We start from the raw sequence: 123,852 nt of genomic DNA, 5'->3' as shown, positions 1-123,852 counted from the left end.
ATCTTCCCACCTTGGCCTCCCAAAGTGCTGGGATTACAGGCGTAAGCTACCGCGCCCAGCCCACTGTAGCTGTTTTTAAGAGAAAAAAATATATTAAAATCATTCTGGGTTTTAAAAAAAATGCATAGGGATTTGTTTTTAGCAGTTTAGCAGTGTAGGTATCCAGACTGCCCCAACCTCCCTCTGAACACCAGAAAGGTTGAATAAAGGTTTTATTCAATGTTATTAAATGCATCAATGAGCTGGCAAGAAACTTGGTGAAAGTGGAAACCCATAAGGTAAGCAAAGCACCGTAGCTGGCCTTCAACCAGTTATTAAATAAAACAGAATAGTAACTGAAAAAAGAAAATAATAGACATATAAAACTCAGTGGAATGGATCAACAAAAAGTGGTATACAATCGGATACTATTCAGCCACAAAAAGGAATGAAGTAGTGATCCATGCTACAGCGTGAAGGAACCTTGAAAATATTGTGCTCAGGGAAAGGAGCCAGACACAAAAGGTTACATATTGCCTGATTCCATTTATATGAAATGGAATAGATAATTATACAGACAGAAAGCGGATTCGTGGTTGCCAAGGCCTGAGAGAAGTGGGGAACAATTGCTGAATGGGTGTGGGGTTTCATTTAAGGGTAACGAAATGTTTTGGAACTATTTAAAGTGGTTGCACAACATTGTGAGTGCATTACCATGGAATTGTTCACTTCAAAATGGTTAGTTTTATGTTATGTGAATTCCCCTTCAACAACAAAAAAAAAAAAAAGGAAAAAAAAAAGAAAAAGGAACAAATAGCCACCAAAAATTTTTTATAAAGAAAGAAAACCCATCAGTGCAATCCACCATGTTAATAAAGAAGAAAAATTATGAGAAACCAAAAAATAAATTACACTGATAACTTTTAAATCCATTCAATAGGAAGAGATGGCAGTTTCCTTAATCAGATAAATGTATCTACAAAAACTGATAGTCAACGTTATTGTTATAGGTGAAAAATTTCTCATTCAGATTAAGAAAAAGAATAATACTCTGAGGTGGGAGGATCTCTTGAGCCCAAGAGTTCGAGACCAGCCTGAGCAACACAGCAAGACCCACCCTCCATCTCTCAAAAAAAAAAAAAGAAAACAAAGAGAGAATGATGTATACTCTCACCACTTCTTTACAGCATTATCCGTCCTGTGAGTCAAGCAAGAAAAGAAGTAAAAGCTATGTGGATTGGAAATGAGGATATAAAACTGCCATAATTCACAGATGATTTGATTGAAAATACAGGAAATCTAAAAGAATCTTTAGAAAATGTATGGCAATTAATAATTAGGTAAAGTTGCTAGATACAAAAACAGAAAATAAACATTTTAAAGTAAATCTCTACTAAATTTCTATGCTGCCATAACAAATATCACAAACTCAGTGGCTTGAAGCAACAGAAGTTGTTATCTCACAGCGCTGCAGCTCAGAAGTTCTAGATAGGTCTCACAGAGCTAAAATAAACATGTCAACAGGGCTGCATTCTTTTCTGAAGGCTCTAGGAGAGAATGTTCTCTGCTCATGGCTTGGTAGAATTCAGTTCCCTGTGACTGCAGGACTGGTTTCTTGCTCTCTGTGAACTGAAGGCTGTTCCCAGCTTCTAGAGGCTACTGCATTTCTTGGCTTGTGGCTCCTTCTTCCAGCTTCAGAGCCAGCAAGGCCATTGAATCATTCTCAGGTGGCACTTCTTAGGCCCATTCTTCTGCCTGTCTTTCACTTTTAAGGGTTCATGGAAGTAGATTGGGCCCACCTGGATAACCCAGGCTAGTCTCCCTATCTTAATCTCTCTGATTAGCAACCTTCATTCCATCTACAACCCTTATTTCCTTTTGTGGTGAAATGTAACATATTCACAGATTCTGGGCATTAGGAAATAAATATTTTTGGGGGCCATTCTTTTGCATCCCACAGTCACCATTTATAATAACCCAAAAGACCATCCAATTCCAAGCAATGAGGCCGGACACGGTGGCTCACGCCTGTAATCCCAGCACTTTGGGAGGCTGAGGCAGGTGGATCACCTGAGGTCAGGAGTTTGAGACCAGCCTGGCCAACGTGGCGAAACCCCATCTCTACCAAAAAAAAAAAAAAAAAAAAAATTAGCCAGGCATGGTGGCAGGCACCTGTAATCCCAGCTACTTGAGAGGATGAGGCAGAAGAATTGCTTGAACCTGGGAGGCCGAGGTTGCAGTGAGCTGAGATCGTGCCACTGCATTCCAGCCTGGGTGACAGAGCGAGACTCCATGTGCAAAAAAAAAAAAAAGAAAAGAAACAACAACAACAACAAACTATTCCAAGCAATGACCCTAATAGAATTTGTGCAAGTCCTCCATGCAAAAAACCATAAAATATTGACAAATACTTTTTTTTTTTGAGGTGGAGTTTCGCTCTTGTTGCCCAGGCTAGAGTACAATGGCACAATCTTGGCTCACCGCAACCTCTGCCTCCCAGGTTCAACTGATTCTCCTGCCTCAGCCTACCAAGTAGCTGGGATTACAGCCATGTGCCACCACACCTGGCTAATTTTGTTTTTTTTTTTTTTTTTTGAGACGGAGTCTCGCTCTGTCACCCAGGCTGGAGTGCAGTGGTGCTATCTTGGCTCACTGCAAGCTCCACCTCCCGGGTTCACACCATTCTCCTGCCTCGGCCTCCCAAGTAGCTGGGACAACAGGTGCCCGCCACCACGCCTGGCTATTTTTTGTATTTTTAGTAGAGACCGGGTTTCACTGTGTTAGCCAGGATGGTCTCAATCTCCTGACTTCGTGATCCACCCCCCTCGGCCTCCCAAAGTGCTGGGATTACAGGCATGAGCCACCACGCCCGGCCTAATTTTGTATTTTTAGTAGAGACGGGGGTTTCTCCATGTTGGTTAGGCTGGGCTCGAACTCCCGACCTAAGGTGATCTGCCTGCCTTGACCTCTCGAAGTGCTGGGATTACAGGCATGAGCCACTGCGCCCTGATGACAAATACTTTTAAAGACTGTGGAATCTCCTTAAGGTAGAATTTGAAGGCTCTTTGTACTTTGGAACTCCATCTGGATTTGGGCCAACCGCAGAATCAAGAAGAGCTTTTTGTACACACACAATTGCGCTGCTGCATTGAACTTCAACAGCTTGCAAGAAGGCATTCATGTTAAGTGGAGAAATTGCAATTTTTTTTAAAAGATGGGGTTTCATTGTACTGTCCAGGTTGGTCTCAAACTCCTGGGTTCAAGTGATCCTCTCGCCTTGGCCTCCCAAAGTGCTGGGATTACAGATGTGAACCACCGTGCCATGCCTAAATTGCATACATTTAAAAGCCACATTAGGCTGGGCGTGGTGGCTCATGCCTGTAATCCCAGCACTTTGGGAGGCCAAGGCGCGCAGATCACGAGGTCAGGAGATCAAGACCAGACTGGCTAACATGGTGAAACCCCGTCTCTACTAAAAATACAAAAAATTAGCCGGGCGTGGTGGCACATGCCTGTAGTCTCAGCTACTAGGGAGGCTGAGGCAGGAGAATCGCTTGAACCTGGGAGGCGGAGGTTGCAGTGAGCCGAGATTGCACCTCTGCACTCCAGCCTGGGTGACAGAACAAGACTCTGTCTCAAAAAAAAAAAAAAAAAAAGCCATATTAATTTGTATAAAATACCTTGCCACATTCAAAACCACCATTAAAATATACAATGTTGCAATTTTGCACTCAAAGGATATTTTTAGTGTGAAAATTTTCATGAAAATAATATAAGACTTCAACAAAAGTATGATTGTGTTGTATTAAAGACTACTATATTGATTTGGCAAACTTTTGTGACTTGATAAAGGTATTCCCTTCTTTGGATCTGTATTTCCAAAAGTCTTGGATTTAGTATGTATAACTGTGGGCTGGTGAGGTTAATTTAAAAAGTAAAGCCATTACCTGAGTTTTGCTGCACTCTGAACTTATACAGAGGAACAGCTGTTCACATCTTTCAGCATTTCACATTTGCCTAACTTTAAAAGTTGCCAGGTGTCAAAAGCATGCTTCTGTAATTGCTAAAGCATGATACCTCAGGCTATTTGAAATAATTACTTTTTGAGATAATTGTGACCACAGAGCATCATTTTTACATGAGAGCTGTACATCATTTTAAATTACTCAAATGATGTCTTGGTTTGAGGCATAAATCCCAGATACTTAATGCTTTTAGTAACATAGTGTCACTGTGAGATGGAGCAGGGAGATAAAAAGAATTAAAGAAAAAAAAAAGAATTGATATAAATGAATGATGAAGTGGATCTCACTGCAGATTATATTTATGAGAAATCCCTCTTTTGGATGCCAGAGGGCACCTGCAATCTGAAAAACAATCCAGTAAATATATTGTGTTTCCTGTTTTGTAGCAGATAATTGTCAGTCACCAAATAGTATCTTTGATACTTGTCATTATTGGATATAGTATTTTTATGAAAGGCATTTTGCTCCTGCCTTTATTTTATTTTATTTATTTATTTTGAGACAGAGTCTTGTTCTGTTGCCCAGGCTGGAGTGTAGTGGCGGAATCTTGGCTCACTGCAACCTCCACCCCCTGAGTTCCCTGAGTTAAAGCAATTCTCCTGCCTCAGACTCCCTAGTAGCTGGGATTACAGGCATGCACCATCACGACCAGCTAGTTTTTGTATTTTTAGTAGAGACAGGGTTTCACATGTTGGCCAGGCTGGTCTCGAACTCCTGACCTCAAATGATCCACCTGCCTTGGCCTCCCAAAGTGCTGGGATTACAGGCGTGAGCCACCGTGCCCAGCCTTTATTTTTATTTTTATTATTTTTCGGGGGACGGAGTCTCGTTCTGTCGCCCAGGCTGGAGTGCAGTGGTGAGATCTTGGCTCACTGCAACCTCTGCCTCCGGGGTTCAAGCGATTCTCCTGCCTCAGCCTCCTGAGTAGCTGGGATCACAGGAGTCTGCCACCACACCTGGTTAATTTTTGTATTTTTAGTAGAGACGGGGTTTCGCTATGTTGGCCAGGCTGGTCTCGAACTCCTGACCTCAGGTGATCCGCCTGCCTCGGCCTCCCGAAGTACTGGGATTAAAGGCATGAGCCATCGCACCCAGCCTCTTTCGCTTATTTTTTTACTTTAGATTCACTGTCAAATTCTTTTGTACAGTGAAGTCAAGAACCTAAACTGGCCCACCAACAACAGAAATAACAATATAGAGAGCAAAGCAAAGATTTTGTATGCTATTAAAACTAAATCAGGCTGGGCGCGGTGGCTCATGCCTGTAATCCCAGCACTTTGGGAGGCCGAGGCAGGCGGATCACGAGGTCAGGAGATGGAGACCATCCTGGCTAACACGGTGAAACCCGTCTCTACTAAAATACAAAAAAAAAAAAAAAAAAAAAATTAACCGGGCGTGGTGGTGGGCGCCTGCAGTCCCAGCTACTCGGGAGGCTGAGGCAGGAGAATGGTGTGAACCCGGGAGGTGGAGCTTGCAGTGAGCCAAGATCTCGCCACTGCACTCCAGCCTGGGTGACAGAGTGAGACTCTGTCTCAAAAAAAAAAACCTAAATCATATTAATGCTACAGGATTATAAACTAAGATGTACGTTGTAATCTGCAGAGCAACCACTAAGAAAATAATTCAAAAACATATTGTAAAAGAAATGACAAGGGAATTAAAATAGTATACTATAAAATATCTATTTACCACAAAAGAAGGCAGCATTGGAGGAACTGAACAAAAATATATAAGACATACAGAAAACAAATAGAAAAATAGCAAAAGTGACATCTTTTTTAATCAGTAAATACATTAAATTTAAATTGAGTAAACTCTTGAATTATAAAACAGGTTGCAGATTGGATTAAAAGTAATCCAATTAATGTGCTGTCTTCAAGAGACTCACTTTTGGCCCGGCGCAGTGGCTCATGCCTGTTATCCCAGCACTTTGGGAGGCCGAGGTGGTCAGATCACCTGAGGTCAGGAGTTCGAGACCAGCCTGACCAACACGGAGAAACCCTGTCTCCACTAAAAATACAAAAATTAGCTGGGCGTGGTGGCACATGCCTGTAATCCTAGCTACTCAGGAGGCTGAGGCAGGAGAATCCCTTGAACAGGGGAAGCAGAGGTTGCGGTGAGCCGAGATTGTGCCATTATACTCCAGCCTGGGCAACAAGAGTGAAACTCTCTCTCAAAAAAACAAAACTCACTTTATATTTAAAGACACAAATAGTTAAGAGTAAAACATTATTTGCAAATAGTAACCAAAACAGAGCAGAAGTAATTACACTAATGTCAGACAAATTAGTATAATTTGTAGCTTGTTACAAATTATTGTTACCGTCTGGGAAGTGAGGAGCGCCTCTGCCTGGCCACCCCGTCTAGGAGGTGAGGAGCGCCTCTGCCCGGCCGCCCTATCTGGGAAGTGAGGAGCGCCTCTGCCTGGCCGCCACCCCGTCTGGGAGGAAGTGAGGAGCACCTCTGCCCAGCTGCCCCATCTGGGAAGTGAGGAGCGCCTCTGCCCGGCTGCCACCCCGTATGGGAAGTGAGGAGCGCCTCTGTCTGGCCGCCCCGTCTGGGAGGTGAGGAGTGCCTCTGCCCGGCCGTCACCCCGTCTGGGGGGAAGTGAGGAGCACCTCTGCCCGGCCGCCCCGTCTGGGAGATGAGGAGCACCTCTGCCCGGCCGCCCCGTCTGGGAGGTGAGGAGTGCCTCTGCCCAGCCACCACCCCGTCTGGGAGGAAGTGAGGAGCACCTCTGCCCGGCCGCCCCCTCTGGGAAGTGAGGAGCGCCTCTGCCTGGCCGCCACCCCGTCTGGGAGGAAGTGAGGAGCGCCTCTGCCTGGCTGCCCCATCTGGGAAGGGAGGAGCGCCTCTGCCCAGCCGCCACACCGTCTGGGAAGTGAGGAGCGCCTCTGCCTGGCCACCCCGTCTAGGAGGTGAGGAGCGCCTCTGCCCGGCCACCCAGTCTGGGAAGTGAGGAGCGCCTCTGCCCGGCCGCCCAGTCTGGGAAGTGAGGAGCGCCTCTGCCCGGCCGCCCCGTCTGGGAAGTGAGGAGCGCCTCTGCCCGGCCGCCCTGTCTGGGAGGTGAGGAGCGCCTCTGCCCGGCCGCCACCCCGTCTGGGAGGAAGTGAGGAGCGTCTCTGCCCGGCCGCCCCATCTGGGAAGTGAGGAGCGCCTCTGCCCGGCCGCCCGGTCTGGGAAGTGAGGAGCGCCTCTGCCCGGCCGCCCCCTCTGGGAAGTGAGGAGCGCCTCTGCCCGGCCGCCCCATCTGGGAGGTGAGGAGCGCCTCTGCCCGGCTGCCACCCGGTCTGGGAGGAAGTGAGGAGCGCCTCTGCCCGGGCGGCCCGGTCTGGGAAGCGAGGAGCGCCTCTGCCCGGGCGGCCCCGTCTGGGAAGCGAGGAGCGCCTCTGCCCGGGCGGCCCCGTCTGGGAAGCGAGGAGCGCCTCTGCCCGGCCGCCCTGTCTGGGAGGTGTACCCAACAGCTCCGAAGAGACAGCGACCATCGGGAGCCGGCCATGAGGACGATGGCGGTTTTGTTGAAAGGAAGGGGGGGGGAAGTGTGGGGAAAGGAAGGAGAGATCAGATTGTTGCTGTGTCTGTGTAGAAAGGGGTGGGCATGGGAGATTCCATTTTGTTCTGACTGGGAGAAATTCCTCTGCCTTGGGATGCTGTTGATCTATGGCCTTTCCCCCAGCCCCATGCTCTCTGAAACATATGCTGTGTCAACTCAGGGTTAAATGGATTAAGGGCGGTGCAAGATGTACTTTGTTAAACAGATGCTTGAAGGCAGCATGCTCTTTAAGGGTCATCACCACTCCCTAATCTCCAGTACCCAGGGGCACAATCACTGCAGAAGGCCGCAGGGTCCTCTGCCTAGGAAAACCAGAGACCTTTGTTCATGTGTTTATCTCCTGACCTTCTCTCCACTATTATCCTATGACCCTCCCATGTCCCCCTCTCCGAGAAACACCCAAGAATCATCAATAAATACTTCATAAATTTAAAAAAAAAATAAAAATAAAAAATAAAAAAAGAAAAAAAAAAAAAAAAAGAAAAAAAAAAAATTATTGTTACAAAAATTGTTACAAGGAACAAAGGATATAATGATAAAAGTGTCAATCCATCAGAAGACATAACTGTTATAAATATATATGTATATAACCCATATATATATAAAATTCATATATAGATATATATATATATTTTTATATATATATTGGCTCGGCGCGGTGGCTCACGCTTGTAATCCCAGCACTTTGGGAGGCCGAGGTGGGCGGATCACGAGGTCAGGAGATCGAGACCACGGTGAAACCCCATCTCTACTAAAAATATAAAAAATTAGCCGGGCGTGGTGGCGGGCACCTGTAATCCCAGCTACTCGGAGACGCTGAGGCAGGAGAATGGCGTGAACTCAGGAGGCGGAGCTTGCAGTGAGCCGAGATCACGCAACTGCACTCCAGCACTCCAGCCTGGGTGACAGAGCGAGACTCCGTCTCAAAAAAAAAAAAGAAAAAAAAATTAAGCAAAAACTGATAAAATTGAAAGGAGAAATAGATGTACAATAATATTTGGAGACTTTAACACCCCATTTTCTTTTTTTTCACTTTTCTTTTCTTTTCTTTCTTTTTCTTGTTTTTAAAGACAGGGTCTTGCTTTGTCACCCAAGCTGGAGTGCAGTGATGTGATCTCGGCTCACTGCAACCTCTGCTTCCCGATTCTCCTGCCTCAGCCTCCCGAGTAGCTGGAATCACAGGCGCCAGCCACCACACCTGTCTAATTTTTGTATTTTTAGTAGAGACAGGGTTACACCATGTTTGCCAGGCTGGTCTTGAACTCCTGACCTCAAGTGATCCACTTACCTCGGCCTCCCAAAGTGCTGGGATTACAGGTGTGAGCCACTGTGCCTGGCCCTAACACCCCATTTTCTTCTTTTTTCTTTTTGAGATGTTGTTTTGCTCTTGTTGCCCAGGCTGGAGTGCAATGGCATGGTCTTGGCTCACTGCAACCTCTGCCTCCTGGGTTCAGGTGATTCTCCTGCCTCAGCCTCCCGAGTAGCTGGGACTACAGGTGCCCTCCACCATGCCCAGCTAATTTTTTTTTTTTTTTTTGAGACGGAGTCTAGCCTTGTCGCCCAGGCTGGAGTGCAGTGGCGCGATCTTGGCTCACTGCAACCTCTGCCTCCTGGGTTCAAGCGATTCTCTTGCCTCAGCCTCCTGAGCAGCTGGGATTACAGGCACCCACCACCATGCCCAGCTAGTTTTTGTATTTTTACTAGAGATGGGGTTTTACATGTTGGTCAGGCTGGTCTAGATCTCCTGACCTCGTGATCCGCCCGCCTCGGCCTCCCAAAATGCTGAGATTACAGGTGTGAGCCACCACGCCCGGCCTAACACCCCATTTTCAATAATGGATGTAACACTCAGATGTAAGATCATTAAAACAGAGGAATTGAATGACACTATAAAGCAACTAGCCCTAACAGGAATACACAGAACATTCCAACCACCAGCAGGAGAATAGACATTCTTCTCGTGTGCACATGAAACACTGTCTAGAACAGGTCATATGTTAGGCCTCAAGCAATTTTCCATACATTTAAAAAGGTTGAAATCATGAAAAGTATATTCTCTGACCACAATAGAATGAAACTACAAATAACAGAAGGAAGACAAAAAAATTCAAAAATATGTGGAAATTAAACAACATGCTCTAAAACAACCAATGAGTCAAAGAAGAAATCAAAAGGGAAGTTAAACACTTTGGGCTGGGTGTGGTGTCTCACACCTGTAATCCCAGCACTTTGGTAAGCCGAGGTGGGAGAACTGCTTGAGCTCAGGAGTTCGAGCCCAGCTTGGGCAACAAAACAAGACCTTGTCTCTACTAAAAAAAAAAAAAAATCAGCCAGGCGTGGTGGCATTTGCCTGTAGTCTCAGCTACTTGGGATGCTGAGGTAGGAGGATCACTTGAGCCCTGGTAGGAGGATCACTTGAGCCCTGGATATCAAGGCTATAGTGAGCTGTGATCATGCCACTGCACTTCACCCAGGGCGACAGAGAACAATTCTGTCTCAAAAATAAATAAATAGATAAAATAAAATACTTTGAGACAAATGAACGTAAAAATACAACATACCAAAATCTATGGGATGTAGCAAAAGCAGTGTTCCAAGGACAAATTATAGCTGTAGACACTTACATTAAAAAAGAAGAAATACCTCAAATCAATAACCTACTCTTTTACCCCCAAATGGCTGTGGAATTTGTTTGCTTAATGCATAATGGTCCTGGCAAAAATCAGTTAACCAACACTGAGAGATTTGTAATGAAATACCAACTTTAAATATTCATTACACCTTGATAGAAATTAGAGTTTACACAAACAAAAAAAGAAACTTTCGATATTGTCAGCCAATATAAAATGAATGTAATATGACTGACAGGATGGCAAGAAGGCATTTATACATTTTTCTCTAACATCTGACCACAGTTTAAGTTGCCATAATATCTTCTCTCCAGATAAAAATAGTATACTGATTTCTATAGCAAAGATTTTCTTGTACAAAAATCAAACAATGGATAAGTCACAACTGTAAAATATATATAGGATTAAAAAAACACATCAAACACGTTCTGAAACTAAATAACAACTAGGAGGAGGAGGAGGATAGAGCCCTTGTAGGGGGCTTGTTTTCATCCACTTGAATGTGTGTGGGGTTTGTCTTCTGAGCCACAAGTTCTGACTTGTCTCATAAAAGCCATTTATTCTGACCAAACTTCTAAGTAAACACACAAAACACTTCTAATATTAAACATTGAAATAAATGTGGGCTATACATTCAAGAAAGATTAATAAAAGACTAATCTTTATTAATAAGATTAATAAGGTAATAATCTACCCACTCATTCCAGTTCAGGATCGCGGATGGCCAGAATCTTTCCTGGTGCCACGTGGGTGCCAACTCTGGACAAGATGCCATCCCTTTGCAGGGTATACACTCATACACACACCCATGCTCACTCAGACTAGGACGATGTAGACATGCCAATCAACCTAATTGGCACATCTTTGGAATTGGGAAGGAAATTGGAGTACCTGGAGGAAACCCACACAGACATGGGGAGAAGGGGCAAACTCCACACACAAAGTGGCCTCGGGGCCAGGCGCCATGGCTCACGCCTGTAATCCCAGCACTTTGGGAGGCTGAGGTGGGCGGATCACGAGGTCAGGAGTTCAAGACCAGCCTGGCCAACATGGTGAAACCCCATCTCTACTAAAAATACAAAAATTAGCTGGGCGTGGTGGTGCGTGCCTATAATCCCAGCTGCTCGGGAGGCTGAGGCAGGAGAATTGCTTGAACCGAAACCCAGGAGGCGGAGCTTGCAGTGAGCCGAGATCACACCACTGCACCCCAGAGCCTGGGCTACAGAGGGAGACTCCGTCTCAAAAAAAAGCCTTGAGCAGGAATGCATTTTTTTTCTCATCAATGTTATAACAAAACCACATTGAACAAAATGATCTTATTAGAGAACCTGCTATACTTAATATTGTTAAGGTGTCAATTGATTCCCCAGATGTATCTAAAAATACAGTTCAATCCCTATAAAAATTCCAACTGCTTGTACTTATTTATTTGCAGAAATGGACAAGCCAATTCTAAATATTCACATGGAATAGCAAGGGACCTTAAGTAGCTAAAACAATTTTGAAAAAGAAGAACGATACTGGAGGACTCACACTTCCCAGTCTTTTTTTTTTTTTGGAGATGAGGTCTCACTCTGTTGCCCAGGCTGGAGTGCCATGGCACAATCTCGGCTCATTGCAAACCTCGCCTCCCAGGTTCAAGCCATTCTCCTGTCTCAGCCTCCCAAGTAGCTGGAACTATGGGCATGCACCACTAAGTCTGGCTAATTTTTGTATTTTTAGTAGAGACCAGGTTTCACCATATTGGCTAGGCTGGTCTTGAACTCCTGACCTCAGGTGATCTGCCCACCTCAGCTTCCCAAAGTGCTGGGATTACAGGCCTGAGCCATCGTGCCTGGCCATGTTTATGGTTTCATCAGCTTTAGAAGTTTGTAATTTGTACTTATTTATTCATTCCAAATAAGTATTAATTTTCATTTCTAATTTTATATTTACAAAGTCTATTGCAGTGCTTCTGTTTAACATTCTATAGGTTGTGTAAGTTTGGGGCTCAACAATCGCTGAATGCACCTTGAATCAATGAGTCTCAGGACATAACATTGAGTGTAAAAAGCAATTTGCAGAAAAATACATCCTCCATAATTCCATATACAGAGTTAAAAAGCATGTAAAACTTATATGTTGTTTACAGACAAAAACAAATGTGGGAAGATGATACGGCCTACAGAGGGCTTCAGGGACAGGAGGAAATTATGACTTTTGTGGGCTCTGGGCACACGTTACCTTCATGGCACTTTTCTCCATTAAAAAAATGATAAAAATTATATTTTATGGCCGGGTGCAGTGGCTCAAGCCTGTAATCTCAGCACTTTGGGAGGCCGAGGCGGGCAGATCACGAGGTCAGCAGATCGAGACCATCCTGGCTAACACGGTGAAACCCTGTCTCTACTAAAAATACAAAAAATTAGCCAGGCATGGTGGCACGTGCCTGTAGTCCCAGCTACTCGGGAGGCTGAGACAGCAGAATGGTGTGAACCCGGGAGGCGGAGCTTGCAGTGAGCCGAGATGGCGCCACTGCACTCCAGCCTGGGCGACAGAGCGAGACTCGTCTCAAAAAAAAAAAAAAAAATTACATTTTATGACTGTGTTGGTATAAAGGCTGTGTTGGTATATTAGTGTTATATGGTAAAACAAAATATGTTCAAAATATTTGACAGGATGAAGAAGTAGAAAAGAGTCAACGCGTGCTGCTTCTTGGACGGTTAAATTTGCATAACGGCCACCACGCCCTTCCAACAAGCCACGCCCCTTTGCTAGAATCTTCCTTTGCCTGTAGCCTTTCCCTCAGTATTCCCCCGGGCTTGCTCCTCATCCTCGGGCCAGGGTTCTCCTCGGTAAGGCTGTATCTGACCCACTTTTCCCAAGCAGGCCCATCTCAGCCTCTTCTTTTCTTTATCGCCTGAGTCACTACTACTAATTGTTTAATTTCCCTGTCTTCTCTATTAACTGTAAGACGGTGACGCTGCATCATCGGGGTCAGTAGTAGGCGTTACTAAAAGGGGGTAGGGGCCGGGCGCGGTGGATCACGCCGGTAATCCCAGCACTTTGGGAGGTCGAGGCGGGGCGGATCACTTGAGGTTGGGAGTTTGAGACCATCCTGGCCAACACGGTGAAACCCCAGCTCTACTAAAAACATGAACATTAGCCGGGCGTGGTGGCACACGCCTGTAATCCCAGCTACTCGGGAGGCTGACGCAGGAGAATCGTTTGAACCCAGGAGGCGGAGGTTGCAGTGAGCCGAGATTGCGCCACTGCACTCCAGCCTGGGTGACAGAGCGAGACTCCATCTCAAAAAAAAAAAAAGGGGGCAGGTAGGCTTTCCAGTGGATTTTACTCTTTTTTATTTATTTATAGACTTTTCTGAGACAGGGTCTTGCTTTGTTCCCCAGCCTGGAGTGTAGTGGCACAGTCACGGCTCACTGCAGTCTCGATCTCCTGGGCTCAATGGACCCACGCCCCCCACCCCCGCCTCAGCCTTCCAACAAGCTGGGCCCACAGGTGCTTTTTTTTTTTTTTTTTTTTTTTTCCCTGAGAGACAGTCTCGCTTCTTTGCCCAGGCTGGAGTGCAGTGGTGCGATCTCGGTTCACTGCAACCTCTGCCTCCCAGGTTCAAGCCATTCTCATGCCTCAGCCTCCTGAGTAGCTGGGATTACGGGCACCGGCCACCACGCCCAGGTAATTTTTTAATTTTTAGTAGAGATGGAGTTTCACCATGTTGGTCAGACTGGTCTCGAACTCCTGACCTCAGGTGATTCACCCGCCTCGGCCTCCCAAAGTGCTGGGATTACAGGCGTCAGCCACCGCGCCCGGCCTCGGTGGCTGTTTTAATCTTTTTTTGTAGATACGGGTGTCTCGCTATGTTGCACAGGCTGGTCTCTCTGAACTCCGGGCTCAAGCGAGCCTCCCGCCTGGGCCTCCCAAAGCGGTGGGATTAGAAGCGGAAGCCATCGCGCCGCCGCAGGATTTACTCTGCTGTGTTGCGCATCGCGCGCATTGTTCGCAAGACCTAAGGTCTCCCTTTCTGTAATATAAAGGATATACACATATTCCTCCGAAATTACACGTTTCCAGAATTTACATTACATTTTAGGTCTTTAAAGGAAATCTAAAGAGAAAAATTACTTCGTCACCGTAGTACATCCGCTGAGACACCTGAGGCGTGGAAAAAAGAAGAAAAACGACGGAACGGAAATGGCCAGGGGGTAAGGGCTGACCCCACCCGCAGCAGAGCTCATCCCGGGGCCGCCCCGCCCGCAGGAAGCCCCGGGCGGGGCCGAGGTCAAGGTTCCGCGGCAAACTCTCCCCGTCCACCCTGACGGAGACTCGTGATTGGTCGGGCCCCAGCTGCCCGGACGTGACGCCAGCGCCCGGCGTGGGCGGTGCACCGCGGCCTCTCTTCCCATGCCCCGCCCCCTGGGGGGCACCAAAACCAGAAAGCAGCGGCCGGGGCGGGGCTTGCGGCCGGCCGACTCGGTGCGGGGGCGGGGCCTACCTCGCGGCAACGGCTGGTTGGTAGTTGCGGCTGCGGGCCCGCACTTCCGCCGGTGGCCGAGAGCGGGGCCCGGTATGGAGGTGGGCTAGAGGCCGACGCCAGGCAGAGCGCGGTGAGGGTAGCGGCGGGCTGGAGGTCGCAGGTCGGGCGGGCGTGAGCGCAGGCGCGGCTTGTGCTTGCAGGGCCGCGTCGGGGAACCATCGCGGCGCTTAGGTCCCGGTGGGCGGATGGGGGAAGAGTCGGCGCGGGCTCGGCCGCTTCTCTCGGCGCGGGGGCGGGAGTACCTCTCGACGGCTGGCGGCCGCCTGTTGCCTTCCTGCGCGCTGGACCCGGCCGCTGCGACCCCCTGTCCTTTCGTTATCTACACTGCGGTCTCGTGTGAGCTGTTTTTTGGTGTGGACACTGCGTAGTTTCCTTGGGGCTGAGCGGGAGGTCTCGGGGTGGAAAGTGTCGATTCCCTCCACACGCTCGTCTACCTCCCGCCTGGCGTCCCTCCCTTTGTTGTTTTTTCTTCTTTTTTTTTTTTTTTTTTTGAGACAGGGTCTCGCTCTGTCACCCAGGCCGAAGTGCAGTGGAGCAATCACGGCTCGCTGCAACCTCGTCTTTCTGGGCTCCAGCGATCTTCCGCCTCATCCCCCCGAGTAGCTGGAACCATAGGCGCGCGTCACCACGCCCGGCTAATTAAAAACAAAATGTGTTGCAGAGACGGGGCCTGTCTGTGTTGCCCAGGCGGGGCTCAGCTACTGCAGGGATCCTCCGAGCCTCCGCGGCCGGCCGGTCCCTTCGTTTGGAGGAGAGTCTATTTCTCCCACTTGGAGGGGCTGGAGCTTTTGCTGCTGGCTTTGTCCGTCCTCCCCAACTTCTGGGATCTAAGGATGCGCCCAGAAATTTGCACGACCCAAGTGAAACGGGGATGACTGCCGTGAGGAAAGGAGCTCCACAAGGAGAAGCCGAGTGTGGTATTTTATCAGTGACACAGCTGAGGATCCTAGGACTGATGTTACCTGCGCTGGCTAGTAACTTGGGGGATTTTTGGCTCGGTGCCTAGTTATCCCCGTGAGTGGGGACAGCCCCCTGTGGAACTGGGAGTCAGAATTGCAGTTCTGCTGTTACCTGGAAGTCCACAGCCAAGTTGTCTAACCTGACTGGGCTTCCTCATCAGCCAGCAGTATCTGTCTGTAATAGGATTGATACCAGGCTCAGATGAGATAAAGAGTATAAATGCCACTTACCAATTTTGTTTTTTGTTTTTTAATTTCAGAAATGTTCTTTTGGGGCCAGAATCTGGGCATATATGAATGCAAATCCGTGTTTGTTCACAACTAAGTCCAGCTGAGGCGATCACTTTTCTGTAGGCCATTTGCCCAGGTAATAATTTTTTTTTAAATAAGAGTTCAGAGCACCAAGGTGAGTGCAATGATGGAAACATGTGCAGAGTCCTAAAGGGATAGAGAAGAAGGTCATCGGAGACAGACTGGAAGAGAGGACGGGTCAGACAGGCCCCCCGCAGACGTGATGACACTCAGGAAGGGCTTGCACACTGGTTGTTCTCAAATCCAGCTTTCTCTTGGAATCTTAGTGGAGTTCTTTAAAAGGGAAACAATTTTATCCATAGGATCTTTTCTACTTTTTTTTTTTTAAGTTCCTGAGGTAAGTCTGATGTGCATTCACAGTTAAGTACCAGGCAGAGGTAGGAGGGTGGGTTTCCAAGGCCAATGGAAGAGCTTCCATAAAGGCAGGGAATACCAGTCACCATGAATGGTTTTAGGAAGAGCAAGTCAAGGGAGGTAAGTGTGGAGGAAAGAGATGATGTGGAAGCTGGATCATCGCGGGCCGTGTGTGTGTTGAGCTCAGCAATTTGAATTTTATCCAGACATTGGAGGAGGAATCATTTGTGCTTTCGAAGTCCAGTTTGGGGCTTTGGCCTCTGGCACATTTTGGAGGAGGAATTGGTGGCGATCAAACAAGAGATAGATCATTTAGGCTTCTTCAGTAATCCAGGCAAATGATGAAAATGTTTTGAACTAAGGCAGTGGCGATTGCACGGAGAAGAAAGTAGAGATGTAATTAAGGGGTAGGCTCTGGAGTTCAGAGATTGCGGCTGAGGGAGAAGGAGCATATGGGATAATTCCTAGGTTACTGGTTTGAAAATTGAATGGATGGTAATGTCATCAACAAGGGAATATAGAACAAATAACAGATTTAAGGGAAGGACTTCGTTGGGTTCTGGTCATGTTTACTTTGAGGTGTCCGTCAGATATGTGAGTAGAGATACACTGTATGCAGTTGGATGTTGAATATATCTGGAGTTCTATGCTAGGCTGTCAAAGTTATTGAGTAGGTGGAACAGTGCATCATTGCACTCAACCTCCCCAGTAGCTGGGACTACAGGTGCGTGCCACCATGCCCAGCTAATTTTTGTATTTTTAGTAGAGACAGGGTTTCACCGTGTTGGTCAGGATGGTCTCGATCTCGGATCTCTTGACATCTTGACCCCGCGCGCCTCGGCCTTCCAGAGTGCTGGGATTACAAGTGTGAGCCACCGCGCCCTGCCTGCATTAAGTTTTACGATACATTCTCAGTCGGGGCAGCTTCAATCTAGGCAGTAGTTGAAGCAGTGGTTTGAAGTAGGTCACCCAGAAAGAGAGTACTGAATGAAAAGGTGAGAATTCTCAGGACAAGCCTTCGAAAACTTTTAGCATTTATATGAGTAACAAAGGCAGGGGTAATTATGAAGGAGATTGGGTAGAAGTGGTGTCCGAAAAATGGTGTGTTGTAGGTAAGGAAAGCATGGGCAGCATTTTCATATGGTTTAGCAGGAACCTATTGGATTGGTAATGTAGAGATTGTTACGGACTTCACATTCAGTGGAGTGTAAGGGTAGAAGCCAGAGTGCAAAGGAGCTGAAGAGGTGGGAGGTAGTGAATCTAAACTTCCAGATGTTTAGCTGAGAAGTGTAGAAGAAAGAGATTGTTATTTGAAGTTTCTGGCTAGCTAATATTGAGAAATGGGTAGCCTAAGGATAAGTCTGTAGAAAATTACAGTTATACCTATGGTGAAGCATCCTATATTTTTGGTTTTGACACATTAGCTCTCTTTTTGGTGGGTGCTCAGAGAGTTGCTTTAATTTTGGTTTTGCAACTTGAGTATTGTCTGGACACACCCATTTGTCATTCAGTAATGATTCCAAGCAGTTGCAGTCTGATGAAACTAACAAAATAGACCTCAAGAAGAACTGAGTTGTATAAAAGCTTAAGAGGATTCACAGTAGTTTAGAAGCAATAGTTTTCTCCCTAAAAGACAAAATATGCCCTATTGAGGTTTCCTGGGCTTAGCCATTAGGCCAGTGATGATTTTAAATTTGAAAACAAAACCACACACACAGCCTTTTGAAGAAGAACCACGGAAGCCTATGTTATCTTGTTGGTGTGCTCTGCAGCAGTATTCCGTATCTTCTAGCGGCCATGACACTCACCTATTTTGGTAGTAACTCCTATATATTTTGAGAAAATTTAGTCTTGCTTTTTTGGTTGTGGAAATAGGCTAGTTTTCTAAGTGAAATAAAAAGCAAATTCTGTAGTTTTCTTAATAGAAGATTTCTTTTGTTGTCTCCTTTGTTAGTAATTATTTTAAAGTACACAACATTTGGAGCTTCAAGTAAGGTAAGTGAGAAAAGAAGTGTGCAACATTTTATTTGCATGGTAGCCTCACTTTAAGTTTTTTAAAGCTTAAATTGGCTGCAGTCTGTTAGCTGCTGAAATCATGCATCAAATGTTTGAGAAACCTCCATGAGTTTCACTTTCTGTTCTTACGTCTTCTGAGTTCACTTTCTGTATTAAACTAGGTTACCGGAAAAGAAACAGCTTCTGCAAGCTGTTGACTTACTAGCAGTGTGATGTTGGCGTCTTAGGTATAAGTAATTCTTCTTTTGAATAAAATAATTTTAAATTCTGCAGAAATACATTGAAGACCTTATCCCATGTTACTTGGCATTTCCTAGTCTGCAGTGCCCTTGTACTAGAAGGCATTAATAAAATGTAATTGAATTAGAGTTAGTGTCAGGAAAGGGCGGTACTCTGCGGCTATCACTGCATACTCTTTTTTTCCCCCACGTTGATGAGAACTGTGTAACTCATGTTATCCTTTTCCACTGCTTTCAGGAAGCTCCTCACGTATAATTTAGTGAAATTAAATTTCTTCTAAAGAAGTTTTGATTTTGTTTTTTGAAATCTCATTTTTAAATGTCCTTTTGTGTGTATGTACTTTAATGTTGAAAGCTACCCTAAATTCTTTTTAGAACCATGAAGAAAGTATACCTCTTCAAAAGCGTAAGTAAAAGTAATATTTAATAAATTTTTAAAAATCAATTCATATGACAATGTATTTGATTATGCTTATGCATTTCTAAATAATTACTTAATTGTGGGTATACGAAGAAATTAAAGAATTTTTAAAAATCACTTTATTTTAGGAACTAGCTTTATGCCACAGAAGCCTCGGCAGCCAAGCCTAGTTTCTGTTGAGATGTTTTGTATTTCCTGTTGGTAAAGATTATGTATTCTGAATTTTAGGGTGATGGTGATACTCAAAAATCTCACACTGCCACGTTTCCATTCCCACATACTCAGTGTCTTCACTTAGGTTTCTTTTTTTTGTTTGTTTTGAGACAGAGTTTCACTCTGTCACCCAGGCTGGAGTGCAGTGGCGCAATCTTGGCTCCCTGCAACCTCTGCCTCCCACGTTCAAGCAGTACTCCTGCCTCAGCCTCCCGAGTAGCTAGGATTGCAGATGCGCACCACCAGCTAATTTTTGTATTCTTTTTAGTAGAGACGGGGTTTCACCATGTTGGCTAGGCTGGTCTCGAACTGCGGACCTCAAGCAATCTGCCCACCTCAGCCTCCCAAAGTGCTGGGCTTACAGGCATGAGCCACCGTTCCCAGCTTACTTAGGTTTTTTAACCTCCTTCTAACCTTCTTTCTCCCTGAGTGGAGAGTTTCTAAACATTTTTAAAAACTGTCTCTCCTGTGAATTTTATTACCACCAATATATTGTGTCTCTCTTTATGTACTGTATGTTTATCTGAGCTTTATATCTAAAAAGAGGAGAGCTTTTTCACGTCCCACTAACTAGTTTTAGATCTCTTTGAGGGTGACATCACTCCTGATGAGAATGCATGAGCTAGGTCCATTCAGTTTATGAAATGAACTTAAGTTTGTAGTTGGTAACTTTTTTCCCCATTCCAAAATCTGTACTTTGAAAATATTGGTAAGTCTGGGTCTCTGTATATTTTCTATCAGTACTGTGTAGTTTTGAGCCTTCTCTGTAGCACAACTTTATGTTGCCTTATGATACTTATTCCTTATACAATGCTTTCATTTTTCTGTATTTTTCATATGTCAAAAATAGAAGGATTTTTTTAGTTTAGTGAATCAGTGATTGATAAGCCAGCCAGCAGAAGATTTGGGCTTTAGTGACACATTTTACATTGAAACCAGGGTCACAAGTTGGAAGTGTACCTATTCTTGACACACAGTAGGTCTGAAGTTGGTTTTCTTCTTGATGTCATCTTTTCTGGCTGTAGGTACAGAATGAGCACATGTTGTTGGTGTACGCCAGGTGGTGCTTCCACCGTTGACTTCCTAAAGCGCTATGCTTCCAACACACCGTCCAGTGAATTTCAAACAGCTGATGAAGACCTCTGCTACTGCTTGGAGTGTGTGGCTGAGTACCACAAAGCAAGAGATGAATTGCCATTCTTGCATGAGGTAAAATATATTAGATGGGCAATATTTTTCAGAGCTTGATAGCTAGGAAGAGAATAAGTTTGAACTCTGTTGGAAGTATTCAGAGAAATGATACGATTTCAACTTTGTGGGGGTTTTTGTTTGTTTGTTTTTGTTTTGTTTTTGTTGTTGTTAGAGATGGAGTCTCGCTCTGTCACTCAGGCTGGAGTGCAGTAGAGCGATTATACATATATCATTTTACACATTCGAGTATATTCTTAGGACAGATTCCTGAAAGTGCAAGTGCTGTCTCATGATTTTCCATGGGCCACATGGGTTTTCATAGTTTGTTTTGCTATGTTTTGGAGACAAGGTCTTTGCTCTGTTGCCCAGGCCGGAAGTGCAGTGGTGCGATCACGGTTCACTGCAGCCTCAACTTTCCGGACTCAAGCCATCCTCCCACCTCATCCTCCTGAATAGCTGGGACTACAAGCATGTGCTACCATGCTCCGCTAATTTTTAAAATTTTTTTGTAGAGACAAGGTCTTACTATTTTGCCCAGGCTGGTCCTGAACTCCTGAGCTCCAGTGATCCTCCCGCTTTGGCCCCCCAGTGTTGGAATTACAGGCATGAGCCACCATGCCTGGCCGACTTTGAAGGCTAATATAAGTCAAGTTCCTAACTCATTGCCTGGTATATAGTAGGTGCTGAGTAAATGTTTATCACTGATGGAATTGAAACCTGGATCAGAATTTTATGATCTGTCACTTTTAGTCACATTGGTATAAAATAATTGAATGAAATAAGAGTCATTGGGAGGGGATTTGTTTCATAATTTTTTGGTCAGTGCTATAATACATGCATGTATCTGAATATCTGAATGGCCTGGGTTTTTGTTAGTGGGTTTTTTTTTTTTTTTTTTTTTTTTTTGAGACAGAGTCTGACTCTCTTGTCCAGGCTGGAGTGCGGTGGTGCAATCTCAGCTCACTTCAACCTCTGCCTCCCAGGTGGGTTCAAGTGATTCTCCTGCCTCAGCCTCCCAAGTAGCTGGGACTAAAGGCACGTGCCACCACACCCGGCTAATTTTTTATTTTTAGTAGAGATGGGGTTTTACCATGTTGGCCCAGCTGGTCTCAAACTCCTGACCTCAGGTGATCTGCCCACCTCGGCCTCCCAAAGTGCTGGGATTACAGCTGTGAGCCACACTGTGCCTGGCCAGGGTTTTTTTTTTTAAATTGGTAATAATAACTTCTTTTTTTCTTTTTTTAATGGGCAAATGGCATAAACCTCTAAGGGCAAGCATATTTTCCAGTCATGATAACAAAAGTGAAAGATATAATTCTAATATTTGGCTTTGAATATTTGGTTTATTTATTTGATGAAAAACAGAATGTAGACCATAGAGATACGTATAGTGTCTAGAGGAGAGGATGGTTAGTAATGGATTCGTGCTGAGAAACGTGCATTTTATAAGGTTTTCTAATTATGAAGCTATCCAGCGTCTTTTATACTACAAGCTGCGCTAAGGTAGTTAGCTATGGCTAGAACATAGAAGGGAAGACATAGAAGGGCCTCGGTTTTGCATTTGACAGAGAAGCTCCAGCTTCTCTTTTTTTTTTGAATGTAGTTGATAGGGATGTTGAGATATTTATAGAAAAATTCTACAAGAGAAGTGTTTAAGGCTGAGCGCTGTGGCTTACACCTGTAATCCCAGCACTTTGGGATGCTGAGGCAGTTGGATTACGAGGTCAGCAGTTTGAGACCAGCCTGGCCAACATGGTGAAAGTCCGTCTCTACTAAAATACAAAAATTAGCCAGGCGCGGTGGTGGGCGCCTGTAATCCCAGCTACTCGGGAGGCTGAGGCAGGAGAATCGCTTGAACCCGGGAGGCCTAGGTTGCGGTGAGCTGAGACCACGCCATTGCACTCCGGCCTGGGTGACAGAGCGAGACTCTGTCTCAAAAAAAAAGAAAAAAAAGTGTTTAAACATATCATACTGTTTTTTGTTTTCTTGTTGTTTTTTTTCGTTTGTTTGTTTTTTTGTTTGAGATGGAGTTTCCCTGTTGTTGCCCAGGCTGGAGTGCAATGGCGTGATCTCGGCTCACTGCAATCTCCGCCTCCTGAGTTCAAACGATTCTCCTGCTTCAGCCTCCCGAATATGGGATTACAGGCATGCACCACCACGCCTGGCTATTTTTGTATTTTTAGTAGAGACGAGGTTCCTCCATGTTAGTCAGGGTGGTCCTGAACTCACGACCTCAGGTGATCAGGTGATCCGCCCACCTCGGCCTCTCAAAGTGCTGGGATTACAGGCAGGAGACACTGCGCCTGGCCTGTTTTCTTTTTCTCTTAGAGACAGGGTTTCCCTCTGTCATCCAGGCTGAAGTACAGTGGCACAATCATAGCTCACTATAGCTTCAGATTCTTGGGCTCAAGTGATCCTTCTGCTTCAGCCTTCAGAGAAGCTAGGATTGTAGGCATGCACCACACCTAGCCAATTTTTCTTTTTTTTTTTTTTTTTTTTTAGTGACAGGGTCTTGCTTTGCTACCCAGGCTGGTCTCGAACTCCTGGCCTGAAACAGTCCTCCTACCTCAGCCTTCCAAAATGCTGGGATTATAGCTGCGAGCCACTGTGCCTAGCCAATATCTCATACTGTGTGTACTCATTTTTCATAAAATGAGTGGCCACATTTGAATAGTTTTCTTTAAATCTAAAATATAATCTCTAATACTTTACATTTCAGAATTTTTGTACTTAGGAAAAGGCTTTCTAGGTCGTCACATTCAGTGTATTTTGTTGATGATAAGACATAACGCATGCTGCCCATTTTATTTTCCTCTAGGTTTTATGGGAATTAGAAACCTTACGTCTCATAAATCACTTTGAAAAATCCATGAAGGCAGAAATTGGAGATGATGATGAGTTATATATAGTAGACAACAATGGAGAGATGCCACTGTTTGACATCACTGGGCAAGACTTTGAAAATAAGCTTCGAGTTCCTCTTCTTGAAATACTGAAATATCCTTACTTGCTTCTACATGAACGTGTTAGTGAGTATCTTGATGGTTCCTCAAGTTATATCAGTTTTATTATTTTAGTATCATAAGAATTTAGGCTTATCTATATTGCAAATTTGTTTACTAAACATACAATTAGGATATATAATTAGGACTTCATTTTTTTCCAACATTTTTTATTTTTTGAGTTCAAACACAAAATACCTATTTTTAGGGGTATAGTTCAAACTTATCTTGTTCAGAGGGTAACTGAAGATCGTTTTTATTTTTTTTGAGACAGGGTCTTGCTGTGTCTCCTAGGCCGAAGTGCAGTGGCGCAGTCATGGCCCACTGCAGCCTCTACCTCCTGGGCTCAAGTAATACTCCTGCCTGAGCCTTGTGGGTAGCTGGGAGTACAGGTGTGTGCCATTGCGCCCAGCTAATTTTATGTTGTATTTATTGTAGAGATGAAGTTTCACTGTGTTGCCCAGGCTGGTGTTGAACTCCTGGGCTCAAGCAGTCCTTCCACCTTAGCTTCCCAAATTGCTGGGATTATAGGCACGAACCACTATGCCTGGCTCTCAACATTTTATTGTGAAAGTTTTTTAACAAAGAAAAGTAAATTATACAGTGAACATGATATACCCATCACATAGATTATACAGTTGTTAACATTTTGCTATATTTGCTTTATTACATATCTGTTCATCTCTTTGTTCAATTATTAATAATTTTCATTCTCGCCGGGCATGGTGGCTCACGCCTGTAATCCCATCATTTTGGAAGGCTGAGGCAGGCAGATCACCTGAGGTCAGGAGTTTGAGACCAGCCTTGCTAACATAGTGAAACCCTGTCTCTACTAAAAATACAAAAATTAGCCAGGTGTGGTGGCAGGCACCTGTAATCCCAGCTACTCAGGAGGCTGAGGCAGGAGAATCACTTGAACCTGGAAGGCGGCGTTTGCAGTGAACCAAGATTGTGCCACTGCACTCCAGCCTGGGTGACAGAGGGAGACTCTGTCTTAAAAAATAGTAATAATAATAATAATTTTCATTCTTGTAGTATGTCTGTGGCAGGGTTCTCAGCCTTGCATTGGTGACATTTTGGATAATCCTTTGCTGTGGGCTGTGTCGTCCATTGTAGGATGTGTAGCAGCATCCCTGGCCTTTGTCTACTAAATGCCGCTAGCACTCCCTATCTCCTTTGTGACAACCAAAAATGTCTCCAGATGTTGCTGAATACCCCTTTTGCAGAGTGAGGTATAAAATCACCCCTGGTTGGGAAATGCTATTCTGTAGTAATTTTCATTAACCACCATAGCATGGCTTATTATAGCTCTCTAGGTTTTGGTTGTTGATATTTGCATTTCATAATACGAATCTCTTGAAAGTAAAGGCATTTCCCTAACCTATCAAATCTAACAATACCTTTTTTTTTTTTTTTTTAAAGAGTCTTACTGTCGCCCAGGCTAGAAGTGCAGTGGCATGATCTTGGCTCACTGCACCCTCTGTCTCCTGGGTTCAAGCGATTCTCCTGCCTCAGCCTCCCGAGTAGCTGGGATTACAGGCGCCTGCCACTACACCTGGCTAATTTTTTGTATTTTTAGTAGAGACAGGGTTTTGCCATGTTGGCTAGGCTAGTCTCAAGCTCCTGACCTCAAGTGATCCGCCCACCTCGGCCTCCTAAAGTGCTGAGATTACAGGTGTAAGCCAGCGTGCCTGGCCCAAAATAACAATACTAAAATCTAGTTCATTTTCATATTTTCCCAATAGTTACAAAATGTGTTTTTGGCTGATTTGCTTAAATTAGAATCTAGTCAGGGACCACACATTGCATTTGGTACATAGTTCTTCCAGCTCTTTTAATTCAAAACCGTCTTCTCAGCCTCGGCAGCTTAGCAACACCCTCCCTCCCCCATCTCTACAAAAAAGAAAATTTAGCTGGATATAGTGGCACGTGCCTGTATTCCTAGGTACTCAGGCTGAGGTGGGAGGATCATTCGAGCCCAGGAGGTTGAGCCTGAGGTGAGCCATGAGCACACCACTGTACTTTATTCTGGGCAACAGCGCAAGACCCTGTCTCTAAAAAACCCAAAAACAATCTTCAGTTGACCCTTGAACTGTGCAGATCCAGTCATACATGGATCTTTTTTCAACCAAAGTGGAATCAAAAATACCATATTTATGGGTTGCAAAACCCGCTTCTCTGGAGGGTCGACTTTAGACATATGCTGATTTCTCAGGGCCAAGTGCAGGAGTCAGCTGTGTGTGGATTTTGGTATCCTGGAACCAAACCCCTGCACGTGCCAACTGTGTTTGTACAGAAACCAACATGTGCCCTCATCTTTTTTTTTGGCCATGAGTTTGACTTGTTGGGGGAGGCCATATATTTGCCCTGTAGGATAACATACTTTATGGATTTTTCTGATTTCTTTCCTGTACGGTTTGTCTAAACCAATAAATTCAAAGTAACTAGATTTGAAAATTCTAAGACTTTTTCAAGTATTAAAGAATAATCTATCCATAAAAGTGTACAAGCTTGATGTTTTTTTGCAAGTCACAGATTTGTGTAGCCAGCATCCAGATAAAAAATCAAAACATCAACATCCCAGGAGTGTCCTTCATGCTTTTCTACTCATTATGCCTCCCCATCCCTAAAGCCAACCGCTGTCACTAGTGAAAAAACTATGATATTGAAAATGTAATATGAAAAAACGACAATATTTTTTGAAATTTTACCACTAAAGTTGATTCATCTGAAAGGGTAAGTGCATTGTTCAGTAAATGGGAGTGGGATAGCTAGTCACTTAGGGGTCAAGCTGACTTTGTTCCTTAGTTTTGTATCAGATAAAGTCTAGGTGGATCAAAACATAAAATACAAATGGAGTTGGACCTATAACCATATGGTTACAGGTCCTTTATACGTTCCCTATGAAGATAATTATCCTAAGTGTGAATAAAGAGCTACATTCTTTTTTTTTTTTTTTTTTTTTTTTGAGTTGGAGTTTTGCTCTTGTTGCCTAGGCTGGAGTGCAATGGCATGATCTCAGCTCACCGCAACCTACACCTCCTGGGTTCAAGTGATTCTCCTGCCTCAGCCTCCTGAGTAGCTGGGATTACAGGCATGCGCCACCACACCTGGCTAATTTTGTATTTTTTTTGTTTTCTTTTCTGAGACAGAGTCTCGCTCTGTCGCCCAGGCTGGAGTGCAGTGGCGCGATATCGGCTCACTGCAAGGTTTGCCTCCTGGGTTCATGCCATCCTCCTGCCTCAGCCTCCCGAGTAGCTGGAACTACAGGTGCCCACCACCACGCCCGGCTAATTTTTTGTATTTTTAGTAGAGACAGGGTTTCACCGTGTTAGCCAGGATGTTCTCAATCTCCTGACCTTGTGATCCGCCCACCTCAGCCTCCCAAAGTGCTGGGATTACAGGTGTGAGCCACCGCGCCCGGCAAAAAAGGGATCTATTCTAATAAGGTCAGAATAATTTCTAAGAACACCCTGTGATCAACGGATTTAGCCTGTCAGGTAAATATTGTTCCTGCATTTTCAATATAAGCATTTTTATGCCTCAATTTGGAAAAATAAAAAGCAAATTTTTATTTATTTACAGAATAGCCCAAGGAGCCTAATTTAGGGAATCTTGATGAGGTGATAAGATTTATGTATTTTACTTATTTTTTTCTTTTTAGACGAGTTATGTGTTGAAGCACTTTGTCGGATGGAACAAGCCAATTGCTCCTTTCAGGTGTTTGACAAACATCCAGGGATCTATTTGTTTTTAGTCCATCCCAATGAAATGGTGAGTGTGAGTGTTGGGCGATAGAAGGGTATATTGTACTTTTGTACCTATAGATAGCTTATAATAGCGGTTTTTGGTGTGGATTTTGTTTAAAATGTTTGCTAAAATTTTTCTTGCTTTAAAATTTACTACAGTTAAGTAGAGGGCGCTCTGGGGTCAAAGAAGAGGAGATCTGAGAGGGTAGGGGATACTTACCGACAGGTGATGCTTGAGCGTAAAAGACAAACGGGAATAACTTGATGTACTTTCAGTATGTTGAATTGAACTCAAGGAGACCTCTTCTCTTGACTTTCTCACCTGCTTGACCCACTGGTCAACACATGGAGATACCGGTTAAAACATTTGAAAAGTTATTTTGCTGATAGATTAGAATTAAAACAAGGGAAGGTAGGGAGGGGGACTGGGAAATTCTGGTGCTAGAGATGAAGAAGGACAAAATCCAGAACAATGAGCAGGAACAGAAGCAGATAGCATTGAAACCTGACATAGCCCTTTGGCTAAGGTTTGAGATCTTGTCACCTTTTGTGGTAAGACAGTCTGTGCTTCAGGTCTCATGCCTAATGCCACCTAGAACTGAGTGACTACGTTAAGCCAGTAGCCAGGAAGGGCTGCTCTGCCAGTGTAAGGCAAGAAAAATTACGTTTTTTTAAAAAAGCATGGTAATGGGATTGCCAGTCAAGATGATGGTGAATTTCAGTTTCCTCTGGGCCAAACACATACCAATGATATAAAAAAATGCAAAAGGAGGAAATTAAAGAAGTATAATCACATTCCTCCAAAGGAAAACTTATTTCTGTGGACCAGCAATGAAACAGAAACATAAAGTAATAAATGAGTGGAAACCTGTAGGCCTGGGTGGCAGTGGGTAGCTGGGGATTCAGCTTGTGCAGGACAGCAGGAATTAGAAGTATACTCCAGGCAGGGCAAAGAACCAAAGCCAAACTCCGCACTTCAAACAAGGGGCGGATGGGGGTGCTCCTTTGCCTGTGAAAGAAGGTTGCCAAAGTATTAAAAAGGTTCACTGGCTTTTTAAAAGCTGTTTACATATGGAGGAAGCAGGTCTGGTCTTGTAACCAGTGCCTGGGCGAAGCACTTGCAGCCTTGGTGACTGAGTCTACCTAGCCCTTGTGTAACCAAAGGTTGGGAGCCCTGAGCTGCCGACAGTAGACCTGGTTCTGGAGCAGGACTCTGAAGGATGGATGGAAAGCAGCCCAAATTGATATTTAGGAAGGGGAGGGGTAGTCGTAGGAGGGACACAGAATTCCTCCATCGGATGAGCTTGCAAACCAAATCCCTGAAACACACGAGGAAAGCGCATGCTCTGACAGAGAACAAAGACCGGCGCTGTTGGTCCTTTCCCTAGGTTTAACTCTAGAGGAACTTGAAAGAGAAAATGGAGACCATTGAGAGAAACTCTGAGTTGACAAGGGCTGGTTTATTAAAAAAATGTTTTATTATTATTATATTTTATTTTTTGAGACAGAGTCTCGCTCTGTCGCCCAGGCTGGAAGTAGAGACAGGGTTTCACCAGGTTAGCCAGGCTGGTCTCAAACTCCTAACCTCAAATGATGCATCCACCCTGGCCTCCCAAAGTGCTGAGATTGCAGGTGTGAGCCACCACGTCCAGCCAACAAGGGCTGTTTTGAAAGGTGAATGTGGGAGATGGGGAGGAGAACATCCTTAGTTTGTGAATTCCTTTTCACTCTGGGGTATTGGGTCCTATCTGGCAGTGCCTATGGGAGGCACTATGGAATTAGCTCTCAGAGCATTCTCCCACAGCCAGAGAATAAAATGGGCTGTGGGAGAATAAACTAGAAAAGGAACTGTTAAGGTTCTGCTTCCATTTCTCCCTCACCATTGCCTTAGATGAATAAAACCTGCATCCAAATCTGTTGTCAACTAAAAGATCCGATCCAGGTGAAGGTAGGAATGAAATCAGCACAGTGGATAACCCCTAATGTTTGTGAGGCACTGAGACAAGCAGGTGGAGACCAGTTAACCACCGATAATTGCTTCAGTATCATCCCCTCTTAACCCCAGGACTTGGGGGATTACAGCCCAGTAGTGTCTTCTAATGCTGCTTCTGCCCCGGAGTAAAGGGTGACGACCTGACTTAGAAAATTAAAATGCATGGCAGTGAGTGATTATGTTTTTCTGGCTTGGATTTTATCCACCACTCAGCCCTGAATTGATTGGGCATAAGCCAGTCTGGAGTCTGGCCTTCCATAGGCACTGCCTGATAGGAGCCAGTACCCCACAGTGAAAAGGAATTCACAAACTAAAAATAATAGACATACGAGAAACATGAAGATTTCAGTAGAAGCAGATATATTAGGACACTTGTCCAATAAGTTTAAAATTATTATAGTAAACACGCCAGAAGAAATACAGGGAGATACTAATGTGAAATAACTAGAAAACGTGAGAACCAACAAACTTACACGTTGTGCACATGGACCCTAGAACTTAAAAGTGTAATTAAAAAAAAGAAAATGTGAGAACCAAGCCAAGTTGTAACATTGAAAAATGAGATATTTAAAATAAAGGCTTCAGGGGATGGGATAAATAATAAGTGGATACAGCCAAGAGAATGAGTGACTGAATTAGAAGACCAGATTGAGCAAATCCCTAAGAAGAAAAAGAGAAATAGAAAATATAAAAAGAAAAGCTAAAAGATAAATGGAGGGTAGAAGTAGTAGTGTTAACAAAGATGTAAGACGTCCCAGAAAGAGAAAAATAAAAATCAGGACAAAGAAATACCAGAGATATGCTGGGCACGGTGGCTCATGCCTGTAATCCCAGCGCTTTGGGAGGCTGAGGTGGGCAGATCACCTGAGGCCAGGAGTTCGAGACCAGCCTGGCCAACATGATGAAACCCTGTCTCTACTAGTAATACAAAAAAATTGGCCAGGCATGGTGGTGCGTGCCTGTAGTCCCAGCTACCTGGGAGGCTGAGGCAGGAGAATCGCTTGAACCCGGGATGCAGGGGTTGCAGTGAGCCGAGATTGCAACATTGAACTCCAGCCTGGGCAACAAGAGCAAAACTCCACCTCACAAAAGGAAAGTTGTACTATATGGAAAGAGAAGTTAGATCCCTACCTCATTATCATTCATAATGACAAAATCTATCTAAAAAACCATAGTTAGGTTCAGTTTTCAAACTCTTCGCAGGAAATAGAGGTGTACAGCATTTAGATTGTAAGGTGAGGAAAGGTTTGTTTTATTTTTTTGAGACAGGGTCTTGCTCTGTCACCCAGGCTGGAGTGCAGCGGCGTGATGACAGCTCACTATAATCTCTGCCTCCCAGGCTCAGGCATTTCACCAAAATCTCCTTCCTCGGTCACCATGCCCAGCTAATTTTTTGTAGAGCTGGGATTTCACTGTGTTGCCCAGGCTGGTTTCGAACTCCTGGGCTCAAGTGCCCCCGTAGCTCAGCCTCCCAAAGTGTTGAGATTACATGCATGAGCCACCATGCCTGGCCTGAGGAAGGGTTTTATAAAAACAGAAGCATTGATTATGAAAGGAAAGTTGATGAACTTGACTATATTAAAATGAAAAGTTATTTATCAAAAAACACCATAAAGAGAGTGAAAATACTAGTTAAAAATTGAGAAAAGGGCTGGGCATGGTCGCTCATGCTCGAAAGCCCAGGCCTTTGGGAAGCCAGGGCTGGAGGATTGTTTGAAGCCAAGAATTCAAGACCAGCCTGAGCAACATAGCAAGAACCTATCTCTACAAAAAAAAATTTTTTTTAATTAGCTGGGCATAACGTTGCACACCTGTAGCCCTAGCTACTCAGGAGGCTAAGGTGGGAGGCTCACTTGAGCCCAGGAGGTTGAGGCTGCAGTGAGCCCTGATCATGCTGGTGCACTCCAGCCTGGGCAACAGAGTGAGACTCTTTCTCAAAAAAATAAAGTAAAAAATTGGAAGAAGATAATCATATTACTAACAATATGAAAAATATGAAGCTCTGAACAGGCATGTCCCAGAACAGAAGAGGAACTACCAATAGCTAATAAATATATGAAGGAATGTTTTCTATTTAATCATCAGGGAAATAAGAAGACCACAGTGATATGCCATTTTATTTTTGTGTGATAGCCTGAGAATACAATTTTGGAGAGGTCATGCATTTGCAAAATCTCTTGTTATTGCTGGTAAAAGGTCTAATTTAGCTGTCATGTCCGTTTAGTCCTCTTTAATCTGGAACATTTCATTGTCTTGCATGACAGTTACTTTTCTGAAGAATACAGTCATTCCTGCTGTGCCTCTTTTTAAAAAAATAAGTGAGGCTGGGCACGGTGGCTCACGCCTGTAATCCCAGCACTATGGGAGGCCGAGGTGGGTGGATCATGAGGTCAGGAGTTCGAGACCAGCCTGGCCAGCATGGTGAAACGCCGTCTCTACTAAAAATACAAAAGTTAGCTAGGCGTGGTGGTACACACCTGTAATCCCAGCTACTTGGGAGGCTGAGGTAGGAGAATGACTTGACCCCGGGAGGCAGAGGTTGCAGTGAGCCGAGATGGTGCCACTGCATGCCAGCCTGGGCGACAGAGTAAGACTCTGTCTCAAAAAAAAAAAGTGTGTTCCTCACTTTGGGTTTGTCTGATGTTTCCTCATGCATAGGTTCAGGTTACACATTCCCAGCTGGAGTACCATGTAAGTGATGTTACTGTCCTTCTCAGCTTGTCATATGTAGACAGAGGCACGCCATATCCTTTGCAACTCATGGTGATGTAAATTTTGAGCATTCAGTGAAGGTGCTGTCCCATTTCTCTGCTGTGTAATTTCTATTGTTTAGATACTTTAAGACCATGTAAATACTCTGCATTTCACCAACATCTCCTCCTAAATTTAGCGTTCATTAATGTGTCTTGCCTGAACTATGATGATTGCAAGATGGTAATTTCCTAACTCCAGCACTCTCCATGTTTACTGGTTACCACTTGACATTGATTGTACAGTAATCAAGAGTCTTTTTCCCTTCTACCACTTATTATCAGTAAGGTCTCATGGATTCCAAAACTTTTTCAGTAGTTTATAATTTGTTGCTTATGTTGGCATAGAGCTCATGCTTTTACCTGTGGGGTCTGTATTTTTCCAACTTTTTGATTACAATCTGTAGTAAAAAATGTTTTCCTTGTGTGTACATATGCCTATATAATGTATTTTGTAAAATAATACTTTTACTATGAAGGATGCACTCTTGATATTTTTCTGTTCTATTTAGTTTTTTTTTTTTTTTTTTTAAACGCTGGTTGTGAGCACTAAATTTAATTCATAGTCTCCAAGAAATTTAAAATCACTTTTTTATGCTATTCTGCCATTTAGAACTGCCCTTTTATTTCTTTTGAGATTCCTCATTTTGTGTTTTCTTTCCTTTTTTGGACATTCTGTTATGGAAAATTATAAACATAAAAGTAGCAAGAATGGTGTAATGAATCCCCTGTAATCCATCAGTTAGCTTTATCAATACATGGTCAACATTCCACTCCCCTTTGGATTAGTTTAGAGCAAATCTTAGACATCAGAGCATTTCATCCACAAAATATTTCAGTATGTATTTCTAAAAGATAAAGACTTAAAAAAACCGAAAAATATTATTATATATATATTTTTTGAGATGGAGTCTTACTCTGTCGCCCAGGCTGGAGTGCAGTGGTATGATCTTGGCTCACTGCAACCTTTCCCCACCAGGTTCAAACAATTCTCCTGCCTCAGCCTCCCAAGTAGCTGGGACTACAGGAGTGTACCACCATGTCCAGCTAATTTTTTTGTATTTTTAGTAGACACAAGATTTTGCCATGTTGGCCAGGCTGGTCTTGAACTCCTACCTCAGGTGATCTGCCCGCCTCAGCGTCCCAAAGTGCTGAAATTACAGGTGTGAGCCACTGCGCCCAGCCAGAGAAATACTATTATTGTATCTAAAAGAATAATTCCTTAATGTTGTGTTGCCAGTCAGTGTTTGAATGAATGGAAATGATTGTCTAAAACTGTTTATTAGGGGTTAGTATGTTCAAATCAGGATCAAATAAGGTCCACACATTGCATTAATTAATATCTCACATGTGTTTTAAAATCTGCAGAGAATCCTGTTTTCTTCTCTATGTTCTTGCTGTTTGTAGACCATTGTTTATTGAATTAAGTAATAAATATATTCTGCATTTAGGTTCGGCGTTGGGCTATCTTGACTGCAAGAAACTTGGGGAAGGTGGACAGAGATGATTATTATGACTTACAAGAAGTTTTAATTTGCCTTTTTAAAGTCATTGAGTTGGGGCTTTTAGAGAGTCCAGACATTTATACTTCTTCTGTCCTAGAGAAGGGTAAACTGATTCTTCTGCCCTCACACATGTATGATACTACCAACTACAAAAGCTATTGGTTAGGTGAGTATTGTTCCTACACTAATATAATTAGTATTTTCGTATAGTTCTGTTTTTTGAGACAGGCTCACTCTGTTGCCCAGGCTGGAGTGCAGTGGCACCATCTCCACTCACCGCAAGCTCCACCTCCCAGGTTCAAGCAATTCTCCTGCCTTAGCCTCCCGAGTAGCTGTGATTACAGGCAGCCGCCACCACACCTGGCTAATTTTTTGTATTTTTAGTGGAGACGGGGTTTCACCATGTTGGCCAGGCTGGTCTCGAACTCCTGACATCAAGTGATCTGCCCATCCTGGCCTCCTAAAGTGCTGGGATTACAGGCGTGAGCCACCGCACCCGGCCCTGTGGTTCTTATGAGGGTCCTAAAAGGGAAGTGTTCTCTTTGGTGATCTGTTAAAACTTGCTAAAGATAGGATTTTATAGTTCTCAGTTCTTATTCTGTCATTAAGTTGACTTAACTATTACATATCTTGTTATTAAACAGTATTTATATCCTAGAAACTTTTCTGTAGTAAGCGGTACATTTTCAAGCACTGGCAAATGAATCGAATCTTGTTTACGGCCACATTTTATTAATAAAATATTAGTGTAATGGTTGGCTTTAAATAGGATTTGATTGTTAATACTCCTTTTTCAGTGTGTAAAATATTTCCTGGTAGAACTGGGCATGGTGGCGCACGCCTGTAGTCCCAGCAACTTGGGAGGCTGAGGCGGGAGGATCATTTAAGCCCAGGAATTTGAAGCTGCAGTGAGCTAGGATTGTGCCACTGCGCTCCAGCCTGGGTGACAGAGGGAGATCCTGTCTCTTAAAAAAAAAAAAAAAATTAAATTTTCCTGGTAGAGTTGTCAGTATTGTTTACAAGTCCTATAGTGGCTCAAAATACTTTTTTTTTTTTTTTTTTTGAGACGGAGTTTTGCTGTGTTGCCTAGGCTGGAGTGCAGTGGTGCAATCTCGGCTCACTGCAAGATCCGCCTCCTGGGTTCACGCCATTCTCCTGACTCAGCCTCCCGAGTAGCTGGGAGTATAGGCGCCTGCCACCATGCCTGGCTAATGTTTTGTATTTTTTAGTAGAGACGGGGTTTCACCATGTTGGCCAGGGTGGTCTCGATTTCCTGACTTTGTGATCTGCCCGCCTTGGCCTCCCAAAGTGCTGGGATTACAGGTGTGAGCCACCATGCCCGGCCTCAAAATACTTCTATACCATTTCTTTGATTCCAAATCTTAAGGTCACGTGTCATAAATGGCAGTGATTTTTTTTTCTTTCTTAGTGGTATATAGAATATGGTACATCTTAAAATTGAAGGCATTTTATATTGATGAGATGCAAGTTACATGGTAGTTATCTTAGAAATTGTTTTCTAATCATTTTCTACTTTCACACTTGAATTAGTCTAAAGTTCTATTACTTGGGAGCAGTTGTGTATGAATATCTGAGACTTAAATGTTTGAGAATCTAAATACTATCTTGCTTCATCTTCTTGCCTTGTTATTCTTTTGCAAACTAAACCAGGGATTAGTATAGTATTATTTCATCAATTCAAGATAACTCTAAATGATCTTACAGGTATTTGCATGTTGCTGACCATTCTTGAAGAACAAGCCATGGATTCCCTATTGTTGGGCTCAGACAAACAAAATGATTTTATGCAATCGATACTTCACACTATGGAGAGGGAAGCAGATGGTAATAAACTTTACTTGCTGAATGTTTTTGAATATAGTGATGATGATGCACTTTAAAAATGATAGTGTCACTGCAGGAATTGGTGTATGTTGTGGAGAAAAGAATTTTTCTGGTTTAGTAATAGATTCAGACTTTTTGTTTTGTTTTGTTTTGTTTTTTGATACGAAGTCATACTCTTGTTGCCCAGGCTGGAGTGCAATGGTGCAATGTCAGCTCACTGCAACCTCCACCTCCTGGGTTCAAGAAATTCCCCTGTCTCAGCCTCCCAAGTAGCTGGGACTACAGGCGTGCACCACCATGCCCGGCTAATTTTTTTGTATTTTTAGTAGAGGATGGGGTTTCACCACGTTGGTCAGGCTGGTCTTGAACTCTTGATCTCAGGTGATCTGCCTGCCTCAGCCTCCCAAAGTGCTGAGATTACAGACATGAGACTTTTAAATCAGAAAGGACCTTTATAATTTAATTCAATACCTTCCTTTCGTAGAAGAAGGGAAGTTAATCTACTTCTTCATGATGAAAAAGTTGGTGGTAGGATGAATATCAGAACCTCTGGGGGACCCATTTGTAATGACATTGTGGTTAGCATTGTGGGGAAAGCCTTCTCTGTCCCGTGGCCTCCCTTTGCCTGCCTCTGTCTCTCTGTGGATCTCTAATGCAGTAGCTGCCGGCCACATGTGATTATGAAAATACATTTAAGTCCATTAAAATGAAACATGCAGTTATTTGCTCCCACTAGTCATATTTCAAGGCTCAATGGCCACACGTGCCTGTACTGTATCCTGTACTGTATTTGAACAATGCAGAGACAAAACATTTCCATCGTCACAGAACATTCTCTTGGATATGCTGCTCTAGATAGTCTAAATAATGAGGCCTAAAACTTGTAGTCATGTTTATTATTAGATCCTGACCTCCTTTTGCTGATGCTTGTATCATGCTAATCATGAAGGATCTGTAATTAAATAAGTGCTTCTAATCTTTATGAAGTAATGAATTAATAAAGACCAAGTATACCAGATCCTATGAAAACATAATGAATATAATTTTTTCCCTTCATTCTCTTCTCTTCATGCAACTTGAATGTAGTATATAAACTCATTTGTGGGAGATTCTAATATAAATATATTAATATTATTCTTTTGTTGATAGGGGCGTATATGTGTGTGTGTGTGTGTCTATATATATATATATATATTTTTTTTTTTTTTTCTTTTTGAGACCAAGTGTTTCTCTCTCACCCAGGCTGGAGTGCAGTGGTGCAGTCTTGGCTAACTGCAGCCTCCGCCTCTGGGTTCAAGCGATTCTCCTGCCTTAGCCTCCCAAGTAGCTGGGATTACAGGTATGCGCCACCATACCTAGCTAATTTTTGTATTTTTAGTAGAGATGGCGTTTCACCCTGTTTTCCAGGCTGGTCTTGAACTCCTGGCCTCATGTGATCCGCCTGCTTTGGCCTCTCACAGTGTTGGGATTACAGTTATGCGCCACCATACCTAGCTAATTTTTGTATTTTTAGTAGAGATGGCGTTTCACCCTGTTTTCCAGGCTGGTCTTGAACTCCTGGCCTCATGTGATCCGCCTGCTTTGGCCTCTCAAAGTGTTGGGATTACAGTTATGCGCCACCATACCTAGCTAATTTTTGTATTTTTAGTAGAGATGGCGTTTCACCATGTTTTCCAGGCTGGTCTTGAACTCCTGGCCTCATGTGATCCGCCTGCTTTGGCCTCTCAAAGTGTTGGGATTACAAGCGTGAGCCACCACGCCCGGTCTTTGGCATATATTTTCTTGCTAGATAATGTCTGACCAGGGCTATTACTCTTTTGCCAACATTTACTGCATAAATTGTTCATTTCTTTCCCTGTGCCTAACTACATGTATAATTCCATCCTTTCTGTTAAGCTAGCTCCCTTACCGTCTTAAAAACAAACAAACACCTTTTTTTTTTTTTTTTTTCCTTTTGAGACAGGATCTCACTCTATCACCCACCCTGGAGTGCAGTGGCTCAATCAGGTCTCACTGCAGCCTTAACCTCCCAGGCTCAAGTCATCCTCCTGCCTCTGACTCCCTAGTAGCTGGGGCCACAGGCATGTGCCACCTTACCCAGCTAATTTTTAAATTTTTGATAGAGACGAAGTCTCACTGTGGGTATAGGCTGGTCTTGAACTCCTGACCTCAAGCAGTCCTCCTGCCTCAGCCTCCCAAAGTGTTGGGATTTACAGGTGTGAGCCACTGAACCCAGCCTTGTCTTCAAAATTTTAATTACCTCTTTGAGAAACTTTTCATAATCGTCTTCACCTAACTACTTTGTTTTTTGTGAGCTTGCTAGACACAGGCACTGTTTCAGATGCAGTGGAGGATACAAAAATATATAAGAAAGTTCAAATGACTGTGGTAAAGTCTGAGAAGTATGAGGGAAGTAAAGTCACAAGTTCTAGGATGACATAACAATAGCAGTAACTGAGTGAATTCAAGCACTTGCCTCAGAAGAGTACTGTAGATGACTGAAGTGGGGGAATGTTTAATACAGGAGGAGACATTTAAGCTGGACTTTTAAGGATGGATAGGATTTTGATAGGTTGTGCTAGAAATGAGGGCATTCTAGTGCTTATTTTGGAAAAAGCCAGTGATCTATTTGTGCTGTAGATAGTGTATGATTATAGGAATATGAAAAATAAAAATGGAAATAAACAGTAGATCAATGTCTTTTAAGTTCTTGACTGAGGATTTTGAATTTTCTTGGGAGACATTAAGTAGCCATTGAAGGTCTTTGAGTAGGGCAGTATCTTGCTAGTGCATATTTGATAGAGAAGCAGGAAGTTGGATGAAAAGTAGATAACAGCAAAGCCATGTTGAGATACAGATGGATGAAGAGTGTATCTTTGCCTTATTCCTTAGCTAAAGAATTTAGTCATTTACACTAGATGCATGACACAAAATTCAGGATCATGCTGAAAGAGAATTTCTTGTATTATGGGCTTCATGGAGATCTGTAAATACCAAGTTTCTTTCTCTTTCCTTTATTTTTTTCCTCTTCTTTTCTGTTAGTTATTGGAGGATGGGACTACAAAGTTTTGGGAGGGGTTGAGGAGCTGAGTTAGAAAAGGTTGTTTCTGGTATGGCAAACAGAGTGTGAAAAGATTGTGTTTAGCTAGACTGTTTTCTTGCCCATTAAGTAATTTGTTTGCCATTAAAATTTTTTTTTTTTTTTAATAGAAGTATCATAGTATTGCTTGCAAAAAATCTTGAAAATGTGGCTGCTTTTGAAACCCTCTGTGTGTCTGAGGACTGGCGGCGGCGCTGCTTTAAATTATTTGCTCCTTGGCTTTTAGTTGGGTTGCTACTCACCAGATAAAGAATATGTTTAATTCTCAATATATTGTAGTATGTTTTTCTGTTTAGTAATTCAATGATTGTGCCATTGTATTTCAGATGATAGTGTGGATCCTTTCTGGCCAGCGTTACACTGTTTTATGGTGATTCTGGATCGTCTTGGATCTAAGGTCTGGGGTCAACTTATTGATCCTATTGAGGCGTTTCAAACCATTATCAACAACGCAAGCTACAATAGAGAGATCCGACATATACGGAACAGCTCTGTAAGGTTAGTTCAGCTAATGTCAGGATTTAAACATCATCTCTATAAGAAAGTGTGTTCCAGCTAAATTACTTAACAAGAGGTGTTTCTTCCTTTTTTTTCCGCCTTCAGTAATTTCTATTTATTCTTAATATTTAAGGACCAAGTTAGAACCGGAGTCCTATTTGGATGATATGGTGACTTGTAGCCAGATCGTATACAATTATAATCCTGAAAAGACCAAAAAGGTATAAAACACTTTGAAAATTCAGATGCTATTTTATTGCCTTTATATTGTGTAGACTATTTTATATGATTTGTTGAGTTGCAGATTTTGTGATATGTAGCTGTTCTCAATCTACTGCTATGTAAAAGCCCTTCTCATTAAACAGCAGAGGTATTGTGTGTTGGGGAAGATGAACTCTAACTATAGTGTGCATACTTCGGAAAATTAATTTCTAAGTACATTTAGGGAAGATGGAAAGTTTATGGGGACATACATGGCATGACTAGAAATCAAAACTAGCTAGTGGAAAGAAGGTGAGAGTACATAAAGGTGTTATCAATTTGTCTTTATGAAACCTCAAAATTCAATTTATATTTTCACTTTCTTGGGAGTTAGGTGTATTACGATTGTGATATAATTATATGCCACAATTATACCATTGTATATCATAATAATGATGTGGTAAACCAAAATAAGAGAGTTGAGAAATGTATTTTTCTTAACGACTTGGGTGTTGAACCTGTCGTAAGTGGTGCTTATTTATCTGAACATCAGCATTTCTTTCATTTTAGGATTCTGGATGGAGAACAGCCATTTGCCCAGATTATTGTCCTAACATGTATGAAGAAATGGAAACATTAGCCAGTGTACTTCAGTCAGATATTGGTCAAGACATGCGTGTTCATAATAGCACATTTCTATGGTTCATCCCTTTTGTCCAGTCCCTCATGGATCTTAAGGATTTGGGTGTGGCTTACATAGTAGAGGTTGTTCATCATCTGTACTCTGAAGTCAAAGAAGTCCTCAACCAAACAGATGCCGTGTGTGACAAAGTCACTGAATTTTTTCTTCTAATTTTGGTATCAGTGATTGAACTGCATAGAAATAAAAAATGTTTGCATTTGCTGTGGGTAAGTTCCCAGCAATGGGTGGAAGCCGTCGTCAAATGTGCCAAGCTTCCTACCACTGCGTTTACACGAAGTTCTGAGAAATCATCTGGAAGTTGCTCCAAAGGAACAGCAATGATATCGTCACTGTCGTTGCATTCCATGCCATCTAACTCTGTACAACTGGCTTGTGTGCAGCTGATCAGAAGTCTCCTTAAAGAAGGTTATCAGCTTGGGCAGCAGTCTCTTTGCAAGCGATTCTGGGATAAGCTCAACTTATTCCTTAGAGGAAATTTATCTCTAGGTTGGCAGTTGACTAGTCAGGAAACCCATGAGCTGCAAACTTGTTTAAAGCAAATTATTAGAAACATAAAATTCAAAGCACCTCCATGTAACACTTTTGTGGATCTGACTTCTACATGTAAAACCTCTCCTGCATCTTATAGTAAAGAAGAAAGTGAACAAATAGGGAAGATGTCTAGAAAAGATATGCATTGTTTGGAAGCTTCCAGCCCAACATTTTCTAAAGAACCAATGAAAGTGCAAGACAGTGTATTGATCAAAGCAGATAACACTATAGAAGGTGACAATAATGAGCAAAATTATATAAAGGATGTGAAACTAGAAGACCATCTCTCAGCTGGGTCATGCTTAAAGCAGAGTAGTAAAAACATTTTTACTGAAAGAGCTGAAGATCAAATTAAAATAAGTACAAGGAAGCAGAAGTCTGTAAAAGAGATCTCTTCATATACACCAAAGGATTGTACTTCAAGAAATGATCCAGAAAGGGGATGTGACAGAGGAATAATAGTATCAACACGTTTGTTGACTGATTCTAGCACTGATGCTTTGGAAAAAGTGTCCGCATCAAATGAAGATTTCTCTTTAAAGGATGATGCTCTTGCTAAAACCTCAAAACGAAAAACTAAGGTAAAGAAAGATGAAATCTGTGCAAAGTTATCACATGTAATAAAGAAGCAACACAGGAAGAGTACTTTGGTCGATGATACTATCAACTTAGATGAAAATTTGACTGTATCTAACATTGAGAGTTTCTATTCAAGGAAAGATACAGGAGTTCAGAAAGGAGATGGTTTCACACACGATCTTTCTTTAGACCCTGGTGGTGTTCTGGATGATGATAAGAATGGAGAACAAAAATCTCAAAACAATGTATTGCCAAAAGAGAAACAATTAAAGAATGAAGAATTAGATATTTTCTCTTCCCATGAAAACAATTGTAAAATACAGGAATTTCATGATGATAAAGATTTGATCTCCTTTACAGAAATGACCAATACTTCAGAGAAGAAATCATGTCCCTTTAAAGATCTTATGACTGTACCTGAATCAAGAGATGAGGAGATGAGTAACAGTACCAATGTGATTTATTCTAACTTGACAAGAGAACAAGCCCTTGGCATCAGTCCTAAATCCGACACCTTAACGGATTCTCAGATAGACAGAGACCTTCACAAATTATCTTTACTAGCTCAAGCCAGTGTTATTACGTTCCCATCCGATTCACCTCAGAACTCATCGCAGCTGCAAAGGAAAGTAAAAGAGGATAAAAGATGTTTCACAGCTCACCAAAATAATGTTGGAGATACCTCCCGTGGACAGGTTATTATTATTTCAGATTCTGATGATGATGATGATGATGAAAGAATCCTGAGTCTTGAGAAACTCACTAAACAGGACAAAATATGCCTTGAGAAGGAACGTCCAGAGCAGCACGTTTCAACAGTTAATAGTAAGGAGGAAAAGAATCCAGTAAAGGAAGAAAAGACAGAGACTCTCTTTCAGTTTGAGGAATCTGATTCTCAGTATTTTGAGTTTGAAAGTTCATCTGAAGTGTTTTCAGTTTGGCAAGATCATCTAGACGATAATAATTCAGTTCAAGATGGTGAGAAAAAATGTTTGGCTCCTATAGCCAATGCCACAAATGGTCAGGGTTGTACAGATTATGTATCTGAAGTTGTTAAAAAAGGAGCAGAGGGCATTGAAGAACACACAAGACCACAGAGTATTTCTGTTGAGGAATTTTGTGAAATTGAAGTAAAAAAGCCTAAGAGAAAACGATCTGAAAAACCAATGGCTGAAGATCCTGTGAGGCCTTCATCTTCTGTCAGAAATGAGGGCCAGTCTGATACTAATAAGAGAGAGCTTGTTGGAAATGATTTTAAAAGTATGGATAGAAGGACTTCAACTCCCAATTCACGTATTCAGAGAGCCACTACGGTTTCACAGAAGAAGTCTTCGAAGCTTTGTACTTGTACAGAACCCGTCAAGAAAGTTCCAGTTTCTAAGACCCCTAAGAAAACTCATTCAGATGCCAAAAAAGGACAGAGTAGAAGTTCAAATTACCTAAGTTGTAGAACAACTCCTGCTATAGTGCCACCAAAGAAATTTCGTCAGTGTCCTGAGCCAGCTTCAACAGCTGAGAAACTTGGCCTGAAGAAGGGTCCTCGTAAGGCGTATGAGCTGTCCCAGCGGTCTTTGGATTATGTAGCTCAGTTACGGGATCATGGCAAAACTGTTGGAGTAGTTGATACCCGAAAAAAGACTAAATTAATTTCTCCTCAGAACCTGTCTGTCAGAAATAAGAAGAAACTTCTGACTAGTCAAGAACTTCAGATGCAAAGGCAGATCAGACCCAAATCACAAAAAAATAGACAAAGACTTTCTGATAGTGAAAGTACAGATGTTACAAGAGCAGGGTCACATACAGCACATAATTCTGACGTATTTCTCCCAGAATCTGATAGGTCAGATTATAATTGTACAGGAGGAACTGAGGCACTCGCCAACAGTAACAGAAAACAGTTAATAAAATGCATGCCTTCTGAACCAGAAACCATAAAAGCAAAACATGGGTCTCCAGCAACTGATGATGCTTGCCCTTTGAACCAGTGTGATTCTGTAGTGTTAAATGGAACAATACCAACAAATGAAGTAATTGTCTGTACTTCAGAGGACCCTCTGGGTGGAGGTGATCCAACAGCACATCATATAGAGATGGCAACTTTGAAAGAGGGAGAACCTGACTCCAGCAGTGATGCAGAGGAGGAGAACTTATTTTTAACACAAAATGATCCTGAAGATATGGATTTATGTTCACAAATGGAGAATGACAATTATAAACTCATTGAACTAATTCATGGAAAAGATACAGTTGAGGTTGAAGAAGATTCTGTAAGTCGGCCTCAGTTGGAATCTTTGAGTGGCACAAAGTGTAAGTACAAAGATTGTCTTGAAACCACAAAAAACCAGGGTGAATACTGCCCAAAACACTCTGAAGTGAAAGCAGCAGATGAAGATGTATTTCGTAAACCTGGCTTGCCTCCTTCTGCATCTAAACCTTTGAGACCTACCACTAAGATTTTTAGCTCAAAGAGTACTTCACGAATTGCTGGTCTTTCTAAATCTTTGGAAACTTCTTCAGCACTTTCACCATCTCTAAAGAATAAGTCAAAGGGGATACAGTCGATTTTGAAAGTGCCACAGCCAGTTCCCCTCATAGCTCAGAAGCCAGTTGGTGAAATGAAGAATTCGTGCAATGTTCTTCATCCTCAGTCTCCGAATAATTCCAACAGGCAAGGTTGCAAAGTTCCATTTGGTGAAAGCAAATATTTTCCATCTTCCTCTCCAGTAAACATTCTCTTGTCATCACAGTCTGTCTCTGACACCTTCGTTAAAGAGGTCTTAAAATGGAAATATGAAATGTTTTTGAACTTTGGTCAGTGTGGGCCCCCTGCAAGTCTTTGTCAGTCCATCTCAAGACCTGTGCCTGTCAGATTTCACAATTATGGAGATTATTTTAATATTTTTTTCCCTTTGATGGTATTGAATACTTTTGAAACAGTAAGTATATGTTTCATTTGTGTGCCTCTCCAAACTTTTCAAGTTACCTCTTTACCTTGCTGAGTGAAAATGAGAGTATAGTTCAAAAGATCAGCCGGGCGTGGTTGTGGGCACCTGTAATCCCAGCTACTCGGGAGGCTGAGGCAGAGAATTGCTTAAACCTGGGAGGCGGAGGTTGCAGTGAGCCGAGGTCGCACCACTGCACTCCAACCTGGGCGACAGAGTGAGACTCCGTCTCAAAAGAAAAACAAAAAAAAAGTATTGTTAAATTAAAATTGGCCCTTTCGATTTAGATACTGGTTTTAGATTTCATGTTGAACAGACATTTGTGCCAGCCACTGTTTTAGATACTGGCAATACAGAGGAAACACTTTTTTTTTTTTTTAGGTGGAGTTTTGCTCTTGCTGCCCAGGCTGGAGTGCAATGGTGTGATCTTTGCTCACTGCAGCCTCTGCCTCCCAGGTTCAAGTGATTCTCCTGCCTCAGCCTCCCAAGTAGCTGAGATTACAGGCCTGCGCCACCAGGCCTGACTAATTTTGTATTTTTAGTAGAGAAGGGGTTTCACCATGTTGGTCAGGCTGGTCTCGAACTTCTGATTCTGACCTCAGGTGATCCACCAGCCTTGGCCTCCCAGAGTGCTGGGATTACGGGCATGAGCCACTGTGCCCGACTGGAAACACTTCTTAACTGCTCCTTGGAGCTGATAGACACGACTCTTAGTGCTAATATACTAAGTCCAGAGGTAACACAGAAGGAAATGTTTATTGATGCACAGGTAAAGGAAGACTTCTCAGAGGAGATAGTTTCCCTTCTGCATTTTTGTTTTTAAGTAAGAGACCTCTGCTGTAGTTTTCTTGAGGAGGTGGCAAAGGGTGAATTACATTGAACACAACTTAATGAATCCTAAATTTCTCTACACATCAGACTTCCCAGTTTCTTTCTTTCTTTTTTTTTTTTTTGAGACGAGTCTCGCTCTGTCGCCCAGGCTGGAGTGCAGTGGTGCGATCTTGGCTAACTGCAAGCTCTGCCTCCTGGGTTCACGCCATTCTCCTGTCTCAGCCGCCGGAGTAGCTGGGACTACAGGCACGTGCCACCACCCCTGACTAATTTTTGTATTTTTAGTAGAGACAGGGTTTCACCATGTTGGCCAGGCTGGTCTCAAATTCCTGACCTCATGATCCGCCCGCCTTGGCCTCCCAAAGTGCTGGGATTACAGGCGTGAGCCATTGCGTCCAGCTGCCAGTTTTTTACTCGTCACAGCAGCTGCTGTGTGTAACAGCCTCCCCAACCCCAGCACATCCTATTCTGGTTCTTCTCTCCTTCTTACTCAAGTAGAGTTGACAAACGATAAGATTCCCAGTTAAAATTTGAGAAAAACAGCAAATAATTCTTCAGTGTAAGCATTCAACTGCGTTTGGAAGGATTTTTGTGTGTTTTCAAGGCAGGTAAGAGGTGGGAGCAAATTTTTAGTTAATCCTCAAAAGAAATCTTCGTGATACAGTAATACTCTTAAAACCAACAATGTTGAGGTAAATAGTCATGGTTCATTAGCTTGATACATATTTGAGTGCCTAGTATGTGCCAAGTGCTCTTACAAGCATGGGAGATAAAGTGGTGAACAAGACAGATGAGGTCTCTGCCCTCTGGAAGTGACCATTTCAGATTGAGATAAAGACTCTAGTATGATCTAGAACAAAGGGGACAGGGCACTTTCTGGAGAGATCAGATAACCTCTATGAGCGGATGTCATTTATACTGAGACCCAGGTGACTAGGAGTTAACTGTGGGAAGTATGTTCCAGGCAGAGTGGAGTGCAAAGACAGTCTGGTAACAATAAGATTGGAGTGTTGGAGAAGGAAGTGTAATGTACAAAGGGATAAGTCTACAAAAGAAGAGAAGTGAGTTGTTAATACTGTACATGGCAAGATAAATGGCTTTTGTAAAGCTTGAGTCAACGTATCTTCATAAATGTACTTTATGTTAAATCTTTTGATCAATTTGTACCTCAAATTTTAGCCATTTTTGAGAGTTGCTTTATTATTTTTTTTCCTAAGGTACTTTTGTTTTAGCAGGAGTTGCTTTATTTTTGCTGGAAAGCACTAAATTGCTTAGAAGCCATTCATAACCCTATGAAGGGTAGACACATACTTTCATTTCCTAAGTTAAAAGATATTTATTAAGATTTATTTCCTTCAGGACATTTTTGTAGTCTCAGCTTTTTCAAAACAGAATGAGCACAAGTTCCATTTGTACATACACAGAGTTTAAAATAGTCAAAGATTTCTATCTGGCCCATTATAAAGAACATCAGGCACCCCTCATCCCCCCAAGTAACTATTTTCTGTTCTTAATGAGTCCTTTGGAAATTTCTTTACATTTTTCTTTATCTTTTTTTTTTTTTTTTTCTTTTTTGGAGACAGGGTCTCACTCCTGTCCCCCAGGCTGGAGTACAGTGGCACAATTATGGCTCACTGCAGCCTCAACCTCTTGGGCTCCGGTAGTCCTTCCACCACAGCCTCTTGAGTAACTGGGACTACAGGCTCACACCATAATGTCCAGCTAATTTTTGTATTTTTAGTAGAGGCAGAGTTTTTCCCATGTTGCCTAGGCTGGTTTCAAACTACTGGGCTCAAGTCGTCCACCTGCCTTTGCCTCTCAAAGTGCTACGATTACAGGCGTGAGCCATCCCGCCTGACCCTCCTCCCATATTTCTGAATAACATGTCCATATTGTAACTCCTCGATTTTTCAGTTTTAGGCATTTCTATTTCCTGCTTCAGGAACTACCCCCGTTTCCAGCCCAACCCTTGCACACACCCTTCCTGTTCCCTCATCCTCGTTATGGGATTGTCTTGAAATTTTTAGATCCATTTTTGTTATTTTGACTATGTGAAAGATATCTTCAGCTAAGCCATGTAGTATGCTGTAATTGCCTTTCCATTTCCTTCCAAACTCTGTGTTTTCCTTGGATTTATTGTTTTATATGTTTATTTAATTTTCTACTTATCACTAAATTAATGCCAGGATGTCTTTTCTTGAATGTTTAAATCTCTCATGATCAGGTACATTAGTTAATCTATAAATTTGTTCTGTGTGTGGTGCATGATGCTATTCCTGAAATAGTAGTCCTTATCCTTGGGTTGGGTCTGTATCTCCTCCACCCCCGTCATCTTTCTTGGTTACTCATGTTAGTGAGGCCTGTCCTTTAGGCTTCCAGAGAAGAGGGTATATGAGAGGTACATTTTTGAAATCTTGCATGTCTTAGAATTTCTTTAATCTTCTCATTTTCTTTAATTTTTTCTTTCGTCTCATTTTCTTTTTGTTCTCCTTTCTTGGAGGCCACCTCAACTTTTCTCCCAAATCTGTTGAATTCTTTTTAGTGTATTTTTAGTTTCCTGGAACTCTTGTTCTCTGAATAGTCCTTTATTCTATTTCAGGGATGTGGTATTTTTTATTAGCTAAAGTTTATTAATGATAATTTTAAAGTTAGCTAAAAGTTTTTCTCTTTTTGCATGGTTCCTGTTTCCCCGGTTGGTTTTTTCCTGTTCATTTTAGTGTTTATAGTCCTTTCTATTAATTCCTTTTTTCAGGTGGTAATGATTTCTGGTGGTCTACTCACATTTAAGAACAGGAAACTAAAAAGTAGATTGGAATATTATTCATGGTAGCCAAAAAGTGGAAACAACCCAAATGTGTGTCAGTTGATGAATGGATAAACAGGTCTGTTCATACAATGAATGGAATATTATTCAGCCATAAAAAGAAGTGAAGATCTGTGTTCACTAATGAACCTTGAAAACATTGTGCTAACTGAAATAAGTCAGGGACAGAAGGGCACATGTTGTATGATTCCATTCATATGTATTGTCCAGAATAGACAAATCTGTAGAGACAGAAAGATGAGTAGTAGTCAGGGGAAGGAAGGAGGGGGGAATTGGGATTGCTGATAGGTACAATGTTTCTTTTGGGGTGACAGAAATGCTGTGGAATTAGGTAGTGGTGATGGTTGCACAGCATAGTAAATAAAACCATAGTACTAAAAACCAGTGAGACGTACACTTCAAAATGGTGAATTTTATGTTGTGTGAAATACTATCTCCATTTAAAAAATATTACTTTAAAAAGAATAAATTTGATTAGCAATAGGTTAAAAAAAGATGCTTAGGAAAACATGAAATCTTCAGATACTTTTACAAAAACGAACCCCTTTATGGTTGCACTCTGGAAGGCAAATGTGATCTGAAGGGCGCCATAGCATGGTAAAACCCAGCATTAGTTTCATTCTTCATGGTAAGGTTTTGTGCTTAGGTGCAGTTATAATCTGTATTTTGTTATATATATAAAAGATGAAAACACCAGAAGCTCTGAGTGAAAGGGTGGGCTTGTTGACCATTGGCACTTCATTAGGAAGCCCCACCCCACCATTGTGTCAATCAATGTCTTTTTTTCTTTTTCTTTTTCTTTTTTCTTCAGACGGGGTCTCACTCTGTTGCCCAGGCTGGAGAGCAGTGGCACGATCTCGGCTCACCGCAACCTCTGCCTCTTGGGTTCAAGCATTTCTCCCGTCTCAGCCTCCCGAATAGCTGGGACTACAGGTGCACACCACCACACCCGGCTAATTTTTGTGGTTTTTTTTTTTTTTTTCTTTTGAGACAGTATCGCTCTGTCGCCCAGGCTGGAGTGCAGTGGCATGATCTCGGCTCACTGCAAGCTCCGCCTCCTGGGTTCATGCCATTCTCCTGCCTCAGCCTCCAGAGTAGCTGGGACTATAGGCACCTGCCACCGTGCCCGGCTAATTTTTTGTATTTTTTAGTAGAAACGGGGTTTCACCATGTTGGCCAGGATGGTCTCGATCTCCTGACCTTGTGATCCGCCCACCTCGGCCTTTCAAAGTGCTGGGATTACAGGTGTGAGCCACCGCGCCCGGCCCTAATTTTTGTGTTTTTAGTAGAGGCGGGGTTTTGCCATATTGGTCAGGCTGGTCTCAAACTCCTGACCTCAGGTGATCCACCCGCCTTGGCCTCTCAAAGTGCTGGGATTACAAGTGTGAGCCACCGCACCCAGCCTCTCAATGTCTTTCGTCTTTATTTTTCCTGTCAGGTCTCAGTTCCCAAAAAAGAATCGTCAAATATTTTACCTGGGAAACGTAGGCCTGGCAGGAAGCTGAGTGGGAAGAGGGCTGGAGTAGGAGTAGGGGACAGAGGAGAGGTGTTCAAGCATTCAGTGTATAAACATTTACTACTTTCTCTTTTTTTTTTTTTCTGTATGGTATCCTCATCCTTGCTGTCCTCAAGGTCAGAGACTGCTTATCCTTTCTAGAGACAAAATCTCTTGTCATTTTTTGCTGGGACCAGGGAGGAACAGTTTCCCTCCAGTCATCCTTCTAGAGGTCTGTTGCTTCCCAGTTGGAGTTCACATTCTTGGGCTTGCTAAGTTAGTTCCATTCATCCCTCTGCTTTGCAGCTTCCAAAGTTTGGTTACTGTTGTCTCCTCTTCTGTCCTTTTTGTTCTAATTGGTCAATGCTGTTTTTTAAAATCTCTTTGGTGTTTTAGTGGGGTTTCAGGAGGGAAGGAAATGGTGTGTGTTCAATCTACTTTGAAGTTACACCTTTCTTTTTAACCATATGATTTCAACCGTCTTGTTTAAGCATTTCTGGTTTATACAGGCCAATAATTATTGGTGGTATTAAGGTGCCTTGTTTATTTATTTTTTTTTTTGAGACGAAGTCTCGCTCTGTCGCTCAGGCTGGAGTGCAGTGGCGCGATCTTGGCTCACTGCAAGCTCCGCCTCCTGGGTTCTCGCCATTCTCCTGCCTCAGCCTCCCGAGTTGCTGGGACTACAGGTGTCCACCACCGCGCCCGGCTAATTTTTGTGTATTTTTAGTAGAGACAGGGTTTCACCATGTTAGCCAGGATGGTCTGTATCTCCTGACCTCATGATCTGCCTGTCTCGGCCTCCCAAAATGCTGGAATTACAAGCGTGAGCCACCGTGCCCGGCCAATGCCTTGTTTAATTTTAGTTTTTAGTCTTTGTAATAAGCTGTGGGCTGTGGCATCAACTACGACCCTGAACCAAGAGTCACGCCCTATTCCTGTTGTAATTTGATGCAATTTTACTTTCACTTTGTTAATGAAATGCTATAGTGTGTACAGATTTTTTTTTTTTTTTTTTTTTTTTTTTTGAGAGGGAATTTCACTCTGTTGCCCAGGCTGGAGTGCAGTGGTGCGATCTTGGCTCACTGCCAGCTCTGCCTCCCGGGTTCACACCATTTTCTCACCTCAACCTCCCGAGTAGCTGGGATTACAGGCGCCCGCCACCAGGCGTCCGGCACCACGTCTGGCTAATTTTTGTTTTTGTATTTTTAGTAGCGATGGGGTTTCACTGTGTTAGCCAGGATGGTCTCAATCTTCTGACCTCGTGATCTGCTCGCCTCAGCCTCCCAAAATGCTAAAGTGCTGGGATTACAGGCGTGAGCCACTGCGCCCAGCCTAGACTTTTTTTTTGGGGATTACCAAATTTGGTTTATATCCTATTTAGAACCTGAAACATAGATTTAATTATTTGGTTATGTTTTATTGCAAGTGGAATGTAGTGACATTACGTAGAATTATCCCTCACGAAAGACAAATGAGAACAGATTCAGCTTTTAGAAATGAGTCTTTTGTATATTGATGTGACTGGAAGAAGAATTTTTTTTTAATCCTTGTATTTAACACATAAAAGTGTTAACTGGATACATGTTCACTGTTTTGCCAGGGGCCAATTTTTTGCAGTCAGTTGTGGCAAATGCTCTTTTATTTTAAAACTTAGGTGTGCTTTCTGTTATCTGCAGTCCTCTACTGTTGCCTCTCCTGTGTAGAGGTCATTGTAGTGCATGAACAGGGAGCAGGCAGGCAAGGAGTACCCTTAGGCACTAACTTAGTACCATTAGGCACTAACTTCAATTCTCAGTGCCCAGTAGGGAGCTGGCTGTATTTCTGTGGCTAATTTCTGACAAGATTGGGTGAATTTAGGGTGGTATGGCTATGGACGCTTTGGCTAATTTCAGATTGTAATCAGTTCTGTGAAGGAAGCAAATAGGCTGATATGATGAATTGTTGTGAGTGGCGATATTGGGAGGCTGCTCTTGAGACCTGGCTGACATCCAGAAGAAGAAAGTATTGTTCAGGAGGTGGGGTGGAATGTCAAGAATGTAATGCCATGAGATGGGAACTGAGTCTTAGGCTGGTATGGCCGAAGTGAAGTAGCTGATCAGGGGTAAAGAGAAATGAAATAAGATTGGAGAAATAAGAGCCAGATACAGCCCTGTAAGCTGCAGGTTGATATTACATTCTCAGTTCAGTGAGAAGGTACTGAAAGATTTTTATTTGGTTGGTCATTTAGACTGGGGGAATAGTAATCGTGACCAGTTTACGTTTTTTACACACCATTTGCTGTTGCTGTGGAGAGTAATCTTTAGAAAGGTAAGCATAAATGCAGTTGACCAGTCAAGGGGCTACTATAGTAGCCCAGGAGAAAGATGATGGTGGCGTGATTTGGGTGGGAGCTGTAGAAATGGAGAGGAATTCAATATATTGGGGGTAAATTTTGGAGAGAGTACTTAGAAGACTTGGTGATAGAATTGATGTGGGAGTTAAGAGGGAGGATGATTCTGAAGTTTTTGGCTTAAGCATCTGGTGAGATTGTGATGGTGCTTACTTGATGTCAAATGGTGATGGGCTAGTGCCCTCTCTTTTGGGAGTGACATTGCGGAAGCCAGGGAGTGTAGTTGAAGATGTTAAACTGATACACATTGTGAGAAACTCTGCGGCAGCCTAGGATGTGATTGGGTTCTTGGGATGGGAAGGAAATAGTAAGTAGAGCAGACTAGAATTCCTATAGATGGGAATTAAAGTAGAACATAATTTCTTAGGTTTTCCCCCTTTTTTCTTCCCCTCATTACCCTGGGCTAGAGTACTACCCTTATGTTACCTTGTGGTGCAGGGCAGAAAAGTTGGAACTAGCTCATGTCTGCAGTGGGTAGCATTAGAGTGGCATTGTATCCCAGCTCCTGTGAGGAGTAACTAACAGTGGATATAGTTGGATTGCTTGGTTCTTGAAAGTTCACTTGTTCCCTCCCATCCCTAGGGCTGAATTATTGTAACCAAGGAAGTCAGAATTCAGAAAGGTAAGTATCAGGGTAGACTTAGAGATTATAATACTGAAATGCTTACTCCCAGAGTTGTATCCCCATGACTCTCTACCCTACTCATCAGTAGAAATACAAAAGCTAGGTGGTGCTAGGCTATAGCCCCTTGTTCCTGCAGTGTTCCTTTGTAGCTGATGTGCCTGGTCTCCCTGGAGAGTATGAATTCAGAGGGGGAACATCTGCATTTCCAGTCTGAAGTGTAGTCACTATAAGAGAAAAGTAACAAACTGAACAACATGGAGCAGGTAAAGCAAAATTATTGGAATAGTCAGAATAAGATTTAGCTGTAAGCATATTAAATCTTCTCGAAGAAATAGGAGAGCATGCTAGAAACATGAAGCAAGAAGGAGAAACCATAAAGAACAACAAACAGGAGCTAGTTGGGGATAGAGGACACAATCATTAGAGAACTCAGTAAATGGAGTGGATAGTACGTGGATACAACTGAAGAACGTGTAGGCAAGCTAGAATGTCCACTCAGATCTCCCACAAGTTATCACGAAAGGATAGAAGCAGAAAATAGAAAAGAAAAAGCAATAAAGTGGATAGAGAAGTGTTAATATATGTGTAATAAGGATCTCGGAGAGAAAAAAAGTGATAAATTAAGACCAAGATTTTCTTAGAAATAGAGAAGGAGTTGAGAGTTGAGATTCAGAGGGCTTTTAATGCCAAGGGAATAAAACTGAATAAGTGTATACATAAGCAGTTATATGGAGACCTTTAGAATGTATTTAAAATCATAAGTTCCAGGAACAATGTTACCTGCCAGAAATAAAAGCTAGAAAGGTTTAAGATGAAAGAATGGAAAAAGATGGCCAGGTACAGTGGCTCATGCCTGTAATACCAGCATTTTGGGAGGCAGAGGCCAGAGGATCGTTTGAGCCTGGGAGTTTGAGACCAGCCTGAACAACAAAGTGAGACCCTGTCCCTTTAAAAAAAAAAAAGGAAAATGATACGGCAAACAAACATGAACCGAAGAAAGCTGGAGTTGCACTTTTACAATCAACATTTACTTTAACATGAGAACAATTCAGAGGGGCAAAGACACTAGATATCAGTAAAAGGAACAGTTACCCAAGCGTATATAATTGTGAACATGTATGTATATAATAATTTCAAAATGTACGAAGCAACAATTGATGGAACAGTTGTAGATGATGACAGCTGCTACAGATATTCAGTGATATAGTTCATAAAAATGACAAAAATGGAGCAATGAATAATTGGAAAAGACACGATTCTGATCATTTGCAGATGACCTACACAGAAATCCCAGTAGCATCAATATTTGGGCACAAGATGGATGTGCAAAAAAATAAGTAGTGTCCCTGTGTAGCAGCAATAGCCAGTTAGAAAATATGAAAGAAAATATGGTAACTGGAACTGCGTACCTGTTAGTAATTAGTCTAATGATGAATGCATGAGACATTTATGGAAAACACTTTAAAAGTATTTTAAAGCTGATAAAGGAAGATGTTTAGTCTTTTGTTCAAAATGGAGAGCTGCTATGTGCATGGATGTGATAGCTTCACATTGTAAAGATGTGACTTCTTTCTGAATTCATTTATAAATTTGATGTAGTTCAAGTTAAAATCCCAGCAGGATTGTTTTGAGGTGATTGATAGACTTATTTTAAAATTTGTAAGGAAAAGCAAAATCTATTATAATAAAGTCACTTTGAAAAGAACAGCATAACTAGGGCATGGGGGGAATGATAGTTGCTTTATCTGCTATGAGGCTGTTTCAAAGCCATAGTAATAGACACATATGAGAGTGGCATGGGGCCGGCAGATACCCGGAGAAACAGTGGGAAACCCTTTGGCTCCTAAGAAGGAACTCCTTCTTGCATATATGTCAATCTTAGATAAAACGAGATAAATAGGACATCACAAATCAGTGGGGAAAGGATGGATCGTTAGAGGAAACTGGCCTACTTCATTGGGGAAAAAGCAAATTAGGCTAAGATTCGTACTTTATAGCACATAAACTTTGGTTAAATCACATATGTTTGGAAAGTAAAACTAAACGAAGAAAATATCAGAAAACATGTCAGTTTAGGTGAAGAAGGTAATCATAAAAACGTAAAAAGCATTAGCCACATTAATGGATTAATGAATATTAATGGATTTTATTCTGTCAAAGTTAATGTCTTTTTAGTGAAGGACTCTATATTTGGAGTTAACAGATGTGAAGAAGAGAGTTTTAAAACATTCCTAAACTGGCAAGAGATTAGTAGCTAAAACACACAAAGCAGTTTTGTAAATCGACAGCAAAAAACAGGGAAATCAGTAGAAGATGGACAACAAATAGACAGTTTGCAGAAAACTTGGTGGTAATAAGTATATGAAGTATTACTGAAAGGAGGAAAGGAAGTTAAAATAACAGGTGAGCAAAAGTTTGTGGTCCTTTATGATCTAGCAGTTTCATTCCTGCGTAGCCTCACCAGAAGAACATATACACGTCTGTCTATGAGGGTTCTATGTCTTAAGATGTCATTTATAGGATATAGAGTTGGAGCTGGTTAAAAGGATGGATGAGTAAAATGAAGCCATTACATACTAAAGAGTACTATGTGAGTCAGTCCCAGAAGACTTAAAAGTTGGTTGAAAAAAACAACACCTAGTTTATGGTAGATTACTATTTGTCTAAATCTCACACGCACCCCTTCTGGATTTTTCAGTTAAACTAACACAGCTGTAGTGGATACCTAGGGTGGAGGTTGTCATGGAAGTGGAATCAGGGACAAAGGAGAAATCAAATGATGAGGGCCTTGCATAGACTCCTGACAGTGCATCACGAACCAGAGATTTGGATTAGCTCTACCTGAGATGGGTAAGGAAGAATAACAGCAAAGAGGTCATCATTGAGTTTGATGGGTGGACAATTTTTGTGCAGCAGTGGTTAAGTTGGAAACCAGATGTACAAAGAAGTGAATGGAAGGAGTGTTTTGAAAACATACGTATTGATTGGGAGCAGGAAAAAGGGGGCACTAAGCTGAATGGTCATTTGGCGACAAGGAAGGGTTTTGTGTATTGGTGGCGGAGTGTTCTTAGAGCGAATTCAGTGTGTATGCTGATGGGAATGAGCATTGGGCAGGAGGAAATTGTTGCAAGAAAATGGAGAACTCTAGGAGTTGAAGTCCTCAAGGGAAGAGGGTTCCAGGACAGAAATCAGTGAGTTTGCCTTAGACTTTTGTATTGAAAGGGGACAGGACATGGAGATGAATGTCAGTTGTTTTGTCTGTTTTGGGGTTTGTGTTTGGCTGTCTTATGTAAGTCAAGGACAGTCTAGGTTATTGGGAGCCAGTGCTGCAGGAACTTCTTTTCCCCAGTGAAACAGCTGTTGTTTTAATAATGTAATTTTTTGGTCAGGCACGGTGGCTCACGCCTGTAATCCCAACACTTGGGAAGGCCACAGTAGGCGGATCATCACTTGAGATCAGGAGTTTGAGACCAGCCTGGCCAACTTTGGTGAAACCCTGTCTCTACTAAAAATACAAAAATTAGCCGGGCGTGGTGGCACGTGCCTGTAATCCCAGCTACTCAGGAGGCTGAGGCAGGAGAATTGCTTGAACCCGGGAGGTGGCGGTTGCAGTGAGCCGAGATTGTGCCACTATAATCCATCCAGCCTGGGCGACAGAACAAGACCCTGTCTCAAAAAAAAAAAAAAAAAAAAAAAAAAACAATAAAAAATAATAATTTTTTTAAGGAGAATTTTCTTGGGGTCACACACACACACAAAAAACCCTCATTATAACCAAACAGTGTATTTAGTCTATGTGGAAGTATTTTTATCAAAACATAATATTAAACTATTTGATCTGAAAAATGTTAAATTACTAAATTATTAGGAACCTCCAGTTTTGTAGAATAATCTATTCTTAGTTACTGGGAAAAAAGAGAACTCAGACCTCCTTTGAAGATGAGGCCTAACTGGATATCTGTCTTTCCTGTCTGGAGTGGGAAGAAAAGGAACATAGTTTGCTTCTTTGAAGTGACAGTGCTTTGTGAGATTGTTACAACATTACCACTGACCTTTAATACTTGGAAAGCTAGCTAGGCTTGGTGGCTCACGTCTGTAATCCCAGCACTTTGGGAGGCCAAGGTGGGTGGATCACCTCAGGTCAGGAGTTTTGAGACCAGCTGGCCAACATGGTGAAACCCTGTCTCTACTAAAATACAAAATGTGGGCCGGGCACGGTGGCTAATGCCTGTAATCCCAGCACTTTGGGAGGCCAAGGCAGGTGGATCACCTGAGGTCAGGAGTTCGATACCAGCCTGACCAACGTGGAGAAACCCTGTCTCTACTAAAAATACAAAATTAGCCAGGCGTGGTGGTGGGCGCCTGTAATCCCAGCTACTTGGGAGACTGAGGCAGAAGAATCACTTGAACCTGGGAGGTGGAGGTTGTGGTGAGCCAAGATCGCGCCATTGCACTCTCGCCTGGGCAACAAGACCGAAACTCTGTCTCCAAAAAAAATAAATAAAAAGTGAGCCAGGCATGGTGGCACATGCCTGTATTCCCAGCTAATGGGAGGCGGAGGCGGGAGAATCACTTGAACCTGCGAGGCGGAGGTTGCAGTGAGCGGAAATGATGCCATTGCACTCCAGCCAGAGCAACAGGACTGAAACTCCATCTCAAAAAAAAAAAAAAAAAAACTTGGAAGACCATTGTATATTCATCTCTGTTCAGTGTATTCTAAATGTTCTTATGTTCAGGGAGCTTGTTTTCTTTTTATTGTTTATTTTTTACAGCAGCTGACACCTTTTGAAAGGAGTATGTTTTCTAACGATCTGCATGATTTTTCATCCTCTGAACCTGGCTGATTACTTTTAACTTTGATAATGCTCTGATGGACCATAAGCATACACTTGTTTGTACTTTGAAGTTATTTCATTTCGTGTGAAACTACTAGCTCATGCAATTTATGATTTCTTAATTTCCCAGGGCCACATGAGTTATGAAACAGATAAACCTGTAACTGCATCAAATATACAAACCTGTGAATTATGTAGTATATTGAGTATATATTAATTAGGACTTTTTACCTAGCTAAGTTTCTCTTTGATAGCTCCAGAATTTCAGCTATCATTAGTCAGTCATTGTAGCTTGACTGTAAGAGATCCACTTAATCTCTGGCTCCTGGGGTTGCTGTAGAAGTTAATATTAGGCCCAAATGATTTCAGACTAAAAGTAGTTGTCCTCCTTTTTCCAAGATGGGAACTATTTAGGATCTTCTAGGTACTCTCAGGTAAATCTCTTGTGATAAAATTTTAGTGATCCATTTTTTTAATCTTTGTTGTACACACAAGGATGCATTTTAACAGCTTTATTAAGGTATACTGTACCATAAAATATACCCTTTTAAGGTGTATAATTGAATGGTTTTTTTAAGTAAATTTATAGTTGTATAGCCATGACCACAACCCAGTTTTAGAACATTTCTATTGACCTAAAACAATCCCTTCTGCCCATTGGTAGTCATTCTTCATTCCTACCACTAGCCCCAGGCAAACACTAATCTCTCGTCTGTCTATAAACCTGCCTCTTCTGGAAATGTCATATATATAGAAGTGTACGTATGTGGTCTCTTGAATCTGGCTCCTTTCACTTTATGTAATCTTTTTGAGGCCCATCCATGTTGTAGCATGTATTAATAGGCCATGGCTTTTTATTGCCAAATGAGATTCTATTGTATGGATATATTACATTTGTTTATGCATTCACCAACTGATGGACATTTGGGTTGTTTCCAGGTTTTGGTGATTGTAAATAATGCTGTGAACATAGAATGCACTTTTGATGATGATTCTATGGAGTTGCCTTACTGTAGGGTATTCTGGGTGATATAAACTGATCATGACTATCATGGTCCAGAGTCTGACCTTACTAGCGGATAACACAGATTCAGTATTGTTTTGTTCCCCTGTCCGTAGCATAACCCTTGTGGAGTCTTGGTTGGTTAACCAGTGCAGAAGCAGTTCAGCACCAATAGTCTTTGATGATAAGTTTCTTCAGAGGAACTGAAAGACTGTTTGTTGATTTAAATACTTAATGACTAACTGTTACGTTTAGACAAAACCCTCCTTAGGGTCCAAAAGGTAATATATTTGTTAGTTTTTTAAAAAGTGAAAGCTAATATGACTTTTTTATACTAGTAGTCTTCCTAAATTTGGGATTGGTAATAGTCTTATTTCTCAGAAGATCCTTAAGGGTACTTCTGAGTTTGGAGCTTTGACAGATTGGGAGATGGGTATAGAGCATTTTATGAACTGGCAGGATGACATGTTGGTGAGAAATCCCTAAGGTCTGCAACAAATCTAGGTCCTTTTGGACTTGTGAGCTAGCTGATCTGGTTGGGAAGTAGCATTCTACCGGAGCTGTCCAGCAGTACGTTATGCACTGCTGGAAATGCTCCACATCTGCGCACAGCAGAGCAGCCACAGGTGGCTGTTGAGCACTGCAAGTGTGACTAGTTTGAAGAACAGAATTTTTATTTTTTAACATTTTTATTAAATGTAAATAACCAGATGTAGCTAGTGGCTACTGAATTGGACAGGACAGTTCCAGATAATTTTATTTACCTGCTGCGAGTCAATTTTTAGTTTCTGTCACCTAGATTCTAGGTTCTGGATTTTACTGTTGCTTAACTTTGGAAGATGTTACTATTTAGCATCACTTTCCAGAATGTTGCTTTCTTAATTTGCTTTTGTGCTTCGTATAGGTGGCACAGGAATGGCTCAACTCTCCAAATAGAGAGAATTTCTATCAGTTGCAAGTACGAAAATTTCCTGCCGATTATATAAAATACTGGGAGTTTGCAGGTAAGTTTTTTCTTATGCAACTTGGAATATATGATGTAATAATTGGAGATTTCTAATTAAGAGGAGATAGCATTATTTGAATTTAGGGGGACACAAATTTTCTAAGCTAAACTTGTGACTTCTTAGAATATGCTTAAAGTCTTAATGAGGATAGTTACTGGAACAATTATGAATGTAAAATTTATGATTTTTTTCCCCACTCTGGTTAGAATACTACAGGCTGAATTGTCAGTGGGGGCTGGGAATGGGAGAGAGGGTGGGTGGAGGGATTTGGTGGGGGTGTTGCGTAATAGTCTTTACAGATTCTGAGTAAATCTTCCTGGCATCTGTCTTTTCATTTCATGATTGATCTGAACCACATACCACTTTTATATACTAGTTATAAATACACCAAACATTCAGAACTCTTTAAAATAAAATGAATAAGTCCTCTTTTTACCCCCAACCCCCATCCATCCTACTCTGTAGATGTGCTTAAAAAAAAAAATGAGGCTGGGCGCGGTGGCTCACGCCTGTAATCCCAGCACTTTCGGAGGCCGAGGTGGGCGGATCACCAGGTCAAGAGATCGAGACCATCCTGGCCAACATGGTGAAACCCCGTTTCTACTAAAAATGCAAAAATTAGCCAGGCATGGTGGCGGGCGCCTGTAGTCCCAGCTACTTGGGAGGCTGAGGCAGGAGAATCACTTGAGCCAGGGAGGCAGAGTTTGCAGTGAGCCGAAATAGCACCACTGCACTCCAGCCTGGCAACAGAGCGAGACTGTCTCAAAAACAAAAAAACAAAAAAAAAATAAACAACAACAACAATAATATGTTATATGTATTATGTACTGTATTCTTATTACAATAAAGCTAAAGAAAAGAAACTAAAATCATAAGGAAGAGAAGATATATTTATTCTTCATTAAGTGAAATGGATCATCATAAAGGTCTACATCTTTATCATCGTCATACTCAGTAGATAGATGAAGAGGAGGGGATTTGTCTTGCTCCCTCAGGAGTGGCAGAGATGGAAGAAAATCTACGAATTAGTGGACCTGTGCACTTCAAACTCATGTTGTTCAATTGTCAGCTGTACATTGAGATGCAATAGCCCAAAGCAGAAAGAAAGCAGATGTTTGGCGGGAACTTATCATTTTCACACATGGTTTAGTAACAGTGAGCCATTTTTATTAGGGAATGATGAGAACTGTCCTAAAATCTAAGTTCCTAGATACCAGCCAAGGGGCAGCCTTGCAAGCAGGTCTTTCGAAGGATAGCATGCCTGCTATGTTAACTCTTTTCTGCACAGCATGTTATGAATAATGCTACTGTGATCACCCATGTATCTCTTAGTGTTCTGAACGCGTTTTTGTTCAGTTTATATCCAGAAGTAGATTGTGGAATATTAGGGTGTGTATAAGTTCAGCTTCAGTAAATAATGCCAAGCCTATTGTACAAAATTATATTCCACCAGCAGTGTATGAGAAGTTGCATTTTTCTGTGTCTTCAGCAACACATTTGTATAGATTGTTTTGAGATTTTTAGCTGTTGGGCTGTGTGTATTGATGGTGTTTTGTGGGCTTTTGTAATGTCCTCATTAGGGAGATTGAGCATCTTTTCACGTATTTAGTAGCTGTCTCAGTAACCTCTTTTGGAAAGTGCCTGTTCAAGGCTTTTGGTCATTTTCTGTTGTCTTTTTTTCAGTTGATTTGTAGGAGTTCTTTATATAATCTGGGTAGAAGTCATTTCCTCACTTTGACTTACATTCTGACTCTTTTTAGTGGTGTCTTAAAAATTTCTTTTTCATTCTTATTGAGAATTGCTTATTTGAACATAGTAAATACGTCAGTCTTTTATTGTCAGTGCTCTGTGTCCCGTTTCTTAAATGAAGAGTAAGAAATCTTTCTCTGCTGCAGGTTGCAAATTACATTCTCTTGCCTTCCTTTGCCCCCACCCCTATCACCCATGGATCAGGATCTCTCTTACCTTCTAGAACAAAGGTTGGCAAACTACAGCTTGCAGATCCACCTACCCCATGTATTGATTTTGTATTGCCCTAGGGTACGTTTTTTACGTTCCTTTTTTTTTTTTTTTTTTTTTCTTAAATGTAGAGGTGGGGTCTTGTGCTGTTGCCCAGGCTGATCTCAAACTCCTGGTCTCAAGTGATCTTCCTGCGTCATCAGCCTTCTGAAGTCCTGGGATTGTAGGTGTGAACCACCTCGCCCAGCTGGTTTTTACGTTTTTAAAGCTCTATGAAAGAGAGTATGTAACAGGCATTATGTGTGGCCCCACAAGCCTATCTGGCCCTTTACAGAGGAAATTTGGGAACCCCTTCTCTAGAAGCTTTCTTGTTTTGTTTGTGACTGAGGCATGTGGGTTGGGTTCCATTTTTCTTTTTTCCCCCAAGTAGAGGTCTGATTATCCCAGTAGTATTTATTGAAAGACCATTTGTGCTTCACTGCACTGCTATGTTTGTCATGAGTCTGGAGTCCACTTAATGTCTGGGCATCAGTCTGTTCTTCTTGAGATCATTTGCCTACCCTTGGGCTCATATCACATTGTTTACTTAATCTAGCTTTATAAGACGTTTTAATAACTCATAGAGCAAGTCCTCCTACCTTGTTTTGTTTGTATGTTTGTTTTTTGTTTGTTTTGTTTTTTGAGATGGAGTCTTGCTCTGTCACCCAGGCTGGAGTGCAGTGGCGCGATCCCAGCTCACTGCAACCTCTGCTTCCCGGGTTCAAGCGATTCTCCTGCCTCAACCTCCCAAGTAGCTAGGACTACAGGTCCGCACCACTATGCCCGGCAAATTTTTGTATTTTTAGTAGAGACGGGGTTTCACCATGTTGGCCAGGCTGGTCTCAAACTCCTGGCCTCAAGTTATCTGCCCGTCTTGGCCTCCCAAAGTGCTGGTGTGAGCCATGGCGCCTCACCCCCTCCTACCTTGCTCTACTTTTTGAGTGCTTTGGCTATTCTTGGCCCTTTGCATTTCCATATAAATTTTAGAGGAAAAGAAGTGGAAATTTGGCAAGAATTGACAACTTTTAATACTTTCTAATTCATGAATAAGGTATATATCTTCAGTTATTTAGGTTAAATTTTTCTCAGTGTTTTATAGTTTTCTATGGAGAGGTTTTGCATGTCATCTTCGGTTAGTTTGTCATTTGTAACGATGTTAGTGACTATCTTTAAAAAATAAGAGCTTAAACATAACAGTCGTACCTAAAAAGTTACCAATAATCCCTTCATATCAATCAGTGTTCAAATTTTCAATTATTTCATAACACTTTTTTTCAGCTTAAGATCCAAAGTAGTCCACCCAATGGCATTGGTTGATAGGTCTTTTTAAACTAGAATTCTCTCATTTTCTTCCCTTGCAATTTTTGTGTTGAAAAAATTGAGTTAGTTTTATAGAGTTAATCATGGTCTGGATTTTGCTGATATTGCATCCCCTTGGTGGTGTTTAGAATGTGTCTCTGTCCTCTGTGTGTTTCCTATATATTGATACCTGGAGCTAGAGGATTGATCCAATTCAGGTAAATTTTTATTACTTGTTTTTGGCAAAACTATTTTATGGTTGGTGGTATGTTCCATCAGCAGCAGCAGGTATGTAGTATCTAGTTTCTTTTTCTGATAATCACAGCTGCTTGTACTTGGTCACTGATTTATTAAAGGGAGCAAAATGGTGATACTTGAATCATTTTATGTTAGCTGAAATACTTCTCTAGAGAGAAAATTCTCTACTACTACTATTTGGTTACTCAGTAGTATAGTTTATAAAGGAAAGGCAGTATAAATACTTGATGCTTGATCACTTTTCAGAATAATGAGTTTAATTCCCTAGTAGTCCAGGTGCGGTGGCTCACGCCTGTATTCCCAGCACTTTGGGAGGCTGAGGGGCAGATCACCTGAGGTCAGGGGTTCGAGACCAGCCTGACCAACATGGCAAAACCCCGTCTCTACTAAAAATACAAAAATCAGCTGGGCATGGTGGCGCATACCTGTAGTCCCAGCTCCTAGGGAGGCTGGGGCAGGAGAATCACTTGAACCCTTGGAGGCGGAGGTTGCAGTGAGCCAAGATCATGCCATTGCACTCCAGCCTGGGAGACAGAGCAAGACTCCATCTCAAAAAAAAAAAAAAAAAAAAAAATTCACTAGTAAGTGCCAGTGGTGACTGGTAAGCTTAAAAAAGAACTATGAGTGCATGGATTGGTATGCTTGTGTTTCAGTCCATTTCAGTCAGCTCATTCTAGTTGGCTCTGAGGCTATGTGCTATGACAAGATGTTCCAAGTTCATCATATATATTGTTTTTATCCCATAACTGAGCTTACAGTTTTCTAAGGAGCCTTGCTATATTTTAGTTGAAAGCAGTATTTCAACACCAATCTGGGCATGCTATATGCTGTTAGTGGGTAATACATCTAAACATAAGGATACATAAAGATTGTAAGTAAAAGATAACCATGCATATCCAAATTAAAAAAAAACTTATTTATCTCTGTTAATATCAAACTAAATAGACATTAAGGCAGAAAGCATTATTATTGTTGTTGTTATTATTATTATTTTTGAGACAGAGTCTTGCTCTGTCGCCCAGGCTGGAGTGCAGTAGCTGATCTTGGCTCACTGTAACTTCTGCCTCCCGAGTTCAAGCGATTCTCCTGCCTTAGCCTCCTGAGTAGCTGGGATTACAGGTGCTCACCACCACACCCGGCTAATTTTTGTATTTTTAGTACAGACTGGGTTTTGCCGTGTTGGCCAGGCTGGTCTTGAACTTCTGACCTCAGGTGACCCGCCTGCCTCAGCCTCCCAAAGTGCTGGGATTACAGGCTGAGCCACCACGCCCAGCTCAGAAAGCATTATTTGAGATAAAAAGGGAGTATTTCGGTTCAACAGAAGATATGACAATTCTGAATACATATACCTAATAAAATAGATAAAGAGCTGGGCACAGTGGCCTGTGCCTCTGTAGTCCCTGCTACGCGGTAGGCTGAGGCAAGATCGCTTGAGCTCAGGAGTTTGAGGCTATACTGTGTTATGATCACATATGTGAATAGTCACTGCACTCTAGCCTAGGCAACATAACAAGACCCTGTCTCTAAATAAATAAATAAATAAAACTGATAGAACTAGAGTATACTTTTTACATATATATGACTTTTGAACAATTAAATCAACAAAGATGAATTTTAAAAAGCAAACCTTAAAAAGAAATACAATTGAAGTAGGTGAACCTAATTATATTTTAAATTGGTCATATGTATAACCCACAGAGAAAAAAATGATACAAGTACTTTTAGAAATAGTAGACTCAGCTGGGCAGAGTGGCTCACGCCTGGAATCCTAGCACTTTGGGAGGCCAAGGCTGGTGGATCACCTGAAGTCGGGAGTTCGAGACCATCCTGGCCAACATGGTGAAACCTCGTCTGTACTAAAAATGTAAAATTAGCTGGGTGTGGTGGTGCACATCTGTAATCCCAGCTATTAGGGAGGCTGATGCAGGAGAATTGCTTGAATGCAAGAGGCAGAGGTTGCAGTGAACCGAGATTGCGCCATTGCACTCCATCCTGGGTGACAAGAACAGCCAAAATTTGTGAGATTTGTTGTCAGTAGTAGAACTGGCTTAGTATTGGTAGTTCTTAGATGATTTTGTGTATTGTAAAATAGAGCTAATGTATAAGAAAACTGGTGTTAGGAGGCAGGGTTCCCTCGTTATGGGAGAAGGGAGTTGCATGGGATGGAGTAAGGTGATGAAGAATCTTATGGGGTTGGATTTGCCTTGGAGGAATTAATTTTTTATTTTGAAATAATTGCAGATTTTTCAAAAAAATTGCAAAATTAGTAGAGTTCCTATAACCTTCACCAAGTTTCCTCAAATGTTAATATCTTACGTAAATACAGAACAGTGATCAAAACCAGGGTTTTATGTTGGTATAAACTAAGAGCTAATTAGACCTTATTCATGTTATACCACTTGTCCCACAAATGTCTGTTTTCTGCTCCAGGGTCCAATCTAGAACCACAAATCCCATTCAGTTGTGATGTCTTCTTAGTTTCCTTCAGTCTAGGACAATTAGGTCCTCATTCTCTCTTTGTCTTTCATGGCCTAAATGTTTTTAAAGAGTGCTGTCCAGTTACTTTGCAGAATGTCCCTCCATTTGGGTTTCTCTGATATTTCCTTGTGAGTCAAATTCAGGTTTTGCATTTTTGGCAAGAAAAGCATAGAAGTAGTTTGTGCTCTTCTCAGTCTGTCAGATCGGGAGGTACATGACGTTGATAAATTTGATTGCTGGTGATACTAACTTCCATCACTTTGTTAAGGTGGCGTCTCATGTTTCTCCACTGTGAAGTTACTATTTTTTCATTTGTAATGAGTAAATATCCAGTTTCTTGTCCTTTTTTTAAAGAATTCTTTTTCTTTTTATTTCTTTTCATTTTTGAGGTTTTTGTTCAAAATAGTTTTTTTTTTTTTTTTTTTTTTTTTGAGACGGAGTCTTTCTCTGTCACCCAGGCTGGAGTGCGGTGGCACAATCTCAGCTCACTGCAAGCTCCACCTCCCCGGTTCACGCCATTCTCCTTCCTCAGCCTCCCGAGTTGCTGGGACTACAGGCGCCCACCACCATGCCCGGCTAATTTTTTGTATTTTCAGTAGAGGCGGGGTTTCACTATGTTAGCCAGGATGGTCTCGATCTCCTGACCTCGTGATCCGCCCGCCTCAGCCTCCCAAAGTACTGGGATTACAGGCATGAGCCACCGCGCCCGGCCCATAATAGTTTTTTATATCCCCAAATAAGTAGCTAATATGTTTAATTCAGTATTCTTTTTTTTTCTTTTTTTTTTTTGAGATGGAGTCTCACTCTGTTACCCAGGCTGAAGTGCAGTGGTGTGATCTTGGCTCACTGCATTCCTGCCTCCTGGCTTCAAGCGATTCTCCTGCCTCAGCCTCCCAAGCAGCTGGGATTACGGCACGTGCCACCATGCCCGGCTAATGTTTATATTTTTAGTTGAGATGGGGATTTGCCATTTTGGCTAGGCTGGTCTTGAACTCCTGACCTCAGGTGATCCTCCTGCCTTGGCCCCACAACGTGCCTAAATTACAGGCGTGAGCCACTGTGCCCAGCCTAATTCTTTTCCTTCCCGGTTGTTGTTTTGGGGAGAATTTTCTTTTTCTTTTCTTTCTTTCTTTTTTTTTTTGAAACAGGGTCTTGTTCTGTCACCCATGCTGACGTTCAGTGGCGCAATCACAGCTCACTGCAGCCTCAAACTCCCAGGCTGAGAATTTTCGTTAGTTTGTTGGATCTCCATTTTCTTTTTGTAATCTTTACTTATGGATTTATTAATTTTATTTCTATTTCTGAGGTAATGAGATGATTTACACAATTACAAGTTCAGTGACACCCTTTTCTGCAAGTGTAGTGAAGTCCAGAGTTTGTTCCACTTTTGAGGGTCTTGCAGGACCCTAAATTTTCTCCCCTTTTGGTTCTACCTACAGTATGCAGTTATAAAAGGGTACTTCTCCCTTCTTTTGTCCCTCAGAAGCTTTGAGTTTCAAGTACTGCCAGTTCAAACCCCATGGACCATTAAGACCCTGCGCTGTATGCTGTATTCTGATTTTTGTCAGGATGCTGCTTTAGTGTTTTCACACTTGAGCTTGTCTTACCCTTCTCCTGGTAGATTTGGAGCTGGCTGAGGCTCCTGAGCTCTCTCTTTTTGAGACGGAGTCTGCTCTGTCGCCCTAGGCTAGAGTGCAGTGGCTGCAACCTCCGCCTCCCGGGTTCAAGCAGTTCTCCTGCCTCAGCTTCCCAAGTATCTGGGATTACAGGCGCCCCACCATGCCCGGCTAATTTTTGTATTTTTAGTAGAAACAGGGTTTCACCATGTTGGCCAGGCTGGTCTCAAACTTCTGATCTCAGGTGATCCACCCGCCTCGGCCTCCCAAAGTGCTGGGATTACAGACGTGAGCTACTGCGCCCATGTGGTGTTTTTAATTTTGGTGATTCGAACGGGTGTGTAGTAGTATGTCATTGTGGTTTTAATTTACTTTTCTAGAATGGCTAACAATGTTGAGCATCTTTTCACAAACTTACTGGCAATGTACATATCCCCTTCATGTATCTTCCATTTTTAGTAGGATTGTTTGTCCTCTTATTTTTACTTATTTTTCAGTTCTTTATATATTCTGGAGACAAGTTATTTATTATATTTATATATTGAAAATATTTACTCCTAATCTGTGGAATGCCTTTTAATTTTCCTAACAATATCTTTTGAAGAGCGAAAGTTTTGATTTTGATGGCATCCAGTTTATCAGTTTTTTTTCTTTCATGGTTCAGGCTTTTTGTGTCCTAAGAAGCATTTACCTAACCCACGGTCACAATTTTCTCCTTTTTTTTTTTCTAAATTTTATGGTTTAATTTTTGTGTTTATGTTGATGACCATTTCAATTTTATTTTTATATATGACGTATGTAAGGATTAAGGGTTTTTTTTTTTTTCTTTTTTAAAGGTAGAAGTCAGACGCAGTGGTTCATACTTGTAATCTGAGCACTTTAGGAGGCCAAAACAGGAAGATCACTTCAGGCCAGGAGTTTCAGAGCAGTCTGGGCAACACAGCAAGACCCTGTCTGCACTACAGAAAAGTAAAAAAAAATCAGCTGAGCATGGTGGCACACACCTATAGTCCCAGTGACATGGGAGGCTGAGGCAGGAGGATTTCTTGAGCCCAAGTGTTCAAGGCTGCAGTGAGCTGTGATCATACCACTGCACTCCAGTCTGGGAGGTAGAACAAGACGCAGTCTCTAAAAAAATAAAAACAATGTAAAAATAGGTGCTCAGTTTTAGTGTTACTTCTTAAAAAATGTAGCCTTTCTTATTGAATAACCTTGCCATTCAATAACTTGGCATGTTTGTCAGAATATCAGTTGATCTTGATTGTAGGTCTGCTTTTAGACACTGTTTTCTTTATCTGTATAGCTGCCTTCCACCAATACCACAGTCTCTTATTGTTGCTTTATAAAAAATACTGAAATTGGATAGTTTCAGTCTTCCAGTTTTGTTCTTTGTAAAAAGTTTCTTTTTATTGTCATCAGTTTTAGAATCAACTTGTCAACATTTATAAAAATGCCTGCTGGGTTTTTTTTTTTTTTTTTGCTTTTTTTTTTTTTTTTTTTTTTTGAGACAAAGTCTCACTCTTGTTGCCCAGGCTGGAGTGCAATGGCATCATCTTGGCTCACAGCAATCTCCACCTCCCAGGTTCAAGCGATTCTCCTGCCTCAGCCTCCCAAGTAGCTGGGATTACAGGCGCCTGCCACCACGCCTGGCTAATTTTTGTATTTTTAGTAGAGATGGGGTTTCACCATGTTGGCCAGGCTGGTCTCAAACTCCTGACCTCAGGTGATCTGCCCGCCTCGGCTTCCCAAAGTGCTGGGATTACAGGCGTGAGCCACCACACCTGGCCTTTTTTTTTTTTTTTTTTTTTTTTGAGATGGATTCTTGCTCTGTCGCCCAGGCTGGAGTGCAGTGGCGCGATCTTGGCTCACTGCAAGCTCCGCCTCCTGGGTTCATGTCATTCTCCTGCCTCAGCCTCCGGAGTAGCTGGGACTACAGGTGCCTGCCACCATGCACGGCTAATGTTTTGTATTTTTAGTAGAGACAGGGTTTCACTGTGTTGGCCAGGATGTTCTCGATCTCCTGACCTCATGATCTATCCGCCTTGGCCTCCCAGAGTGCTGGGATTACAGGCATGAGCCACTGCGCCTGGCGGCCACCTGCTGGTATTTTTACTAGGATTGCTTTGACTCTAAAGATTAATTTGGGGACAGCTGACATTTTAACAGTATTAAGTCTTAGGCCTTGAACTTAGTACATTTCTTCATTTGTTTAGGCTGTCTTCAGTTTCTCTCAGCAGTGGTTTGTATTTTTCAGAGTATAGGGCTAGATTCAGCAGTTGGTACTGAACTTTATTCCAGTGCTTTCTCTGTTTTCCTAGTCCCACGTAGTTTACAACCATCTTTCCTCACTTGTTTGAAATGCGTAGAAGTTGCAGAATTCTTATATGTACAGTCACATGTCACTTGATGGGGATACATTCTCAGAAATGTGTCAGGCGATTTCATCATCATGCCAACATCGTGAGAAGTAAGAGTGTGCTTAGAGGAACCTAGGCGGTGTAGCCTACCACACACCTAGTCTGCCAATCTGTACAGTATGTTACCGTACTGAATACTAGGTAATTGTAACATGGGGAAGTATTTGTGTATCTAAACATAGACAAGATGCAGTAAAAATATATTATAATCTTATGGGACCCTTGTTGTATATATCTGGTCCATCACTGACCACAACATCCTTATGCGGTGTATAACTACTTGGATCTGTTTCCGAATTTTCTTTGGGGGTTTTGAAAGTTGGAAACAAATGAGAGAAATTTAGTTAAAAACCAGAATAGGCCGGACGCGGTGGCTCACCCCTGTAATCCCAGCACTTTGGAAGGCTGAGGCAGGCGGATCACGAGGTCAGGAGATCGAGACCATCCTGGCTAACACGGTGAAACCCCGTCTCTACTAAAAATACAAAAAAATTAGCAGGGCGTGGTGGCGGGCGCCTGTAGTCCCAGCTACTTGGGAGGCTGAGGCAGGAGAATGGCATGAACCCAGGAGGCGGAGCTTGCAGTGAGCCAAGATCACGCCACTGCACTCCAGCCTGGGCGACACAGCGAGACTCCGTCTCAAAAAAAGAAAAACAATAAACCTAAAGAAAAGAAAATTTATTAGCTACTTTTCAATATTATGGTTTTATCTGTTTTGGCCTTATAGCAGTTTTGAAGAAAACTATATTCTATAATTGATATTTTTAATATTTTAAGTTTTTGATTGGATTAGATTACCATTTTAAAGTATATGCAGAGTCCTTTAGTGCTGTGTATTTTTGAACTTAATACAAGGATTTAATTTCTTTTAAGTTAATCTTATTTAAAATAATTCTATTAGAGTTATATAAATTCTGACTTCTTGTTTCATAGTTTATCTGGAAGAATGTGAACTGGCTAAACAGCTTTATCCAAAGGAAAACGATTTGGTGTTTTTAGCTCCTGAGAGAATAAATGAAGAGAAGAAAGATACAGAGAGAAATGACATACAAGATCTCCACGAATATCATTCTGGTTATGTTCATAAATTTCGCCGCACTTCAGTCAGTAAGTAAATAATGAGGCATTGACAGGAAATGTGAGATACAATCTCATCTTCCAATTTACTTCTAAATTGTGTATATCAAGTGTATTTGATATACATTTACCGAACATGTTTTTGCTACGTTGATTACTTGGCCATTCAGAGTCTCTTTTCTAGTTTTTCTAGACTTACCTGGAAAAGACCTTGTATTTATTTTTGTAATGTTCTATCCTTTTGTTACATTTCTTTATCCATCATTGTGTTTGCTATAAAATGGACCATTTGCAGACCATCTGTTGTTTGTTAAATTACATTTCATCCTTGGTTTTGTAGCCAATTACTAATGAGATGACCAAACATAAAACTCACTGTAAGGCAGCTTGAGGAATCTGCTTACATCACTTCCATCCATTGTATGTTTCTCCCTAGGTAATTTAATAACAAAAATGTTAGCCTAAATTTAACGAATACCAGATGTGTGCAGTGAGACTTTTCCCTTTTTTTTTTTTTTTTTTTTTTTTTGAGCCTTAGTTTCACTCTTGTTGTCCAGGCTAGAGTGCAGTGGTGCTGTATTGGCTCACTGCACTCTCTGCCTCTTGGGTTCAAGCGATTCTCCTGCCTCAGCTTCCCAAGTAGCTGGGATTATAGGCATCCGCCACCAGTCCCTGCTAATTTTTTTTTTTTTTAATTTTTTTATTATTATTATTATTATTATACTTTAGGTTTTATGGTACATGTGCGCAATGTGCAGGTAAGTTACATATGTATACATGTGCCATGCTGGTGCGCTGCACCCACTAACTCGTCATCTAGCATTAGGTATATCTCCCAATGCTATCCTTCCCCCCTCCCCCCACCCCACAACAGTCCCCGAAGTGTGATGTTCCCCTTCCTGTGTCCATGTGTTCTCATTGTTCAATTCCCACCTATGAGTGAGAATATGCGGTGTTTGGTTTTTTGTTCTTGTGATAGTTTACTGAGAATGATGATTTCCAATTTCATCCACGTCCCTACAAAGGACATGAACTCATCATTTTTTGTGGCTGCATAGTATTCCATGGTGTATATGTGCCACATTTTCTTAATCCAGTCTATCATTGTTGGACATTTGGGTTGGTTCCAAGTCTTTGCTATTGTGAATAATGCCGCAATAAACATACATGTGCATGTGTCTTTATAGCAGCATGATTTATATACCATCTCACACCAGTTAGAATGGCAATCATTAAAAAGTCAGGAAACAACAGGTGCTGGAGAGGATGTGGAGAAATAGGAACACTTTTACACTGTTGGTGGGACTGTAAACTAGTTCAACCCTTGTGGAAGTCAGTGTGGCGATTCCTCAGGGATCTAGAACTAGAAATTCCATTCGACCCAGCCATCCCATTACTGGGTATATACCCAAAGGACTATTTTTTGTGTTTTTAGTAGAGATGGGGTTTCACCATGTTGGCCAGGCTGGTCTCGAACTCCTCACTCCCATCGACCTACCAAAGTGCTGGGATTACAGGCGTGAGCCACCACGCCTGGTCGAGACTTGTCCTTCTTATGTACATTTATAATCTTCCCCGAAGCCCCAAAAGGTAGAAGAAATTATTCCTTGCTCCTCAGGAAATCATGGTTCAGGCATGTTAAGTAAACCTGTTGAAGGCCGTCATCAGTGTTAAGTGGTAAGTCCAGAATTGAGGCCTCTGCTTTTGTTGACTGCAAAGTCCACACTGTTTTTCTTATGCCAAACTGCCTTTTTGGCAGTTGCAGCTTTTTTAGTCTTAGTTATGTGAAGAGAAGAACATTATTTCATTATTCCTTCTCGTTTTTGCATGATATCTTAATATAGCAATAAAGTGTGTCAACATTGTACTGCATTATAACAGGTGTACCGTGTTTATTTGTGTGATCAGGGCTTAATTCTGTAGAATATAGGATACATTTAGAAGAGTTGCAGTGAGGATTGATGGCTTACTCTGTGCTTTTGGCTCTTGAAAGTGATTACCTTTGCCAAATTTATAGTTCTAAGGCAGTCTCCTTCCCTGAACTCCTCATAGATCAAAATCATCTCTCGGATATCTCCATTTGGAAATGTGTTAGACATTTCAAATCCACTAGTCCAAAAGTTAACACTTGATTTTCTGCCTGACATCCGCACTTCCTTCATTCTTTCCCATCTTGTTAATTGGGGCCTCCCTTCTTTCAGTTACTCAGGCCAAAAACCTTGGAGTTATCCATGATCCTTACTTTCTCTCACACCTCACTTCTAATTTGTCAGCAGATCTGATTGACTTTTCCTTTGCAATATATCCCAAATCCAGTTCCCACCTCTACTAGTACATCCTGGTCCAAGCTGTCATTAACTTTTACCTAAATTACTACAGTAACCTTGTAAGTGGTCTTTTTGTTTCTGTACTTTTCTCATTGTAGTTATTCTTTGTTCTGAGGTAAGAGTGGTTCTTTTAGTTTGTGAGATAGAGCATGTTATTTCCCTACACAGAGTGCCCAATGGTTTTCTACCTGATCCTGAATAGCGTTCAGAGTCATTACTGTGATCTGCACAGCCCTCTAAAATATAGCCCCACTTTACTCCGAGTCGCTAAGCATTCTTCTCCCTATTTTTCCTTCTAGCCATGTTAGCCTTCTTCCTATTTCTAAAATATTCCTGGCACATGTCTGTCTTATGATCTTTGCAGTTGGGGATTTTCTGCATGTAGTACTGTTTACCCCCTGCTAAGTGCATACTCCCTTACTTCAAGTCTCTGCTCAAATATTTCATCAGGAAGACCTTCTCGGACCAGCTTATCCGCCTCCATCTCCATCACTTCCTCCCTTTGTCTGCTTTCTTCAGAGCACTTAGTACCACCTGACATATTTATTTGGTTATCTGCCTCCCTCTTCTAGAAAATAAGCCTCCGGAGGATAGAACATTACTGGGTTCAGGAAGCAGTCCATAAATATTTACTGGGTAAATGATGTAAATAATATCCAAAAATATGTTAAAAATACCTAATTCTGCATGGCCTTTTAAACTAGGCAACATTATTCAGTGATAACTGAAATTGCTTTTTCTCTTTCTTGATGATAGTGCGTAATGGGAAAGCTGAGTGTTACCTTTCCATCCAGACTCAAGAGAACTTTCCGGCCAATTTAAACGAACTTGTCAATTGTATTGTAATCAGTTCTCTGGTAACTACACAAAGGAAGTTGAAAGCCATGTCTCTGTTGGGTAGTCGGAACCAACTGGCTAGAGCTGTTCTGAATCCAAACCCTATGGACTTCTGTACAAAAGATTTACTGACTACAACATCTGAGAGAATTGTGAGTGATGATTATATGATACTAGATAATTTCACGTTAGGATGTTAAAGGATCATATTTTTTAGCTGCTACATATTCCTATATGTCTACAACAAAAACGTGTTCACGGTGAACAGTTTAGTGTTAGTGTTCTTTAATGTTGCAAAGTATGTAATTTAGGTTAAGTCAACTCACTTCAGGAAAAGGTACAGTACAATAAGAGTCGAAGGTTGCTGGAAGAGCAGCATTAAAATGTTAGGTCAGCAGCCTACTTAATGTGCATTAGGTGAGAAGTCTCAGGTTTAGTGGTGTTAAATTTACATTTGAATGATTGATGGAGAATTGGCTGGTATTGTTGGAAATGCAAAGATGAAGTTGTCAACTGAACATGTGAAGCTGTGTATAAACTCTAGGAAATTAACAGAGAAACTCAAAAGGAAACTATTTTGAAACTCTACTGTATGCTATGGCTTTCATGTGCATTATCTCAGTCTATTCTCACCTTTTAAGGAATCGTAGATTTAATGAGTAACAGAGGCCAAGGCTTGGGTTAGGAACGTAGTGGCCTAGCTTGTAAGTGAAAGTGAAGCTTAGACTCAGATCTGACCCTGAAATCCATGCCTTTTCCACTGTATCACATGTGTTAGGAAATAAATAGTGTTGGGATGTTTTCACTAAGGAGAAAATTGACTAAAGAAGGAAAAAAACAGAGTAGTAAATAGAAGAAAAGTTATGGATTAGTAAATGCAGTTTATTGTGATTATCTTTGTAAGAATAAAAAATAAAAATACAGTTGTATTTGTAAGTACTTGAAGCCTTACAGACACTAATTAGTAATTAGTAAGTAATTAGCTTTCTTTCCAGTAGTGAACGTGCTTTTTAGATTAAAGGTCACTTTGGTGTCCTTGTCTTGTCTGACCATAACCAAAGCTTTTGTCTGACGCATTGAAAGAAATTTGGACAGGTCTTTTTCATGGTCTTCCTTTCAAATTCCACTACAGAAACAGCAACTCATTCTCAAAAATGTGTTTTTTATATAGATTGCGTACTTAAGAGATTTCAATGAAGACCAAAAGAAAGCAATAGAAACTGCATATGCTATGGTGAAACACTCACCATCAGTTGCCAAAATCTGCTTGATTCATGGACCACCTGGAACAGGAAAATCAAAAACTATTGTTGGCCTCCTCTATCGTCTACTGACAGAGGTAGGAATGGGTGAGGGCACTGATGGTGTTAACTAGGTGCATCATTTTACTTTACTTGAGTTAACTGACATGTAAATAAGTATTAACATGCCATTTCCTCTTTGATTTGTGTATATTTTTTATATTGTGTGTAAGTGTGTCAGAGAAAAGGGTGGCAGAGGGAGGGAAGGTTATGGGAAATAAAAAGAGGAAAAAACACCACTATCTTATGTGAAACAAATCGTAAGGACTAGAATGATTGTCTTCAGGCTTCGCTGTAGGTCACATTGAATGCTGTGAATGTTGGGCTGCATTTTGGTTGGATTGTGGTTTTTCTTTTTTTTTTTTTGAGACAGTGTCTCGCTATCATCCAGGTTAGAGTGCAGTGGCACGATCTTGGCTCACTGCAGCCTCCGCCTCCCAGGTCAAGCGATTGTCCTGCCTCAGCCTCCTGAGTACCTCCCTAGTAGCTGGGATTATAGGTGTACACCACCACCCACAGCTAATTTTTGTATTTTTAGTAGAGATGGGGTTTCGCCATGTTGGCCAGGCTGGTCTCGAGCTCCTGACCTCAAGTGATCCGCCCGCCTTGGCCTCCTGAAGTGCTGGGATTACAGGCTTGAGCCACTGTGCCTGGCCTGGATTGAGTATTGATTAAAGTAAGTGGATGATAAAGTAAGGCTCAGAGCAGTTATGACAAAATTTTTTGCTGGAGTAGTTTTAAATATCAGTGTTAGATGTAGATGTGTTTATTTATTTTTAACTTTATTATGAGAACTTTCAAAAATACATGGAAGTAAAGACAAACTTTAAAGCTATGTAATAAAAGCTCACCCATATTTTTTGTGTGTTTGTTTGGTATGTGTATGTGGCAAATTGTAGAACCAGAGGAAGGGGCATTCAGACGAAAACTCCAATGCCAAAATCAAACAAAACCGTGTCCTTGTGTGTGCACCTTCCAATGCAGCTGTTGATGAACTCATGAAAAAAATTATCCTTGAATTCAAAGAAAAATGTAAAGACAAGAAGAATCCTTTAGGTATGATACTTTTGTGGATTTTTAATTTGTTTTTGTTTTCATTGTTAAGTGTAGGCAACTTTGAATGACAAAGGAAAGAGCAAGCCAGTCCTGGTAATAGCTTCTACTTGAATCTGTGGCTCGTGAGTTCATTTAGCAAGTATTTCATTGAACATTTACCCTGTGCCAGGTACTGAGGTTTCATCAGTGAAGCCTTCAAGGAGACACACGGCCTAGTGAGGAAGTGGACAGGTCAGTATAGAGTGATAAATTCCACAGTGGGGCTAAAATGTGGGGTGTTCTAGATACCTTAGAGGGACCCCGATTCAGTTGTGTGAGGGTTAGAGAAGGGCAGTTAGGAGTTAGCCACAGGAAGTAGAGGGTTAGGGAGTACTTGAGCAGCAGAGATTGCCATAAAAAAAAGAATCAGGGCAAGAGAGCCTCAGATGGTTCACGAGGTTCCTAGAGCATTAGGTGGCGGTGAAAGATGAGGCTTTGAGTAAGCACAGGCTTATTGAAAACAGTGAAAACAATCATTGTTTACAGTCACTGAGTGTTGACTATGTGTCAGTAATTCTCAAAATAATCCCATGAACTTGGTGTTAACCCTACCATCTGTATTTTATAGGTGGGGAAACTGAAGCTTAGAAATGTTAAATACACTAGAGGGATAACTTTTTTCGGTAGAATGTACATAATAATGAGCATTACAAGGGATGATTCAGGGCACTAAAGTGAAGATGTGAAGTTATTTCATTTTATTTAACCTTAATACTTATTTTTCATATCACTCGTGTTGAGTGGTGTAGTTATGGCTTTGTATTTGATGACCTTTCCAAGCTCATATGTCTTGTCTTCCCTACCAAATTTAGTTTTCCTTAAGGATACCTAACAGTGCCTTTTAACAGGATTTGATTTAGCAGACTTCCAAATACAGTGGCTTAAATATAATAGAAGTTTACTTCTTTTTTTTTAAATCAAAAACCCAGAGGTGAGCAGTTCAGAACTGGTACCAGAGTCACTGGTATGGCTACTCCGCCTTAGAGAGTCCTTGGAGAGCCAGGCTCCATCTGGTTGCTGCACCATGTGTGGCCTCCATTCTCCGGTGCAGCTGTGGTTAGGGTAGCCACTCCAGCTCCAGCAAGCGCGAGGAAAAGATGAAGAAGGGGCAGACGGAACATACTAGCCATGTTATAAGGAAAGTTTCTGGGTCCTGCCAATAGCGCCTCTGCTTATTTCCTTTCGGCCACACCGAGGTATAAGAGAGGCTGGAACGTGTCATCTGTATTCTGAGGGATCACATACATTTTCCCTTATATCACATATGTATTACATACACGTAGAATTCATTTGCTCCTAAAACATACAATACATTGTCAGTCTCTGATTTACTTTTTTCCACTTGCCTTTACATTTGTGAGATTGATTTTGTGAATAGCTGCAGTCACTCATATTAACTGCTATAGGGTGTTTCATTGAAGGTGTGCAAAATTTATTCATTGATAATTTAGTTTCTTTTCAATTTTTTATTTCAAACTTGAGCATTAAAAAAACTTTATTAAAACATGGGTCTCTAGCATATGTATATCTAGAAGTGAAAATGTGGGGGTTCAAGAGTTTGTACATCTTCAGTTTTCTAGGTAGTGCCAAATTCTTCTTGAAAGTGATTGTACCAGTTAGCTCCTGAGAGCAGTCCCTGTGCAGCCTGCAGTTGGTAGTTTTAATTTAACTTTCCCTGGTGGCGTGAGCTTAAGCTGCTTTTCAGGTGTGTATTGACTGCACAGCTGGGCCAGGACTAAGGTGAGGCAAACGAGGTGTCTAGGTTGGATATTTATTTATTTATTTATTTATTTATTTATTTATTTATGAGATGGAATCTCGCCCTGTCGCCCAGGCTGGAGTGCATTGGCGCAATCTCCACTCACTGCAATCTCCGCCTCTCAGGTTCACGCCATTCTCCTGCCTCAGCCTCCCGAGTAGCTGGGACTATAGGCGCCCGCCACAACACCCAGCTAATTTTTTGTGTTTTTTTAGTAGAGACGGGGTTTCACAGTGTTAGCCAGGATGGTCTCAATCTCCTGACCTCGTGATCTGCCTGCCTCGGCCACCCAAAGTGCTGGGGTTACAGGCGTGAGTCACCACGTCCAGCCTTATTTTTTTTAAATTAGAGAGCAAGCTGGGTGCAGTGGCACATGCTTATAATCTCAGCACTTTGGGAGGCCAAAGTGGATGGATCACCTGAGGTCAGGAGTTTGAGACCAGCCTGACCAACGTGGTGAAACTGTGTCCCTACTAAAAATACAAATTAGCTGCGCGTCGTGGCACAGGTCTGTAATCTCAGCTTCTCGGGAGGCTGAGGCAGGAGAATCACTTGAACCTGGGAAGTGGAGGTTGCAGTGAGCTCAGATCGCGCCCTTGAACTCCAGCCTGGGCAACAAGAGTGAAACTGCCTCTAAATAAATAAATAAATAAATAAATAAATAAGAGAGCAAATGATATCCTGAGTACAGAGACCTTTTTTTCTTTTTCAGTACTTTCATTTTCACTATTTCCAGTGGTCCTGGGTCTCCTTTAAGGAAATGACTTGAACGTCTCTCCATTAAGTATAATGCTTCTGGGTTTTGTGTATACCCGTTACCAGGTTAAAGAGTTGCTTTCTCATTAGTGTTTTTATTATGAATGGATGTTGAATTTTATTGCATGCTTCAAATGGTAATGAAAATTTTTCTTTAATCTGTTAATATGGTAAATTATAATATTTTTCTGATGTTAAAATGTCTTTGATTCTTAGAGAATAAGGTCACCTTGGTGTCTTGTATTAGTTTTTAATACACTGCTAGATTGCTGATGTTTTATTTAGGACTTTGAAATTAATGTTCATAAATGAGGCCAGCCTGTAATTTTTGTTACACTGTATTTGTCTAGTTTTAGTACTGAAGTTACACAGGCTTTAAAAAATGAGTTGGGGCCAGGTGCGGTGGCTGACGCCTGTAATTCCAGCACTTTGGGAGGCTGAGGCGGGCGGATCACCAGGTCAGGAGATCGAAACCATCCTGGCTAACACGGTGAAACCCAGTCTCTACTAAAAATACAAAAAATTAGCCAGGCGTGGTAGCGGGCGCCTGTAGTCCCAGCTACTCGGGAGGCTGAGGCAGGAGAATGGGGTGAACCCGGGAGGCGGAGCTTGCAGTGAGCTGAGATCGCGCCACTGCACTCCAGCCTGGGCGACAGAGCGAGACTCAGTCTCAAAAAAAAAAAAAAAAAAGAAAAAATGAGTTGGGAACTTTTTTGTTATTCTTTGGAATGTTTCGTATAAGACATCTTGTCTATTTCTTGAAGGCTAATTTGTTATTAGTATTGTATTTGTTGTCTTTTTTTTTTATAACAGAATGAGTAAATTTCTATTTACTGTTTAAATGTCATTAATGATTATAAGTCTAATCATGTTTTCTTTTTTTTTTTTTTGTACCCCAGCTCAGGCTGGGGTACATTGGCATGATCATGACTCACTGCAGCCTTGCCCTCCTGGGCTTAAGTGATCTTCCTGCCTCAGCCTCCCAAGTAGCTGGATCTGCAGGTTTGCCACCACACTGGGTTAATTTTTAAATTTTTGTTGTAGAGACAGGGTCTCATCGTGTTGCCCAGGCTGGCTTCAAGCAATGCTCTTGCCTCAGCCTCCCAAGGTGCTGGGATTACAGGCATGAGACACTGCCCCGACCACATTTGCTGTATTATATATTTATTCCCTAAATGCACATGTGACACAGACTTAGGGGTAGGAAAGTACAAGGAGAAAATTTATTTTTTGTAAGCCAGAAAAAATAAATTATTTTAAAATTATTTTATCTAAATCAGTAATTAATAGATGGAATTAAATTTAATTAAATCGCTTGGTTAATAGTTTATATTTTAATTAAAATCATTTTTCCTGGCCCAGCTGAGCCTAAGCCAAGATAATTACACTTGTTTTTAATTCTTCCACCTCTTCCAGGGCCCTCTACTTTCTTGTGGGCATTACCAAGCTCCCATTGTAGAAATTTCTATGTTTTTATTGGAATGGTAGCTTTAGCAATGTCAAACTCAATAGAATTTTAAAGTCTGTTCATTTTACTGAATGTAAATTATACCTCAAGAATGTTAAAGAACAAAACAGACACCCAGGCACCTAGACACTGCCCAGCCTTGCTCCCTTATGGGTGCCACAACAGCTCAGGGGCTTTCAAAACTGGTTTTCAGCTCTCTCTCTGTTTTTGGCCTCTAGGGATTTCTCTTAACATTCCCCTGAGCTTACCCAGCAGTGTAAAGGATGTCTGTTATAATTTGCGGAACATTTCTGGGTGCTTATAGTAGGTAGGTTTCCAGGTAATCTCATCTACCTTTCTAGTGGAAACGTAAGTGCATTAAGAAGTTTTCAGGCGGGGCGCGGTGGCTCACACCTGTAATCCCAGCACTTTGGGAGGCCAAGGCAGGTGGATCACGAGGTCAGGAGATCGAGACCATCCTGGCTAACACAGTGAAACCCCATCTCTACTAAAAATACAAAAAATTAGCTGGGCATGGTGGTGGGCACCTGTAGTCGCAGCTACTCGGGAGGCTGAGGCAGGAGAATGGCGTGAACCCAGGAGGCAGAGCTTGCAGAGAGCCGAGATCGTGCCACTGCACTCCAGCCTGGGAGACAGAGCAAGACTCCGTCTCAAAAAAAAAAAAAAAAGAAAGAGGTTTTCAAATCCTCAAGTAAATGTTGACCTTAAATTTAGGAAAATGAGCTGAACTGGGATAAAAAATATGCCGTAGATAACTAAAAATCAGCCATTTTTCATATAATCATTGTATTTATTATGTGCCCACCACTCTTCTAGGTGGTGGCCAAAACCCTATTCTTTTGGGGCTTAACATTTAAAGGATGGAGATAGTCAGTAAACAAATAACTGTGACATGTCCAGTTAGAATAAATGCTGACAAACTCTACATGATTGCATAATTTAGCCCAGTGATATAGTGGGGAATATTTATTTATGAAACTGGTCTTGCCTCCCCTCCTCAAGTAATAACCCCATCTCTGCCTTCCAAGTAGCTGTGACCACAGGGGGAGGCCACCACACCCGGCTAATTTTTGTCAATTTTGATAGAGGTGGAGTTTCATCATGTTGCCCAGGCTGGTCTCAGACTCCTGGATTCAAGCGATCTGCCTACCTTGGCTTCCCAAAGTGCTAGAATTACAGCTCTGAGCCGCCGCACCTGGCTGTAGTGGCGATTTTTGTTTTTTTTTTTTTGAGACGGAGTCTCGCTCTGTCTCCCAGGCCGGAGTACGGTGGCGCGATTTCAGCTCACTGCAACCTCCACCTTCTGGGTTCAAGTAATTCTCCTGCCTCAGCCTCCCGAGTAGCTAGGATTACAGGCATGTGCCACTACGTCCAGCTAATTTTTGTATTTTTAGTAGAGGTGGCGTTTCACCATGTTGGCCAGGCTGGTCTCGAACCCCTGACCTCGTGATCCACCTGTCTTGGCCTCCCAGAGTGCTGGGATTACAGGCGTGAGCCACTGTGCCCAGCCTTGTAGTGGAGAATTTTTAGATAAAATAATAACATGTGGGAAAAAAAAATAAAGACTAATAAAGGTGTTTTTTTGTTTGTTTGTTTGAGACGGAGTCTCGCTCTGTCACCCAGGCTGGAGTGCAGTGGTGCAATCTTTGGCTTACTGCAACTTCCACTTCCTGGGTTCAAGCAACTTTCCTGCCTCAGCCTCCTCAGTAGCTGAGATTACAGGTGTGCACCACCATGCCTGGCTAATTTTTTTATTTTTAGTAGAGATGGGGTTTTGCCATGTTGGCCAGGCTGGTCTCAAACTCCTTACCTCAAGTGATTTGCCCGCTTCTGTCTCCCAAAGTGCTGGGATTATAGGCATGAGCCACTGTGCCCGGCCAGAAAAAAGATTTTAAAAAACCCAATAGAAGAAATTATAATAAAAGAAAAAAACAAAAACATTAAAACCAAAAGGACGAGAAAAGCAAAAAGAAATGCGTTAACCTGAGATTAAAACGTGGTTAGTAAGCAGGCAGGTTAAATTGGTTTTTATAGTTTTTGCAATTATTATATCCAAGAATTTCTATCATCTTGTGTCCCTTAGTTTCTAGAGTATCAAGGTGATGTGGAACATAGTTTTAAAAGCTTTATTCTGAGTATTCTACAAAAGAAGGCTCGATGGTCAAATAAGATTCTGTTCTGAAAATTACATATTAATATATAACATACAAAAGTTCTTGAAATATTCTGCAGTTAAGAGTGTTGGGGACCAGCCTCAGTACCACCTGTAGGGTACCCGAAGTCCAGTGGTGACAAAGGAATGAGAAGAGACAGGTTAAGAGTGCATAAAGGAGGGAGCCGGGGGCCAGAGCAAATCAGAGGCTGCAAAGGCACCAAGCTCTGATCTCCACACTATTTATTGAGTACAATCACTTAGATTTAAGAAGCAGATGTTCAGGGGTGAAATGGTGAAAGGGTGGCGGGTGTGTCATACACCTAATCTATAGCAATGGCAGTTTAGGTAAATTTTCTTTGTGCTGAAGCAGTATAAACTTAACTACTGATTTATTTTTTAACTTATGGGAGAGCAGCTGTGGGGAGTGGGCCTAACTAGGAGCTGGCATATCTGGCCATATTCCAATGCTTCAAAGGAGTGTCTTTCTCCTTGAGCACAGTGTTTATAGATAGGAGAGCAGGTCACGTTCTGGTCGTGGGAACGTGATGGCAGTTAGAAGGCTTTACTCCTCAGAAGCCTGTTGTGGCTTTCTACAACTTACTGTTCCATATTTTTATGGCTGGTTTATGCAGGCACCCCACAAGCCCTTTCCCCAACATAAGATAACTGCTTCATTTATTTTATCTCATCATTTTTCTTGAAACTATTTTGCTATGGAATGTCCTACTGAACATAGTTTGAAAATGTTACTATAATAGAATCTCAACTCTGTAGTGTACTGTTTAGATGGCCTTGCTAACCTTTATTAGGTAGAAATGATAAGTACTTGTCTTATAGGATTGTTAGGAACAATATCTGAAATAATGTATAAGAAGTTTGTGGTGTAGTAGTCCCTGGTGTCTAGTTAATTGGAAGTTCATGTTTGCTCCCTTCTCTGATTATTAACATATTTACTTAGAAATATAGATACTATGTATAGAGACAGGATTGATCAGCAGTGTCCTTATTAGTCCTTGACTGTGATTCTTATCAACAGGAAACTGTGGAGATATAAATTTAGTACGACTGGGTCCAGAAAAGTCTATTAATAATGAGGTTCTAAAGTTCAGTTTGGACAGCCAAGTAGACCACAGAATGAGTAAGTACTGAATGTGGTATATACTAGCGTTTTCTCTTGTTTTGTTTGGTGGAAAATGACTTGGGCACTAAAGGTAATTTGAAGCCTCCAGAATTAGTCTGGCTTTGGGAAGTAATTTTCCTTCTCATTGTGTTGTATATGTGTGTGAGTTTGTTAGAATTAGAATAGCATATAATTTTTTATTTGTTATTTTTATTAGAAAAAGAGTTACCTTCTCATGTTCAGGCGATGCATAAAAGAAAGGAATTTCTAGATTATCAGTTGGATGAGCTTTCCCGGCAGCGAGCTCTGTGCCGAGGTGGACGGGAAATACAGGTATTTTTGCATTTCTTAAATAATGTTCTCTAAATAATAACTCAGGTATACGAACTAGTTAACAAGTTTTTTTTTTTGTTTTTTTTTTTTTTGAGACAGAGTCTTGCTCTGTCTTCCAGGCTGGAGTACAGTAGCACAATCCTGACTCACTGCAGCCTCAACTTCCTGGGTTCAGGTGATTCTCCTGCCTCAGCCTCCCGAGTAGGTGGGATTACAAGGATGTGCCGGCACACCTGGCTAATTTTTTGTATTTTTAATGGAGATGGGGTTTCACCATGTTGGCCAGGCTAGTCTCGAACTCCCGGCCTCAAGTTGATCTGCCTGCCTCAGTATTCCAAAGTGCTGGGATTACAGGCATGAGCCATTGCGACCAGCCTAATTAATGAGTATTTAATGCCCTTTATTTATTGGGGAATGGCATGATTCATGTATAAAAATGTGTACTAAGACACTAAAAATGTGTCTCAGGTTAACACATTTCTTTCTGCTTTTTTTTGTCCTTTTGGTTTTAATTTTTTTTTTCATTTTTTCTTTTGTTAAAAGTACTTTTTTTTTTTTTAATCTTTTTAAAAACTTTTTTGTAAAGGGCAAGATATTCTAGTAAAGATTTTAGGCTTTGCAAGCCATATGGTTGGTTTCTGTTGCAGCTATTCAACTCTGCTTTTGGTAGCACAAAGGCAGCCATAGATAATACATAAACAAATGGATGTGGCTGTGTTCCAGTAGAACTTTATTTACTGGATAAATAAATAATAGATGGGATGTTGCATTTTTGTTTGTTTTTGAGATAGGGTCTCACTTTGTGGCCCAGGCTGGATTGCAGTGGTGCAATTGTGGTTCAATTGAACTTCAAGCTCTTGGACTCAAGTGAGCTGTCTTTCTGCCTCAGCCTCTTGAGTAGCTGGGACTACAGCCGTGTGCCATCATGCCTGGCTAATTTTTTTGTTTGTTTTCTGTAGAAACTGGGTCTTGCCATGTTGCCCAGGGTGGTCTGAACTTCTTGCCTCAAGCAGTCCTCTCACCTTAGCCTCCCAAAGTGCCAGGATTACAGGCATGAGTCCCTGCACGTGGCCTTGCATTTGGCTTATAGGCTGTACTGCCTTATATTAAAGCTATACTGAGTTTATTAGTTATCTTTCAGTTGCATGTTGAGCCCAGTTCAAATTAGGTTAGAGAGAAAGGGAATTAGCTTCAGTATGGGTGGATCCAGAGGGTCACATGATACCATTTCTCCACTCCATAATTTGTTTTTCTGTGTGTCAGCCATTTCTTCTCCGGGAGAAGGTGAGTGTCAGCATCTCAGGGCTTCCACCATCTCAGCTTAGAAACCCCAGAGGGAGAGGTCTTTCTCTTAGCGTCCATATATCCAAAGAAGCAGTTAGTTTAGTCCCTGGGTGAGCAAGCAGGTCTGATCCCTATTTTTAAGAAAATGGGTGCATGATTGGCCAGGCCTGTGTTAGATGCCCATCACTGTGGCCAGAGGAATGTGTGATTTACAGCCTCATTTGAATCACCTGGAAGTTAAGGGCAGTGTGATGCTCCCAGTGCTGGAATGCTAAGCAGACAGCTTACATGCAGTGCACAGGACACTAAGCAGACAGCTCACGTGCAGTGCACAGGACACAGCTGAGTCTTACACAGCAGCATACAGAGTGTGTCAGGACTCCAGTGGTAAAGAGGAACTAAGCTGGGTAAATATATTTTTCATTGGTGAAATACAGGCTCTTTTAAAATTAGAGGCAGTCCATTGGAAGTCATTTAAAAATGCTTAGTTTAGTTTTAATTATGACCTTTGAATTTTTTTCCAGAGGCAAGAATTAGATGAAAACATTTCCAAAGTTTCTAAGGAAAGGCAGGAACTTGCTTCTAAAATTAAAGAGGTAAGTAGTTCACCCGTAGCATTTTCTTGATTTTTTTTTTCTTTTTAAAATTTAAGTATGACTGTTCAGATAAGCTGTGGGCTTTTATTTATTAATTTTTTTGGAGACTGAGTCTCACTCTGTCTCTCAGGCTGGGGTGCAGTGGCATGATCTCAGCTCACTGCAACCTCAGACTCCCATGTAGCTGGGATTACAGGCGTGTACCACCGTGCCTGGCTAATTTTTTTTTTTCTTTTTTTTGAGATGGAGTCTCGCTCTGTCAACAGACTGGAGTGCAGTGGCGTGATCTCAGCTCACTGCAACCTCTGCCTCCCAGGTTCAAGCGATTCTTCTGCCTCAGTCTCCCGAGTAGCAAGGATTACAGGCATGTGCCACCATGCCCAGCTAATTTTTGTATTTTTAGTAGGGTTTCACCGTGTTGGCCAGGATGGTCTGGATCTCTTGATGTCATGATCCTCCCGCCTCAGCCTCCCAAAGTGCTGGGATTACAGGCGTGAGCCACCATGCCCGGCCCTTTTTTTGTATTTTTAATAGAAAACGGGGTTTCACCATGTTGGCCAGGCTGGTCTGGAACTTCCAACCTCAAGTCATCCTCTGTCTCGGCCTCCCAAAGTGTTGGCTTTACAGGCGTGAGCCACCATGCCGGGCCAGCTGTGGGCTTTTCTCAGTTACATTTTAAATTGTTATGAAAAATTACAAACATCTGTGGAAGTGGAGAAGCTGGTGTAACAACATTTGCATTTTTTTCTTTAACCTAAGAATGAATTCTTACCACCATCTAAGATTTCTAAGAAAGAGGTGGTTATAAGTTATCTTTTTTCTGTTTTAAGTCTCGGTAAATATTTAAATTCTTTCTTATAAGGTGCTCTATTTCTGCTTCCCATAAACTGCAAAAAACAATTATGATAATTATCATCAGATAAACAGTTAATGAAAATAGCTTTGGCTGGGCGTGGTGGCTCACGCCTGTAATCCCAGCACTTTGGGAGGCTGAGACGGGCGGATCACGAGGTCAGGAGATGGAGACCATCCTGGCTAACATGGTGAAACCCTGTCTCTAATAAAATACAAAAAATTAGCTGGGGGTGGTGGCGGGCACCTGTAATCCCAGCTACTCGGGAGCCTGAGGCAGGAGAATGGCGTGAACCTGGGAGGCAGAGCTTGCAGTGAGTGGAGATCGCGCCACTGCACAGGGAAAGAGGGTAATAGTAACTGATGACGTTAGTAGTATTTTCGCTGAAGTTTTTCTCCTGAATGGATTATGATCTTTCTCTATGTGACTAAAATATAGTTGAATTTAATGCGTATTTTCATTAGCAGTTTATTTAAACTAAAAGTTATGTGAAAGCTTTTGATTAAACAGATTTTAATCAGATTTTAAACAGAACCCCAGATTAATCTTTCCTGAGTCAAGGATGAAGTCCATCTTCACAGATGTTTTTTGCTGCTCATCACATGTGTTCTGTGGGCCATGGAACTGTGCTCAGCAGTTTTACTCACTAGATGGCTGAGGACGGTGTCTGACAGTGCTTCACTGTGTGAGCCGTGGAGGACCACAGTGCCACCCTCTTCCTAAAGCTCGCACGCATGCCTTGAATGCCATGGTTGAATATATCACATGTGCTGAGATGAATCACTACTACTTCCTAGTAGCAAAAAGAAGCAAACTGAATCTCTGATGAAAATGCTGATTGATTTGAGCACTATGTGGTTTGATTGTGAGGCATCATTCACGTTGTCTGGCTCCATCACAGTACATTGCATTATAGAAGGAGACCAAACTTGTTTTTCTTACTGTGGAAATAGAATATTTGTCAGGTTCACAGGCATTTTTGTTAGTACTAGCAAAAGCACTAAAAAAAAGACAGGGCAATATTATATACTTAAAAACTAACAGAAAAATGTCCACCCCTGTTTTACTCATATAATTCACAACTCAGAATTATTACATCTCTACTTCAGATACCTATCTACATATATCTGACTACAGGAAGGATTGTAATCTACTTTGACCAAATCAAACCCTGGATAAAAATTTTTAATGTGCTTAAATCATATTCTATGTTTCAGCCGCAAAGCACACATTCTTTCCAGTTTGTGATTATCTTAAATGTTTCTGCTGTTTCCTAGATTTGAGGGTTTCCCCCTAACTTTTACTAAATATTTTTCTGTCATAAATATATTTTAATAAATAGTGAGTGTTTTATAGTAAACATAGGCCTGTCATAGTCAAGGATTGATGTACAGCTGAATATTGATTTAACCTTTGTTCTCTTAGGTTCAAGGACGCCCACAGAAAACACAGAGTATCATCATCTTAGAGTCCCATGTCATCTGCTGCACGTTGAGCACAAGTGGTGGTTTACTACTTGAGTCTGCTTTCCGTGGGCAAGGGGGTGTCCCCTTCAGCTGTGTCATTGTTGATGAGGTCAGTGAACGATCAGCTATACAACTTTGACTAGTACTATGACGAGTAAGTCTTAGATGAATTGTGGCTGCTGAGATGGTGAGGAAATGTGTTTTGTTTTTGCATCTGATTTTCACTTGCTATTACATGTGTATTCCCTTACGTAGAAATACGCTCCTTAATGAACCTCCATAGTGAAAGTGGATTTTCCAGTGTTGGAGGTTAGTCTTGAGGATGACTGATGGTTTCTAACAAAATCTCTGCTGAGTGACTGTCTCGCTCCTGCTTAGAATATCTCTGGTAACCTTTTGAAGTAGTTTTAATATAATTTTGTATAGCTTTGAGCCATAGTATGTTCAGCTGACATCTTTTATTCCTAGTTCACTCTTTGAGCAAACATTTATTGGCTGCCTACTGTTTGTCAAAACGTAGAGTCAGAAGACAAAAGAGATGGAGCAGGAGATACCAGAGAATTGAGTGATCAGGAGACCCAAGATCCAGTTTTCACCAGAAGGAAAGGACAAAAAGTGGAAATGATTAAATAGTTGAAGAAAATGTCATTGAATTTAAGAGAAATTTGAGTCTTGTCATCAAAGAGGCATGCTGAGGAACGAGGAAGAAAGATATGGGGAAACACACTCATGGACGCTCCTAATGTGATTTCTGAACCTCAAATACAAAGTTTTGAAAAGGGCCTGGGCATGGTGGCGCACACCTGTAATCCTGGCACTTTGGGAGACTGAGGAGGGTGGATCGCTTGAGCCCAGGAGTTTGAGACCAACCTGGGCAACATGGTGAAACCTTGTCTCTACTAAAAAGACAAAAATTAGCCAGGAGTTGATGGTGTTCGCCTGTAATTCCAGCTATTCGGGAGGCTGAGGTGGGAGGATTGCTTGAGACAGGGAGGTGGTGAACGACAATCATGTCATTGCCCTCCAGCCTGGGTGACAGAGTGAGACTCTCTCAAAAAAATAAATTAATTAATTAAAAAATAAATAAAAATTTTAAAATAAAGTTTTAAAAGGACTTTAGAGGAGAAAAATTTTTTCAGGCTCATGCTCAGCAGGAACAAAGAGCACGCATCTAGGATGTGCATGGCCTTCTGAACTTACGGCTGCTTCCCAAGTGGTAGTGGCCCCCTTGGTGGCTGACTTCAAAAATACATGTTTGATTTTTTTTTTAAACATGTATTTGGAGAGTTTACTTTTCATTTATTTATTGTTTTTTTTGAGACGGAGTCTCGCTTTTTTTTTTTTTTTTTTGAGACGGAGTCTGCACTCACCCGCACTGGAGTGCAGTGATGTGATCTCGGCTCACTGCAACCTCTGCCTCCCGGGTTCAAGCAGTTCTCCTGCCTCAGCCTCCTGAGTAGCTGAGATTACAGGCACTTGCCACCATGCCCAGCTAATTTTTTTGGTTTCGCCATGTTGGTCAGGCTGGTCTTGAACTCCTGACCTCAGGTGATCCACCCGCCTCGGCCTCCCAAAGTGCTGGCATTACATGTGCGAGCCACTGCACACAGCCTGGAGGGTTTATTTTGTTGGTTTTGTTTTGTTTTTTGTTTTCAGGGAAAATTTGTATTTTTGATATTTGGTGCAGGAGAAGTGTGATACTTTTCTGAATGGTTAGAACTTTAATCAGATAAACTATATGGATAAATAGCAAAGATTGTTAAGACTGCCTCTCCCTTCTGTATCTTACCAAGGCTGGACAGTCTTGTGAAATTGAGACTCTTACTCCACTCATCCATCGCTGCAATAAGCTCATCCTAGTAGGAGATCCTAAGCAGCTCCCTCCCACAGTCATCTCTATGGTAAGTTTTTTATGTTCAGATTGCTTTAAAATGGAAGGGGCTTTTTAAAATTTTTGTTTTCAGGAGGGAGAGACATCTTTCTTGGATTGGCCTCTTAATTTGGAGGGAAAAGTAAGCAGTAACTGAGAAAAGAGAAGCACTTAATAAATAAAAAAAAAATTCCTAAAAATGCCCCTTTGGTCATAGTTGTTCTTCTGTGTATGTGTGGCAGAAGCAGTGTGTCAGGGACTTGGAAGCCTAGATGGATGACGTGCCATGGGAACCAAGCTTTGGGAAAGGCAGTGTGCACGCCTTTTAAGAGCTGAATCTGATTTATTTTAATCATACAAACACCAAAACAATAATAAAAGAAAAACTTCAGAAATAAAGAGAAGAATCCTACCCTCCTCATTTTTGTTTAAATATGTACAAATTGAGGAAAACATGAAGTTAAATTAATTTTGGAGTACATTTCCATTTTTAGAATTTGGTATTCTAGTGTTAATACAAGAACATGTCTGTGCTCCTCACATCATCTGAAAGTGAAGGTACAGGGGAAAAAAAGACTCAATTACGAGCTCTGACTTTGGGAAGAGAAGAACCAGACTGTAGTCTCCTCTACTCTATTGGTTTTTTTTTTAATCTCACGAAAGATTCTCCTGAAAATGCACATTAGAATCAGGATCCAGTAGATGTTTTGAAGTAATCTGAAGAGGTTTTGAAATTTAATAAAATGTGTATTTTTTACTAATAACATAGATTATTTATACAGATAATTGAGCAGTGGCCTCATAAATGATCCTAGAGAACAGATCATTTTCAAAGCATTTTTGTTGAAGTGTGGAATGAATGCAGGTGGTTATCGTTAGTGGTTTTTGACTTCGGAATTATCAGAATGATAGTGCAGTTCTTTGTATGACATTTGAGCACAGGTACATGATCATGTTAGAGTGTGACCCATTTGCACACCTGTCACCCAGTGAAAACCCGTGTGTGTAGGGAAGAACTGCTGCAGGTAACTTCGTTCATGGAGAATAATGAAGAGTAAATTCTGTATCCCATTTCTTTAAATAATGCAGTATTTCATTGAAGGGCCTTGGCGTATAGTGAAAAGAGAGATTGTTAATGGGCCTCAACTTTACTGCCTACTTTAATGATTGAGAAAAACAACAAAAATTAGAAAAAAATCCATTTGTGCTGTTTAAATTGTTGTACAAATAAAACAGGCTATTTTGAGAAAATAATTACAAAGTTCATTTCCGTAAGGTGCCTTTTTTGACCACCTATTTCTAGTGATAATTACAGTGAAAGTGAGTATTTTTAACAGATATTGCTGGGCATTTGTGTGTTTATTAATCTTTTTCAGTATGTATATATTGAGTGCCAACATAATTCAGGCACTGTTTAGGTGCTGGGGTTATGACAGTGAAGAAAACAGACAAAATCCCTACCCTTATGGTGTTTGTATTCTAGGGGATCACAGTGAGTCAGTTACTAAAAAGTGGTATATGATTTGTATACATGTATATATTTATGTGTATATGTACGTGGGTTTGGTTTTGTTTAAAGGTGGCAAAATCATTCTGTGCAGAATTGTTTTTTTTTTTTTTTCAATCAGTAAATCAGGGACATCCTCCCATGTCAGAATATATATTAATAAATCTGTGTCATTTGTAGAATGGACTAAGGTTTTGTCTGGAGGTAGATGCGTTACCTTACATAACTTCCTTTTCTGTTTCCCCAAAGAAAAGATTAAAAATTAGGTTTTGTGAGCTAACACAGATAAACTTTTGAGGATTTAGGCAAAATTGGCATATGTCTATTAATAATTATTTTATGCTTACACAAACCTGTTTAAAATCACACATATAAATAGGTTAAGAAGTAATGCCTTTCTTCCACTCCCATAGTTTGTGAAACAAGTTTATTCAGGCTTTGCACGTCTTCAGTGCCAGTATCTTTCACGTCACTCATGAAGATTCCATCATCTTAGTGAAGTTTTCAGCACATTTTTACTTCAGGGTTATTTAAGATAAAGTACGTTTTGAAACCTTTTTATTTTTTTAAATTATACTTTAAGTTCTAGGGTACATGTTCACAACGTGCAGGTTTGTTACATATGTATACATGTGCCATGTTGGTGTGCTGCACCCATTAACTCGTCATTTACATTAGGTATACCTCCTAATGCTATCCCTCCCCCTCCCCTTTTTGAAACTTTCTGTGATGCTGCCATCGGAAAGTATATCCCAAGGCACAACTGTGATAACATCAAGACAGTTTATCCCATTTGTCACTTAGGTCACTGTTTTTCAGATTGCAGAATATAACCCATTATTTGGTTTGTGAAATCCATTTAGCACAGCTTGGGTGTTCCTAATTCAAAAATTTGAAATGCTTCACCATCTGAAACTTCCCAAGTGCTGACTTTATACTTAAAGTTCACACTCAAAGGATATGCTCATTGGAGTATTTTGGATTTTTGGATTAGGGATGGTCAACACATAAGTCGAGTCTGTTTCCTTCACTGGAAATTAAGTCCTGTGAGACTTCATCTTATTCACTCTAGTGGTCTTAGCACTCCAAATTATAGATGCTTAGTACATATTAGATGGATGAATGAAGAATTTTGTCTTCAAAAGGCTTGTTTACAGTGGCATTCAATATGTCTGTCTGTGAGGGTATACCCCCAGAAATAATTGTTAAAATCTATGTTACATTTCCTTTATTACTGGTTTTTTTGGGTGGCGTCTTGTAGCATCAAAATAGCATCAGTTGTCTTTCACAAGATCATATCTCTTTCATTAGCAGTATATGAGTAGAAAAGACCTCCACATATGTTCAAGATTCATGGCATTTTGGCCAGGTGTGGTGGCTCATGCCTGTTATCCCAGCTACTCAGGAGGCCAGAGACGTGAGAATCGCTTGAACCTGGGAGGTGAAGGATGCAGTGAGCTGAAATCGCGCCACTGCACTCCAGCCTGGGCGACAGAGTGAGACTGTGTCTCCAAAAAAAAAAAAAAAGATTCATGGCATTTTGAGGCTCAGAGTCAGAAACACCTTTTTTCTCTGAAGCTGTGGTTGGTAATCTTATGCTGCCTGAACGTTGCCATGTACGTATTAGATCTCAGTAATTGTGTTTATAATAGTGGGAAAGATATAAATGAATTCTTGGAAATTATTGCTTTATTTTGTCCCTCACAGAAAGCACAGGAGTATGGCTACGACCAGTCAATGATGGCTCGCTTCTGCAGACTGCTGGAAGAGAATGTAGAACACAACATGATCAGCAGGCTGCCCATTCTACAGCTCACTGTTCAGTACAGGATGCATCCAGACATATGCCTCTTCCCTTCTAATTATGTTTATAACAGAAACTTAAAAACAAATAGGTGAGTTCCCCTTATTGTTTGTGACCTTATTTTGTTGTAATTTAGCTACTTATGAAGAATAGACATTTTACTGTCGTCTTAGGTCTTGTCATAAAAAGCATAAATCATGAAGGGTTAATAATTTTGTCTTGTTACAATAGCCATCATGTTGAATACAGCAAAGCACATAAAAAAGAAAAGGGGAAAAAGTCACCTATATTTATACTACCCAGAAATAATCACTGGTAACATTTTGGTGTATCCACTTTCAGTCCTTTTTTTTTTTTTTTTTTGAAGACAGGGTCTCATTCTGTCACTCACACAGAATGAGTGCAGTGGCACACAGTCCTGGCTCACTGCAGCTTCAACCTCCCAGGCTCAGTCAATCCACCTGCCTCAGCCTCCTGAGTAGCTGGGACTACACTCAGTCACCACCATGCCTGGCTAATTTTTGTATTTTTCTTTTTGTAGAAACGGGTTTTCGCTATGTTGCCCAGGCTGCTTTCGAACTCCTGAGCTCAAGCAATCCACCCGCCTTGGCCTCCCAAAGTGCTGGGATTATAGGCGAGAGTCACTGCACCTGGCCAAGTTTCAGTCCTTTTACTATGCGTATCTTTTTTTACTTTTTAAATTTTTGAAGGAAAAACATGGGACCATACTTAACATAGTATTCTGTGGCTTACTCTATTATGAGTGTCTTTCCAGTCATACTTGTTATATTTGAATGATATAGATACCTCTCCTAGCACCAGGAAAAAAATAGAATTTGTTTTGTACCTTTCACTAATACACGTCTAGAAAAGAATATTCCTATTATCCCCTTACTTGCCCCAGCCCACATCACCACACAGAAAAAATTGTAGTAATACCAAAATATTTTCTTAAATCTTGACTTTATTCTGAATATTGACTGCTTTTTTTTTACAGACAGACAGAAGCCATTCGATGTTCATCAGACTGGCCATTTCAGCCATACCTTGTGTTTGATGTCGGAGATGGTTCCGAAAGACGGGATAATGAGTATGTTCTCCTCTTGCCTCAGTCTTCTGATAGTCCCAGAATTGTTCCATGATTTGCATTCATATTTGTTAAATACATTTCCTATACACATCTGTCTGCCTAGTGTCAGAGCACAGTCATTTTCACTTAAGTTGATGCTTCTTTTTTCTGTATAATGGGGATAATATTACCTAATGTCATAAGCAAGCGCTTGAGTAGATACTTGTTGAGCTCACAGCAGTGAGGGAAACAGACGTGCGCATTGCAAGATGGTGGTCTCATGGGAAGACAGGCCTTCAGCAGGTCATCACTGCAGTAAGCAGTTCTTCCAGTTGGGTTAAGTACTGTGAAGGCTAAGTATAAATTCAGTTGAATGAAGATGTGAAAGGGAGGAAGGAAGTAGTGACAGAGGTTGGATGGTATTGGGTTGTGAATAAGGGCATGTGTTCAGGTGGTCTGTATATGACAGCAAAGAGGAGTGGTGGTGTTGCTAGAAAGCGGCAATGTCAGAGGAGCTGGGGATTCTTGTGAGAGAGTAGGGGAGGAATGGTCTAGGGGCAGCATTTGTTGGCACAGATACAAGCACCACTCTGTCATGAAGTAGGAGGAAACACAAATCCCACTTCTACATCATGGGATGGCTGCAGAGCAGGTGGCGTCCTCAGGTGAGAATCAGGCATTAGATAAGATACAGAGGTGGAAGTAGGGAACACTCATTGAAGAGGTTACACATACAGAGGAGTGGTTGGCCATGGGATTGTAGTGCTGGAGGGACTGCAGCCTAAAGGTTTTAATGGGGCCTGTTGGAGGAGAGCAAAGGATTGCGAGTTAAGCCCCAGAGCATCATGAGGAAGGAGGGTTATGAGTGGAATGTTGACCAGAGAGGGTTAATCTGGGAGGGGACCAAGGAAAATGAAGATTTCAGGGATGGAAGAGATCGCTAGCTGACTGGGTTGTCCATTTAGTAAGTCTCAAAGTTAGGAGAATGGGTATTTAAGGCTCGTAAAGCAAGGCGGGTAAGGTAGCCTCAGGAATCAAGGGATGGGGCAGTGCATCCCCTGGTCTTGGTGCATTTCGGGTCCGGTATGGTCATGAGGGAGCATGTGTTTTCAGGAGGGGTTGAGAGTGCAGGATATGAGGCTGGTGAGGACTACAAAGAGGACATGAACCTGCTCCAGGGCCCCATGTTGTTCAACTGGGGTCAAGTGGGACACATCCTTCACATTGAGTCTGTGTGGATGGCAGCTGCTCGGTTGTGTGGTGTGTGTTGTATGCAGCCAGTGGTGAGGGACAAGGAAGGTCATACATCTAAAGCATTTTCTCAGTGTTCGGAAGATAGTTAATCCTTAATTCATGTTAGCTATCTCTTATTCACATCTTTGTTCTTATTAATACTGCTGTTCTTACTACTGCTATCCCTGTTTTAACAGATGAAGAAAGTGGCGCCAAACTTCAGTTGATTTCAAACTCTTTTCTCTCTACAACTTCATTTTTCACTGGGCATTTCACATGTATTCATATTTACCATAGTATTTTCACATTTATTCATATATACCATATTAATGGTCATTGTAACAGCCTCTTGGAGTCACTGCTAGCTGAATAAAAGATGAAGCCTATCTGCCTGCCCTTTACTATAATGGGAAACAAACTCAGTGGAACTTAAGTTAGCAATTAGCCTGCTATTAGTTTTGATAACACTGTGTTTTCTTTTTCCATCTTGTTTAGCTCATATATAAATGTTCAAGAAATAAAACTGGTGATGGAAATAATTAAGCTTATTAAAGACAAAAGAAAGGATGTTAGTTTTCGAAACATTGGCATAATAACTCATTACAAGGCCCAGAAGACGATGATTCAGAAGGATTTGGACAAAGAGTTCGATAGAAAAGGGTGAGGTATTTTTATAAGTATTTCCAGTTTTCTTGTTGAATTAGAATGAGAGGATATAGAAGGAAAGAAGAAAAGGGAAACTCTTAAGGAGTGGTCTGTGCAAATTGGTGATATGGCACAAGGAAGCTGGGGTGCTGCTGGCTTTCATAGACTTGTGCTGTCTGACTCCTGGGTAGACAGGGTACTTCCTGGCAGTTGGAATGTCAACATTCTCCTTGGCAGTGGAATTGACTAAGAAACTTGCCAGGTCTTTACCTTTTAGTTCCATGACTTGTTCATCTGAATTCTTGTTCTAGCAAGACTAAAAGTGACATTTCACTTTAAATAAATGATTTAACGCTTGTATTGCCTTTATGTATAGAATGAAGATCGTGTTTTTGTTTCCTTCTTACCTCAGCAGTAAAATTAAAGATTAAATATTGGAGATCCATAACCTTAAAATCATCTTAACTTAGAAGCACACAGACTACCAAAATCGAATCTAGAAAACAATAGAAAATCAGACCTGTAGGCTGGGTGTGGTGGCTCACACCTGTAATCCCAGCACTTTGGGAGGCTGAGGCGGGCAGATCACCTGAGGTCAGGAGGTTGAGACCAGCCTGGGCAACATGGTGAAACCCCATCTCTACTGAAAAATACAAAAATTAGCCAGGCCTGGTGGCACGCTCCCATAGTCCCAGCTACTCGGAAGGCTGAGGTAGGTAAATCGCTTGAACCCAGGAGGTGGAGGCTGCGGTGAGCTGAGATTGCCACACTGCATCACTCCAGCCTGGGTGACAGAGCGAGACTCCATCTCAAAAAAAAAAAAAAAAAAAAAAAAAAAAAAGAAAATCAGACCTATATAACAAATAATGAAACATTTCCCAATAATGAAAAGCCCAGAACCAAGCTAAGCTGGTAAATTCTATCAAATATTAAAAGAAGAATGAACACAGGTCATTCTCACATGCTTCCAATAAATAGAACACTCAAATTCATTTTTTGAAGCCAGTATTATACTGATATCAAAGCCAAGGGAAAGTATCACAAGAAAACTACAGATCCAAATCCCTTATGAATAGATATAAAAATCCTCAACAAAATAGTGACAAACTGAATTCAGCAGTTTATTACAAGGATTTATACATCAAGACCAAGTGGGATTTATCCCAGGAATGCAAGATTGCTTTAACATATGAAAATAAATATGATATACCATATTAGAAGAATGAGGAGACCGATACAATCAGCTCAGTAGATACAAAAAAAAAATTGCACAGAACCCAAAACGCTTTGATGATTTAAAAAAAAAAAACAACCAACAACTAAGAATACAAAGGAACTTTTTTTATTAATAAAAGGCATTTAGAAAAAACTGATAGCTAACATTATACTTCATGGTAAGAATGAAAGCCTTTCCTCTAAGATCAGGAAAGATGTTTGAAACTCTTACTACTTTTTTTCAACATTGTGCTAGAGGTTTTAGCCAGAGCAGTTAAGTAAGGAAAATAAATAAGTAAGCATTTTTATTGGAAAGAAAAAGGTAAAACTCTGTTTTCATAGGTGGCATGACCTTATTTCTAGAAACCCTAACAAAGCCACTCAAAGGCACTATTAGAGATAATAAGCTTAGCAGGATACAAGATTAATATATGAAAGTTGATTATATTTTGATGCAACTAGCAATGAACAATCTGAAAAAGAAGTTGAAACAATTCCATTTACAATAGCATCAAAAAGAATAAAACACTTCGGAATAAATAGAACCAAAGAAGTATAAGACTTGTACGCTGAAAACTGCAAAACGTTGAAAGGAATTAAAGAACACCTAAATAGGCCGGATGCAGTGGCTCATGCCTGTAATCCCAGCACTTTGGGAGGCCCAGGTGAGTGGATCACCTGAGGTCAGGAGTTCAAGACCAGCCTGGCCAACATGGTAAAACCCTGTCTCTACTAATTATACAAAAATCAGCTGGGCATGGTGGCACACTCCTGTAATCCCAACTACTCTGGAGGCTGAGGCAGGAGAATCACTTGAACCCGGGAAGCGGAGGTTGCAGTGAGCTGAGATCACTCCATTGCACTCCAGCCTGGGCAACGAGAACGAAATTCCATTTCAAAAAAAAAAAAAAAAAAACTCACCTAAATAAATGTGAAGACATCCTGTTTTCATGGACTGGAAGACTTAGTGTTGTTTTGTTTTTTGCATTTTTTTGTGTGTTTTTTCATTTTTAGTAGAGACAAGGTCTTGCTAAGTTGCCCAGGCTGTTCTCAAACTCCTGAGTTCACACAGTCTTCCCAAGGTGCTTGGATTACAGACATGAGCTACCATACCCAGCCAAAGACTTAGTATCAGTGTGACCATTTCTGTAAAAAAGGCAGTTGGAATACATCTGTAGATCAATTTGGGGAGTGCTGCCACCTTAACACTAAGTCTTAGTAAATAACTTGTACTATGTGGTACAATGAAATATTAATGAAAAAAGGGATGAAGTTCTGTTACATGCTACAACATGGATGAACTTTGGAAATGTTATGCTAAGGGAACAGTCACAAATAATCACATTTTGTAATTCCATTTATGTGAAACTCACAGTATAAGAAAATCTGTAGAGACAGAAAGTATATTAGTGGTTGCCAGGGAATGGAGAGAGGAGGAAATTCAGGCTAACCTCCCAGAAAATGTTTTTAAAATTTCTTAGCAGCCGAGCATGGTGGTACATGCATCTCCTTGGGAGGCTGAGGCAAGGAGGATTGCTTGAGCCCCAGAAGTTTGAATCCACCCTGGGCAACGCAGTGAGACTCTATCTCTCTCTCTTTTTTTTTTTAAAGTTTCTTAAAAAATAAAGACTGTAAGGCCAGGCATGGTGGCTCACATCTATAATTCTAACATTTTGGGTGGGTGAGGTAGAAGGATTGCTTGAGGCCAGGGGTTTGAGACCAGCCTGAGCAACATAGCAAGACCTCATCTCTATAAAACATGGAAAAATTAGGGTGGTGGTCCATGCTTGTAGTCCTAGCCACTTAGGAGGCTGACATGGGGCTCAGGTGTTCAAGTTACTGTGAGCTATGAATATGCCAGTGCACTCCAGCCTGGACAAGAGTGAGGCTAGACTGTCAAAAACCAAAAAACTAAGCCGGGCGCGGTGGCTCACACCTGTAATCCCAGCACTTTGGGAGGCCAAGGTGGGCGGATCACGAGGTCAGGAGATCGAGACCACAGTGAAACCCCATCTCTACTAAAAATACAAAAAATTAGCCGGGCACGGTGGCAGGCGCCTGTAGTCCCAGCTACTCGGGAGGCTGAGGCAGGAGAATGGCATGAACCCGGGAAGCGGAGCTTGCAGTGAGCTGAGATCACACCACTGCACTCCAGCCTGGGCGACAGAGTGAGACTCCGTCTCAAAAAAAAAAAAAACCAAAAAACTAGTTTATAAATACGTATATTTAATAATTATCTTCCTTTTTCCAGTAAATATGTCTCTCTTTTGTAAATAGACCAGCAGAAGTAGATACAGTGGATGCATTCCAGGGTCGGCAGAAGGATTGTGTTATTGTCACATGTGTCAGAGCAAATAGCGTGCAAGGTTCAATTGGGTGAGTTACTGTCATTGTTGCTCTTTTATACTTTTATACATTGTTGCTTGTTTATAATTCAGGATTAGGTTCATTATCACTGTTAGAGAACACCATTTGCTTTCTTAATTTTCTTTTGTGAAAATCTGTGTAATACTATGAAAGTTTCCCTTTTAAGTTGTGAAACAGACATACTGTGAGATCTTGGTGCAATCTTGGCCCACTGCAACCTCCACCTCCTGGGTTCAAGCGATTCTTCTGCATCAGCCTCCCAAGTAGCTGGGACTACAGGCATGTGCTACCACGCCCAGCTAATTTTTGTATTTTTCTGTAGAGACAGGGTTTCGCCATGTTGCCCAGGCTGGTCTCAAACTCCTGAGCTCAAGTGCTCCACCTGCTTTGGCCTCCCAAAATGCTGGGATTATAGGTGTGAGTCACCGCGCCCGGCCTTGGTGTCTTTTATATTAACCCATTTCATAGTGTGAATCTGTTCTTTTATTTAATAAGATTCAAATAAATAATTAGATTATACTTTGCAGAGGCATGTTACTCCCCATGGTATGTGTCAAAGTGTCATTGTTTTCTGTGTTTTCCTGCTTTGGCTAAGTTTGTTCACCTTAACTACTGTCAGTTTATTTAAGATGCTAAGGACACCTGTATGAGTGACAGAAAATACCCCAAGCCCAAGACTCTTACATGATTATTTGTTTCTTGTCATGAGAAGCAGACAGAATTTACAGGTTATAAATTAGTTTGTTTTCAAATAAAATCGTAATTAAAGTAATCTTTGCCCCTCCTTGGGATGGGCTGCATATACAGAGACCAGTTATATCTCAGGGTCAGTTTATAAATAGTCCTTTCTTTCCCAGCTAATTTGAAATTTCACGTTTATCATACATCAATTCTGTTTCTGAGCCCTTTTTCTGATCTATTAAAATATCTGGTGTTCATGTATTTCTACACTAGTTCTACAATATCTTAACAATCTAGATATATTTAAATGTAAGAATAAAGTGATTGGGCTGGTACCACATTTTTAGGATTTTTCAAGGCTTCAAGATTGCACTGTTAAAATTTCCAATTATCTCATCCAGGTAAAAATAGGAAATTGATAGATACATCACTTTGAAGGAAGCCTCGAGGTTTTGGTTTGTTTCCTGTTTTTAATAGGAATTCTTCTGTGCCCGGTACCCTGTATTGGGACGGAGAGTAAGAAAGCACTGTGACTTCTAGAGGAGTGGAGGAATCCTGGAAAAGCTGCCTGCAGTCCACCTGTGTCTCACATGGGCATGCTGAGTCATTCTAGAGTCCACCTGTGTCTCACACGGGCATGCTGAGTCATTCTAGAGTCCACCTGTGTCTCACATGGGCACGCTGAGTCATTCTAGAGTCCACCTGTGTCTCACATGAGGATGCTGAGTCATTCTAGAGTCCACCTGTGTCTCACATGGGCATGCTGAGTCTGGAGTCCACCTGTGTCTCACACGGGCATGCTGAGTCATTCTAGAGTCTACCTGTGTCTCCCATGGGCATGCTGAGTCATTCTAGAGTCCACCTGTCTCTCACATGAGGATGCTGAGTCATTCTAGAGTCCACCTGTGTCTCGGGCTCACTGAGTCATTCTAGATTCCACCTCTGTCAGACATGGGCACGTTGAGTCATTCTAGAGTCCACCTGTGTCTCACATGGGCAGGTTAAGTCATTCTAGACAAAGAAGGAACTCTTTTTTATTGCCTAGATTCCTGGCAAGTTTGCAGAGATTGAATGTCACCATCACACGAGCCAAGTACAGCCTCTTCATCCTCGGACATTTGAGGACCCTGATGGTAGGTACCAGAGAGCTCAGAAGTTTACCCATTGTTACTGTTGTTGGATTGAGTTTTTGTTCTTACTTTCCATCAAAGTGTAAATGATTTCTGGATTACAAAATAATGGTTGTTATGTTTTCCAGCAACTTCTTCCTAGGAGCTTTTGTGTACACGTGAACCATTCGCCTTTTTTCAGCCCAGAACCCAAGTATCTACACTGGGCTCTCAAGGTGACCATTTTAAAACAAATTATCCACATCATAGGATTATTGTTAAGAAGGTATATTAAACCCACAAATGTTAAGTGCCATAGCAATTGCTTGGCACTTAGTAAACACTCAGTAAATGTGGTTGTTATTGGCCCAGCTTAATGCCAGAGAGAGTTTGCAGGCGTGTGCTCTGCTCTGCTTTTCGGCTGGCACTGGGAGCTGTGCTGCTCACTCTGTTTCTCCAACACTTAGCGCCTCCGGCATTCTTCTGCCAGGACAGGCGCCCCTCTGGAAGAGGTGTACGAGTTTCCAACTTCAGTAGACAAATGGTACAGCTTAATTCACTGATACCACAGCTAGATGTAACACATATTTGCTGTTTGTCTCATTAGGGGTAATAACTTTGTAGTTTTCGTCATTTCTCTTTTTTATGGAGTCATTGATTTCATCTAAGAGCCAACTTGGTGGCTGTTTCCCCTCGTTTTAGTTCCTGCCACCAGGTGGCGCTCAGATACACCTTCTTTCTCATTTCACTCCTCTACCACCTCCAGCCTTTGTCGTTTGTGTGCTTACTCTGAAGGAAGTTTTAAAAGCTGTGTACCGTTTATTTTTATGTACCTCCTATTTTTAAGTTGATAGAAAAAATCTTTGTAAGTTTGAATATTACTGAAGATTATGCTTCTGATGTATTATCAATATTGACATTTTAAAATACAGCAATTAAAATTATTACATCATTCTTAAATATATCCAGTGGAATAGAAAGCAATATTATTTTATTTTTTCCTCTCTTTGAAATTGTACTTCCATTCCTACTTGTTTAGGATAAGATTCACTGGGGTAATCTCTTTTTAGAATTAAAAGCCTTTAAATTAATCTCACTGATCTACACCTCTCTCTCAAAAATTTCTGTATAACTTGAAAGTTTAAAAAGTTGTTTTCCCCTGGCTGGAGTGCAGTGGTACAATCACAGCTCACTGCAGCCTCCGCCTCCTGGATTTAAGCTGTTCTCCCACCTCAGCCTCCTGAGTAGCTGAGACTATAGGTGCATGTACCACCACACCCAGCTAATTTTTGTACTTTTAGTAGAGAAAGGGTCTTACCATGTTGTCCAAGCTGGTCTCAAACTCCTGGGCTCAAGTCATCCCACCTCGGCCTAAAAAGTTGATTTTTATCACTATTTGGGGAACCCATGTGAAGGGTGCATGCAACCTCTCAGTACTTTCTTTGCAACTTCCTGTAAATCTATAGTTATGTCAAAATATAGGTTTGAATTTTTAAAAATTGCTTTTCCTGTGACCATAAGGATCTGAGTGTTAAAACGTGATCTCTTATCAGTTGAATAGCCTGTTAACACTTATTTGTACGGTTGAGCAAAACAAGACAAATATATTTAATATCACAGATTTTGATCATGTTTAAACCTGAAAAGTAAATGAAATGTTACTAAAGATACATCTTTTAGTGATGCCTTGATTAAAGGAGACTTCATGGGCACTACTGTTTTTCATCCTCCCTTAATTTGGCACCTCAGGGTGTTGACGTGTCTTGGCAGTGCACTCTGGATGGATGAGGCCCATTGTGATTGTGAAGGGTGGGGTGCAGGAGGCAGGGCAGCCCAAGGAGGACATGGGAAGCTGGGGTTTGGGAGGTTTTTCCGTAACCCTTTTTCACATTCTGTTTAGACAGTGTTTGGGAGCCCCTGGGTCACATTTCCACAACTGTGCAGACCACTGACCTCCAGCTAATGGCACTGACATTGTCTTCACTCTAGGAAGGCAGTGCTACAAAAAGAGACAGATGAGAATCTGAAACTTCCCGATGTGTCAGCTGGGCTTTCTAACTTTTTTTGTCCTTGGGCTTTTTCTTTGTTGTTTTGGGGATTCGTTTGCTTTTGTTTTTAATTTTTTAGCCTAGTTCCCCTTATGGAAATGGGATCAATCATTAAAGCGTTTGATTTCCTCTGAGAAACCAAGGCTAATAGTGCCTGCTCAGAACTGTTTTTGTGATCTTAGGAATGGATTAAACACCAAGTTTAGGTGTAGTAAACTTAGCAAAAATAGCAAGGCCATCTGCTTCACATATGTGTTTGAGCCACAGGCTAAGGATCTCTAGAGATCTGAGTGAGAAAGAGAACTGAGCCCCAGAGCCTGGCGCTCCCTCCACAGACCTGTCTTCAATATGCCAGCCACCGGGCCAAGCATTTTATTCTGGTCACATGACTTTCTCCAAACCTTGAAAAACTACTGTGAAGTCAGCTTATTACCATAGTTTATCAAATTCAAGAAACCATTCATTATAATATGCTCCACTATTTTATGTACCATTATTAGACTATGATGACACAGTGCCTTATTTTCACTTAGAACTTTCATATTTATTGAAAGGACTCTCTTAAGACTTTAGACAGATTTTTACCATATTCTTATCCATACATAGAAAATACAAGTAAAATAATAGGTTAAGATATTCCTAAAAATATTTCACTTTCAGAATCTAGCACGAATGAATCACTTCCCAATCCATAGTCATCAGTGTTGTCATTCATCCCCAGTGCAATAATAAGGTCGGCAATTTAGCATTTGCTAAGAGTTTCACCATTGTCTCCAGGATTTTCTTAGAACCCTTTATCTCCAGTGTATAAGGTTTTTTTGGGGTTTTTTTTTTTTTTTTTTGAGACAGAGCCTCACCTTGTTGCCCAGGCTGGAGTGCAGTGGCATGATCTCAGCTCACTGCGACCTCCGCCTCCTGGGTTCAGGCGATTCTAGTGCCTCAGCCTCTCAAGTACCTGGGATTACAGGTGTGCACCACCACACTTGGCTAATTTTTGTATTTTTAGTAGAGACGGAGTTTCACCATGTTGCCCAGGCTCGTCTCGAACCTCTGACCTCAGGTGATCTGCCCACCTCGGCCTCCCAAAGTGTTAGGATTACAGGCGTGAGCCACTGCACCCGGCCCAGTGCATAAGTTTTAATGCTGATGTTATCTTGTCTTATCAGAAAATGTCTGTAGAAGGTTTTCAGGCAAGATTTTTAAATGGTTTATTGACTAAAAGTCAATAAATCTCCAAGGATAGGTACATGGCCAAGAGGCTCCCCAAGGTCAGAAATGCTAAAATGTGAAAGCAACGTGCACTTTAGAATCCATTAAATAAAATGTTACTCCTATTTTACAGATGAGGGAACAGGCTCAGAGAGGTCAAATGACTTGACCAAGGTCACACAGCAAGTAAATACTGTGCAGCCTCACTGCTTCCCTAACATACCTTTATGAATAGTACAGGAGCCCCCATGAGAGGGTAGCTATCCTTTTTCTTCTTTTCTTTCTTCTTTCTGAAGAGACCCAAGTTCTAGTGGTTGTAAAGCAGCAGCCTCCTCTGAAGAAACTGTCGGGAAGAGAGGAGAGATGCATGTGTTTGGCGACTTTCCCGAGATGGGATTTAATATCTTAAGCTCCTGTAGGAAACAGGCAGAAAGTGAGATGATATCTTGAGATCTCAGTGGATGAAGATGTTTTAGCCATTTGGGGTTTGGGAGGCCTTTGGAAATCCAGTGGAAGCCATGGGCCTTTTTCTAGAATAGTCACATGTACTCAGAAGTTTGCTTTCTGAAACCAGACCTTCCTGTTTCAGAATGTTAGCCCTGCCAAGAGGTGTAGGCAGTACTCTAGATCACCAATGTCCGAAGGACCTTTCTGTGATAATGGAAATGTTTTGTGTCTGCACTGCTCAGTACAATAGCCGTTAGTCACATGTGACCGCTGTGTACTTGAAATGTGGCTGATGCAATTTAGGAACAGAATTTTTTATTTTGTTTTATTTTAATTTATTGAAATATAAATAGCAACATGATGCTCCTAGTGACTAGTGCAGACCTGCATTGCAGTTGAATGCACTGATAAAAATGGTTGAAGTTCGGCCAGGCATGGTGGCTTACGCCTGTAATCCCAGCACTTTGGGAGCTGAGGCGGGCGGATCATGAGGTCAGGAGATCGAGACCATCCTGGCTAACACGATGAAACCCCGTCTCTACTAAAAATACAAAAAATTAGCTGGGTGTGGTGGCAGGCACCTGTAGTCCCAGCTATTCGGGAGGCTGAGGCAGGAGAATGGCGTGAACCCGGGAGATGGGGGTTGCAGCGAGCCAAGATCACACCACTGCACTCCAGCCTGGCGACAGAGTGAGTCTCTGTCTCAAAAAAAAAAAAAGTTGAGGTTCTCCATTTTAGGTTGTGACCAGGTCTTATTTTTTAGGAATGGGACTTTATCATTTTGTATTTGAATTTATTTTTTCCTTTCATCCTTGTCTGACGAGTAATGAATCTTGAGAATATGTTCATACAATAATATATATTATTTGTTCAGAAATGAAAGCTGGAACTCTATGCTTCCCAAGCAGTGTTTCTTTGGGGTATAATTATTTCTCCCTTCTCATTGTTTCAAGGAAAACCAGCATTGGAATCAGCTGATTCAGGATGCTCAGAAGCGTGGTGCCATTATTAAGACCTGTGACAAAAACTATAGACATGATGCAGTGAAGATTCTGAAACTCAAGCCTGTGCTACAGAGAAGTCTCACTCACCCTCCTACCATAGCCCCAGAGGTGTCCAGACCCCAGGGTGGTTTGCCCAGCAGCAAGCTAGACAGTGGATTTGCCAAGACATCTGTTGCTGCTTCTCTATACCACACACCCTCTGACTCCAAGGAAACTACTCTTACTGTTACTTCAAAGGACCCTGAAAGACCTCCTGTTCATGACCAACTTCGGGACCCACGACTGCTGAAGAGGATGGGCATTGAGGTCAAAGGAGGAATATTCCTATGGGATCCACAACCCTCGAGCCCCCAGCATCCTGGAGCAACACCTCCTACAGGGGAGTCGGGCTTCCCTGTCGTTCACCAGGACCTGAGCCATGTACAGCAGCCCGCTGCTGTAGTGGCTGCTCTGAGCAGCCACAAACCTCCCGTGCAGGGTGAACCTCCAGCTGCCAGTCCCGAGGCTTCCACGTGTCAGAGCAAATGTGATGACCCGGAAGAGGAGCTCTGTCACAGGAGAGAGGCCAGGGCTTTCAGTGAAGGGGAGCAGGAGAAGTGTGGTTCTGAGACCCATCACACCAGGAGGAACTCTAGGTGGGACAAGAGGAGACTGGAGCAGGAGGACAACAGTTCCAAGAAAAGAAAGCTTTTATAGGAAAGCCCAGTGACATGGGCCAGCAGCGACAGCATATTGTAAACTGAAGATGACCAGCTCGTGGGACCATCTAGATAAGCTTATTTGTTTTTTGTAAGGAGTTTGTGTGCTGTTGGAAAACATGGAAAATGCATCGTTAACACCTGAGCCTCTGGTCATCTTCAGTATTTTCTGTCATTTGCAAAAGCTTTCAGAGGGCATTGCGTATCAGTAATAATGTCCTTGAAGTCAGAGACTGGAAATGTTGATCTCTTAGTCTTCTATAGACAAGGAGGTCAGACTGGAGTGAATGTTGTAAAAGTTGAAATGTATATTTGTATAGCAAATAACAAAATTCTTTTAAAATTTAATCTAGTAGACCGCTTTTCTTTCCCCCTGTTTAAAATGTTAATCATTTTTCAACAGAACAAACTTTATATTAAAAAAAAAAAGATGGAAGGAGGGCAGGTCCTTTCAACCATTGTTAGGGCAAGACAGATTTATTTAACAGCCTAGCTTGGAATAAGCTGAGTTAGTGCTGGTGGGTCAGGTGTCTCTAGCTCTATTAAAAAAAAAAAAAAAGCAAAAAACCCCCCAAAAACCTGGAGTCTCCTAGGGGACACTTTGGGCAGCACGGTTATGTTAGGTGAAGTCTTGCTGACATGGTGCGTTTTTAGATACAGTGCATTGGCCCAGGGTATTATATTCTGTGATGAGTTCATTTACCTGTTTTAGTATGCACATAGTTCCCTAGCTAAAATTCCTAATCTTCTTGAAAGAGAAGAATATGGAGTGAAAGAATAATTCTTGAGCTATCATTCAAATGCTCCCAGCATATTGTGAGCTTTGTGTGACTGGTGAGGTACAGACGTGGTTGTCAAATGCTAGATTAGCGCTGGGTCAGCTGTGGAAGAATCGCCTCATCTTACAGATTGTCAGACAGATCTAACTAGTTTTCCAGAAAGCCTGGGAGTGAGAGTGTGTGTGTGTGTGTGTGTGTGTGTGTGTGTGTGTGTCTCTCTGCAACATTTCCCAAGGGAGAGAGAGTGTGTGTGTGTGTGTGTGTGTGTGTGTGTGTGTGTGTGTGTGCGTGCGTGCAACATTTCCCAAGGGAGAGTGTGTGTGTGTGTGTGTGTGTGTGTGTGTGTGTGTGTGTGTGTGTGTGTGTGTGTGTGTCTCTCTCTGCAACATTTCCCAAGGGATTATGATCAGGCAGCTTGGGAACCTCTGGGGAAGGCCAAATAGAATATTTTGGGCAGGAAAGAAGCACCCGGTTTAAAAGGAAGCGTAACCAGAGGAGTTCAGAACTGGGAAGAGAGTGGTAGACTTCCTGTGATCTTCAGAAATCATCTACCTGGTAAAAATATCTGCTGTTTAGAATATCTGGTAGGTGTTGCCAGCTACTATTAGAGGTGATAGTGCTTTTGTGGGGGGAAAATTGGCCATGGTGAATGGAGATCAAGGAAGCTCGGGACAAGGGAGGGGTGGGCTGCCTGATTTTGTCCAGTTTTTCAAATATCCACACAGTGAATTGGAGTATCCTAAACATGACAATGTACAGTTGACAGTTGTAAAAACTAGGGGTCTGTAGTGAATGCTATGCAGCCCCTTATCTCATTTGGGGGTAGGAAAATAGCTGAAGATTCATGTGCATTATTTGACATTTCCTTTGTCATCTGCTTTTTAAGCAAAAAAGGGTTTTGTGTTAGAAATTCTACTTGAGCAGATTATAAAGAGCTTTAAAAAACAACTTTTGGTTGCCAAAAGTTTGAGCATTTGATTTCATTACCTGTGTCTCTCTCACTGGTGTCCGGACATCTGACTAATGTCAACTGAACACTCCTGAAACCCAGGGAGCAGGTGACTTCCTAGAGCGCTTTGTCCCCAGAGTCAGCCGCTGCTTCCTGTGCGGGGGTGGAGAGTTTGTCTTTGGCCATGCAGTGTGCGACAGTTCAGGACGGGTAGGGACGGGCCCCACTCTGTCTGGGTCAAGGGCTCTATCAGCCTCTTCCATGTGCCTTTGGGAAGAAATCTCGTTACTTTAAGTTTGCTTCTCTGTTATCTTGATGAAGTGCCCATTTTAGCAGACACTTGTAGTGGTGACCACTTAGGGAATGTACAAACTCCTAAGCTTCTAAAGGGAGGCATGGCAGAAACAGTTGGGGTCAGGATGTCTCCCACGCTGTTCATGTTAATACTATTAACACATGATTTGAGAAATAAGTTTTCTCTAAAATGCATATTTTGCTGCCACACACTGAACAATATTATTTCCAGTGAAGTTTGATGCCTGTTCTTAACGTTGTGTTCACCTGTTGGTTCACCTCTCAGCAGATCTGATTCTGCAAGAATGAGTGGTAGAACTACATCATCCTTTCTAACAGACGAGCCTGTGTCCTGTGACGGCCTTTCACAGCGGAATGCAGTTGTACCTCACGTTACTTTTGAAACTTCACTCGTTCCAGTTGGTACAAGTATTTGCCAAAGCCATTTCTTACATTCACCGTGGCCCCTCCTGATGTGGCTGTCAGTGTAGCGTTGTTGAACAGGGCTGTTCTTTTTACAAGGTGTAAAGTGTGGCTCTTTGCTTCGTCTTTGCCATGGCATTAAAAGAAAGTTCCCTGTCTTCTTTCAATATTAGTTATTTCAAGTGAATATGTGCTACTTAACTTGCTTTGTTTCTTTGTGTATAATTTGCCTTGGATTTATTGTGCACAGTTTGTTGAGTTGTATGTTTTTGTGAATTATCAGGAGTAAATTTGACAAGTACATGTGAATAACCTCCTGTAAATGAATTTTATAACAAAAATGTACTGAACTATTTTTTAAAGTTGTGCAGATTAGCAATTTTTTGCTATAGCTTTGACTTTTCTATGCTGTGAATTAATAGCTGCGATTTGGCAAACAGTAGCCCTGTTGTCTTTGTTAAACCCTAAATTTTAAGAGGAAATGGCAGAATTAAAAGCAGAAACAAGAAGACGGACATGGATTAGAAGTTATGTATTACGAAGTAAACTACAAGATACTAACATTATTTCGTCTGCCATTTGGTTTGCTTTATGCTGAAATTACTTGGTGGGGATTTGTGCAGTTCAGATATAAAAAGTTTCATTATCCAGCCCGGCCCTCCTTCCTAGCTCCTTTTGGAATCTTGTCTGTACAATAATGAGGTGCATTGACCAGCTGTGCTGTTTAGTTACAGGCTGAAGTTTGGTCCAACAGAAATATGTGCTGATCATTAGGCTGGAATTGGGGTGGAGGTGAGATAGGAGGAACAGATGAACAGTGACCCATGAAAGGAGCTCCCAGAGGGACAGGTAGAATTGCCCTGGCCAGGGGTAATTGCTGATGGTTATAGAAGTGGAACACACTTTATAGAACAATAACTTCAAGAAATGTAGTCAGCTTCCCCACACTTGTGCCTGTTAAAAGGCACTTGACCTCCGCCTCTGTGTCTCATTCTGTACCCAGAAGCGTGTGCACACAGCCCACTTGGCCTGCTTGGCTTGTTCAGTATGCATACACAAATTACCAGGGAGGGTAAAATGGTGTGTTTGGGACTTAGGGGGAGTAATAAATTTGCCCAATGGCCAGGCGAGAGATGAGTGCTGCATGGTGGTCATTTGTGGAATTTGTTCCTGCAGCAGCCTTAGTGATGGTTTTTGAAGTCACCAGACATCTCTTTCCTGACCCATCCGCCCCCACAATCGCCCCCACCTCCTGGGTTTCACCATTCATTGTTTGAGGAATAAATAATTCAGGGAGGAAACTAAAATTTAGCCTCAGCTTAAATAAAATTGATAGTGTTGTACAGCACCACAAAGGCAGTTTCAGTACACAAGGGATCCCTCCATGACTCCAAAGACCTGAGTTATCGTCACCCTGTCCTACTATACAGAAGGCATTTGCCAAGTCAAATGGCAGAAATGGCATTCGTAGTTGGGGTGTTTGAAACTGCAGGATGAGGAGCTCTGTGTTGCTGTCCTGTCAGCTCAGTAGACACAGTTATCTTTGTTTTCAAGCAGCATTACAACAGAATTGTCAGATTGGTAGTTTTCAGCCTTGAGTTTTTAACCTTAGGGAGCACATTGGGCTCACCTGGGGGGCTTTTAAAAAAATTCTGAGGTCGGGCGCGATGGCTCACGCCTGTAATCCCAGCACTTTGGGAGGCCGAGGCTGGCGGATCACCTGAGGTCAGGAGTTCGAGACCAGCCTGGCCAACATGGTGAAACCCCGTCTCTACTAAAAACACAAAAAATAGCCGGGTGTGGTCGTGGGCGCCTGTAATCCCAGCTACTTGGGAGGCCGAGGCAGGAGAATCGCTTGAACCCAGGAGGCGGAGGTTGCAGTGAGTAGAGATCGTGCCACTGCACTCCATCCTGGGTGACAGAGCAAGACTCTGTCCCAAATAACAACCAAAAAAAAAAAAAATTCTGATTGCCTCGGATCCATCCTAGCATTACTGATTTAGTGGTTTGGGGATGCAGCCCTTGGTATTTTTGTGGTGTTTTGTTTGTTGTTTGTTTTTTGTTTTTTTGAGACGGAGTTTTGCTCTGTCACCCAGGCTGGAGTGCAATGGTGCAATCCCGGCTCACTGCAACCTCTGCCTCCCGGGTTCAAGTGATTCTTCTGCCTCAGCCTCCCTAGTAGCTGAGATTACAGGTTCCTACCACCACGCCCGGCTATTTTTTGTATTTTTAGTAGAGATGGAGTTTCACCATGTTGGCCAGGCTGGTCTCGAACTGCTGACCTCAGGTGATCCGCCTGCCTCGGCCTTCCGAAGTGCTGGGATTACAGGCGTGAGCCACCGCGCCCGGCCCCACTATGAAGCCTTTCGTAAATATTAACCCTAACAACACCCCCGAGGTTCCCTGGATACGTGCCCTTTGCTTAGGAGAGCAGTGGTGAGGACCTAGGCTGTGGGCCCATTCACCTGTGGGTCTGTGGCCCGCTAGCCCGCCTGGTGCCCCTTCCTGCCTCCAGGAGGACGCAGCTGCACCCAGGCGGCCAGAGCAGAGCGGGCAGGATTTTATCCTGCCTGTGCTCCTTCAGTTCCTCGGCTTGTGCAGAGAACCCTACACACCGCCCCCGGTGGCCGTGGGCGGGACTGCAGCTGCCCCGCCCCTGTCGTTAGGCGGATGTGCCTGGGTCTTCACTGCACTCCAGTAACTCCCAAGAGACAGGGCACGCAAAGCCCATCCTCCTCAGAGGGCTGGAGGCAGAAACCCAGGGCCACGCCCCCGCCAGGCTCCCCAGGCACCTGCTTTGCCGCAGCTGAACCAGGATCGCCAGCCTCCCATCCCTCTGCCCCTCTTCAGACCCCTGAAGCTGTAAGAGTCATTCCCCTGCCTCCAGCCCTAGGCAGGACTGGAGCTTACCCTGCAGCCCTCATTTATTATACACTCGCACCCACGCACATGTGGAGTGCCCCTGCCTGGCTCACTTCTGTCTGCAATTCCTGGGCTCTCCAGCCTGGCCCCCTAGAATGTTCTTCATCCTTTTACCAGGCTCAGCTAGCAGGCCTCCCTGGGGAAGCTGGTCCCTGTCTGAAGAGGCCCATCTGCCACACTCTGACCCTGGCCCCACATCCCTTAGCCGCATCCCAGGACCAGAGCGCAGTACGCCTTCCGCAGACAGGTGATGTTTCTTGTTATTATTATTTTTTTTTATGTTGAGACGGAGTCTCGCTCTGTCGCCCAGGCTGGAGTGCAGCGGCACGATCTCGGCTCACTGCAACCTCCACCTCCCGGGTTCAAGCGATTCTCCTGCCTCAGCCTCCCGAGTAACTGGGATTACAGGCGCGGGCCACCACGCCCGGCTAATTTTTGTATTTTTAGTAGAGACGGGGTTTCACCATGTTGATTAGGCTGGTCTCGAGCTCCTGACCTCGTGGTCCACCCACCTCGGCCTCCCAAAGTGCTAGGATTACAGGTGTGAGCCCCCGCCCCAGGCCTCTTGTTATTTTTTTTAAAGGGAGATATTTCCCGCATACAGAGTAGGATAATAATAGTATAAGTAACACCCTGTACCCACCATTCCTGTTTCTTTACCTTAGATCTTTTACTTTTTAAGGAAATAAATGAAGAACTATAGATACAGTTGGAGCCCTGTGGCATGCTCTGTCCCTACACTCTCCCTTTACAGAAGTGACATGAGCCTGAGACCTCACTGCATATGTGCACAGCCGTCATGTTTGCTTGGTGTGTTTTTAGCCCTCATATGAAAAGTGTTATACTGCATCCACCTTTCTGTGATATGGATTTTCCACTCAGCACTACGTTTTAAGATTTATCCATGAGGATTCATATGGCTCTAATGTGGTTCTTTGTGTTTGTTTGAGACTGAGTCTCGCTCTGTCACCCAGGCTGGAGTGCAGTGGCATGTTCAAGCAATTCCCAGGTTCCGCCTCCCAGGTTCAAGCAATTCTCCTGCCTCAGCCTCCTGAACAGCTAGGATTACAGGCGGCTGCCAGCACGCCCGGCTAATTTTTGTATTTTTAGTAGAGACGGGATTTCACCATGTTGACCAGCCTGGTCTTGAACTCCTGACCCCAAGTGATCCGCCCACCTGAGCATCCCAAAGTACTAGGATTACAGGCGTGAGCCACTGTGCCCAGTCTAATGTGGTTCTTAGTTGGGCAATTCTGCCCCCTCAGGGGGACATTTGACAATATGTAGAGATATCTGTGGCTGTCACACAGGAGGATGCTATGGCGTCTCATGGGTAGAGGCCAGGGGTGCTGCTGAGCATCCTACGATAGGCAGGACAGTCCCCATGACAGGGTTATCCAGTCCCAAGTGTCAGCCAGGCTCACGGTGAGGATTCCTCTGCAGTTCACTCATTGGAAGAGCTAGAGAATGTTCCAGCATGGGAGCAGGCCGCACATCCAGCCTCTCGGTCCTATGTGTTTGGGTTGTTTCCATTTTTCACTATTTTACTACTTTGGTGATCACTCTTGGCTGGGCGCGGTGGCTTACACCTGGAATCCCAGCACTTTGGGAGGCTGAGGCATGTGGATCACAAGGTCAGGAGTCGGAGACCATCCTGGCCAACATGGTGAAACTCTGTCTCTACTAAAAATACAAAAATTACCCGGGTGTGGTGGCGTGCAACTGTAATCTCAGCTACTTGAGAGGTTGAGGCAGGAGAATTGCTTGAACCCAGGAGGTGGAGGTTGCAGTGAGCCAAGATTGCACCACCGCACTCCAGACTGGGCAACAGAGTGAGACTCCATCTCAAAAAAAAAAAGAGAAAAAAGAACAAAGAAAAAAAAGAAAAGAAATTCTCCAAATATTTTCCATGTTAATCTTTTAAATATCACATATATTTCCAATCTTTAATCTCGCTCTGTGGCTTGTGCTTTTTTACTGATGTCTTTTGTTGTACAGAAGGTTTTTATTTTATTTTATTTTATTTTTGAGATAAAGTCTCACTCTTTTGCCCAGGCTGGAATGGAGTGGCATGATCTCGGCTTACTGCAACCTCTGCCTCCCAAGTTCAAGAGATTGTCATGCCTCAGCCTCCCGAGTAGGTGGGATTACAGGCGTGAGCCACCACGCCTGGCTGGTTTTTATTTTAATGTAGTTGAATTAATCAATCTCCTAAGTGTTTTAAAGCCTCACTTTTCTCATTTATGTCTTTAACCACTTGAATTTATTTTGGGGCATGGTATGTGGAAGGGATAGAATTTTTCTCCTCACTTCTCATAAATGTAACCACATCAGTCTAGCTCTATTTATTAACAGTCATTCAACATTTTTTGTTTCTTTCTTTTTTTTTTTTTTTTTTTTTTTTGATACAGAGTCTTGCTCTGTCACCCAGGCTGGAGTGCAGTGGCACAATCTCTGCTCACTGCAACCTCCGCCTCCAGGGTTCCAGTGACTCTCTTGCCTCAGCCTCCTGAGTAGCCGGGATTACAGGCACCTGCCACCAGGCCCGGCTACTTTTTGTTTTCTTTTGAGATGGAGTTTCACTCTGTCGCCCAGGCTGGACTGCAGTGGCACGATCTCTGCTCACTGCAGCCTCCGCTGACCTGGTTCCAGAGATTCTCCTGCCTCAGCCTCCTGGGGAGCTGGGATTACAGGCACGCACCATCGCACGCAGCTAATTTTTGTACTTTTAATAGAGACAGGTTTTCCCCATGTTGGCCAGGCTGGTCTCGAACTCCTGACCTCAGGTGGTCCACCTACCTCGGCCTCCCAAAGTGCTGGGATTACAGGCATAAGCCACTGCGCCCGGCCTGTTTCTTATCCAAATTTTTATTTTGAAAATTTTAAGTTTAAAGAAAAGTTGAAATAGTACAAGGAATATCTAAATAGCCATTGCCCAGATTCACCAATCTCACCACATTGCACTCCCTTGTTTCTTTTTTTTTTTTTTTAGATACAGGGTCTCGTGATGTTGCCCAGGCGGTCATGAGCTCCTCTCTCTATGTGTTCAGTTTTCATTGAGCAATCTGAAAGTAAGCTATGGTGTCAGGCTATTCCACTCCTAAACACTTCACCATGTATCTCTATGGAATAAGGACATTTTTCTTTCTTTTTTTTTTTTTGAGATGGAGTCTCGCTCTGTCTCCCAGGCTGGAGTGTAGTGGTGTGATCTCCGCTCACTACAAGCTCCGCCTCCTGGGTTCACGCCATTCTCCTGCCTCAGCCTCCGGAGTAACTGGGACTACAGGCGCCCGCCACCACGCCCGACTAATTTTTCTGTATTTTTTTTTTTTTTAGCAGAGACGGGGTTTCACTGTGTTAGCCAGGATGGTCTCGATCTCCTGACCTAGTGATCCACCTGCCTCAGCCTCCCAAAGTGCTGGGATTACAGGCGTGAGCCACCACGCCTGGCCAGAATAAGGACATTTTTCTACATGACCACAGCACTATTATCACATCTAAACTTGATATAATAACACTAGCTAATATATCATCCATATTCACAATTCTGCAATGGTCCTAAGATGTCCTTTATTGCTGTATTTGTTTTTTGAGACAGAGTCTCACTCTGTGGCCCAGGCTGGAGTGCAGTGGCGCAATCTTGGCTCACTGCAACCTCCCCCTCCTGGGTTCAAGCGATTCTTCTGCCTCAGCCTCCTGAGTATCTGGGATTACAGGGATGCGCCACCACACCTGGCTAATTTTTGTATTTTTAGTAGAGACAGGGTTTCACCATATTGGCTAGGCTGGTCTCAAACTCCTGACCTCGTGATCCATGCACCTCGGCCTCCCAAAGTGCTGGGATTACAGGCGTGAGCCACTGTGCCCGGCCTATTGCTGTATTTTTTTTTTTTTCAAAAGGATTTTATTTGGATCCAACATAGAATCATGCATTGTGCGTGGCTGTCCTGTATCTCTAGATTTCCTCATTCAGAACAACTCCACTCCCTTTTTATTTTATTTTTTGTTGGTCTTCCACAATATTGGCATTTTTATTTTTTTTTTGTTTTTACTATTATGTTTTCCAACATAAGCCATCTTGCACACGTATGGGCATTGTTGAGGAGTGCAGGCCAGTTATCTTAGAGAACGCCTCACTATCTGAATTTGTCCGATTGTTTCCTCGTGCGTAGAGTCAGGTTACATATTTGGGGGAAGAATACTGCGTCAGTGGTAGCGTGTCCTTCCTGTGCTGTTGTATCAGGAGCACAAAATATGTTTGTCCTGTTGTTGGTGGCATTGAGTTGGTCACTTGCTCCAGGGGGTGTCCACCAGCTTTCCGTCTTCGTAATTAATCAGCCATCTGTGGGGTAAAACTCTGCGGCCATGGGAGTGCCCTGTGGCCCATAGGAACTTCACCAGTGCCTTGAGCATCTGTCTATGAGTCTGCCTGAATCCGCTGCCACACTGGAGGCTAAAAACTTCACATTTTCTTTTTTCTTTTTTTTTTGAGGCAGAATTTCACTCTTGTTGCCGAGGCTGGAGTGCAATGGCGCAATCTCAGTTCATTGCAACCTCTGCCTCCCAGGTTCAAGTGATTCTCCTGCCTCAGCCTCCCAAGTAGCTGGGACTACAGGCATAAGCCACCACACCTGGCTAATTTCTTGTACTATTAAGCAGGCATTCCTCATTCTCCCCTCCCCTAGCCCCTGGCGAACACCAGTCTACTTACTGTCCCCATGGATTTGCCTATTCTGGGCATTTCGTAGAAAAGGATGATACATTTTGTGACCTTTGGTGTCTGGCTTCTTTCATGTGGCGTAATATATATATATATTTTTTTCAGACGGAGTCTTGCTCTGTCACCCAGGCTGGAGTGCAATGGTGCGATCTCAGCTCACTGCAACCTTTGCCTCCTGGGTTCAAGCAATTCTCCTGCCTCAGCCTCCCAAGTAGCTGGGATTACAGACACCCGCCACCACCCCTGGCTAATTTTTTGTATTTTTAGTAGAGATGGGGTTTCACCATGTTGGCCAGGCTGGTCTTTGTGGGCGGCAAGCCACCCAGGTGCCAAGGCAAGAGACTGAGGGCACGAGCTGTTCCAGTGTAATAAAATATATAAAATAACAAGAATTATACTAGATATAGATCATAGATATGATTATATATGAATATAATTAATCATTAGTTTGTAGCAATTACTCTTCATTCCAATGTTATAATAATCCTTGCTCTACAATCATAACCTAAGAAAAACCAGGCCATACAGAGATACGAGCTGAAGGGGCATGGTGAGAAGTGACCAGAAGACGTGTGAGCCCTCTGTTATGCCCGGACAGGGCCACTAGAGGGCTCCTTGGTCTAGTGGTAACGCCAGCGTCTGGGAAGACGCCCTTTGCCAAGCGGACCGTGGTCTAGTGGTAGCGTCAGTGCCAAAGAAAAGCACCCGCTACTTAGCAGACCGGAAAAGGGAGTCTCCTTCTCCCCGGGAGAGTTTAAAGAAGACTCTGCTCCACCACCTCTTGTGGAGGGCCTGACTAGGCCCGCCAGCAGTTATCCGGAGGCCTGTCTAGCTGTGATGCTGTGCTTCAGTGGTCATGCTCCTGTTTCACTTTTATGTTCCACTCTGTACATCTGGCTCCGCCCTCTAGATAGCAGTAGCAAAATTAGTGAAAGTATTAAAGTCTTTGATCTTTCTGAAAAGAGCATAGAAGAAATAATGATGTAAGCTGTCCTCTCTCTCTCTGCCTCGGCTACCTAACAGGGAAGGGTCCCCTATCTGGTGGACACGTGACTCACGTGACCCAATCAATCATTAGGTAAAGACTCACACTCTTTACCCTGCCCCTTTTGCTTTGTATCCAATAAATAACAGCGCAGCCAGGCATTCAGGGCCACTACCGGTCTCTGCGTCTTGGTGGTAGTGGTCCCCCGGGCCCAGCTGTCTTTTCTTCTATCTCTTTGTCTTGTGTCTTTATTTCTATGATCCCTCATCTCTCCACACGGGGAGAAAAACCCACAGATCCTGTAGGGCTGGTCCCTACAGGTCTTGAACTCCTGACCTCAGGTAATCCTCCTGCCTCGGCCTCCCAAAGTGCTGGGATTATAGGCGTGAGCCACCACGCCCGGCCGGCATAATGTTTTTAAGTTCACCCACATTGTAGGTGTATCAGTGCTTCATGCCTTTTTCTGACTGAATCACAGTCCACTGTGTGGCTGTACAGCATTTTGTTTATCCATTCATTAGTTGATGGATAGTTGATGGACAATTTGTTTCCCAAATGTGGCTTTTGTGCTGTTTTCCCAGTAGTCTTTGGTTATTGTGAATCATGCCACTGTGAGCATTTGTGTACAAGCTTTTGTTTGAATACCTTCTTTCCGTTCTTTGAGGACTGTACTAGGAGCAGAACTGCTGGATCTTATGTTAATTCTGTTTGACTTTTTGAAGAATTGGTCCCCATGATTTTAAAGCTAGACAAGGTAGTTGTCAATGTTTGAAAATCCAAAGGTTGGCATTAAACTTGAGATTTCTGGTTTTTCTTGAAACATCTAGAGCAGGGGTCCCCAACTCCCAGGCCACAGACCAGTACCGGTCCATGGCCTGCTAGGAATGGGGCCACACGGCAGGAGGCGAGCGCAAGTGAGCATCACCGCCTGAGCTGCACGTCCTGCCAGATTCTCATAGGACACGAACCCTATTGTGAACTATGCATTCAAGGGATCTAGGTTGCATGCTGCTTATGAGAATCTAATGCCTGATGATCTGAGATGGAACAGTTTCACCTGAAAACCATCCCCCCCCTGATTATTTATGGGAAAATTGTCTTCCACGAAACTGGTCCCCGGGGAAATGCTGATCTAAAGAACTGGCAACACCAGGGCTTATGTCCCCCTGACACGTCAGTCTGAACTGAGGCTGCTTCTCACTCAAGACTTCCCTTGGCTGCTCCAGTGGCTGGCACAGGGCTGTCCAGCTTGGCACGCGCAGCAGTACGCATTTGCTGCTGGCCGAGCAGGCAGCTGACTGGCTGGGGGTGGGCCCAAATGTCTCCACTCGTAGGTTTCCTGCTACCCCAGAGCTCTGCCCCTATGTGCACCATGTGACCGTGGGTATTTGTGGCCAGTCATCCAAGAGGGGTCACAGAGGCTGCCTGATAGCTTCTATGGCCCCAGGGGGCCCCAGGAGGTGAGGCTGGGCATCTCCAGCCCTGCTCGGGGCCTCCCCAACCCCGCCATGGGCTTAAGGGGCATGCCCCCCAGAGCCTGCACACTCCTTCTAGGCCACCCAGGATCAGAGCCTGGGTAGGGTGACTGGTTGGGGAAGCTAGGCCCAGCCACCCCACCACGTGCTGGCCGCAGCTGGAGGAGTCCAAGTGTGCAGATTTGAGCCCAGCCTTTCAGGTCACTGTGAAGGGATTGCTTGTCTAGGACTGGCTGAACTTTATTCAACAGCTTGATGGGCGGCTTTAAATATCCAGACACGTGGTACAGCAGCTTCCATCTGTGCTCTTGTCCTAGCCCTGGAAATGCAGGGGGCGCTGTGTTGACACCCAGAGGTCGGGATCCTGGTCTCCGGGGTTAGCGCTGCCTGGCTGTGCCAAACCTGGGTCACAGGTCTCAAAGCCACCCCACCAAATGCATTGTCCAGGCCTGTACTCCCCAGCACTGCAAGCCTGGCCTGGGCTGTGGTGGCCTCCAGGAGCCCCATCCTCGACTTATAGGCCCGTCTTCTCCACGGGTCCCTTGCAGGCTCAGCTTCTTGGGAATTGGCCCTGCCTGGCCCTCATGTTCCTGCTGGGCCAAGCCAGGGGGCCCATACGTCCTTTCTTGGGCATGGGGAAACCTCTGAAGGCAGGTGTGCTAGAAAGGGCACTGGAACCTCCATTTCCTGGTCCCCAACTGTCCCATTCACACCCCACTTCCCCAGTCCTGTGAGCCTCCCTCTGCCCTCGTCCCCTACCCCCAACCAACCCCGTCCCTAGTCCTAAGCCCCATGTGGGCAGGAGGGGAAAGGGGAAGGAGGTGTCCGGATGTTTGAGGAACAGGCACCGAAGTTTCTGGGGCCTGCTGAGTTGGGCCGGGCTTGGCCAGGTGAGGGTGGTGGGGCAGGCAGGGGCTTCTGGAGTCTTCCTGGTCCTTCTTATTGGCGCAAAAGCTTGGGCCCCTCTGCAGATTACAAAGAATCTCAATCCTGCCTGGTGTGTAAGGCAGGTGGCAGCAAGGGGCCCACCGGGAGCTCCGGGAGGGCAGAGCCTGTGTCTGTCTGGTTCACTGGGCCAGGCTGGTCATGTTGAGGTGCTCAGGAATATGATGAGTGAGAAAGGAGGTGTGAGTGAGCCTGAACCCTCCTGGCAGGTTTTGGGGAGGGGGGCACAGAGGAAACAAAGCAATCACAGCAGCTGACACTAAGGGATGGCTGACTTTGTGCCAGGCCCTGTTCTAAACACTGCGCGGCTCAACTCATTCACTCCTCACAACGGCCCCACCATGCAGGCACTATTTTTAACATCCCCATTTCACAGATGAGACGGCCAAGGCACAGAGAGACCAAGGAACTTGCCCAAGGTTGTATAGTTGGCAGGTGGTGGGGGACAGCTTCAAGCCCAAATCAGGTTCCAGAGCTCACCGTCCTTCTGCCTGAGGAGCTGCCCTCCCCTTCAGGGGCAGAAATGTGGGCACTGGGTCAGCAGTGAAAGGCATGAGCTCCCAGGACTCTGGGCCTCACTCCAGCTACTCCTGGCTGGGTCCCAAGGGCCACCTGCTCCATCATCCAGGGAGAGAGCTTCTGGCTGGAAGCCATCTGGAGCACTTTGGCCGCAGGTGCCTCCACCTGGCCGCCCCTGAGGGAGAGCAAGGTCTCCTGTGCCACCAGGAGCACAGGCAGTGGGCCAGACCCTGAGGTGTCAGAAGGGTGCATGGCAACCCCCTGCCCTGGGAGCCGGAGTCCCACTGCCAGCGGGCCCAGGCTGGGAGGGGAAGAGGGTGAGAGGCTGGGCAAATAATGAAAGGTGGGGCTTTGCATTTCTTTTTGTTTTTGTTTTTTTGAGACGGAGTCTCCCTCTGTCACCCAGAGGAGTGCAGTGGCATGATCTCGGCTCACTGCAACCTCCGCCTCCCGGGTTCAAGCGATTCTCCTGCCTTAGCCTCCCGAGTAGCTGGGATTACAGGCACCCGCCACCATGCCTGGCTAATTTTTGTATTTTTAGTAGAGACGGGGTTTTGCCATGTTGGCCAGGTTAGTCTGGAACTCCTGACCTCAAGTGATCCGCCTGCCTTGGACTCCCAAAGTGTTGGGATTACAGGTATGAGCCACTGTGCCTGCCTTGCATTTTTTTCTTTTATTATTATTATTCTTTTTGAGATGGAGTCTCACTCTTGTCACCTAGGCTGGAGTGCAATGGCATGATCTCAGCTCACTGCAACCTCTGCCTCCTGAGTTCAAGAGATTTTCTCCTGCCTCAGCCCCCTGAGTAGCTGGGATTACAGGTGCCTGCAGCCACGCCCAGCTATTTTTTATATTTTTAGTAGAGACGGGGTTTCACCTTGTTGGCCAGGCTGGTCTCGAACTCCTGACCTCAGATGATCCATCCACCTTGGCCTCCCAAAGTGCTGGGATTGTAGGCGTTAGCCACCACGCCCGGCCTCTCTTTTATTTTAAAAGGCCTCCTTTGATAGTCTAGATACAATGCTAAGTTTTATATAGCAGGCTAAAGAAGGATGTGTATACAATGAGGCCATTGTTGTTAAAAATAAATAAGATAAATAAATAAAGGGAAAAAATAAAATAAAAAAAGGTGCAGGGCTGTGCAGCCTGCCCAAGAGAGTGCATTTGAATCCTGGCCTCTGGCTCTTCCTGGCTGTGCGACCCCGGGCAACTCACACACCCGCTCCAGGGTGGACATTCTTTCTTTGTTTTCTTCCTCTGGTTGAGGAAACAGAGCCCACCCCCCTTGCTGGAGTGGGAAATGCTGGACTGGATGGTAGGGGCTGTGGTGGGGAGGCTAGCAGGGGGTAGCCCTGGGGGTGAGGGCTGTGCCCAGGGCAGCATCTGAGGCTCTGGCTCTCCAGCCACCCTGGGCGGGATACTGGGTGCCCTTCCTGACTCCACTTTACCTCCTCTTTTTTGTTTTTTTGTTTTGTTTGTTTTTGAGATGGAGTTTTGCTCTTGTTGCCCAGGCTGGAGTGCAGTGGCACAATCTCGGCTCACTGCAACCTCCGCCTCCCGGGTTCAGGCGATTCTCCTGCCTCAGCTTCCTAAGTAGCTGGGATTACAGGCATGCACCACTACGCCCAGCTAATTTTGTATTTTTAGCAGAGATGGGGTTTCTCTATGTTGGTCAGGCTGGTCTCGAACTCCTGACCTCAGGTGATCCGCCCACCTCAGCCTCCCAAAGTGCTGGGATTAGAGGCACGAGCCACCGAGCCCAGCTGTTTGTTTTTTTGAGACAGAGTCTTGCTCTGTTGCCTGGGCTGGAGTACAGCAGCGTGATCTCGGCTCACTGTAACCTCCATCTTCTGGGTTCAAGGGATTCTCCTGCCTCAGCCTCCCGAGTAGGGGGGACTATAGGCGTCTGCCACCACACCCAGCTAGTTTTTATTTTTATTTTTATTTTTATTTTTTTGAGATGGAATCTTGCTTTGTCACCCAGATTGGAGTGCAGTGGCGTGATCTTGGCTCACTGTAAGCTCCACCTCCCAGGTTCAAGGGATTCTCCTGCCTTAGCCTCCCAAGTATCTGGGATTAGAGGTGCCCACCACCACGCCTGGCTAATTTTTGTATTTTTAGTGGAGACAAAGTTTCACCATATTGGCCAGGCTGGTCTCGAACTCCTGACCTCAGGTGATCCACCTGACTTGGCCTCCCAAAGTGGGATTACAGGTGTGAGCCACCGCGTGGCCCACTTTCCCTACTCTTACCTTGTTCTCCTGACACGTGTCTGAGGGGTCTGTGACCCTTCAAATAATCTCCTCTGCCTCTTAAATCACCTGGTGTTTTGTTTTGGTGCTTGTGGCGAAGGTCCCTGGCCAGGACGCTTTCAGAGCCCTGGTGTGTGGAGCTGTAAGATGGCCATATTATCTTAATTGATCCCACGCTCAGCATCACTGTAGGGACCCTTGAAATAAGGCATGTCCAGCCTCAGTGCTAGGGCTTAGCAAATGCAGGGGTGGGGGGCGATGTCTGAGTGTGGGTTTTATTTTATGGAAAAACACTAGAAATATCTATCAGAAAACATTAACAGTTATGCTGGGCGTGGTGGCTCACACCTGTAATCCTAGCACTTTGGAAGGCTGAGGAGTGAGGATGGCTTGAGCCCAGGGATTCGAGACTAGCCTGGAAAACATAGTAAAACTCCGCCTCTACCAAAAATACGAAAAATTAGCTGGACGTGGTGGTGCACAGCTGTAGTTCCCGCTACTCCGGAGGCTGAGGTGGGATGGTGGTTTCAGCCCAGCAGGTGGAGGTTGCAATGAACCGAGATCGTGCCACTGCACTCCAGCCAGGGCGACAGAGTGAAACTCTGTCTCAGAAAAAAAAAAAAAAAAAAAAAAAGTATTAATAGTTATTAGCTCTGGATGAAGAATTGTGGGTGAGTTTAATATAAAAATTATTGTGATTTTGCTTTTCTGTATTTTCGAACTTTCCTACAAGTTGTGACATGTGATTTAAACGGAAAAATAAATAAGTAATGTTTTTCTTCCTGGGGCCTTTCCCTTAACTCTTCTGGCTGGGATGTGCCTGGATGGACCAGGTCCCTGGGGAGACAGGGAGGCGGGCTCAGGTCTGCCGGGAGATGCTGCTGGCTGCTCCCCAGGCTCCCATAAATGCCTCATAACCCATAAAAGCCTCGTAAGGCATGAGCTGGGCAGGAAATGCTGATGCAGCAATTCTGCTTATTTAGGGGAGTGGGTGGGGCAGGGGAAGGGGACTGGCCATGCTGCCGCAGAGGGCCAGGGGAGGCGTTTCCCCTGACAGCAGAGCGGGGTTCAGATGAAGCTGGGCTCCCCAGGGTTCCTTGCTCAGCCTGACCTGGCTGTGGGCGCCAGAGGAGGCAGGCAGCTGGAGGCATGGAGGTGGGGCAGTGGATGCCTGATGCCTGCCCAGGGCTGCCTGGCCTGGGGGTGAAACACTGGGCTCTGGAGTCAGGCAGCCCTGGGTTCAACTCTCCCCTCTGCTTCTTAGAAACTGTGACCCCAGGCAAGTGACTTTGCCTCTCCCAGCCTCCACTTACCCTCTGTAAAATGGGCATGACCATCCTTTCCTCCTGAGGCAGCG

General features: G+C 42.7%; 1 protein-coding gene across 16 annotated transcripts; it reads left to right on the top strand.

The window, feature by feature from the left end:
• The first annotated feature begins 12,936 nt into the window (after positions 1–12,936).
• SETX (senataxin) lies at positions 12,937–109,243 on the top strand. 16 transcript variants are annotated; one of them, XM_054502278.2, is made up of 30 exons: positions 12,937–13,021; positions 13,577–13,685; positions 14,278–14,389; positions 15,941–16,047; positions 20,261–20,444; positions 23,245–23,455; positions 27,093–27,202; positions 33,372–33,591; positions 35,151–35,270; positions 38,697–38,868; positions 39,002–39,089; positions 39,640–43,818; positions 58,731–58,830; positions 69,833–70,006; positions 73,060–73,292; positions 74,312–74,479; positions 75,341–75,497; positions 82,711–82,812; positions 83,012–83,127; positions 84,936–85,007; positions 87,286–87,435; positions 89,120–89,227; positions 92,411–92,598; positions 93,505–93,597; positions 95,305–95,469; positions 98,947–99,045; positions 100,195–100,233; positions 100,763–100,850; positions 100,976–101,062; positions 105,484–109,243. In XM_054502278.2, the coding sequence occupies exons 5-30, from the start codon at positions 20,268–20,270 to the stop codon at positions 106,228–106,230; spliced, it is 8,163 nt and encodes a 2,720-aa protein (XP_054358253.1). In that variant the 5' UTR covers positions 12,937–13,021; positions 13,577–13,685; positions 14,278–14,389; positions 15,941–16,047; positions 20,261–20,267; the 3' UTR covers positions 106,231–109,243. The 16 variants fall into 16 exon arrangements, with proteins under 16 accessions (XP_054358253.1, XP_054358257.1, XP_063506052.1 ...); XM_063649978.1 differs by lacking the exons at positions 12,937–13,021; positions 13,577–13,685; positions 14,278–14,389 and adding exons at positions 14,641–14,791; positions 31,829–31,861; XM_063649981.1 differs by lacking the exons at positions 12,937–13,021; positions 13,577–13,685; positions 14,278–14,389 and adding exons at positions 14,719–14,759; positions 31,829–31,861.
• The last annotated feature ends 14,609 nt before the right edge of the window (positions 109,244–123,852 follow it).

The sequence above is a fragment of the Pongo pygmaeus genome, chromosome 13 (genome assembly GCF_028885625.2).
Source record: "Pongo pygmaeus isolate AG05252 chromosome 13, NHGRI_mPonPyg2-v2.0_pri, whole genome shotgun sequence".
Lineage (NCBI taxonomy): Eukaryota > Metazoa > Chordata > Mammalia > Primates > Hominidae > Pongo > Pongo pygmaeus.
The sequence above is the reverse complement of the archived record's forward strand: the minus strand, read 5'-3'. Positions and strand labels throughout refer to the sequence as shown.

Coding starts and splice junctions, on each gene's coding strand:
- SETX (XM_063649978.1), top strand. CDS start 20,268: ATGAGCACATGTTGTTGGTGTACGCCAGGTGGTGCTTCCACCGTTGAC. Junction 20,445..23,244: donor AATTGCCATTCTTGCATGAG/GTAAAATATATT, acceptor ATTTTCCTCTAG/GTTTTATGGGAATTAGAAAC. Junction 31,862..33,371: donor ATTCCCAGCTGGAGTACCAT/GTAAGTGATGTT, acceptor TTCTGCATTTAG/GTTCGGCGTTGGGCTATCTT.